The 109,781-nt window shown below is 41.7% G+C and overlaps 1 protein-coding gene across 5 annotated transcripts; it reads left to right on the top strand.

The window, feature by feature from the left end:
- Positions 1-36,076: 36,076 nt before the first annotated feature.
- On the top strand, positions 36,077-109,512 carry myt1la (myelin transcription factor 1-like, a). Of its 5 annotated transcripts, none has more exons than XM_074684921.1 (24): positions 36,077-36,100; positions 59,658-59,747; positions 59,924-59,978; positions 61,121-61,154; positions 66,965-67,027; positions 76,549-77,036; positions 78,447-79,062; positions 79,145-79,563; positions 81,028-81,162; positions 84,900-84,990; positions 88,171-88,281; positions 89,697-89,917; positions 93,131-93,417; positions 94,689-94,913; positions 99,612-99,763; positions 99,907-99,975; positions 100,223-100,285; positions 100,381-100,464; positions 101,976-102,197; positions 102,318-102,409; positions 102,491-102,594; positions 102,690-102,833; positions 104,287-104,349; positions 105,827-109,512. In XM_074684921.1, exons 2-24 carry the CDS (start codon positions 59,718-59,720, stop codon positions 105,965-105,967), a joined length of 3,909 nt encoding a protein of 1,302 aa, XP_074541022.1. In that variant the 5' UTR covers positions 36,077-36,100; positions 59,658-59,717; the 3' UTR covers positions 105,968-109,512. The 5 variants fall into 5 exon arrangements, with proteins under 5 accessions (XP_074541022.1, XP_074541024.1, XP_074541021.1 ...); XM_074684923.1 differs by lacking the exon at positions 36,077-36,100 and adding an exon at positions 36,143-36,476 and having other exon boundaries at positions 99,639-99,763; XM_074684920.1 differs by lacking the exon at positions 36,077-36,100 and adding an exon at positions 36,143-36,447.
- The last annotated feature ends 269 nt before the right edge of the window (positions 109,513-109,781 follow it).

Consider the following 109,781-nt stretch of genomic DNA (forward strand, 5'->3'; position numbering starts at 1 on the left):
CATGGTATCTCTCCCTGCAACCCGTTGACGTGTTTTCCTCTCTGTGATGAATCAGGAGATAGGCTTGGCTCAGCTTGGCTCGGTGTGGATAGAGGTGGCAGAGGAAGAGCTACTCACGGGGACGACAAGTCTGAACAAAGTGGAGACTGTTTCCATGACAGCTGTCTGCTACTGACTCTGAACGTACGTCTGCTCCACACGCCACCTGAAGTTTGATAAAAAAGGAGGTTTCTTCAGGGCCTGAACGCAGAAATCTTCATTCACAGGTCCCTGTGTTTTCCTCCTCCGATCACCATACAAAACCCTGACATGCTGCAGTGATAAATGACATTAGCATGAATCAGAACAATGAAAGGTTCCTCTAAAGACAGAAGCCACGTCTGACAAACTTTCCCCTAAAGTCTGATTTTTTTTTTTACCCTGGATCCTCTTGGAAATCTTTTCACATCCCTTTGAAAATAAGCACTAAAGGTTAACACCAAACACTACAGGTTCATCAATCTGATTTTTGTCCCCCTTATGATTGTCTGGTCCGAAGGCCTCAGAAGGAGAGATGGAAAATAATGAACATGTTTAATATTTGCAACAAGAAACCCTGTAGTGTGTGGAGTGCTCAGAGAGGAGACAAGCACGTACGACATGTAATTTTACATGTACTGGAACAAAAGCCAATGAGGACGCGAGTTGACTCAGATGACTGAGGGAAGAGGAAGTAAGAAAGGAAGGAAGCCCTGCTCTCCAAGCTATCTGTAACTTGTGCTGTCTCCATGACTTTTTCCTTAACCTCTTTCTTTCTATTTCAGGCCAAAAGCAACTATCTACTACTGCTTGTTCCTGTTTGTCTGCCATGTTTGTCTACACTGCAGTCACATTTTACTACACAAGATTTGGAATATTGAGCGTGAAGAAGCTGATACTCTGCTGAAGAATCAGTGTGTGGTGTGTTCTGTAGTGCACAACACACATAACCCCTGACAAGCTGCATGACTAACAGACAGCTGGAGTCACGAGACTGAGAAGTTCCCGCACTTCCTACTCCATTGATAAGTCTCTCTTCATTCATGTTGGGCTGTTATACTCAAACCTATTGACTCCTGGTCTGGTTCCACTCATTATGTCTGTTGATCATCATAGTCAAGCTCAATACAAACTGATTTTGGCATGGTCTGTTTTATTTTGAAAGCCACTGGGTGTTTTTACGTAGTTTCCGGTCATGACTTATGTGTCACAGCTAGGGATGGGTACCTTTCACATTTGAAACGATATGGAACTGATTCCCGGTACCTGTACTTTATGTTACCAATTTTCTGTGCTTTTTTTTGTGATTATGTGGTAAAAAAATATCAATTTGTTTAGTAATAAGATATAAAATGTTTACAATTAAACATAATTATTCTTTAATATATAACCTTGCAATGCTGTGTTCATGTCCAGCATGGAAAATCACCTACTCTTCCACTCCCTCAGAAGATGCATTTAGGTGCCTAAACATGGTACCTTTTGGCCCTGGTTCCACCAAACAGTCCGGTTCCGTTCAGCGCGGTTTGGTACAGTTAAGCCTGATCCCGTTTGCGTTTCCACAGCAAACTGTACCCTCTCATGGTAGGCGGCGTGTAAGTCAGATGCGGAAAGCCGCATCAGTTAAATATAAGTGTGAAGCCATAGCAGCGTGACACAGCTTACCCCGCTAACAAATCCAACAAAGAAGAAAAACGCGACACAGTAAACAAAGAGCAACGATGGAAAACATCCAGTGTTTCGTTCTCTGTGATTGGCATATGGCTCTTTGATACAAAGAACATTCATGCTTTGTTTCAGTGAAGACTGTGTGCTGCCGGGAGAAATACAGCCGCTATCGCATGGTTCGTGACGATTCTATCGACCAATCAACGGTCTGCAGTGTTGTGGCTCCACCTACCGAGAGTGGATCAGTTCAGTCTGGCACTCTTATGGAAGGGTCCCACAAAGTGGGACAGCTCGTCTCGGTTGTTTGGGGATCTGTCCTGGGATAAGTCAGTGTAAACGCCACAAAATGGGCGCCGTACCAACCAGAACCAGACTGCTTGGTGGAAACGCAGCTTTTGATTTTACGTGAATTGGTACTGGGTGCTTTTGACAGAATTTGGTCGGTACCTGGTCAAAAATAGGTTGTCTGCATATTACCTTTAATGCTGCGGCCACACCGAACGCAAAATGGCAACGCATCTGGTGTATTTTAGCCGTAAGATCAGAAGAGACCGATCTTGTGTGATCCGCCTTTTGTTAACATCAGGTGTGTGGTCTCTGATTGTGTGAAGGTTTGAAGAATCCTGTAATGTGTGCCAGCCTTAATGTGGCACAAACATGTTAATTTTTGCTGTCAGACAGGACATTAAGGGGACCTTGCTCCTTCAGACAGCCTCTAGTGGACAATCGGGGAACTGAAGGTTTTTTTTTTTGCGTGCCTCCATGGACTACAGTTTTAACACCAGAGGTTGCAGCATGTCGGAGAACTACCCTGTTGAAACTTCCTGCACACTGCATTTGAAGATGCATGTAGAGCTGGTTGGGGAACAAGGAGTGCAGAGCTTGATAAAGAGACGACACATCCCATCAGGCCTGAGAATCTCCAGGAGGGGCATCGCAACGTTGCTTCAGCTGTGAGGAAACATTTTTATGTACAGCTTCTGGCGAGAACTCTGGTTTAGCAGACATCAGCCTAAGTTACAGAGCTGTTACATAAAAAGCTTCAACCCATCGGGAGGCGATCTCTCACTCAGACTTGTTTGATGCACAAACACAAACAGCAGCTCCTTATTTCTCCTCTGCATGTATTAATCAGAAATAATCAGGAATGTTAGAGGTCAGAGAGAGGAGGGCGTGTGCCAACTCGGAGCTACATGAGAATCCATCAGATTAATCTAAAAAATCTCAGCCTCATATTTCTTCTTCTATCATTAACTGGTAGAAGGAACTCAACTTAAAGCGGGAACCTTTGTTTTCCTCTGCGTCTAATTTGGTGGAATAACCCTTTAAACCTTCAGCATTGAGTGTTTTGGTGGTAATATCACTTGTGTGTCCCTGGTGGACTGATGCTGCCAACACAGAAACTCACTTTTCCTGTTTTGTGGTGGATTGATGGAGCTGTTTGATGGTGAGGTCAGTGAACGCAGCACAGGCCACAGCCCCACACACACAGACATACACACACACACTGCTCACACACACCACTGTGATCGAGCCTGATCGATTCTCCTTGTCTACTAACCGATCAGTGTATCAGCTATTAGCAGCTTGGCAGGTTCCCGTCATCCGGGGCTTCATTATCTCGTCTCCCCACTGATTTGCATCGTGGACAGAAACGCGTGAATCAATTTGTGCCCTCGCTGGAAGTTTGGCTCTGGTGCTCTGCATCCCTGCAGCCATCTCTGAGTTTGCAAAGTTTCACTCCAGATGAGATTTTTCAGCGTTTGGAAATTACGACGCCTACTCTGATTAAGAAGAAAAATCAAACAGAGGAGAGGAAAGTAAAACTCATTATGGAAATACTCTGAACTTATTGACTATTCATAGGATCTGCCTCCAAACGAGGACCCACTCTCCAGGATTTTCTCCCGGTTTGGATGAAAGAAGCAGAAGTTTGGCTCCTAATGAGTCTAAACGGTTTAATAATTATGGTTTCAGATCAGAGACTCAGTGAAACAGAGATCCTTCACTCTGAACAAACTCCTCTGAAAGACAAATCACAGAAGCACCCAGAGACGGCATGTAACTAACCTCAACACACGCCATAGCAAGGTCACCAAATGTGGGTTTTACTGGCTGTGTGTGTGTGCAGAGTGTGTGTAACTGATCAAATTTACTCATGTTTCTGTGTTTCTGCAGCTTTTTGTGCACTTTTATTTCTGCTCAAAAAATTGTGGGACTTCTCTACATTTCTCTTGCATCAGTTCCCAAGTGAAGCTAAAACTTCAACCAGAAATTTCCACAAATGTCTAGTCCAAGGAACCAATTGTTGTCTGCGTTTAACTTGTGGATGATCAAACTTGCTACCATTGAGTGTTTTCCATCCTTGGTGATAAACCTCTTTGTTTTCACCTGTGTGTGACTCTCACCTGTCAGTATTTAGTTCCTGCGTTTATAAGGAGGTTATGTGTTTGGGAGAGTTTGTCTGTCTGTTTGTCTGTGAACAACATAACTCAAAAAGTAACAAACAGATCTTGATGAAATTATCAGGAAATATTCAAAATGGAATAAAGAAGAAGTGATTAAATTATGGAGGTGATCTGGATCACCGTCTGGATCCAGGATTTTTTTAAAGGATTCTTTATCATTGTGAGATAGGGCGGTGTATATAACTCCACTATAAATGGTCGGATTGCTTTGCAAAACAATAAAAGACAAGGTCACAATAATTTCTGACAGATGTTAAAGTATGATCCAGATCCCGCCAATACTCTGGATACTAAGATCCAGAATATGAAATATGTACTGGGTCATCATAATTTTCAACACTGTCAGGTAACAAATTATCGTACAAACCTGCAACTGTCACCAAATTGTAGCAGACAGTCTGCTGAAAGGAAGTATAACATTAAAGTAGGACACAAGTGTTGCTTGAAAATCACAATTTGCTTGTTGGAGGTCTGCACTCTCTGAGTGCTTTTATAGATATTTACTGAGTTAATGGTGCTCTCTCTATTTTTGTATCCCTCTTGTGGCTTATCTCTAATTTTTTCTTCTGTTTTGTTGAAAATCTATTTTTGAATTTTTGACTATCTACAGTTTAAAATGTTTGCAGCTACAGTCTTCTTCTAAGCTGATCAGGGTAAGTGAAATCTCTCTTAATATGTCTAACACCTCAGGAAAATCTGTGAAGATAATCTTTGGTATCATTCCAAGATCAAGACTATTCTAGGGGTGTATTTATACCTGTGGCTCGTTGTAGCGGTTGTCTCTTGGTTTGATTGTGCTTACATGGCAAAAGGCTCTTCAGTCCAAAGTTGTAAAGAAATGCCATATGGGATTGATATTTTCTTTTGCTTATTGGTCAGAAACATACCTGAAAGGCGGGGAGTTTCCTTATCTTCATTCATTCATGATGATACCCGCTTTCCACAGGGAAGAACAGCCATGGCGCATCAACAAAGTGTGTGGCTAGTTTGCGTTATAGCGTTTATCCGACTACCAGTGTGTATGGGGCACTGATTGTAAAGTTGCACACACTACAAATAACAACATCATTTCTCCACATGAAGCTCTAAAACATCACTTTTTATGCAGATTAAGAGAAATATTTGTGAAATCTGTCAAATTTTATATATAATTGTTAAATATTTTATCTAAATGTTAAATGTTATAACTTAATGTTGAATGTTATTTATAAATGATATACATGAATGTCCTGATTCTGGATATTTAGCTGCTTTATTAAACATTAAGTTTCATTGTAAATATTTAGCTAAGACTAAATATTTACCAAAGATTTACAAATCGTTTGCAAAGATTTCTTGATTTTTTTGAAGTCAAGGTTTCTAAATCTTGAGGTACAGTTTCTAAATTTTTTGCTAACATGCAAATTCACACCCCCGCCCGGTGGAAGTACCAAAATAAAAGTTAGAGGAAACAATCCAGTCAAGGAGATTTTGAGAAAGTCAAACACAGTCGGCTAAATCAGCCATTAGAAAATATATGTATCAAGCATTGTGATGGCACTGTTGAAGATCCTGTGGCCAACGTCAAAGAAGTAGAGCTTGACATTCTCAAGATCGCTTACTCAAACTTTTATTTTGGTACTACCCGGCGGGCAGGAGTGTGAATTTACATACTAGCTAAATAATTGAAAATTGTAGCTAAATATTAAGAAATCTTGACTTCATAGTCAGTAAAAAATTTTGGAGCTAAATGTGAAGAAATGTTGCTGTTATTTGTAGTGTGTGCAACTTTAGAATCGATGCCCCATAAGTGTGGGCTATATGGCCAATGAATGTAGTTTTTTCAAGAGTCCCGACTGTGTTGAGGCACCCCGCTTTAGACCCTGTGCATGTTAACATAGAGACGGACAGCATTTGCTCCTCACAGCTGATTCTTGTTCTGCACAAGAGAAAAACTGCATGCTGAATAGACTGTTAAAAGCAGAAATGAATACATGTGAGTCTGCAGAAATTGTTGCATGTAATGTCTGACTTTTTGTTGTTGCACATTTTCTGGAGTTTTGCCTGTGATTCTTTACTTTGCATTTATTTTTTTGCACATTCTTCTTCACAGAATAGTTAGAGCTGTTGCATGTTGGTGGTGAACACAACCCGTCAGCCTCAGGTAGGGGGTGTAGGGGAGACAGCAGACCTGGCTCCTCTTTAAGTCCAAACCTCTGCTCCAACAAGTCCAGATGTTTTTTGGGGACTAAAAAAAGGACAAAACAGCTCTGGCTTTGTGTTTCTGGTTCAGTCCAGTTTATGTGGAGGTTTATATTTCGGACCCGAGCATCTCTGAGCCCAGACTGAAGTGAGGCCAAGGTCGGCAGGGTGGAGGTGCTGCAGTGCCATCCATCAGCTGCCAGAGCTCTAATTATGCAGCAGAGTCCTAACCAAGCGTGAGATGTCATTACACAGATGGAGCTCCAGAGGAGAGAGGGAAAGACAGAGCATCTGTTTGTCTGTGTGTCTGTCGGCCGGCATCAGTGTTCCTGTGCCTGTGTGAGAGTGTGTGTATACTCTCATTATCTGAGGCCGTATAGCTGAAAGACAGGCTGTTCTCCATATATGAATGTAAACACAAGCGCCTGCAGCCATGGGACCATGTCTGATTTCCTGCCTTGCTGTGCCTCTGATGTCACCCAAAATATCCACCGTGACGGATGATTTTACCTCCATGTTGTGTCTGTACAGTCTGCACACTTTCTCCCTCTGTATGCGTGTTCAGTGCCCCGTTTCCACCAAGCAGTCCAGTTTGGTTCATCTTGGCATGGCACGCATTTTACGGCGTTTCCACTGACTAATCCCGTGACAGACCCCGCACTGTGATTGGTCGAAAGAATTGTCACTTACTGCGCGACAGCTGTATTTCTTCTTGTGGCACACAGTCTTCTCTGAAACAAAGCTCGATTGTTCTTTGTAACAAAGAGCCACATGCCAATCGCAAAGAAGGTGAAATGCTGGATGTCTCCCATTGTTGCTCTTTGTTTATTGTGTCCCATTTTTCTTCTTTGTTGGATTTATTAGCGGGGCACATCATGTCGCGCTGCTATGTTACTGATGCGGCTGTTGGCATCTAGCTTACATGCACGAGGGGGCACGGTTGACCGTGGAAACGCAAACAGGACCAGGCTTAACGGAGCCAACCCATACCAAACAGTACTGATCTAAACCGGTCTGCTTAGTGGAAACAGGGCTTTAAATGTATCCCTGCTTGTGTTTCCACAACTGTGCCCCCTTGTGGTTGCCGGAGAGTAAGCCAGATGCCGGTAGCTGCATCAGTTAAATAAAAGTGTGCAGCCATAGCAGCATGACACAGTGTTCCCCGCTAATAAATCCAGGTAAGAAGAACAACAAGACACAGTAAACAAAGAGCAATGATGGGAAACATCCAGCAATTTGTATTCTTTGTGATTGGCATGTGGCTCTTTTTTACAAAGCACAATCAAGCTTTGTTTCAGAGAAGGCTGTGTGCCAGACGGAGGAATACAGCTGCTGCTGCATGGTAAGTGACAATTTCGACCAATCAACTGTCTGCAGTGTTGTAGCTCCACCTTCCCAAAAACATGGGACAGCTCCTCTTCATTATTTGGGGATTGGAAACGTCATAAAATGCTTGCCAGGCTAAGATGAACTAAACTGAATGACATGGTGAAAACAAGGTATTAGGTTAAAAACGGGACGGTACTGGAGCCAGATACTGTCCCTGAAACTCATATAGATGATTGTCTGTTTAGCTTGTAGTCTAATAGAGCCTTTGTTAAAAATGAATGAGAAATTACCATAAATTCCAGAATACAAAACGAACAAATTTTTTAAACTAGCAGAGCTGCCCTTACAAAAGAAAAATATATGTACCAATATATTTTTTGAAATGTATTGTAATATATTATTGATATATTATGATATACATGGAATAATATATTGAGGGCACATATAAAATATATTATATATTCATGAAATATATTGCAATATATTGCAAAATATACAAATGATTGCCGCTTTCCATATATTTCAATATATTGGAAAATATAAATACTGAATGTCATATATGGGAATATATTGCCTAATATGTGACATGATATTTTCCAATATACCGCAATATATTTTTCTTTCATAAGGGTGGAACATTAACTGTTTGTTCCCCCTAACGTATGTTTGTACAGGAGTTGTTTCGTTAGCCATGCTACTTTAGCTTCTAAGCTTATAACTGTTAAAAATGCACCTGAGTGACAGTAGATAAGAGTATTTTATGCTTAAAACACCTGCTGTATTACTATCACAATAGCATTTTTGCAAGTGTTCAGTCGTAATTTCTCTGGAAAATAGTCCGTAGTTGAAAGGAAAAGTGGAAACTACAACATTATTGTTGTTCAGTGCTGTGCAGAGATGTGTTTGTTTATATTCACAGCATTAAAAGAAACATAAAAAGATCACACTGAGGGTCTTTAAAGTGCGCCATACCTCAAAATAAGTGCTTGTTAGTTAGCTTAGCATTGAGTAAACTTCTATCTCCTGACCCAGTTATGGTCACTTTAGACTTCTATGTGTCTGTTTCTGATGCTAAACTCCAGCACCCTGCTTGTTCTGTGAGCTCATACTGTGAAAGGTTTCAGCTACACTCATCTCATAGCACATATTTATGATTTATGTCCTAATTTACATATTTAATGTAAATATATAAACAGTTAATGAGAGTAAACAGTGTGTGTGGAAAAGCAGGGCTCCCTGATTTGAGCTCTCTGCGCGTCAGATTGTGCTGATGTGTCTGATTTCGCTGGTTTTGATCACAGTTGTGCAGATATGATCAGAAGCTGCAGCAGAAGCAAGAGGAGGAGGATAAAAGTGTGTGTGTGTATGTGTGTGTGTGTGTGTGTGTGTGTGTGTGTGTGTGTGTGTGTTTGTCAGAATTATCATAACACACAGGATCAGAAGGAAACACTCAGCTGACGGCAGCATCAAACAGTACAACCCCAAGCTCACCTTTTCACCAGCACTGACTCATAAACCTCTTCTAATTGCTGCTTTCTGTGTTTGAACCCCGCTCCGCCAGCGCCCTGCGTCCTCATTATGAGGAGAGGTGAATTGTGGGTAGGATCTGCGGGTGGTTCCGACAGCCCGCTGTGAGCGCTGATGTTTCAGAAGGCAGGAAACAGGAGAAATGAGACGAAAGGGAGGACGGACGTGATGGAAGAGGTGGAGAATGAAAGAGCAGAGTGGGAGAAAGCACCGGCAAGGGAGGAAGGGAGGGAGGGGAGAAGAAAAGAAGACGCAGGAGACAGAGAGGGAATCAGAGGACATTTGAGGAAACAGAAAAGACAGAGATAGACAGAAAGAGAAGAAGAGGGAGCGACTCCAGGAAGACAGGGAACTAAAAAGAGGAGAGAAACAGGAGGGAAGAGAGGGGTGGTCGAGGGAATGGGAGCTCCATGCCTGATGGAGACAGATGGAGAAGAAAGAGAAAAGTAGACTCAAGAAGAAGAAGAGGAACACCTGCAAGGAAGGACAGCGATGAAACAACTGAGGAAAGTGAAGAGTGAGAAGGATACAGGGTCACTGAGGGACATGGAGAGACGATGATGGAGTCAGAAATGATACTGAGAGACTGATGGTACGTTCATGTGATGGTTTTCCTCAGAGGAGACAAAAAGTTTAGGCTGCTTCATATTCAAAACAAAGCTTTACACACACCACACTCCTGAAACTCATATAGATGATCATCTGTTTAGCATGTAGTCTAATAGAGCCTTTATTAAAACTGATCCAGAAATTACCGTAAATTCAAGAATAGAAAGGCGACAGGTGTGTTAAGCACAGGCTGTTCTGTCTGGGAACTGTGTCGTCCTGTGTGATGATTTTCATTGTGCAGTTTCTGTGAAGTTGTGTAGCTTCATCTGGAACCATCTGTTTCAATTTGTACATACTGTTACAAGTCATAAAGTCACAAATATTAACAAGGTCAAAATCGTAAAATAAAGACATTAACATTCTTAAATTAAATTGTTGAAATTGTGAAAATAATTGTGCAATGTTACAAGATAATAGTCATAATGTTTTGAGGTTAGAGTCGAAATTTTAAAACAAAATCTGAGTCATGATTCTAAAAAAATAAAGTAGTCTTGCTGCACAATTAGACTGGTAATGCCACAAGATCAAAGTGTCCCGGACCCGGCAGGACTGGATTAAACTATGGCACGCTGAAGTCTCTATGACTACCCTATACCAAGTGACAAAGTTTAGAAGAAGAGAAAAGATACCCGTGTTTTTCGCTGTTAAATTTTTTTTTTGATTAATTATGTAGTGACGATTAACACAAGAGTCTAACTGTCAGACAGAAAAAGGACAGAAGAGCAGAAGAAAGCTAAAGGGAGAGTGATAGAGAACAAACTAAAGGCTAAAACATGCGCGAAAGGCTAAAACATGCGCTAAAGGCTATAGCATTAGCTAAAGGCTTACACAAGACCAAAGGCTAAAAAATGGGCTAATGGCTGTAGCACAAGCTAAAGGCTATTATACAAATTAAAGCCTATAGCACAAGCTAAAGGCTAAAACACGAGCTAAAGGCTAAAACAAGAGCTGAGCTGTTTGTGATCATGTTCATTTCAATCCACATTTAACAGTTATTCCGCAGTGGTCTGTTCAAGTTCGAGAGTCTATCAATAAAATAATGAGTGAGGTTATGTTAGCTCTGCTTGGCAGGATATAACCAGGATGTACTAACGTTACACATTACGGACATGTCTCAGAGCACTGGGCTGCCAGCTGGACTTGATATAGCCAACTACTAAACTACAGTACAAACTGATTAAGTTTACATGTTGTCACCCTTCAAACAACAGTGCTACTTAATTGTTGATAAATACCTTACTCGTTGCGCTGTACATCATATAGTATTCATTTCCAAAACCAACACTTGGCTTGTTAAGAGTCACGTGTTCATGACGGTGTTGCTGCAGTCCAATTATAACAGATAGTCCTCGCAGTATTAGCTACTAGATAAAAGTCGGAATGTTGCCAAACAAACAAACAAAAACTTTAATGTTATGAGGCTAGAGTGGGCATTTTACCAGAAATAGTAATTACATTACAAGATTAAAGTTGTAAGGTTTAAGTCTTAAAGTCATGATGTGGGAGATTAAAGTTTTGAAGTCATGAAATTAGGGCCGTAGTGATACCAAATTGATGTTGTGATGTTACAGAAATAAAAGCATACGGTTTAAGAGGCATCTTTATGAAATTCAGATGGCCCCCTCACATGAATGAAGTTGTCTTTCGCTGAAAATGACGTCACAATGTCAGGTGGTCAAAGTAGATCTGTTATATTGAATCATAAAGTTAAAAGAATAAAGTAATGATGCTATGGTTGAAGAAAACAAGAAACTAAATTTATGCTCATAATAATACGACTTTAATCTTAAAATACAACAACATTATTTAGCATGATGACTATATGATGAATTGGTGCATGTCATTCCTCCCCGTCTTTCTCTCTGTTTCTTAACCTTTCATACCAGAATAAAGACAAAATTGCAAAAACACCCACTCTATGTATAGATTACAGATTATAGAATATAGATTATAGTTAACAGAGAAGAAGTTCAGTGTTTCCTGCTCCCTGAAGCTCTGCAGCTCTGGATCTGTGTGCAGGAACAGGCTGAGAGCTGAGAGCTGGCTGCTAGCTGTTAAAATGCTGTTCAGGTTTGCAGCAGGCTGAGATCCAGAGAGGCAGACAGTCTGAATCCTAAACACACACACACACACACACACACACACACACACACACACACACACACACACACACACACACACACACACACACACACACACACACACACACACACACACACACACACACACACACACTGGCTGTACAGAATACATCATCATCCACACATTAAAGCCTTTAGAGGAGTCACAGGTGGAGTCTGAGCTGATAAATCCTCATGTTCACATCAGGAGCAGACGAAAAGCATAATGTGAGAACCTCTGCTGTATGTTTATCAGGTAAGGAAGAGGAGGCTGATGGGAAATGTTGTTTTAATTCAGTCCAAAATTCAGCACAAACAGTGACAATAGGCTGGCCGTGTGCTCCTGCTGAAGCCCTCTGAGGGCTGCCACGGGCCAACGAGCCGCCGCCACCGCATATTTCTCCATAAATTAGCCTTTTGGTTTTTGGCTCATTTCTTCACTCACTATCAGAAGTTTCACATCGTTAGCTTCAGGGGAACCTGAGCTTCCTCTGTGATTCACTTACAGACAGAATAATCATCATGTGGGCGGGTCGTAATTGACAAAGAAACAAAAAAACATCTGCAGTGCTCTTTGACTTCCTGCTTGGCAGTGCTGGACGTTTTAGTCCGTCAGCGTGAAAGTGTTCACTGATCCAGGTCCCTCTGTTACGTTTTAACACGTCAAAATGGTCCAAACACTGCACATCCCCAGATATCGCTCATCAAAGCAGGTTTTCATAGATTTTTCCAAGGCTGCGGTTCAGTGATTGTTTTGCTGCATTTAAAGCTCAGGTGTGAAACTCAACAGGAAAATATGCAAACTATTGACAAGAAGGAGTTTAAGAGACGGTTTGGTGTCAGGATCCTGCAACTAGAGCTCTGGGGTAAATGCAGTCATCCTGGGGAAGGATGGTGCTAAAGATGGAGAGACCGTAAACCTTTCAGGGCAACCTGTGAGGCAAAACCCAGGGATAAATATTCACAGGCTAAACGCTCGGAGCTCAGCAGGAACAACTGCAGGCAACAAGGATGAGGTTATTCAACTTTTAAAAACTTGTTTTGCAAATTATCCTCTGCATTAGGATCCAAACTCTGCTGCAGCCTTCACACTGGCATGCTCCTGGGTCTGACTCAAACAGGAAGGGACCACAAGTCCTGACCCTGAGCCTAACCTTGACCCTGAGCCTACACACAGTGATGCTGTACACTGAGTTGCCTGAGGAGAACCATAATTTATGCGACAGACATGAAATAAAAACCTTTCTTAAAGTTTAATGTTCAGCTAAATGCATGAGAGGAAATCCTAAAAATACATGTGTGCTTTGTTTCTCTTCATTTATCGCAGGTTATATAAATTCCTTCAGTGCCACAGACAGCTGTCTTTCTCTCTCTGTCTAGCTTTCTCTCTCTGATGTATTAAATGTTAATCAGCCTCCTGCAGACTCAGCGCCTCTCTCGTCTTCGTGTTCTTAATTCAGCTCCAAATCTTCTCCTCATTCTTTATGCAGAAATCAGCCCGCCAAAAAAAAACCCTTTTCAAAGCCAAACCCTGCAGAGACACACCACGCTGCCCGAATACAAGGTACAGAGAGAGAAAGAGGGATGAAGTTATATGTTAGAAAAAGATGAAAAGTTTGTCCTGAGGAAGATGATAGAGGGAAGGTCAAAGGTCATCCTCAGGGGACCTGTGATGATCTTAAATGGTGTTTGTAGACCATACGGTCATTTCTTCTGCTCTGTTGTAGATCTCTCTGCTTCTTCTCATCATGGAGACTCAGGAGAGGATAATAAGGCTCTTTAACCCATGGAGCTTCTTTTGACAAACAGGTTTCAGCAGGTGGAGATGTTCTCGAAGATGGATTTTAGACAGTTCTTCCGGGTTCTGACACCTCTTAAATTCTGTAACCCCCCCACCCAACATTGAAGCCAAAAAGTCTATGTCCATCTTGCAGCTACTTTCCAGCAGAAATCAACCTCAGTTGATCAGGAGAGTTACTCTTTTGGTCCTGAATTTTGGCTGTTATTTTTTCATTATTGTCTCAAGACTGTAGAGCAGATGCTACTCTTGATACTCAAGAATTTCTGATTCAAAAATGAAATTCTTGTATCTTTACTTCAAAGACAAATATCCAGAATCCCAACCTCAAAAATGAAATTCTGGGATCTTGACTCCAAGAGTTAACTCTGCAATGTGAACTTAAAAAGCTTGGACCAAATATCCTGGCTTCAAAGATGGAAATTCAAAATCCTTTGGCTGATAGATAAAATACTAGAATCCTGACCTCAAAGACTGAAGTTCAGAACCCTGACCTCAAAAATGAAATTCTAGGATCTCGACCTCAAAAACAGAGTTCTGGAATCCTAAACTCAAAGACAGAAGTCTAGAACCCTGACCTCAAAGACAGAAGTCTAGAACCCTGACCTCAAAGACAGAAGTCTAGAACCCTAACCTCAAAGACAGAAGTCTAGAACCCTGACTTCAAAGACAGAAGTCTAGAATCCTTACCTCAAAGACAAAATTCAAGAATCTTAACCTCAAAGATGGAATTCTAGAATCCTGACCTCAACGACAGGATTCCAAAATCCTTACCTCAAAGACAGAATTAAAAAATCTTGACCTCAATGTTGTTATTCCAGAATCTTTAATATCAAAAAAGAATTTTAGAATCCTGATCTCAAAGACATAATGCTAGAATACCGACCTCAAGAAAATAATCCTGGAATCCTGCCTCAACAGATATAGTTCTAGAATCCAAACATCAAAAATAGAGTTCTAGAATCCTGACCTCACAAGACAGAGTTACAGAATCCTGACCTAATAGACAGAATCCAAGAGTCCTAACTTAAAAAAGGGAATCCTAGATTCCTGACTTCAAAGACAGAATTCTAGAATCTTGACCTTCCAGAATCCTTTCCATGAAGAAAGACTGAACAAAGACTGAATTCTCAACCCCTGACTTCAAAGACAGAAATTTTAAGAGAGACAAAGACAGAATTCTTGAACCCTGGCTTTTCATAAGGATTTCTCAGATCCTGGCTTGGCAGCTTGACTTGACCGAAGAATCCTTACCACAAAGGACAAAAACTAGGAATCTTGAATTTCAAGATAAATGCCGGGATGCTCACTTTGAAGACTATGATCCAGAACCCTGTCCTCAAAGACTGAATCGCAGGACCCTGACCTGATCTCAAGACAAAAATCTAGGATCCTTACACCACAAACTGATTTTTGGAATCCTGACTTGAACTTTGGAGTTCCAGAGTCCTGACCATAAAGATGTAATAGTTCCAAACTAATTTTGAAAAGTTTTCTCAAATTCTGTCTTAAAAAAACAGAAATTTGATAATCCCTGTATGATCTACCGCACACCTTCAGGACTCAAAGGATCTGCTGCTAACATTGTGGTACTGGGTACCACAGTGGCTCTATGACCTCTGTAAACACCAATTCATTTGTGTGTGTGTGTGTGTGTGTGTGTGTGAGTGTGTGAGTGTGTGTGTGTGAAAGAGAGCACAGCACTCTGTAGCTCTGATCATGGTTCATTCTGATCATACTGGTTCATTCATTGGAGATCATTTTAAAACAGCTCCCCCTGCTGGTTAGTATCAGTAATAACAGTACACACCCGAGTTTGAGGACTAAAACTTTAGTAGCAGCGATCATCTCCATGAAGAGGAGTTTGCCTCATCGTTACCTCGTCCTCCTGTCGTGGGTGTTTGCGAGCGTCTCTGATTGGCGATTCATCAGCCGGTCGCTTCACTTCAATACCTTTCTCTCTCCTCCAGCGCTGAGGCCGAGCGCAAGATAGGAAGTGACCTACATAGCGTGGCGGCTCCCTTGCCTTGGCTGTCGTTTGCATTTCAAGGGGTGATGAATAATTTACGCCCGCACGACTCCCAAACCTCCCCGTCCTGAACATCGAACGTAGAGCCCACCGCAACATGACAGGCCTCAATAACGTCAGATAACTGGATTCAAATAAGGATCCCTATGTGTGTGTGTGTGTGTGTGTGTGTGTGTGTGTGTGTGTGTGTGTGTGTGTGTGTGTGTGTGAGTGTGTGTGTTTGTGTGTGTGTGTGTGTGTGTGTGTGTGTGTGTGTGTGTGTGTGTGTGTGTGTGTGTGTGTGTGTGTGTGTGTGTGTGTGTGTGTGTGTGAGAAAGAGATGAAGTGATGGGCTTTGAGGTGTTGGGAGGAGATCTTTGTACCCAAGGCACCAACTCTGAGAAACCACAGGTGAAACTTTTTGTCTCAGGCAAGAAAGGAAGAAGAGAGAATGAAAGAAGGGAGGGAAAGATGAAGATGAGAAAGAAGGAGTGGAGGTAATAAAAGAGGAGGATGGATGTGAAGAGAAGAGTAGATGACATGAAGAAGGAGATACCTGTGAAGAGTATGAAAGAGACAAAAAGGGGATAAGGATGGGGGGAAGCGTGATCAAGGAGGAGGATGAAGATGTAATGATGGCAGAAGATGAAGACAGCAAAGAGGAAAGAAAAAAGGAAAGATGGGAGAAACAAAGGAGTAAGTGAAGGAAGAAGGGGAGAAGAAGGAGACAAAATGAAAAACCAAAGAAAAGAAAAGAATGAGAGGAGAAGAGACAGAAGAGATAGGATGGAAGAAAGGAGAAAGGAGGAAAAGAGGAGACAAAGATGGAGGGGAATGAGAAGAGAGGGAAGTGGATGATAAAGGAGAATAAGATGGAGAGATGAAGTGGAGAAATTAAGACTGGACGTGGAAAAGAGGAGAGAAGAAACAGGGATGGGATGAAAAGAGAGAAGGAATGAGAAAAGGAGAGGCAACATGGAAAAGAAGAAGAATGAAAAGGAGGAGAGGACGAAAAGGGGAGGAGAGAAGTGAGCAAGAAACAAGCAGGAAAAAAGAGGAAAGGAGAAGAAAGGAGGAGGAGGAAAAGAGAAGAGAGAAGGATGGAGAGGAAAGAAAGAGGAAAAAGAAGTTAAATAAGTAATGGAAAGGTAGGAAGAGAAGGAGGAGTTAAATAAAGACAAGGGAGAAAAGAGGAGAGAGAAGAGAGAGTGGGAAGCAGAAGGAGGGATGAGACAGACAGAAAGAAGGAAACAAGAGGAGAGAGGAAGGAAAGAAATGAAGAGGAGGAAAGAGAGGAGGTTAACGAGTGAAATGGTAAAAGAGACAGAAAGGAGGAGGAATAAAAGAGGAAACGAGATGTGGAAGAAGAAAATCCGATGGGGGAAGAGAGAGGAGCAGGTTGTGTTTAAGCCACCCAGATGTTTCTTTTGCCCATGATGCACTGCTGCATAAAAAAATCAACAGTGTGTTTGCAGAGCATCATGATGTGTGTGTGTGGGTGTTTAAGTGTGTGTTAGTGTGGCAGGCTGTGATGTCCTTTCTGTAGGTCATTCAGCTGGCACACACACACACACACACACACAAACACACACACACACACACACACACACACACACACACACACACACACACACACACACACACACACACACACACACACACACACACACACACACACACACACACCTGCTGTCCCTGCTGTGTGCTGATCTGATCAGGTGTTTGCTGATGATAACTGAGCCTCGTGGAGCAGAGCGGCTCGCTGTGGCGAGGCGATGGACCGGATGTTAGCACGCACTCACGTGACCTCACATGACCCAAAATGACTTCTTCAGTCCAAACAAAAAAAACACTCACACACACACACACACACACACACACACACACACACACACACACACACACACACACACACACACACACACACACACACACACACACACACACATTAAAGAGAGAAATATCCAGGCGTGATCACAAAGGGTTACACATAATCATATCAGAGTTTATACATGAGCCAGCTGCAATCAGTGAACTCCTGGTCTCCTGTGTGTGTGTGTGTGTGTGTGTGTGTGTGTGTGTGTGTGTGTGTGTGTGTGTGTGTGTGTGTGTGTGTGTGTGTGTGTATGTATGTGTGTGTGTGTGTGTGTGTGTGTGTCCAGCCTAATGACCAGTGTGTGAGCAGTTTGCAGTCAGCCTGGGACTCTGACACTGAGAGCAGCAGAGCAATAAAGACTGAGGCTGGAATAACGGCTCTCCACAGACACATGCAGTATCTCTGTGGGTTCATGGAGAGAGGCATCATGGGTAACTGGAGGCTACAGAGGCTGACTGAGGTGCAGACCATCACCCAGATCACAATGATGGAAAAAGACAAAGTTAACTTCATCCAGAGCCGATGAAACTTTTTATTTAGTGAACACAGTGTGTGGATTTCTGAGTTTTTAAGACGTGTTTGACTTTTAGCAACACAAGAAACAGAAACAACACATAAAGTCTGTACATTAACTCTTAACAAGTGACTTCTCAGGAAATTCTCTTTAATTTACTGCTGATTTTTTACAGTATTCCTTGTAACTCTATACTGCACCATGAACATAGAATAACTCTGATGTAGTATTAACTGACCCTGCTGTACATAAATTACATTAATGACCTGTAGTTTTACATTTTTACCTTAAAAATGCAAATACATCCATTTACTGTTAACTTAAAATTTGAAAAACACTTTAAAGTATTGAAAACCTGACAGGTTGAGTCAGTGGCTCTTTTTTTTTTAAATACAGATGAGCTGTTTCTGTGTTTTCCAAGGCTCTAACGTTTCTCTGTTTTCATCCTTTTAAAGAGTAAACTTTGTTCTTTATTTGATGTTTGGACCACAGCTGAGGGATCAAACATCTTTACAGAGAAAGTTGTTCTGATATAAAGATAAACTTTGAACATTTCTTTTTTCTGGATACTGTTTGATCAAAAAGCAGAAATAGTTTCACCAGTCTGCAGTTTTCTGCTCAGATGCACAGCCACAAAATCGCAGCTGTAGCTGCTGTTAAGACGCTGAATTTTCTTTTCTGATAAAGAGGGGAAAGACTTTGCAAGATGAGGCAAGGAATTTGTAGAGGTGAACTTTAGCATCTTCAGAAGTTGCTAAAATCATTACAGATGAGATTGTGGACTCCTCAGAGGGGAAACAGAAGGATGAATTCTCTAAGACTTGGCTGAAGGTGATGATATCGCAGGGTATGGTGCATCAAACTGCTCTGATGACACTTAAACTCCTACAGCTCTGAGCAGTTTGCTCTTTTTTTGGGTCAGATGAGCTGTCAGCATCTGTACTTTGTGCTGCACAGAGCTGAGCTGTGAGCTCTCATCCTGACAGAGATAAACTCAATCTACCAGATGTGATGAGCTTGATAGAGAGAGGATACCTTCACCATTGAACTGTCGATTGGCTCCTGACTTTACTTTTTAACATTTATCCTTATCCAGAGCCAATTACTTCTTTCATCTGATGCTTCCTGTGCTGTCTCTGACAAACTCTGTCCAAATTTCAATATCGCTTTGAGTGTTAGTCGTCTCTGCTGTTATGACGACTGAGCTCGTAGCATGAACACCAATGTTTTGCTAACATCCCCCCAAAAAAGATTTACATATTAGTTGCCTTAATGTACAGTTTCTTTCCTTAAAGGGGCTGTGAGGAGTTTCTAAGTGATCTTGAAAAGGTCTCCGTTCTTCTCAAAGGACAGAAGGGCAGAAGAAAGCTAAACAGGAGAGTGATAGAGCACAAGCTAAAGGCTAAAATACGAGCTAAAGGCTAACACAGGGGCTTAACTGTTTGTGATAATGTTCATTCCAACCTACAGTCAGCAGTTATTCTGCAGTGGTCTGTTCGAACTTGAGAGTCTATCAATAAAATGAAGAGTGAGGTTACGTTAGCTCTGCTTGGTAGATGACTAGCAGGACATAGCTAACCAGGATTACGGACATGTCTTAGAGCACCGTGCTGCTAGCTACGCTAAATATAAATGGCTACTAAACTACATACAAACTGACAGTGTTTACTTGTTGTCACGTTAGCCTACAGATACGTCAGAGCACCCGGCTGCCGATGTTGCTAATGTATAGCTGACTGCTATGTCTGCTTGATGTCATGTTTCTAACCATATCGCTATGTAACTGTACTGATAAATAGCTTACTGTGGCACGTTGTATCCAGTGAAAAGTTGACTTGAACAAAGAGCATTTGTTTTGATCCAATCTCCATTTAATTCCAAAACAAACGCACACCTCGCTAAAAGTATTTTACGACAGTGTGTGAAGACTCCGGGCCGTAAGGCTGGGAGGAAGTGCAATTAAAACAGATCCTCCTCATAGCATCTTTAAGGGGATTCTGTTGAGCCACTTGTGGTCTTGTGTCACTTGAAGAGTGAGGTAACGTTAGCTCTGCTTGGTACATGACTGGCTGCCAGTAGGGCTAAATATACGGTATAAACCTACGTTTGTTTGTTGTCATTTTTCAAACAATAGCACTACGTAACTGTACTGATAAAAACCTTACCTTGGCGGGTTGTATCCAGTAAATAGTTGTCTTGAACAAAGAGCACTTGTTTCAATCTGATCTCCATTCATTCCCTAAACAAACACACGACTTGCTTCACAACAGTGTGTGTGAGACTCCTGGCCAGAAGGTGGCAAAAATGTACGCTGTATTCCATACATTTTGTAGTTTAACAGTGTTCATAGTCATTTACTGGCCCTATCTTTCTGTCATTTGAGGTGGGGAGTGAATATTCTGAATGCAAATATGCATCTTTACTGTTTTTATTCATCTATATTTCAAATAAAAGTTAGAACAGCATTTAAACATTCAGTATCACCACATCATAGACTGTGATTGAGTACCTGCAGTTGAAGTTTAGACTGAAGTTCTGATAGAAAAATGCTCCTGATGAGGATGATAGTTAGCTGATAAATCAAAGATATAAAAGGTGATGATTAGCTGAAGCAAAGTGTAAAGTAGATGAGAACCTGCTCCACCTCTATAGGGACAGAAAGAGCTGCTGTAACATTAATGCAGGCGTGTGACAGCTGCACGTTCACAGCAGTGTGCAGCAGCCTGAGGAAGCAGAGAGCGACAGAGGGACAAAGGAAGGAAGGAAGGTACTGAGGAAAGATGAAAGGATGAAGAGGAAAGAGGAAGAGAGAGGGATGGCCCCTTTTGTAGCTCTCTTTCTCCCTCATTCACTCCCTCTTTCTTTCTCTCGCTCTCATTCTTTCTTCTTTCCATCCATCCTGAGAGCGTCAGTGTGTGTGAAAGTGAGGGTGAGGAGCAGAATATAAAGCAGGGGAGCAGAGACGCTCGGGATACACAGTCTGTCCCAGCACACAGAGCAGGAGGCAGCAGGAGAACCAGGAGGAGGAGAGGATCCAACAGCTCTGCTACACAATCTGCACCACAAACCCCGACGCAAGTCCCCGAGTCAGTCTGAAAGTTTGAAAAATCTGGATTAAATGAGCTTAATTCACCAAAATGCAGAGCACAAATATGAAGCTTTAAATGTGAAATATTTGATGCAAAGGTTGACATTTGATGCAATTTACCTGATTTAGCTTGAAGCTAGTTAGCACCTCCAGCCTTTTTGCAAGTCACATGATGTTTGTGTTGCATAATGACTACATTGATCAAGGTAAGAATGTTTCATGCATAACTTAGTTGTATAAGTGCAGAAGCAGAAAACACAGAAACCATCCAAACATTTCTCAAAGACCTTCTCTGGACCTCATCTGCCCAGCTCATAACCAGGACTTTCATAGACCAGATCGATGCTCACCAGCATAAGAGCAGACTCGTCGGTTATGGTTTTCACATAAGATTTACAGACAATAAGGAAATAAAAGCTCATTCCTTAAATATGAGCCATGTTTATCTCCCTCTGACACGCAGCCTCGTCTGGCCATGGAGATAACGAAGAGAAGCGTGACGTTACTATGGCACCACATCACATTTTTATACTGGAACAAGATGTACTGTACGCAGAGCAGACCAAACCATGACAACCAACAACATCCAAATCTATTTATAAGAAAAGATTATCACCAGTGATTTACACAAAGAATGAACTCCAGAAGTGGAACTCACTGCCTATAGTTCAGTGAATGCACCTCACTGTGAGTTGGAGCTGTTACAATAACCAGGACAGACAGTAACCGTCTAGCAAAACATAAAAAGTGACAACATCACTTTAGTTCTGTCTATTGGTTTTATATACAGAGATAATGCACATTAATAAACATTTCCGTAAATATGCCAGTTTAGCCAAGTTGGCTAATTTCCAACTGTGGTCTCTGGGGCAGGTAAAACAATACCATATCCTCATAAAACACATTGCAATTACAATATATTATAAATATTCAATAAAATGCAAATACATTACAGTTTCAGATAAGATGGTCACATTTCCTCCACATGAGGCAAGCCCCCTCACAGTCAACTTTTAAAAAAAAGTCTTGAAACCCATTTTTATTCTTTGGCTTTATTCCAGCTTGAGTGTTTTATTGCTTATTTTATTTTTTTATTAATTGTTTCATTGTTTTACATTGTTTTAAGAACGATGTAACTATTATTTTACAACCTGCACCTTTGCTTTATTGATTTACTTGTTTTATTTACTTGTTTATTCCAGCACTACCTTTATGCACAGCACTCTGTTTCAGCTGTGGTTGTTTAAAAGTGCTTATAAATAAAGTTGAGTTGAGTTGAGTTGAATTTGACTATCTCTCAACCATAACTTCAAGTTTCTTTAAAAAAAAAAAAAAAAAAAAAAAGCTAAGTATAATTCTCCTTGAGCTCTGTCTTTGGTCAAAGAGCTTTTTGTGTTTTTGCTCCTTCATCTTGGTCTGAGCTACAAGACCATCTGAAACTGAACTATCAGCTGAACGCTGCTAATCTATGAGATCATTATACTGTTGATTTATTTCTGTCTATTGCTTCTGTCTTGTCATCTGTGTGAAGCTTTCTTATTCTGCTGTCTTGGCCAGGACTCCCATGTAAAAAAGATAGTGCATCTCAGTGGGATTATTCCTGATAAAATAAGGGTTAAATAAATAGAATAAAATCTGCGCTGGAACTACATAGCACATTCTATTGACAGACCTAATATTCCTGTCAGTAGATGTTAAAAAGATAACAAGATTTGTGACTGGGTCATGTAAGTGGCGCTTGTGGTTTTTCATGCAGGTTGTGGCTTGCTGTAAAACTAATGCTTGGAAAACACCAGGTCTGTGTCCACTGCATGTGGACTGAGTGCTCTCTCATCCATCAACTTCCACTGGCTGTGTGTTCAGTTTAGCACTTATCAGGATCTCCAGACAGCTGGAGTCACAGACCAAGGAGTTCTCTGGATTCCCACCCCGATGATGATCCTCTCCTGGTACATGTTGGGCTGTAAGGTATCTGACAAGAACACTGTCCTGTCTTTGAATTGAGTTGGTCCCCCTTTATGTTTCATGTGTTTCCTGTTTTATTTTGACACTCATTCTTTTCTCTTGTTGCATATTTCCTCCTCTCTCCTGTTTTCCTGCGTTGTTTATTGCCCTCATGTGTATTCCGTTAACCATAAATCATGAGAATATTTAATCCCTGCATTACCTCCTTTCACTTCATCTTTTCTTGTGTCAGAGTTTCAGTGTTCAGTATATCTTTTTTTTTTTTTTGTTTTAGGACTTTGAAATCAGGAGCAGGGTCAGTCTTATATTTTGGGCCTGTGGTTCTGTCTAAAAAGTTTAATGTATCTGCTGTGAAGGGATCTGGGTTGTCTGAGCTTATATGGAGCTAGAACACAACAGAGCAGAGCCAAAGGAAATAAAACCTTTTAGATCTGGTGACGAACCCGACATAGACTTAGTGGAAATTAACCGACAACTTATTTTTTGTTTAAAGGTCCCATATTATGCAAAAATCACTTTATTAAGACTATTAGTTAAATTTGTGGGTCTTTGGCTTTCCTCCCATACCACAGAATGTGACATTTAATGACAAAACCTGTACTTAGTAGTGCTTGTGAATGTAAAATCCTGACCTAAAATGAGCTGTTTGGATTTTGGGGATTTGCTGACATCAGCGACTCCTTTTTTTGACCAATCAGGAGCAAGTCTGATCTGATTCGTCCACCGGAGCACATACCCCCAGAACCCCCTCCTCAGCAGGGAGGAGAATGCCAAAGTTAAAGAGCCATCACTGCTCTGTTTTTGGCTGTAAACAGCCACATAGTTCCATGCACAAGCTTCCCATCTCGGAAGAAGACAAGACTAAGTGGCTAGAGTTCATTTATCAAGGAAATGTGCCAGGTACACTCAGTAAAACTGTGCATGTGTGTGCTAGTCACTACACGGCCAACTGCTTTTCCAACTTTGGACAATGCAAAAGAGGCTCGTGAATAGACTGGTCCTGAATCCAGGTGCATTTACCAACCATCTGCCAACAAACCTCGGACCCTGGAAATGTGAGTATTTCAAATGCTGTGTGCTGTGGAGCAGATGTGAGAGCTTTTCCCCAGTGTCCCCCCTGTCTCTGTGTTAGCTTCAGGATGCTAACTGTAGTTACGGTTAGCCTGTTGTTTTAGCCTGTAATGTTACGGTAAACGAGCTTCGCTGTTTTCCAAACATTGTGCACCCAGAGCTCGTGGCGTGACGTGGAAGAGCGGGGCGGTATCAGCAGCGGCTCATTTACATATGAAGGTCATGCCCACTAAATCAGACAGTTCTGAACAGAGGAGCTATGAGAGCCTGGAAACAATGCTGCTGTGCTTGATTTATTGGCTTTTTGGACCAAAACATGTTACTACCATTTCATGAAGACATCAATGATCCATATTTAACTGCAGAAAAGGAGCATGACACGGGACCTTTAAGTTATTTTTTGGGCTTTTTTAATTGGACAGGAGAGAGGACAGCGGATAAAGCAGGACACAGGGCAAGAGTGGGAAGTGACATGCGAGAAAGAAACTTTTAACAGTGAATCTGAGACTCAGCACAAACAGATGAACGGGCCCTCATCGGGGAATGTATGATTTGAGAAGTGACAGCTTTTTTTCTGCAGACTTATGTGAAGGGATGAACTTTAATTAATTTTTGATTTGAGCTCCCCATCACCCTGAGCTTGATCGTAAACAATACCATAGATAAAAATAAAGTCTATACAGGAAGTTATTTAGCACTAACTGCTGGCTGGGATTGATCCAGAGACATGGATCATCATCAGATGAGCAGCACTCCTGTCTCTGAACATGTACTTAAAGCAGAAACAGAGTCTAATGCTGGTGAGCAGCGCTAGACGTAAGGATCCACACAGATATAATGAGCCTGTGAGATAAGGAGCAGAGCAGAGCCGCCTGGAAAGAGCAGAACATGTGGATCTATAGTGGGGTAACTTCAGGTGAGCAGTACAGTATGTGCTGCTGCAAGGCTCTATGGGTGTATTGGGAGGTGAATGTGGGTATATGAGATATAATGCTGTAATCAGCTCTCTGCAGGAGGAGAACCAGCAGAGCTTATTAGCTTCTGCAGAGAGAGGGAGAGTCAGGCCGACAGTTGCTCTCTCTGTTTGAAACGCAAGACTGCTAATCCTGTGCAGCCAGAAGCTTTGGGCTTTGGAAACACACACACACACACGCACAGGGTACTGTGTTCCTGTCCTTGTGAGGCCCCTAAATTGACAAACTCCACTGGTTCGTTCCTGACCTTTAAATAAAACCTCATTGTGGCGTCAGTCCTACCTTCAAACAGACCTTTAGAGCAGGAGGGGACCGCACTGAACATCTGTTTAAAGGGAGTATATGTGATTTTTGTGTGATGATATGATACTGAATGAGACTGTCAGAAGCTTAATCAGCTGATCCACTCTTTCCTCTAGACGTAGGCAATACTGGGAATTTTGGTATCAACCCGATACCAAGTAGATACAAGACCAGTATCGCTGATACCGATAGCTTTTCTTTTGATTTTGTTGTTCAATCCAAGGACAGAATCTGGGCAAAGTTTAAAGGGGACTACAAAATACTTTAGTGTCATAATAAACATTTTCAGTTCTGTTTCAGTTTTTTTTTTCAGTTCTGTTAATTCTACAGTTCTATTTATGTCCAGAAACAATAGAACAATAACATTTTTTTTTTTGTCAAAACATCATGAGAATTATTTTCTTAAGAATATAAAGTGCAAAAAAAGGATCACTTAGAGGTAAAATTAAACAGGTACAAAGGACAGAGTTGAAGACCACAATACAAAAAATAGATAAAAAGTTATCCCAATACTGCACTCATTATAAAAAATAAAATAAATAAAATCTAAAAAAACTATCACTCCAAAAAAATGTTAAAAAAACATTTTGCTTTCGCTTGTTTCCCTGGTGCCACTGAGCCACGTGATGGTGGAACATCAAAACCCAGGAGGGGAAGCGACACAGACATGGTCAGGTCAGCACTTCTATAAAACCACAGCAGTCACTGCATGCAGGAGAAAAAATAAACTAGAGTTTTGATCTTTTTAAACTGGTATCATTCAATATCAATACTAATAATAATTAGTCTCGATATTATCGATATTTGGATCGATCCTCCCACCTCTACTTTCCTCCTCTTTTTGGAGCTTCAGAGCCAATTTGGATCATTGATAAACCTCTGGCCTGTGACTTAGCTGTTTTCTGTCGACTACATCCACAATCTAACCAAATATATCCAAACTTATATAGATACATGATCCTTAATCTGTCAGATTTTACTGAGAAGATTTATTTACTTATCAGGTAATCTGGCTTCCTCACTGACTTTTTTCCCCTCAAAGCAAGCTCATACTTAAATAGTCTATCATACATTTTAGAGTGACTGCATTCAGACACTCCTCTAATTTTCAAGCAGAATTAACCTCTTCTTGTTCGTTCTTAAGATAATACACAAGGGGAAACATCGGATTTAGAAAAACGACGCCTATGCAGAGGTGCTAAAAGTTGCTGTTCATTGAGAACAATGATGATTCACTAATGTGACATGATACAGACACGTCTCTGAACACTGGGCTGAGAGTAACACTACGTAACGATGACACAAACCGACAAAGTTTGCTTGTTGACATTTTTCAAATAACAACGCTACGTAAATATTGACCTCACCTCGTTCCGTTGTATCTGGGAAAAAGTTGTATTGAGCAAAGAAAAAAATGAGTTAAAAAGATTTATTCTCTTTTTATTTACATAACAAACACATACCTGGTAAAGAGTCACATCATCACAATAGTTTCAAGCAGGACTCCAGACGTGCTTGGCTTGTGTTGTTCGTTGCTTTGGACAAAAGCTTCTGCTAACTGAAATTGTAGAATTGCAGAATTGAACGCATATGTTGTTCTTTTTGCTCGTTTTTTAGTTTCAGCGTGTGGTTCAGTATATTTTAGTACATCCCTCTGAAAATAAATCATTAGTTGAGTTGAAGATGAGGGGTTTTATGTTTTTTGTGAGTTGGTTGAGGTCTGATCCCCTCTGCTCTCCAGTTGCTCTGATAGCTGCTGAGTTAACATGACCTCCTAAACTTCACTCAGATGATTTCATTACAGTTTATAAAGGTTCAAGCAGGATGTTCTCCCAAATCAGGCTTCAATCCCCAATCTGAGATGCTGCTCTAACCACTTCCTGCTAGAGGTTATTAAAGTCAAAATACATTTCAACCAAACTAACCTCAGACTGCAGAACACCAGTAAACTATACCTCAAGAGCAGCTTTCCCTGAGACGTCTCTGACCTGAAAACCATCGACTCGATGATCCACTGGAAAGTTTACCCTTTAACAAACAAACAGGCTTTTAAAGAATCATATCAGCTCATCACAGCTTGGGTCATAAGTGAAAACGTGTTTTATTACACAAGCTGTCAGGATATAACATCCATCCAGGTCTGCACTCAGCTTCTGATCCACCTCTAACTCTTTAAACCAACCATAGAAACAAAGTTCATCTTCAGATTCCATCACTGTCCTCCAAAAATCCCTCAACTTTAAAGATTCAGTCAGTTTCTTCTGGTGCTCATCAAGCCTGTCGGTAAACACGTAATGTCCTTTGCTGGTTCTATGTTTGTGTCGAGGAAGGTGACGTACCTGGTCTTACCTCCAGCAGTCGATGCACACTCTGTTTCCCACATCAACCAGTCAATGCTCATCTTTCCGCAGGGAGCGCCAATGTGCACCTCACGAGGTGGTGATCACACCCAGCATCCATCAAGCATTTATGGTGACTTCTCACTGTTTCTAGGCGCACACATTTACAGATCTACCTTCCCGTGACGCGTTTTAGATCACCTGAAAACACTTGGGTGTAGTTTGGGTTTCATTGTTTACTTTTTGGGTGTCTTGCTCCAGATTCCAGCTGTTACCTTTGCAGTTGTAATGTTTGACACACATGACACAGGGGCTGTGAGGGGTTTGACAGTGATCTTGAAAAAAAGCTGTCTTCTAGATATGTGCTTCACCGTAAACCACACTTTAAAATAAGATTATCAGCACCAATATTGCTGGTTACAGGTTATTTCAAATTGCTACCCCTTAGCTTCCCGATCTGGTCGACCAGGCCTGGATTGATTTATGAGATGTGTTTTGCTCAGCTAAGCAATGATTTCTGTGATTACTTTTCTATTGACGGTGGACACAGGAGTCCAGCTGTCAGACAGAAAAAGGACAGAAGAGCAGAAGAAAGCTAAACGGGAGAGTGAAAGAGCACACAGAGTAAAGGCTAGTTAGCTTTTAGCTCGGGGCTGTATCACTCTATAACACAGAGGCTAAACTGTTTGTGGTGATGCTCATTCCAACCCACATGCAGCAGATACTCTCAAGTGGTCTGTTCCAACTTGAGAGTCTATCAACAAAATGAAGAGTGAGGTTATGTTAGCTCTGCCTGGTAGATAACTGGCAGGACATAGCTAACCAGAGTTTACTAGCGTTACACATTTCAAATATCAACGGCTACTTAACTGCTTACAAACTGTCAGTGTTTACTTGTTGTCACATTAGCCTACAGATACAGATACAGAAACACTACAGATACGTTGGAGCACCAGGCTGCCGATAGCACTACATATAGCCGGCTACTACAATGCCGCTTGATGTCACATTTCAAACCGTATCGCTACATAACTGTACTGATAAATACCTTACTTTGGCGCATTGTATCCAGTAAAAAGTTGTCTTGAACAAAGAACATTTGTTTCGATCCGATCTCCATTTAATTCCAAAAAAACCACACACCTCGCTAAAAGTAGTTTACGACAGAGTTTGAAGACTCCGGGCCACAAAGTGGCGAGGGAGTGATCCTGCCCATAGCATCTTTAAACTCTAATTATGCTCAAACTTGAAGCTGAAGTGAGTAAAGATGAAAATCTGAAAGGGTTAAAAGAATCAATAAGGCTCTCCTACATGAAATGAGCGATAATGAAAACAGTCCTCTCCTCTCCTGTTCCAGTCCTCCTCCTGCTGCAGCTCCTGCTCTGCGTCTGGAAAGCTGCAGGAGGGCAAAGTGCAGCGCTCGCCGCCCATGCATGCAGCCGGGGGAGCGTTCGGCGGCGGCCATCTTCACGTTCTTATCTCCCTCCCATATGCCCCCCCGCAGGCCAGGCTCAGCCCTGCTGTAATTGACTTTCTCCCACTGAGCCCGGCAGAGGCTTCAGGCTGCAGAGCTGCACCGAAAAACCTATTACACACTGCCGCACACCTACACACTGCAGACCTATAGATGGGGAGAGAGAAGGAGTGAATCCATCCACGGAAGTCGACAGCTTGTGTCTGTTGATTCAGATCCAAACAGGTAGGAGCAGCAGAAATCTGATTAACCACCTCAGATCAGTCTGAGGATGACAGAGCTGTGTGTTTGTGTGTGTCTTTGCGCAAAGGTGTAAATGCGTTTATACAAATCCAACCTCCAAAGGCCTAAAACTTGCTGTAGTTTGTGTAATCAGTGCAAGTGAACATCAACATTGTCTGCTCTTATTGTCAGAGAGGAGAGAATCGGCGCCCTGCAGCCGGCTGAGGAGGAAGACGAGGTCACCGTCTGCTGAGACGCTCCGTGACCTCTCATACAAGAGCCGCCGTTCAATAAAGAGCCAGCACTCACAGACACTGGGTGATAAAGATTGATTTGTGTAGATTCAGTTTAATGCACAGGTCTATAGAATATTTGTGCATTCCCCGCAGGGCTCAATTTTTTAGGATTGAAATTATGTTTCTGCTTCACTTTGAATCAATATTGAACAATCTCTAAGAACATACACACACTTATTCTGTACTGACCAGATCCTAATGTGAATTTTCTCCTCAAACTGACCTGTACATCTGGTGATTGACCTTCCCTAAGCCTGGCTCACACTACAAGATTCTTGGGCTGACTTGACCCTGATTCAGCCTTCCTGACAATCAGCGGCAAAAACTGGTCTTGGACCAAGGTTGGCCTCGAAGTTCGGACAGATTATCTTCGACTGTGAGCAGGTGACGGATCAATCTTAAGGCCCATGAACAACTCAGACTTGTCGGAGCTGTCTGAAAATGTTTAAACCTATCTGATATTTATCAGGATGATCAGGCTCTCATTTTCACTGAGGATGACAACAGCCAATTAAACCACTGATGTGACCTGAGCAGACCAACTCTCCAACCACTTCTTCATCCACATGGGTTTGGTCCTCTTTTCCTTTTGTCACTGCGAATAACAACCACAGCCAGCACCACAGCACTAGCCTCCATTTTTTTCTGTTTTGCTTACATTTGCTTCCACATGGGATGATGTCAATAATGTGTTGTGCCGCTCTCTCTGGTCCAATTATCTTCATGAAATCTTTTAGTGTGTGCTGGTCACTTTCAAATCCTGCAGTGTCAGCCGGGTTCTGTTCAGACCAGGATCTGAGCCAGGATTTTAGAAAATTTTGGCTGGGCCTTAAATTACACGTTTGTAGACCATTAATTTAACTAGAAAAGCACCCAGAGAGCACAGACCTCCACCAAGCAGATTGTGATTGTCACGCAACACTTTAGTCCTACTTTAATGTTATACTTCCTTTCAGCAGACTGCCTGCTACAGTTTAGTGTTAGTTGCAGGTTTGTTCGATAATTTGTTACCTGACAGTGTTGAAAATTATGATGACCCAGTACATATTTTATATTCTGGATCTTAGTATCTAGAATATAGCCAGGATCTGGATCGTACTTTTACATCTGTCAGAAATTATGGTGACCTTGTCTTGTATTGTTTTGCAAAGCAATCCGACCATTTATCTTGGAGTTATATGGTATATGGTAAGAACAGCCCCTTTTCACAATGATAAAGTATCCTTTAAAAAGTTCTGGATCCGGACAGTGATCCGGATTACCTCCAAAATGTAATCAATTATTCTTTATCCCATTTTGAACATTTCCTGAAAATTTCTTCAAGATTGGTTTGCTACTTTTTGAGTTACGTTGTTCACAAAAAAAAACAAACTCTCCCAAAAGCATAACCTCCTTGGCGGAAAAAATTCATAAAAATGAGTGACAACATACCGATGTCACTATGTGTGGTTTTAGAGCCGATTTGGTGTTTTTTTCACCTTTAATTTACAGTTAAGACTATAGGTTTTAATAGCAAGGACATTAATCACAAAATACATACAAAAAATTAAAACTTACAGTCTTTCCCAAAATAAGTGTTCTGGTCCAGCCGAGATGAAGATAATTGTTTCATAACTTCTTTTATTCCAGCAGGCTAAGAAATATGGCTAATTTTGTAAAGACAGAGCATCTAATGCTAAAAAAACAAACATGAAACAACAAAATTTTACCATGCTCTTTTTAAACTGAATTGAAAATATAAAAATTACAATGAAAAATCCGGGTGGGCCTGGGACCTTTAGGCCCACCCATAACACCGCCCCTGGTTAAGACACTTTCCAGCTCAACATACTGACTGACAAGAACCTTAACATTTCCTTTGCATGGATGAAAAACCGAAACAAGAACAATACTTAAATATTTTATGAAATGACATGTTCCTGCAAAGATTTACGTCAAATTTGTGTTTCATTTCATATCTTAAACACCTACGTCAAACACCTGTTATTGAAATAATGAGCTTCAATCTCCGCTCAAACCGACAGAATGTGGAATAAATCAGCGTGTTTCCAGAGTTAAACCTTGCACCAGAGACTGAACTCAGAAGAAGAGGTGTACAGTGATGCAGAGAGAGACCTATGTGTTTCTTCTCTCACTCTATGTTTTATTGAAGCCAGAGTCTAACTAGGTCACCCTATTCAATCCAAGCCTGCTCCACTGCTCTCTCTCTGTCTCCGTGTCCTCAGTTCACTCCGGTCCGCTGTCAGAGCAAAGAGACGGAGGGCTGAGGAGATGGAGGAGAGGTGGAGGAAGAGAAGAGATGAATGGAGGGATGAAAACAGTTGGAGGATGTGACGATGGAAAGTGACAGGGAAGGAGGGATGGAGGAAGGATGATTGGAGGAGAGATCAGTGGAAGAGGAAGGGACAGAGAGGGTGATCTGAAAAACGGAGGGAAATAAGGAGGACGACTGAGGAGGAGATGATGGTAAGAATGAGGAGGTAAATATGAAAAAAATGGAAGGCGTGAAGAAGAAAACGCAACATGTCAGCGAGCAAACATGAGCCAAAAGAAATTTCTGCACATCTGATGGCTGACACACTGCTTCCAGGAAATAGCCTGAGCCGTACATCATGAATCTGACAACTCAAGATCTCCCACCTTTGCCTGCTGAATCCATATTTGCACTGAATTTTTGATTGAAATGCCATAAATGTGAAACAAAACAACAAAAAAAGGTGTATCACAGACAATGTTTTCTAATTTTTCTGCACCAGCAGTGGTATGGACCAGATCCTCCTCTCTCAACAGGGAAGACTGGAAACTCAAAAAACAAAACAAAACAAACACCTTTATATGGCTAAACTTCAGTTACAATCTAAGCTACGTCATGCTGAGTGAATCCTCTATCTGAAGACTCACTAACTTCCTGTCACATCACCTGCCAATCTCCTTGGGATGTTTTTGACAAGTTTTAATTCATCCTTGTTTCCTCTGCTGGTCATTAGACTGAGAGAAGTGAAATCTTAGCAAGAGTTTGTTTTATTTTTAGCAAAGATGTCTTATTAGACTAACATGAGCCACATTCAGCTGACAAGCCCAGAACAGTGTCTGATATCATGATACTAAAATACAGAAATGATGCCTGGTTTACATAAAAGTTACTAAAAAGAAGAAAAAAATCATAAAGAAACATGTACTCATTTAGTTTCTTGTATGGTGAGAATCCCACTTTAAGAAACGAAACAACTAGATAATAAAACTTTTTACTTAATATGTGACAAGCACAAGATTTTTATGGTGTTATTTTATAGTCTTTACCCTCTTGTGCTCTTGTAATTCTTTCTTTTTATATCCTTATCAAAGAAGCTGTGAGGAGTTTAAAAGTGATCTTGAAAAATTTTCCCTTCTAGATATATGCCTGATCGTAATCCACACTTCAAAACGAGATTATCAGCACCAATATTGCTGGTTACTGGTTATTTTAAATTGCTACTTCTTTGCTTTTCAATTGGGTTGAGCAGGACCGGATTGATTTACGGCACGTAAAGGTCTCTATGACAACACCATGCAGAATGACGAAGTTTAGAAGTGGGAAGAGATAAAACACAGGGATCTGTGTTTTTCTCTGCTAAATACAATTTCTGTGATTAATTTTGTAGTGATGGTGGACACAGGAGCCTAAGAAAAAGGACAGGAGGGTGATACAGCTAAAATCTGCTGTTCCTCGAGTGTCTCCTTGAGGCTGGAAGTACCAGAAGTCACTTACACAACAAGCCTAAAAAAGCTGTTTCCAAAGAAGAAATTAACCTATTTACAGCCTGGTTCAAAAAAAGTCTTCTGTCTGCTATGTTTGCTATCGGCACACACTGTACGGACAGTGAACATTTTTCTAACTCGGCGGTTCAGAGGCTATTAAGATCGCAAGCTCGCCCAATCAGAGGCACAGCTCAGGTCATGCGACTGACGGGTGCCCTATAGCTGCCCTTGCCACTTCCTGTATGGCTGTGATTCCCAATTTGCTTCATTTTCCATTTCAGATACAGACTGGTGACGTCGGGAGACTACATCCATGTTTTATACAGTTTACGATCTACACAAAACCATGAAACCAGAGTTTTCCAAAATCTTCACTTTGGCCATAGTTTTCGAAAAACATCATTTTAAGTGACGTAAAACTGCTGTTTCATGTGGATGACAGGCATAACCTTAAAAATATACGCAGTTTCCTACCTTCCATACCTGGCTACATGTGGACATGACCTCAGAAAGATGTTTTACTCCAAGTCACTGTGCCACCAATATGATCTTTGAATCTGCCGTTTAAAGTGAAAGTGGATGTAAATGGATTTTACATGTTGGACTTTTTTGGTTTGGACATAATGCAGCTCTTCTACACACGTCCTGTAGATCAGGGGTTCCCAAACTGTACTATGCTGGGGGACCCCTCTTGGAAACCAACAAACTATGCTTCAAAATATTAAGAAATTGTTTTTCTAACTTTTATTTATTTTTTACTCATTATTTCATTTGTTTAGAACAGTAAATTATTGACAAACAAAGGCCAGACTCACAAGTAGGTTGTTGCAAAAGGGAGAAGGCATTTCGGTGCTCTGTCAGCCAAGGTTATAAACTCCTTTCTTACATGTAGTCAGTAGTTAGACAGGGGTAGAGCCTCGAGGTTGAGTTCAGTTTTTTATGCCGCATTTACACGTTTCATCCAAAAACTCTAAAACGCAGTTAAGCCAGGGTACAACGCAGAGCGGAGCGTGACATTAGCGTTTCCACTGAAAATGCTGGCTTACTGTCAGAAAAATCCCACTCTGGAGGCCGTTTTCAAAAGTTTGTGTTTTAGGTCAGCTGTAACACAACAAAACTTTGCGTTTTACCCTAAAGCCATGTTTCCACCAAGCAGACCGGTTCGGTTCGTCTCGGTACGGCGCGCTTTTAGCAGCGTTTCCACTGACTCATCCCGGGACAGATGCCTAAAAACCGAGACGAGCCGTCCCACTTTTTTGGGACCCTTTCTTATGGGTGCCAGACTGAACCGATCCGCTCTCGGAAGGTGAGCAACACACACTGCAGACCGTTGATTGGTCAAAAGAATCATCACTTACCCTGACAATGGCTGCATTTCTCCTGGCAGCACACAGACTCCTCTGAAACAAATCTTGATTTCACTTTGTATCAAAGAGCTACATGCCAATCACAGAGAGGACGAAATGCTGCATGTCTTCCATCCGTGCTCTTTGTTTACTGTGTCGCGTTTTCTTCTTTGTTGGATTTAATAGCGGGGTAAACTGCTACGGCGGCACGCTATTGTTTAACAGCTGCGGCTTCCGGCATCCGGCTTACACGCCGTCCACCACAAGAGGGCACAGTTTGCTGTGGAAACGCAAACGGGATCATGCTTAACTGTACCAAACCGTCCCAAACCGTACTGAACTGACCCGAACTGCTTGGTGGAAACGTAGCTTAAAACTGTTGTCATGTTAACAGCCCCTTAGATTGCTCAAAAATAGGCGCAAACTGCCAGGTTGACACAGATCATGACATCATCAAGCTGAAGTTGCGGCCTTTACATTAGGCGCGGTTCGGTACAATTGGACACTTGAGAATCCAACGGTTACATCACATTACGTGTTACATGTTCAGGACAAATTGTTATTGAAAAGAAAAATAAGATTGTATTTTTTTCCCTTGCTTCCAATTTTCTAAGGACCCCTAGTGTCTCCTGGCTGCCCCCACTTTGAAAACCACTGCTGTAGAGGTTAAAATGAGTCAACAAGCCTTTAAACCTGTCATAGCAGCAGACGACTCTTAAGTTCTGCTCGTTACTAAAACTGTGAGTAGATGATTCAGTAACATGGAGAGGAGGATATTACAACTACTACTAATAAAGTTCAAGTATCAATTACAGTCAGACGACTTAGTTACACCGAGCTGAACAAAGAACATTACATTGATGTGAGTGTGAGTGTGAGTGTGAGTGTGTGTGTGTGGATCCTGCAGTCAGTCTGGGTGGTTTTTTGGAAACACACACACACACACACACACACACACACACACACACACACACACACACACACACACACACACGCAGTCACAGTGTGCATGCCTTGAATTTAACAGAAAGAGAGCCTCTATGCGCGCGCTCTCCCTCCCGCGCTGGCTCTCCATCGCGCGCGCCTCCGTCTCTTTGCGTGCGCGCGCCCAGTAAATAAAGAAAGAGAGGAAAAGGGAAGAGGAGGGAGCAAAGAGAGGGAGAGGGAGGTAAAACCGTCTTCTTCTTCTTCTGCTGCTGCTGCAGTGTCTGATTCTCCCTCCACCATCTTCATCATCACCACCATCATCATCATCCTCTCCCTCCTGTCGGTCTGTCTGGGTCCCCCCTCCCTCCTCCTACCTCTTTCCTCCTCCTCCTCCTCCTCCATCCCGCTCTCCGCCAGTGAAGGCACGGCCAGATTATCACGGCGACAAAAGAGAGAGAGAGCGGCAGAGAGACTACGAGACAGACCAGGAGAGAGTGAGAGGGAGAGAGGGGGAGAGAGAGAGAGAGTGAAGGAGGCTGCAGACTTTCCGCGCACAGAGGAAGAGGAGACGAGGAAGAAGAGACAGAGGTAGAGGAGTCTCCATCTTCGCCATTCCAGTATGTTTCTCTTTCTTCTTTCATATTTCTGCTCTGCCGCGTCTGACGCTCTGTCGCGTCTGCCGCGCTCTTTAACGCGCTCTTTAACGCGACTCGGTCACCTTTGGCGTCCTCCTGTAGAGCTCCTGAGCGGTGTCAGTCATGCTTCTGTTGTTCCAGCTCTCACTTTTGTTGACAGCCTTCTGCTGCTGCTGCTCGGAGCTCTGACAGGGTGTCTTTCTGCGCCTTTTCCAGGGACACTTTGCCGTGATGCTCCTGTGCTGTGTGCCTGTCATGCCTCTGCTCCTCAAAGCATGAAATCTATTTATAATCTCACATTCATTTCCTGTCATTTCTGCAGCGTTGTGTCTTTGTCTGAGTGAGTATCTGACCTGTGGTGTGCCATCCTCATAAGTGTCCTGTCCTGACCTTACGGCACCTCTTTGGTTACCTTTATTCTCACCTTTCATTATCATATATATCCTCCCTGTTATTACAGAGAGGCTCCCAGAGCTCCATCACATCCCACAATATCCCTGTAATATCCCCTTAATGTTCCTGCAGGGTGCCATGAAGCCTGTATTGTTCTGTATGCCTGCTATAGCATGCAGCCTAATGGGATATGATAATCCAGGCTGGGACTATTGTGTGTAATATTTTGTATTCCTGCAGGGTGTCACAGAGCGTCACTCTTCCTATAATATTGCCGTTATGCCTCCGCTGTGAGGTGAAGTGTGTCTGAGCTGCCAATTAGTGAGCTGCAGTGACCTTATGGCACCTTTTATTAACTTTATCCACAGTCTTTGAGCAACGAGACCTGTCGGAAATACACACACACCCCTGTCTGTGTCCTCATTGGACTTTAGATGTACATAATTTAAGCAATTGCATGAATTTTCTTGATTAATTTGGGCCTAGAGGTCAGATGCATGAGAAATATTGTCCTAACTCTGCTTTTCTTCGAGTAAATACGACTTTAATACACAACTTTATCACCTCAGAGTGTAAACCTTTGCAGCAGCTGTTTAAGTCAGGATCAAATTAAATCTTAAAATGCCTAAAATGTGCAACTAAAATTGTTCAAGTGCGTCTTAAATGTTGCATTTTGCAAAAACATTAAGCTGGGTTATAGCATCAAACTTTGACTACATTTTAACATAATGCACAAAAACTAGATTTAACTCAGATTACAGAAGCTTCACTGGCATGGTTGTAACAGAAAACTTTGCAGAATTAAGGGATTGTTACTTAACTAAAATATCCTTAAAAAGTAAGTCCAAAGTTCCTCCTTTTAAAACTTTTTGCAGTGGGAAACTTCGGAGCTTTTATATTTTTATTTTAAAATTATTATGAGCAAGAAATTAAGATCTTAGACTGCAAAGAGCGAAATAAACGCATCATCTGCAAAAACTTTATTTCCAGAAACAAGTCAGCTGGAGTGTTTTCTGGATCCCTCATGTGTTTTTGACTTACAGTTTGAAAAATTAAGCTTAGCGGTTTTACTTTCAGTCTGAATCCAGAGGGAGTGTCTGCAAAGGAAGATGTAAACTTATTCCGTGTGCAATGAAAGAGTTTTTATTTCCGCTCTCTGCACAGGCACTGATTTTACTGATTTCACTTTGTGAACATCTGCTTTCTTTTGTCCTTTATTTCCGTAAAAATCTCCCTCTTGGTTGTGTTATTGTAAGTGTGTGTGAGTGTTGGATGATTCCTCCAGGTGATGTCTAAAGCTGAACACAAATGAGGTCTGAGTAAAGTACAGCTGCAGGAGGGGTCACTCTGCATTGCAAAGCTCTATTTGAACATGACAAAAACTCAGACATTTACTTTATATTTGCACCAAACTTTACTGAACACATAGTGAAAGTTTGAGGGGCACAACTTTGAATTTTTGCAGGTATCCAATCTGCTGATATTTTTAAACTCATACCATTGAACACCTTTTTTTTAAATTAAATTTTACGGCTTTTTCACCTTTATTTAAAAGGACTAGGACAGCAAACAGACCAGGAAACTGGAGGAGAGACCGTGGTAATGTTGTGCAGGAAAGAGGCCTTGGGTTGGACTCAAAACCGGTCCACTCGCTATTTGGGTGCACAACTTATCGAGTTGGTCGGACCTGTGGCTGAATACACATTGTTTTAAAATTCACTGCAAAGACTGCCAAAGTTCTCCTGAAAGTGATGCACAGTTTGTTTAAACATACAATTAGACAAGCTTTTGGTTTCTACCATGAGAGCAAAATATTTCTGTTTTCAAAAACTGACCTTCACAGTGAAACTTTATATCTGTGGCTTATGGTCAATCAGCCAATTGATGATGCTCATTATGACGAGAGAACAATCGGGGCCAATTCCAATTCTTTGTCCTTGTCTTAGTCCTTAGCCTTTGGTTTTGCGGGTGCACGTGTCGTGAAGGGGTGTCCCAATTCACCATAAAATCAAGGGGAAGGGCTACAAAGCCTTTGAAACAAAGACAAACCGAGACCTCACTTGAAACCAAAGGGTTTGACAAATGTCCCATATAATATCTATATATATAATCAGATATTCAAAACTTTGCTACTTCACGAAAATATTAGCCATGTTCAGAACTGTTGGTTTTATGTTGAAATCGCTCATTATAACATTACTTTAGCTAATAATAGTTATGCCGATGTCAGAACGGGTTGACAGGTTTGACTTCACTGCAGTAGGCTGTGTTTCACGAGTAATTGGACAGACAAGCTGCAATCAGGAGCTGCATTAGCTACATAACTGTGAAAAGCGAACGTTACGGTATTTAGAAACCACATGATATAGCTTCTAAATACCTTAACGTCCGCTTTTTTAATGGCTTAACTGTCTCGTTACTCATGGGATGCGGTTCATCCTGATGGTGTCTGTTTGCTGTGGGATTTTCACCCTAATCTGACATCAGTTTATCATCAGTTTGTAAAAATGTCTTTTGTTTGGAAGTGAATAAACAGTTGCTCTGCCTACAACAGCCAGCAAGCATCCAGGGGTGAAGACGTAGCAGGGATCCAGTGGTGTCTTGTTTCTAAGAGATGTTTTCTTTAACCCTTTCCCTTGGCCTTTAAAAAGTAGATATCATGCTCAGTGTACTGAGGCAAGGGGTGCATCATTTCTCTGTATCTGAGTTTTGTTGAACAACTATAGTTGTGGCTCTGAGGTATTTGTTGGCGCTGATGCTTGTGCTGACGGCTCTTTGGATGCATTTTTGATTTTGATGATGACAAAAACTGCTCCCCCTGGTGGCTGGCTAGGTCAAAAACTCTGTCTCCCCAGTCATTCTAGATGGGTTGTGGTCAAACGTTAAAAAATAGATGCACTTCGAAGAAATGTTTCTCACATCCATATTTTGTGGTGATACAAGATATCACTGGGCTGCGCTATTAGCAAGGGGCATCATCCAGTTTAGAATAAAGAAGCCTATGCAGAAGTGCTGAAAATTGCTGTTCATTGAGAATCCGCTTGAGGCTGGATGCAGAAAGACCGGGAAACAACATCCACACCAAGCAAAAAAAAAAACAAAACTTTTTTTGGCTCCTATTTACAACCTGTTTCAAAAAAGCAGCAGAGACTGTGAGGGATTCAGCATCTGAATGGAGCTGAGTGACAAAAATAATTATTACTTTTTTTCTTTCAAAGGTGTAATCACTTCTTGACTCTACCTCCCGACATATTTTACAATTCCTGGAAAAAATACACAAGAACGGCGGCTGTCAATCATCGTTAAACGTGGCGTAAAACCTTGTTTTTAACCTCTTGTGACTAATGAAAAAGAAACTTCTGAAAAAAGAGGACTTGGATACAAGGCAGCTGAATAATATCTTCAAATCACCAGAACAATTGAATGTAAGAAATATTTCTACGAGATGTGTTAAATTTTTAAATTTTGACCACAGCCCATCTGGAAAGACTGGAGAGCCAGATTTCTTGACCTATACTGCAGCCAGCCACCAGGGGGAGCACTTTTTGTGGCAATCTCACTTTAATCTGAGCAAGATTGCGTCCATTTTTTTTTACAGTTGCTCTGAAACATGTTTTGTTTTCCGTTTCCATTAACAGTAAAAAAATGGACGTCATCTTGCTCAGCTCGAAGTGAGGTCGCCACAAAAAGCGCTCCCCCTGGTGGCTGGCTGCAGTATGAGTCAAAAAATCTGGCTCTCCAGTCATTCCAGATGGGCTGTGGTCAAACTTTAAAAAATTAATACACCTCATAGAAATGTTTCTCACGTCTGATTGTTGTGGTGATTTGAAGATATCATTTGGCTGTCTTGTTTTCAAGTCCCCTTTTTTCTGAAAAGTTTTGTTTTCATTAGTTATGTGAGGTTAAAAATGAGGTTTTATATCACGTTTGACGATGATTGACATCTGCTGTTCTTGTGTATTTTTTTTGTGGATTGTAAAATATGTTGAGAGCTAGAGTCAGGAAGTGATAAGACTCTCAAAAGAGAAAAAAAATGTTATTTTTGTCACCCTGCTCCACACAGATTCTCCAAGAATCCCTCACAGTCTCTACTGCGCAGACTCTGGCTGCACAACTGCTGCAATGGCTGCACCTGTGACAGGGGTATTTTGGCTTCAAAACCATACAATGGTAAATGGCAGAGCCACACTGTCCACTCTATATACAGACTATGTTCCAATCCTGCTGACACTGACAGTATGAATTGTCACATATCCCCGTTTGATTGCGCTAACCAATTCTGTGACATAAGCAACTATAAGCAATAATTTCTGACCAGGTGATTCATCTACCTCCACAGAGCAACTTCTGTCTTTGTGTTTCACGTTCCATTTTTCAAATTATCTTCTTACTTTTGAATTATCAACTGACTGATCACGAAATCAAACGCTAGGTGGAAGATGTCGCTGTGTACAAGGGCAGTGTTAGCTTGACCCTAATCTCATAGGTGTAAATGTATTGCTCAGTGCTGCAGGTTGTAACAGCCTAAAGAGAGGAGGAGAGGAGTTGCTTCTTGTGTTTAGGTGGGTAAATGAGAGCTGGAGATGTGTTGTTGCAGTTTTGAAGTGTTTCGGAGATTGCAATATTTATTTTTTCCCATGCGTGGCTGTTAAAAAGAATAACAGAAAGAGTTGGTATCCACGCTGTCTGATGATTCAGTGTTAGTCAGTGATCGTGTTAGTTTGGTCAGTCAAAGGGTTTTCTGCTCCTTTATGCATTCTGGGGTCACATTTGATCTCCTAAAGCTAGAGCTCGTCCCCCCTGCCGTGATGAAAAACAGGTAGAGACGAGACAAAACAATCACCTGGCTCCATCAGACCTGCCTCTTGTCCCTCTGAGGCTCCTGTAGACGTCTGTTTTTCATTGTTAACACTGAGTCCAGGTGAAGCTGGCTAAAAAAGTAATGAAAGCAAAAATAAACCCACTTTATTCCCCGTCTCTCAGCGGAGCCGAGCTTGAGTCGAGCTGGAGATCATTCATAACTGCAGAGAGAAATAAAGCCTCCTCCTCTCTCAGCCAGACACCACCTGTGTGTGACGGAGGAGCAGATTAAACACACGCTCCGCTCACACATGACCACCTACACCAGAGAGAGCTGCTGGTCACAGATAAATCCTCCGTCACACCTGGAGGTCTGCTCACATCACAGCTCAGCCACACACCTGGACCAGACCTGACCGCCGCAGAGACTTATCAGCAGCTGAGCTTCACGTTCCAGACGCTGTGAATCCCTCTACCCTGTACTCATGTCATTTCTACTCTCAGATATTTCAGATTTTAACGCAAAATGACCAAAACTGTCATTTCAGAGCTGAGTCTTGCTCTATGCGGGGTGAGATCTACCGGAGATGGTGTCCTCTTGGTTTGGTGGGTTTCACAGACTGAAGCCAAAGCCCACACTTGTTGCAGGAACATCAGAGCTTTGCAGGATTTATCTGCTATTTCTGAGCAACACTGAGACTTAAAACATGATTTTGCAACCCTTCTTTTATTGCATGAGTTCAACAACAAACAAACTGCTCCCTGGCAGTGTTTCTGTCAGTTTCTTGGTCTGACTGTTCACATACTTTGTTTTAAGAAGGTTAATATGATGGCTATTGAAGTAAGCGTGGTTTACAGTTTCATGTTAAACTAACGTGCAGTGGAGGCCGATGGATCGATGAGCAGATGATGATGATAATGGTGAAGGAGAAGAGGATCTTCCTCCATCACAGCCATTCTTCACATTTGTTTTCTTCAAGTGCGAGTGATCCCGGCTCCTGCTGCTGCCCATCCTGATGGAGCAGATCTTGCTATTCACGGAGCCGCTAAAACAACAAATTTAGGATGATCTGGTCCGTGGAGTTTTTTTGTTTTGCGTCCGTGGGTGAAACGTTGTTGTGTAGGCTAGGGGTGAGTATTGGAAAGAATCCCACGATATGATACACATCGCGATACTTGAGTCACAATAAAAGACTGTAGAAAACATGGACGTAGCCTCCGCAATGCAACCCGTCTGTTCCTGAAACCGTGACATGGAGCCAATCTGCGGACGCAGACACATTTGAAATGACGCTGATATGACGCCGGTCACATAACCTGAGCTATGCCTCTGATTGGAAAATCAAACGATCCTCATAACGTCGATACCGCAGAGATGGAAAAAAAAAATCACTCTTCGTACAGCACAGTGCATAGTGAAATCAGGGTTTTAGGCCAAATACTTTTTTGAACCAGGCTGTAAATGCTGCTTTTCAATGCTGTAAAAGTCTGTTTTTATGGCTGGATGTCTATGTGACTTCTGGTCTTTCTGCAGCCAACATACAGCAACTTTTAGCGCTTCTGCATAGGCTTCATTTTTACCAACCAGATGTTGCCCCTTGGTCACGATACAATAACATCACAATATTGTAGTATATTATGATATTCTACACAGTTAACTATTGTCCACTCACCTGAAGTATGAATTTTTATTTAAAAAAATACTGATATCAAGAGTTGAAATATGGATATTTTATCACAGGTCAGAGTACAATATATTGCTGCATTGGTATTTTTACACACCTCTAGATTAAACAGGGCCTAAGACATAAGAGGTCTGTGACTTCCCACCTAGCTGTCCTGACCTCACCTGCAGACTAAAGTTAGAGAAAAAACAGTCCATAACTGACAGCAGTCTTTTAACTCAGGGTGGGACAGTATTTTTCAAAAAAATGAATATTTTTTACCTTATTAAAATAAAACAAAGTTACTTAAAATATTATCTCTCAATATTATCTCTAAGTTTTCCTTTTTTTCACATGTCCGGTTGTAATAATATCTTCCTTGCCTGCCAGACTGAACACGAGAGAAAGAATGGTGACTGCGAAAGACGAAAAAAATGTTAAGCAATAGTCCTTGGTAGGGTTGCCCAGCAGGAGATGAACCTCCCTCTTCATTCGCTCAGTTAAAGGACCACTGCCACTGAACGACCTCCGGACTGTTGCGAGGGCATGTACGATCAATGTCAGCCCAGAGAGCACTGAACATCAGCACAGCTCTCACCTCCCACGTGTGGCCTGTGACACATACGTCTGAGTTCTCCAACTCCACGGCTTCAAACTTAATTTTTTGTTTACGGCCACTCTGCTCTCCCAAACTCCTCATGGTGACAGCAGGTAGTACGTGCTGAATCCTCATTTAAAGAGGGCGTTTTGCACCTGTTATCGATTGTGGACGCAGTCTTAGTAGATCACCTGCAACACACCCACTAACAACACATGCATTTTTTAGTTGGTACAGTTTGAGATCTTAGTAGATCAGGCCCAATGGGTATTCCCCTGGGAGAAAATCCAACTCCACTAAAGAATGCACAATCCCAGAACGGATCAAGTGCTGACAAGCACCATAGAACAAAGACAGGCCTGTGCCACAAAGGCAACAGACCGTTGAGTTTGTTCTCTCGTCATGCCTTACTACAAAAAAACGAAGAGTCAGAATCTATACGAATGAGAGATTTTGAGAATTTATTTTGTATTATAACACCTTTTCTATTCATTTGACATTAATGAAAGAGTTTATATGTCAATTTTGTTTCTGTTGTCCTAGAAAGCTTGAAAACATCAAGATTCATTTTTTTAATTAAGTTTTTCTTCATCTGGAGTGGACCAACAGAGTCAGAGGTTTGTTTTGTTTGTGTCTCCTTTAAAGTCTTGAAAGATTTTGCATGGTCAGATTTTTAGTTTAGTTTGAAGTAGATGTACCCGTTTTATTAATCTTAAATAGTTGTATAATGTTCTTCGGTACATCTGTTATTTTAAACCACTGACAAAAAACAAAAAACAAAATCAAAAATAACCTTCAGGTGTCTTCACAACTCACTTATAAGTAATGAAACAATTAAGCTTGACAAAATAGTTATTCGATTTATACCATGATAATTATTGATTTTGACTGATACGAAAAAAATGATGGGGATAAGATTTTTTCTCATATCACCCAGCCCTATCAGGAAGGAGGTGATCCAAGAGTAAAAGGTTGGGCAACTTTCATCAAAAATCACATCACATGAAAACATCAAATCTGTTGAGTTAAGAAAAGGCATAAAATATTCAATTAAAAAAAAAAAAAAGAAAGAAGAAAAAAAACAAAAAACAAAAAAAACAAAACAATTATTTTCCAGATCTAGGTAGGAGCTTAGGAGCTTCCCAAATTTTGTTTTATGTTTAACCTAAACTGAGATTCTTCTCAGGTTTCCTGACTGGAGTGTTACCAACGTAGCTTGTAGTTGTGTAGTTTGTTTACGGAGAGATGGATGTTTGTTAAAATGATGGCCGACAGTTCAGGGATTGATGATGTGCTTCAGATCCATCTGATTATCGCTCAGTGATTGATCGGGTGTTAGCCGATACTGAAACTCTAACAACAACTCGTCAGGCAGGACTTTAACCTGACTCTAAAATTAGACGGGAAAGACCGTTCAGGACATAAATCCGCCTGATGTCTGAGTCCCTGTGAGTTCATGTCTGTCTGTCTGTCTGTCTGTCTGTCTGTCTGTCTGTCTGTCTGCTTTTTATTAAATCTGAGCTGCTGCCAAGACAACCATCAATCTGATTAACTTCTTCCAATCAATGGACACACACACACACATACACACACACATAGCAGAAGGCATCATCCACTTTCTATTCTGGAGCTCCGCATGACTCATAGTGTAAAAACCACACACACACACACACATGCACACACACGTACACACATATTTTTAATGATTCATGGTGGGTAGATCCTGTCCTCCGTGAAGTGTGTGTGTGTGTGTAAAATGATTCATGTGAGCGGCAGACCTGCAGCTGCCATCTGATTAATCTCATGTCATTCTTATTAATGCAAAACTTTTTAACTCTGCCCCGTCTGCGGTGACCTCTGACCTCTTCCCTCCCTGTGGTCAGTTATCGTAGCGTCTCTTCTCTAACCTGATGGGTTTTCTACCTCAGCTGTGACCGAGAGGCGTCTGCATGAAAGGAAGTTAAATATGTACGTTTTTGCTCCAAAAGAGACAAATTACCATGGGAGTCAGCTTAGTGCTTCTTGTTCACACACACACACACACACACACACACACACACACACACACACACACACACACACACACACACACACACACACGCACTGATGGAGGAACCACAGCAGGAGTCTTGTCTGATCCTCACAGATCATTATAGCTCATCTCAGTTACCACATCCACTCCCTGACCTGTCAATCACAGAGCCCCGCCCCCTCACTGTGACCTCGTTGAGTTCAGTGCCTCTTGCGCTAGTGTTTGATTCCTCTCTCTGTTCCAGCACACAGCGCTGCGGGAACCTCATTGTTAAACTTAAATGTCAGTCAAGACCCTTGTCATATCTGTTAACATCGAGGAGGCGGGGCTTTGATTTCTGCTACGATCCTGCGGATAAATGTTTGTTTGATCAATTTATCCGAGCAGATTTTTTTTGTACCTTTGTTAAGAGAGCACGCAGATAACGAAGGTCTCCAAGTTTTTTAATTTAACATGTTTATTTCTCAGTATATAAACTTGCAATGCTGTTTTCATGTCCAGCGTGGAAAATCAATTACTCTTAGGAAGCAGTCACTCTGGCAAACCATACAATGCCTAAGTGCGCTTCAGCCCCAAAGCAGATTTTGAATGGCCACAACCATTCCTTGCTTAAGGACGATTTGGAGAGGTGGCTTTCAGCGCGGTTTACTTCATGCACCAGCTCAAGCACGAGGACAGCGTGTGTAATCCATCACGTATGATCTCTGATCAATCATTTTAAACAAAGCCAAAACGACTTACAATAAGTCAAAAATTCCCTTAAGTTGTGGCAGAGTTGTATGTGTCTCATTGTTCTGACTCTGATAAGATCCTGCTTCATGCAAACAGTCGCTTCACGATGACATAGGCAGGCCATTGGCATGTGAGATACCCATTAAAGTCTGGTTCATATTGGGGTAGTGTGCCCCGCTGGCCGTACTCTCCAGCTGGGGCACAGCGCTGCAGGGGGACAATCGTGCTTGAGTACGGCCAGGTTTGGATGGCCAGTGTGACCTTACATTGCTTCACAGTCACAAGGATGCATTTAGGTACCAAAACATGGTACTGTTTGAGTTTATCTGAATCAGTACTCAGTACTATAGACAGAATTCTGTGCCTTTGGTACCTTTCAAAGTACCTAATTCAGTACCCACCCTTGGTTGTGAGTAGAGGTAAGATCGGCCCTAAAAAATCCAGCCCGACCCAACCCAGGCCTGGGCGTATTAAAGCCCGACCCTGCCCGAGCCCTATCAATTAACTTGATTTGCAGGCCCGAGCCCGAAACAAACCTGAAATTTTGTATCGCAAGTTTTCTTAATGTTAAAATAATCTACATATTTTTATGATCATTATAAATGCATTTACACAATGAAATAACGCGGAAAGTTTGTTAAAGATATTTCTGTGTGTGATATCGTGCTCACATGGACGCGCCTCTTTGACAAGGAGAGGAACAGCAGCAGGAGCAGGTCTCTGGGCTTCATTGTAGATCACAAGGAAAGGCATCTGAGATACACGGGGTTAAGCCTCCAGAGCGCAGCAGGTTCACTAAAGTCTTCGTTACCAAAGGCGGAAACAAACAGACTTTAAAAATCCTCTGCTAGAGACTGCGCGCATGGATGAATCCATTCATACATGTTTTGGGACCAGCCGCTGTTTGCAGAAGTGAGACCTGCTGAGGTAGGTGGTCCAGGGCGGTCATCTCGGTGTACAGTGCGTATTGTGCGGGAGTTCAGTCTCGGGTCTCGCCCTCTTGAACATCTGGCATTGAGCGCTGCGTAAAGCGAGTGTCCCGAGCCATGTATTTGGTTATTACAGAATTCAGTCAGCAATAGCTCGTGAAACAGGTGCCACTGCCTCTAGTTGAAAAAGCGGAGCCCTAAAGCTTCCTAGTATGCTTTTGGCTGTGAGTGTGCAATACAATACATAATATATAAATATATATTTATTTAAAAAAAATAGCGAGTGAGAAGCCCGGCCGGACCCGACACAAAGTTAATAATTGACATTTTGGGCCCGACCTGGCCCGAATTTCGGGCTTGCTTGGGCTCGGGCTTAAGATCTTACCTCTAGTTGTGAGTCAGTAATTTTTTATGTTTAAGTCTCTGTGAGGACTCTTTGAGGACTTTCTGTTAGACGTTGATTACAGTGACACCGGTGGTGAGAAACTTTATTGTTTTTTAGGGATAAAGACTCTGCTTCTCATAAGCACCTTCACCCACTGTCATGAAAACATGACTCTTTCTAAGGCGTGTTTTTCATTAAATTCCAGTATGGGGAATCTGACCCGACAACTTATACTGAGAATTAGCATTCAAAAATAATACATTGAGGTGCTGATAATCTGAAAACACATTTAAAAACAGCAGAGGTGGACCAAAGTGCTGATCAACGCATAAAAGACCCAATTTAAAGCAATCTTAAGGACTAAGGAGACAGAGCAAACAAAGCGCCAACATATAAAAGACTTGAAGGATTAGTCTGAGGAGGTAAACTGATGAAGGTGGAGGCTGATCCACAGCTGAGGGGCTTGGTGGCAAAAGCATGGTCACTGTTAACACTGTAACAATCCAAAGACCAAAGCTAGATGATTTGAGAGGCCTGGAGGTTTTTTAGAAGCTCAGGGAGTCAGTTACCATTCCTGGAACTTAAAGCCAGTGGAAAGAAGCTGAGATGGGACTGACGTATTCCCTGTTCCTGGATTATATTGGTCTAGTTCCTATTCATCTTACTTTGGGTTTTCTTGCAGTGAACAGGGCCTAAAGTTTGCGGAAATGACAGCAGCTGAATGCAGATTTGTAGAGAGTTATTGCACCAGCGAATGACCGTTTCTGCAGCATGATGGCTTGCACGGTGGTCTCATATGAGGGAGGCCAGAATGTGATGGGTTGGGGGTTTGGGGTCTGTGTGGGGTTTACATGTTCCTTCAGTGCCCACTTACAGTGCAAAGACATATGAGTTTTGCTCAATGGAATGAAGGTTGCATATCTTTGAGACTGACTGGCAGTGTGTCCAGGGAGTGCTCTGCCTCTTGCTTATTGACACCTGGGACACATAAGAGCTCTGTTTGGTCCGTCCTCAGTCCAGACTCTGATCCCTTGCTGTCTTTTGAAATATCAAAATATTTAAACGGATAAACAAATTATTGCAATGGATGCATTCAGCCTGGTTTTGCTCTCCACACTGTTTCATGCAAAAACTTATTGTTCCTGATTGGTGCACCTAAAAGGTAACCTAGATCCAAAAGTCCTCTCTGGTAAAGACTCATTCATCTGTAGAGGCCAACACAAACATTAGTCACCAATTAATATTTGGACACCTCCATCCAGGTGGCGTCTTCAGGTGACGTTTCAGGCGCAGTCAGGTGACGTCTGACAACAAGAACAGCTGTTTCTGCTCATCACGAGAAGCAGAATTTACTGCAACACAGCCTCAGCCTGCAGACGTTTCATCCTGGGACTGTGCGCGGATCCTCTCAGCTCGAGCTCTGAGGTGAATACGCTCTGACAGAAGATCGTCTGAGGGCCGAAGACGACTTTATCTCTTCTGAAGTGCTGACACGACACCAGCACACCCGGTCATCCAGGGGAGCCGGCCCCCTGTGCGTTTGTGTCCGGGCATGGAAATCTGTTGCGTGGCCTCTTCACATTTACACTTTTACAGGGTTTAGAGGGTGAACATGAAGTGTAGCAGGGATGATTGCAGCTGGTAACCCTGCAGGGGATCAGATGAGTTCATGTGTGGAGAGGAACATGAAAATGGAAAAAGAGGAAGGAGTTGCTCTCTGGTTTTGTTCTTATTAAGGTGCAGACTTCATGATAAAACCAACAAGTTAAAAACAAAATCCTGGTTTTTAATTTCAGGACTAAAGAGGCGATAAATACAGAAACAAATACAGGAAAGGACTCCGTGGAATAAAAACAAGAGATAGAAAGAGTGCAGGAATGTGATTTAGTATGCTAATGCAGAACTCCCACATGCGTTCATTATTATTTAGCATGCAGCGTTCAGATGTTGGATTCAGCTGTGATCATATCTGCAGATCATAGTCAGCTGCTGCCGCTCGGGCGCTCTCTGTGATTGGTCAGAGGTTAATTGACGCGGCTAATCACCCGATCAGTCCAGTCTCCATGGAAACCAGGAGTGGGGCTGATGTACAGGAGGGAGTCACACTGAGTGGAGCGGCTGCAGAGCCCTGTTTTTTATATCTTTGTGTGTGTGCGTGTGTGTGTTTATGCCACCAACTGTACGGGAGCCTCTGCAGAGTACATCAGTGAGTCAGAGAGAAACTCATTAAGCTTTCATTCTTTCAGTTTAATTAGCGAGCTGAAACACTAACATTCATATGTTGTAGAGATCCCTGAATCTGTCTGTAAACTGATCAAAACACTCCGCTCTAAAAATAGCACCAGGGCTCCTCTAGATCCTCATGAAATCCAAAAAAAGAAAAAAAAAACGTAAAAAAACTTTGAAACTTTTTTGCGAGATCTCCACCAGACTTGCTGATGACGTCATTGCATGAATATCTTCTAAAAAACCTCAAACACCAAGGTCTACCAAGGCTCTGTCCCCTGACAGACCTCTAGAGGGCTGGCCAATCAGATGAAAGGTGGTTTATGGAGTGGAGAGCCTTAAAGAGACAGCAGCTAAAATTGAAAGGCTGAAACAGGAGTTTACTAAATCACCAGTGAGAAAATGAGGATTTATTTTGGAAGAGATGGTTCTGTGCCAACACTTATAATAAAAGTAATCCAAAGAATCAAAAGTCGACTGTTTATAAAGTTTGTGCATCCATTAATATTTGAAGAGGTGTGCATTGTGCAGTCATGCATTATGTACGGCGTGGTTTAATCTACATTTATTCATCATAACTTTATGTAAAGTCTGCAGACTGAACAGTCAGACTCATGTTTCAGAGGCAGAAGAAGAACACGTTACTCTGTTTGTAGAGGATTTAAAGCTGCATAAAGACCAACTACTTAATGTACTTAATGCACGCTGTTTAGTACATAATGTTCTGTCTGAGCTGGCTTCTGTCCATGTTGGCAGCACATCATGCTGTCAGGATGACCTCAGCTTGGTTTGCAGGCACATGTTAGACTCTGCCCTGATCTAAGCCTCACAGACAGCAGAGGTGAACAGATCCAGGCAGAGGTGGATGACCTTTTTGGAGACATGTACATCATCAGCTGACTAAGACTGTTTGAGGTTTAGGCCCTCATTCTGATCTGGGAAAACTTGCAGTCACGATAAAAAGGAACGGACATCCTTCCCAACCCAATGGCTAACCAAACTGTTGAACATTTTAAAACAAGCAGAGATTCCAAGACCATTTTCTCCTGATTAAAGCAGAGATCATGTCTCGTGAGTTCTTCACAGGTCTCATGCATTTGTTTATTTCTGGGTACCAGCCAAACAGCTGTTTGCATGTTTCTCTTTTCTTTGGGGAAAGCTTTAGGCCCCGTTCACACGTTTCATCTGAAAATGCTAAAACACAGTGAAAAAAATCTACAATTATACAGAAATGCTGAGGGACTGAAAATGCTGTAGTAAGCATGCCAGGCCTGCAGTTGGCGCTATAACCGTCTTGTCCAGAAGCCACTTTTGGTTGATTGCCACCAAAGCAGAGTTGAGCCAATTATCTGGTGTATTGGTGAATGCCAAGTGCAGAAGTGGAGCACATGCACACTGATGCACATTTTGGCGAAAGACAGTCAGCAGATTCAGCAGATTTTGCAACACAAGCACAACTTGGTTGTCTGTAACAGTCGTTACAACGGTGCTGTTGTACTGTTGTATGCACTTGCACGAAGCGGAGTGTGGTGTCAGCATCTCCACTGATTTCAGAAAAAATCCACTCTGGAGGCCGTTTTGAAAACTTGTCATTTAAGGTTGGTTAAAACACAGTTTCTGTGTGAACGCAAGGCCGAAACGCAAGGATACTGTTATGGTTCACCCTAAAACTGTTGTTGTGTAAACCCCCCATGATTAGACCCCCGTGCCTAGGGTAAAGGGGACCAGAAGTAATGCTGTTGACCTCCCCCACAAGTGGATTTGTCTGCAGACTTTTCACAAAGCCAACACAAGCTTGGGTCTTCGAAGTTCAGTATCATCTTTTTGCTGATGATGAGGTTCTGGTGGCGACCCTTGCATGATGTTACAGCAGTGCACAAATAGAGTAGAGCTTCTTTGGTAACGTGAAGCCAAGCTTTATCACTTCGATCTCTACACTATCATCTTGGAAATTCTCCTGCTGACTGACGAACAAGATTGACGTGTGGTATGTCACGTGACATCGACATAAGGTCCAATCGCCCTGGCATGATGTAAAGAGTTGAGAGGGGAATGGTTCAAGATAAAGGCTCATGATGTCGATAGATCGAACCATTTCTAATGGATTTCCTCCAGGAACTGGTTATCAATACCCTTCCTTAATAGCTGGTGAGACTTGTGAATTTGAACCCAAGCAGCAAAGCAAGCAGCCAATCAGCATCCAGGTCCCAGGAGAGTCTTCAAATGTTGGAGCTTCTTGTCCAGAATAACACAAAGTCTCTGAGCTTAAAGCAGTGCTGCAGCTCTCTTGATCTCTGTCTCTCTGTCTGTCTGTCTGTGTCTCTGTCTCTCTGCTCTCTCGTGATGTTTGGTTTGTGCACTGCAGCGTCACATCACACACCAGGTGTTTCTGTTTGTTGGGTTTGATAAAAGTGCTCTGCTGTAATAAAACACTGAGCTGCTGTCGGGGCTCTGCTGCAAACACACACACACACACACACACACACACACACACACACACACACACACACACACACCTGTCTTCTGTTTCTGTGTGTGTGTGTGTGTGTGTGCGCGCTCTGTTTGGACTCAAACATTTGGCTCTGCCTGCTCATGTTTGTATGAGTGTTTCAGCCTCTTCAGGCCTGAAAGTAGAACATGTTTCAGAGTTCAGACGTGCAGCAGCGACTCATTTTATCACCTCGGTGTGATGCACGACTCTGTGGGACGACTTTTGAAACACCTAACGCTCCAGAAGCAGTAAATCCACGAGATCCTGTCAGTTCTGCTATGTTTTTGAAAACTTTTCCACATTATTTCACTGAGTTTTGAAGTTTTTAATGGATAATTAGACGTCCCTGCCACTGCAAATAACCAGCAGCAGCTTAACGAGCTGCTCCAGCCATTAACAGGAAGCAAGATCCCAAAATCTCTGCACCATGAAGTCATTTGCATTTTAATTCATCCAGGAAATCTCCGCTGCTCTGTCCAAAAGCACACGCCCCGCAGAGTTAGCATCAAGTTTCCAAGATGCAAAGGAGCACTGGAATATATTTCTGTCTCATATATCCAGGTTTTTATACAGTAATGTCTGCACAGTGACCAAAGTACCACAAACCTTTGCGCCAACAATTATCAGACTTGCTTACAGTCTGAGCAGCTGATCAGAAAAAGATTTTTATTCATGCAAGTTCATATTCAAATCCTTTCAGACCTGCCTGGGCCACAAAAAAAATGTTACGGCTTCATATTTAGTTTAGTGTGCTCAGCAAGCAGCTAAGACTGGGTGGCTTCGTGGATTTCAAGATAAGCTACAAAAACTGTACATAATATGGTGTACAATGTTATTTTCTAAGCGCCACAATTAGCTGTGAACAATGTCTTGACCAGAATCTGGTTTATATTTCTATCTATAGGTCTGTGTTGCTCTGCAGTTCTCCTCCTAAACACATGGGAGCAGTGTGGTCGGTATGATGTTATGATTCTGCACCTTCTTCTCTTAACAGTGACTCTAAGTGTATTCATGGCAAAGTACGCTGATGTTTATCAAAAAGGAAGGTTAGAGAGGAGACAAGCAGAGTAAAAAAATCGGACAATGTCGGAGATTTAGAAAATAATGTAAATACAGGAAACATGATCCTGCCAAGCGCAACATTGTCAACAAGTTTTCAGAGCCCTCCAGCACCTCTTTTGCAAACAAGCAACAGATTTAGTAACTTTTTCTGGAGTTTGGAGACTCTGGTGTCACAGCACATATCGATCTTATGGCTATATTATGCTTTCTGCACAAACGTGATGCACAGAAATATGATGTGCAAAATCAGTGCGAGAGAACGCATGTAGCTCTTTTAATCTTAAACACTTTATCTTCTCTTCCAAGTTTGGCTGCAATTTCCCACCAGGAATTGTTAATCACACAGTTATCATGGTGATCTTTGTGTGATGAGTCATTTAAAAGCCAGTAATTTTCATGCTTCGGACACTATGAGCTGTGCTTCATCTGCACATCTCCATGTGAAAGTTCGAAATTTGTGGGGGTGCGGGACACAGAGGTTATCTGCATGAAAAGGATCATGCAAGGGGGCGAAACTGCTTAAATGATGTCATTCGTCCACAAGCCCCGCAGACCTCATGGAAGGGTCAAGCATAAACCAAGCTTTACTCTTGTCAACAAGCAGCACTAAGGCGGACAAGTCCAAACTCACCAAGTGTCTTTTTTGGGTCGCTCTTGCTAGACCCTTGTTCTGACAAAAGAGAAGGGTTGATATTTAGGCATTAAATAATAAGAAATGGCAGAAGAGGGTTTGTTTGTCATAGTATTAGTTAATTATTGTAGTAAATGACACAAATTTTTATAAAATACCTATTTAGAAAAATAACTTTTTTTGGGGGTGTACAGAATCTGTTACAGTACCAGTCGGCTGTGCAACAGCAGCTCTTGATTACAACAAAGACATTTCTTTTTCTGACTGCATGGCCTTTATCTGTTAAATGTAATTTTCAGACCCATAGCCTTATTGTCAACACCATTTCAACCACCCGCCTCAGCCCAAGCTAAAGTTATATTAAACTACAGGTAACCTAGCGACCGCACGCTGATATTTAGCTACTGACTGAGTGGAGGAACTCGTTTGTGGAGAAGCTCTCAGAGACAGACTCTCTTTGTTCCTGCAGAATAACATGGATTCCTCACTAGATTTTATATACATGTTTAATACTCAAACGATGCCAATGAGAAAAGCTGCTAGGTGCTGTGCTGGTGTTAGCATACAGGGGGCGTTGCAGCCTGCAGATATCTGTACAACAGAGGAAATATCACACAGAGTACACAGTGTACATTTCTATACCTCCATGGCAAAGTGGGTGAACCCTCTGTGCTGTTCGGCTCAGTCTACATGCCTTTATGTGTGTGTGTGTGTGTGTGTGTGTGTGTGTGTGTGTGTGTGTGTGTGTGTGTGTGTCTGTGTGTGTGTGTGTGTGTGTGTTTGTGTGTGTGTGTGTGTCTGAGTATAGAGCTCTGCATCATATTGTACCAGACAGGCAGAGTGTCGGGCTGAATACTAAACAGCAGGAAGCTCCTCTTCACACAGCGCCAAGCCAGCCATATAGGACACTGTGAGACACACACACACACACACACACACACACACACACACACACACACACACACACACACACACACACAGACACACACAGACACACACGCACACACAAACACATACAAAGTGAATGCAGTCTATTTTTTTACCTCTGTGTACAACATGTACAATTTTGACCATGTTTTTGCCTTATTGACGCTATTACAGGAAATATATATATCAAAAATTATGTATTTAGAAAAACCTGAAACCAAGTTTAAGTCATTTCCCAAATAAGAATGTTTTTATTCATATTCTTAAACTTTCTGAAAACTGTTCCAGCAATTTATAGGCTTTAAGAAAAATCTTAAATGTTTGGAACCAAAAAATTACCCAATCATTACACAAAAGATCCTTAACTGAGAAATTGAGTCTCCAACGGACCAGAAATGTCTCCACATCCCAACAGCCTCATTTTTCCTGACTGTCCTCGTGATGAGAATCTGAAAACCAACAATAGTCCTCGCAAAGATAGAAACACAAGAATGCACGCAGACACGCACACATACATACACACTTGCAGAGGCAGAACAAGGACACAGCCTATGGAAACACTCACGAAGACACACATGTTCAAACACTGCAGCACACACACTGCAGCACACACGTACACACACACACACACACACACACACACACACACACACACACACACACACACACACACACACACACACACACACAGGCCCATTAATGCAGCCCACTCAGTCGTATAGTTTCCAGGGAGGCGGAGGTTTTTTTTTTTCGTCGGCTGAGCTCTTCAGGGCGGAGCGAGCTAGCAAGCGAGGGAGGACTGTATTTGATGTAGGGTGCGTTGGAGCACGCTCAGTGGAGTGGCGGCCTCAGATGCACCCGGCCTCGGTATGCGGTGGCACCATAATGGGAGTAGGCTGAGAGTTCAGGCGAGGCTGTCCAGAATTTACATTTATATTAACGCCGCAAACCCCCCACCTCCCACCACTACCACCACCACCACCACCCCTCAGGAGCAGCTCTGCAGCTGAGGAGAGACAGAGAAAGAGGAGAAACGGAGGGCTGCTGTTCGCATCCTCATCATCACACTGTTGTTCCTCTCTGTTCCTCTTTCTGTTTACATTGACAGACCCCCCACAGCTCTTTGTTATAATGTCTGCAGCACAAAGTGAAAATTCCAATACTCTATATTTTAAAAACAAACTAAAAGCCATGCAAAGCTCTTTTGTTTTCAGGTTTTCTCAACTAAAAAACATAGATAATAAATTTTGTCACCTAGTCACCAAGGTTACCTGCAGACACCAGAGTTTCACTTCCTGTTAATTGAGCTCTACAAATAAACTTGCCTTGCCTTGCCTATTTTTTATTTATTTATTTATTTTTTTACAGATGCTCCATTTAACCAGTGTGTCCTATTAAACTGTTGCTTTAGAAATACTAGTCTGGAGCCAGTGTTGCCAACTGAGCCACTCTGTCATTTTACTTTGCAACATTTCAGACCCCTTTACAGACTATTTCCAAAAAGTTCATTTCTGGGGTTTGGAGACTCTGACGTGAAAGGGCGTATGTATCCTACTGTTCTTAACGAGCAGCGGGTGCTGCTGTGGCCCAACCAATCCAAACTACTCACAGGTAGACAAGCCCTACTCACTTGCGGCAGTCCCTCCCAAGACAGAAGAGACTTGACAGAAGAAAGTTTATTTATAGTTATAAACATATCTACGGTAATTACATCCTTTCTTTCTCTTCTATGATGTTATAGCTCTCTCCTAAAGCCTCCATGACAATTACATGTAAATGGTCGTATGCAAATCGGTTGGACAACATTATTTAGCGACTTCTAGAACAGCCAATAGCTGCTCTCCTTACTGAGGAGTTGCCAACACAGTCTGGAGCTGTTGGCTCCGCATTTCCAGGGATGGAGAAACCGATTTACAAGGTTTTACACGTCCTATCTAAAAGTGTGCAGATTAAATACATTTTATGACTAAATACGCTATCCTTTTTCAACCCTACAGTAGAGGTCTTCAGAAGAGAGTCTGAAGCCCCTAGGGGTCTGTGAAAGTACTGCAAGGGGTCTGTGACATCTTTGGTTAATTAAACAATTTTTTGTGTTTTCAAATGTTTGTTCTCAAATATTTTGTTTGCATCCATGTGAATGTCTTTGAACACAAATCACACTTTAACACTTTTTTTTTGTCTTACTTTGTTTTTACTACAATTTATTTATTTTCTTGTTCATTTGATTAAATTTTACGTATTTTTATTTCTACTCCTTTTCTCTTTTATATTACCTCCACCAAGCAAGTTATGTTTTTGGGAGAGTTTGTCTGTTTGTTTGTTTGTCTGTGAACAACATAACTCAAAAAGTGGATCTTGATTAAAATTTTCTGGAAATGTTCAAAATGGTGTAAGGAAGAAGTGATTACATTTTGGAGTTGATCTGGATCACCGTCTGGATCCAGGATTTTTTTTAAAGGATTGTTCATCAATGTGAAATAGGGCCGTTTTCACCATATGCCTATATAACTCCATGACAAATAGTCGGATTGGTTTGCAAAAGAATATAAGACAAAGTCGCCATAATTTCTGACAGATGTTGCATTCTGAATTTATTTTTACATACTTTTAACTTTTTTTGTAAAAATGACTCAGGGAGATATGCATAGAATTTCAAATGTACCTGAACTGCCCTGTGTAAATTGCATTAAACATATATTCTAGTCTATTCTGCCTTTAATTGGAGAGTTGAAGACAGTGCAGAGAGCAGAGAACAGGGTGAGAGTGGGGAGTGACATGAGGGAAAGGCGCTATAGGCTGGATTTAACCGAGAACGCCCACTCAAGGGCTTGCCACATGGGGCTCGTAACTGAGGCTTCCAGGCCTTCACAAATCAGGATTTAAACATACAATATTTCTGTTGTTATAACTGCTGCTCTATCATATGTGCATATGAGTATAAACTCACCATGCAACATAACTGGGGCACAGCAAGGATCCATTTTTTTCAGTTTCATCTGATGATAGATTCTTCCTTAACTGTTCTTATTATCCTTTTTGCAGACAACAGATCACCTCTGAGTGTTTTGTAGTTAAATGTAAGATTTTCTAGTTGAAAGTTTGTTTGTGGAGGATTAGTGATGCAGTTTCATGAATGTGACTTGTACAGTGTACTTGTGGTTAGAGCTTCGCTCTGAGAGCCTCATCATTACAGGTGTTTCTTCCTCCTGACTCTGTCCCTAAAACCTCTTGCATGTGAAAGTCTGTCACCAGGGCTTAGCGTGAGAAAGCTGGAGCTCTTCTCTTTCGCTCTCTCTGTGAGTTCAACAAGGTGCAGGACTGAACTAGATGGACTCTCCTCTCTGTTTCTGCACTTCGTGTATTCTCAGAAACAGAGGGACTGCAGGGATTGATTCAGCGTTGATAAGTTTGTGGTGGTCTAGTCATTTGCTCCTGAAGTAGACCACACAACCCTGAGCCTATACTGTCGTTTCATCCTCCTGGTTGTGATCAAAACATCCGATCTGTCACGTTCACCCAGAACTGACCCAGACTCTGAAACTCTGCTGATCTGAAATGCTAAATGTTTAATAATCTTCACACAAAGAGCATTTCTGAGCTTTCTGAGCCATGTCGTTCCATCCACCACGGTGATTCAAACTGCTTTACATAATGCATTAAAACATTACTGCAGAAATATAACATTAAAGATTTAAATGCTAATTAAAAAGTGCAAAAACAAAAGTTAAAATAATTAAAACATGAAATAAATATAAGCGCAGTGCTGAGGTGAAAATAATGAGTGTTTTTGATGAAGGCTGCAGAGAACATAAAAGTTTCAGAGCTGTAGATCTTTTTAAAGTTTGCTCCAGGTTTGTGTTTACTCATTCTTTTTCTACCGAAAGGATAAAAATTCATGAAATTAAAGCTCTGTGTCATTGCTCTGTGACAATGACTCATCTCTGGAGCAAACATGATTCACACAGCAGTGAGATAAATGCCGTAAAGGACTTAAAATTGCACGGCTCGGTCTTGTCAAGGGTCGTCTGTCCGAGGTTAGGGAAATGTTTTCATCCCAGAAACCTCTGATCGACTCCACGAAGTGAATGTCATGAATTTGCAGATTCCAAATGAGTCCTTTGAGTGTTTTAATATCCTCAGAAATCAAACTGAGGGCGTCAGAGGAAGTTAGAGCTGCAGGGCTTCAGGTCACGCTAACAGAAATAAAGGAAAACATCATGAGAGGGCTTTGATTTATGCAGCAGGAAGCAGACTTTCCAAACACTCAGGTATTTATGTGCTTTGTTTCCACAGATCATGACTCTTGAAGACGGCCTTTGAAACTCTGCCAGCTTTAAAAGACTCTTGAGCTCCATGACCAGCGCTGCACCGACCTCTGACCAGGTAGGAACACAGTCACAGCTGACGTCTTATGTAAGTCTGATCAGAATACCCTGTGCTGTTTACTGAAAGGTGATGTGAGAGTTTAGGATGTGACCTTTGTTTCCTGTTTCTGCTCACACGTTGTTGAGTTTTCTTTCTGCTGCTTTCAGTTTAAGAGTATCTGTTTTTCTCTGCAGATGGAGGTAAATGCCCTTAAAAAGCGCCATCGCACAAGATCCAAAGGAGTCAGAGGTACGAGTCTGCCTGTGTCTGTCTTTCAAAGCCTGGTTTTACAATTCTAAATCAATGCATAATAAAACATTTCAAAGAAGCTAAATGTCAACACCCTCTTAATTAAAGTCAAAGACGGAGTATCATGCTTCTTTCAGTCTTTATTCTGTCCCTCTGGTGCCCTTGAAGTAAATTTATATGATTTATAGCTCAGAAAAAATCCTGTTCTCCTCTCACTGGTGTTTTAGAAAAGTCTTATTCCAGCTTTTGTCTAAAATACTTCATTTAAACTGCTGTCTCTTTAAGACTACCCCCTCCACAAACCCCCTTCTCTCTGATTGGCCAGCCCTGTGGAAGGAACTTTGGGCAGATCTTGATGTTTGAGGTCCCTTTAAAATGTAATGAAGCACTTAGGATGAGATCTGTATGTGATGACCTCATCATTTCAGCAAGTCTCACGAAGATCTCATCCAGGTCTCGTCCAGCCAGTTGTCGATGTATCAAAGATGCTTTCGTTTATTTTGATGTACCTCATCAAATCACTCATAAAAGTTTTACTAGTTGTTTAAATTTCAGCCCAGTTTCAAAAGAAGCTGTATGAAATGTAAATAAGAACTGAATTTGATGATTTTCTTATCACCTGAATCCTGCAGCTAACAGAAAAAAAGAGCAAAGACATTATACTAAATGTTGAAACTGAAAGAAAGGTTTTTGGTTCAGGAGAAATATCAGCTTAACAAACTAACCTGGTTGATGGTGGGGTATCTTGAGGAGACTCCAGCGAGGCTGAGTCTGTCAGAGGGAGAGTTGGGACGCATGAAACATGCCGCTAATATCAGATTAATTTAAAAGGATTAACTGATCACATAAATCTGATTTTATTAACATTTCACACAGCTTTTAGGAGCTGTGGTTGTTTCAGTAGTTTATTTCTATCAGCATTAACATTTTAAAGCTCATAAAAGTTATTTCAAATGAAATATACTTGGAGATTAAAGCAGCTGGAGTAATGCAGACTGAAGCTTCAGCGCGAGAAATAGAGATATCTGTTTGTGCTAGGACATCCTTTTCTGTGCAACTGACAGTAATGTGAAGAGCTGATGTGTGAATGGTTGTTTGGTTGATGTATTAACATGAATCTCTGTGTTTGTTTCTGTCTGAAGCTGCTGTGGAGGCAGTAACACAGGAGTTATTCAGGTAGGTCCACCTCTGTTTACATCTGTTTGTCCTACACTAGTGTTAAAGCATGCTCCTTGAATTAATTCAGATAAAAAACAGTTTGAATCAGGTTTTAAAGCGGTAAAATGTGATAAGGTACACTTCATTGTATCACGTCAGAGTCTCAGGAGAACATGAATCCATTTACATCATGAAGGCAGAATGTCTCTATAGCTTTGTTTCCGCCAAGCAGTCTGGTTTAGATCAGTACGGTTTCGTACAGGAAGGCTTGGTTAAGCCTGGTCCTGTTTGCATTTCAACAGCATGTTAACTGGATGCTGATAGCTGCATCAGCTACATAATAGCGTGACGGCATAGCAGCCCAACACAGTGTACCAGCTAATAAATCCAACAAAGAAGAAGAACCCGACTCAGTAAACAAAAAGCAACTGTGTAAGACATCCAGCAATTCAACCTCTGGGTAATTTGGCATGTGGCTATTTCTGACAAAGTGCAATCAAGTTTTGTTTCAGAGAAGGCTGTGTGCCGCGAGGAGAAATGCAGCCGCTGTGGCATGACAAGCGACGATTCTTTTGAGCAATCAATGTTCTGTGGTGTTGTAGCTCCACCTTCTGGGATTGGATCGGTTTAGACTGGCCCCCCAAAAAGTGGGACGGCTCAACTCAGTTGTACTGGGATTAGTCTGCAGAAACCCCATAAAATGCATGTCGTGCTGAGACTAACTGAACTGAACCGCTTGGTGAGAACTACAACAAATCAAAATATGTTGCTTTGCATGCTGGTAAAAGTCTTGAACAAAGAAAAGCAGTGTCAGAAAGAAGATTTATGAAGTCAAGATTTACAAGTTCCTACTGGGAACTTTCAACTCGAATGGTTGGAATTTCCTACTGGGAAGTCAATGGGTCCACACCCCCTCCTAAGTTTACAATCAAAGATGGCTGCCCCAGGTGTAAACAGTAAAAATCTCTTTATTTTAGCATTTTTGACTCATGTTTGTGGCACTAAATCAGCCATATAAACAGTATTGTTTGATGTTAATATATAGAAATCTTGCTCTAGTGTTATTTACATTCTGGTGGTATGTGCAAACCACAACGCAGGGCATGCTAACAATGGCTAACAACAGCTAATGGCCTGGTAGATGTATTAGCAACTAGAGCGCTTTTAAATCAGGGATCACGTCATTCCCATTACCCTCTTCCCAGTTCAGATGTAAATGGAACTCACCATATATAACAGTGGGTGATGGTGCTCATGGGAAATAGAGTCTTTGTCCTAAAAAACACCACCAATTCTAGCCACAGTGGTCACTGCAATCCACTTTAAAGCTGCATGAGGAGTCAAACAGTGCTGACACGATGCACGTGTTGTTTGATGCAGTCACTCAGGAATCCGAGTCAAACTTCTCAAGAACATGAAACGGCGTCCTTGGCATGACGTTAAATGATGATGTTCCTCACGGGGCTGCAGCTCAGCAGGGTTTTAATAACAGGTAGAGGACACGTTCACACTCCGAATGCTGCACAGCGGCCTCAGAGCCTGCTGCAGGTCTTCCTTTAAAGCTTAGTAAAGAATGATCCTGCTCATGATCCGGACGCAGAAGAGCGTCTTTATGGAGGTGACTTTACTTCACCTGTGAGCAGTTTACAGTGAGGTTAAACAGCTGGAGCACAGACCTCATGTTTGGGACCATGAAACTCTCTGCCAGAGCAGATTCATCTTGGGAGATTGTGTGTTTATGAGGCTCAGTTATAGATCTGTTCATGTGTGACCCAGCTGCTTCACGACTACATCAGATTCAACCAATAATTCATCATTTCACAGAACGACTGCTGCAGGAGCTCCAGCAGCTGCTGACAGCTAATGCTGAATATGACTTCTACCTGTGTGTGTGTGTGTGTATGAGAGAGAGAGAGAGAGAGAGAGAGTGTGAGTGCACAGGGAGAACTTTCTGCTTCACTTAATCCCATTTAGTAAAACTGACAAATATTGGTGTGCGCAGCAGATTAGGGTTGATCCCAGTCTGATCTGGGTCACTGCGTTACTGTAAACAACGTGTCTCGTCTGCGCAGAGCGCGGCCCGAGCAGAGGAGCAGAAACTTGCCGTGATTCACCCTGAATCTAAATCTGACGGGTGCTGCTGAGGGCCGAGCAGACGGGGCCGGACGTGGACAGAGAGACTCTGAAGACGCAGAGATGAGTCAGGCGCTGAAATATTCCTCTTTAATTGAACGTCCCTGACTAATGGGACTAATCTGCAGGGATAAACATACACAAATGAATTTGTCATTGTGGCGGCAGATTTCAGGAGAAAGACGTGTGGCTGTGATATTAAAAGTCTTCCATGACTTAATGCTGATTACAGAATAAATGCCTCACATCTGTCGGCTCAGAGGGAATCAGAGACACACGTTCTGCTGCATCACGCCCCTTAATATCCAACTCTCTGCTCCACGATCGGCTCATGAAACACGTTTGATATTCATGTTCCTCTGAGGATGAAGCTCTGACTGACCCTTCCTCTGGCGCCAAGATTTTGGTTAAGATGTCATTCAAATACAAGAAATGCCACATTATGAGTTCGGCAGAGCTGCTGATGAATGCTGGATTCTGATTGGCTAATAACAGCCCCCTACAGTCTGTATCTCTGAATACACTGAGACATGTTCTCACAAAGTGCATTTGAAACACATTAGCTCATGTTAAATACTGTGTTTGTTAAAAGAAGTTAAATAGGAAAAAATAAACTGTTTTGTGACAGGCTTAGCAAAAAGCCAATAAACTTAAGTTTACCTTCATCAAGGCCAATTAATCACCTGAGCCCGTACTGCATACTGCTGGTCATGTGAATAAAAGAGAAAGGGAGAAGTGTCAGTCTAATTTGAATACTTTTTCAGTTGTCTTAACAACTTATATGCGTGTCTTAAAATTATGTCTTTATATCTGGATGAATGTTTTCTGATGATTTTCAAAACAGAAGAGAGCATAGCTGATAGCTTAAATGCTAATCACTACAATGAAAAATTGCTTATGCTAAATGCGTTAGTACAAACTATAAAACAAACCGTAGTAGCCACTAAAGGTATGGTCTGGATTTTCTTAAAAAAATGGAATGTCAACTTTTACAGGAATAATCCTGCTCAATCGTCTCCTATGAGCGTCTATCCATGCGTGTCAGTATCTGTGTCTGCTTCGACCCTCTCCTCTGTATGTCAATGTTTTGGTTGTTTTGGCCATTTTGGGGCATTTTTGGGCAAGAAGTAAGCATGGTTACCTCAGCCAATCACAGAGCACCCGGTGCGCAAGTGACTTTGCCTATCAATGAATTTATTATATATATCAGCCGATATATCGGATATTGGCCGATATATTGGATATCAGCTTTTTTTTGCCCCCAGTATCAGTATCGGCATTGGCCCCAAAAATCCCATATTGGTCAGATTTAGTGCTCAAGTGTTCCCTGAACGGATGAGTCTTCAGACATCTCTTAAAGTAGAAAGGGACTCTGTGGATTGTATAGAGTTAGGTAATTCATTTCACCATTTGGGAACAACAGAGGAGAAGAGTCTGGCTAGAGATTTGGAGCCGCGCTGGGCTGGGAGCACCAGGCATCTTTCACAAGCAGAGCGTAGTGGGCGAGAAGGAGTGTAGACCTGGATGAGGGGCCCCAGGTAGGGAGGAGCTGTTCTTGTTAGTGTTTTGTCAATGTCAGGCTGTAGATGTGCTGCTGCCACTGATACAAAGAGGAGGAGCCCAGTTTGAATGTTGTGTCAAGCCTCTGGTTGAAAAGCTCCCTTAGTTCAGCCTAGTGTTCTCATATGTCGGACTTTGAGCCTGTTGTGTTGTCAGTTTATCAGGTCGTCTCCTACTTCTTTTTTTGGTACAGTTATATTTACAGACTCTCTCTGCTCATTTTAAGAGGAGTTTACAATAACAAAGAGATGAAGTGTAGTTACATCCGTACAACTTTAACCTTGGTGTCTTCCTCCGTTGTATCAGGATAAGATCATAATCTTTGATTTTGTTTGTGAGATTCTGATACTGTGACAGCACTGAGTAACAAACTGAAATTAAAAACTGCTTCAATACACAAACATGAAAATCTAAGCAGACTTTCAGAGCGTGTACTTTAAAGGATGGATCCCAGAGCTCAGATAATCGGTCAGTGGGACAGCACTCAATACTTCACATAACTGTGAATGTGTCTCAAAGTCTGTGTCTGTGGGATTTGGAGTACTTGGGTACCATCAGCCAAACTTATCAAATACTTCAAAATCAGAGTTACAGAGTCTTCTCCGTGTCGGAGGGGATTCTGGATCAGTGCAAAACAAGCTGAACATGTCCATTTTCCCCTTTTTTCTTTCGTTGTCTGGATGTTTGGAAACAGCTCTTTATCCGAGACAGGGTCAGAGACTTCCTGAAAGGGATGTTGGGTTGCTCTGGAAACGAGTCAAAGTCTGAGTGGAAGAAGGAAAAGTTAGTCTGAGGAAAGACGACTCTATCTGCTTACAATGAGTCAGGGTTAAGCAGAGGTTGGGCCAAGATATGCTTCGCAAACGTTATGACAAGGATCCGCTATGTTGTGGTTATGCTATGCTGAGGTTACGCCAAGGTTATGCTGAGGCATTTTGGGTATTTATCATGATTGGAGTGCGTTTGACATTGTAATGGGAATGGGAGAACACACACTCACACACACTCACACACAGCTGTGTTTGGATCAATAAGTCCACACTATCAGTCTTTGCTTGCACAGATTGATGAGCGGCTTCACCTTAAACCAACTGCCTCCTTTTTCTTTCCCTCTTTCTCTTTTCCCCTCTTTTCCACCTTTTCCTCCTCTTCCTTCTTTCCCCCTTTTTAATCTCAAGTCTCCCTCCATCACATCTTGCTCAAGCTTCTCTTCATTCTTTTGTTTCTCCTCCTTTATTTTTACTGCTCTCCTCTTCCTCCTCTTCCTCCTCTTTCTGTCTTTTCTTTCTGCTCCTTTTTAACCCCTTTTCTTCCTCGTAATCTCCTCCTCCTCTGCCTCGTCTCCCTCCTCCTCCTCATTTTTGTCTCCCTCCACATTTATCCTTCCTCCTCCTCCTCCTCCTCCTCCTCCTCCGCTCGTGATGTGAAGTCTTCATCATCGTCTTCATCCTCGTCTTCATCGTGCCGCTCTGGTTTTAGCCTGCAGTTAGCGCGGTGTACAGATCAGGTGATGTTGGGTGGAGGGTGGGCGGAGCTCTGCAGTGCGGGGTCAGAGGTCGTGGGTGTGTAGTCCCTGAAGCCTGGCGGCGTGCGTTGGCTGGCGGTCTGCGTGTCTTTAGGGCAGAGAAGCCTGTGAGCTGCAGAGGAGTGACTCAGAGCTCCTGAGAAATCTGCTGCCGACTGCAACCACGAAGGAGAGAAAAACATGAGAGAGGAGCAGACAGAAACACTTAGACCTGCTGCTGAGGGAGGAGCACGCTCAGTGAATGAGTCGGCGTGCTAGAAAATTAATGCCACATGAAAATAATACCCAAAAATCATTATCTTGGTTACTGATTTTTACATTTTAACTTCCTACTGATGATGATCCAAACCCTGAGCTGCAGAGGGAACGAGGAGTCAAAGCTCATTTCGTACATTTTGGCTCTCACACTAACGGGATACTAAGATCACTGACTGTTAAACATGGAAGACACGCCTCCTCTTCCTTAAAAAAGTGAAGCCAAAATACAAAAACATTCTCAAAGCAAAGAGTTTTTATACCAGAGAAAAATCATTCTTCCAAGAAACAAAAAGACAGATTCAGATGAAACGTATGTGTTTGTTTTGACCGTGTCTGTGTGTTTCCTTCTCAGCTGTCCCACTCCAGGCTGTGATGGCAGCGGTCACGTCAGCGGGAAGTACGCCAGACACCGCAGGTACCGACTGCTCCAAATATTTCATCTTCTGAGAATAAAAGATTTAGAGCATTTTCTTGGTGCTGTAGGAGAAATATTGTCTGTAGATGGAAGAGGAGAAGATTTCATGATGACATCTTTTATCTGAGAATGCTGCTGAATGTGTTTTTATGTACAATGAGGAATTAAGATGAGTCATTCATGAAAGAAGAAAGTTAACAGTTTTTTTAAAATGATCTTAAATCCTGTTTTAAGTCACAGGTAATCAGCAAACTCAGAGTTTGAGTTGCACCAGTAAGACGATTTTCAGGGTTGAAGTCTGAGCGTTCAGTTTCTGTGCAGCTCTTTAGAGTAGAGTAAGTAGAGTGAGAAAATCTGCTAACTATAAAAACTTTGCTCATTTTGCTCAGATTATTTCTACAAAATGAGAAAGACTAGTGGTTAAAAAGGAGAGGCTTTTCATGGAGTGAAGCTGTGGGAATACCTTAGTGTTTAAGGCCTCGCCCCTCCAGCAATGATGAACTGGTAATGAACCAATAAGGAGATCCTCATGTGGTGATTTAATCATTTTCAGGAATTTTTACAACATATAAATATTCTTCTTTTTTATGAATTAATATGTTGTAACTTAGCTCTTATTCACTTAATATTATGTTATATTAGATTGTATGGTTCAGCCTGTGGTACATGTTCTCCTCTGTCCCCAAATCCTTCCAACACCCTTGTAAGAGTTCCAGAACTCTGATATTCCAGAGATCTCCCAACACTCCAGAATTCATGATACAATTCAGAAAAAGAAACTAAACTTTATTAAGAACATTTACTATTTAAAATTTCTAGAATTTTGATCAAATTCCAGAATTTTGATCAAATTCCAGAATAATCATCAAATTCCAGAATAATCATCAAATTCCAGAATAATCATCAAATTCCAGAATCACAGTAACATGTAAGAATTCTGACATTTACAAAATCTCTCAATAATCTAGAATTCTTATTACAGATCAGAAAAAATGAGAAACTTAACATTATGAATCCAGATCAATGGAAAAACTATTTTTTTTTAACTTTTTATTTGCTTTATGTAACTTTATCAAAAAAATGCACAACAAAACATATACATACAAACAAATATATGGAGGGTCTACTCAATGGTTATATATCTATATATCTCTATACATGTCAACATATATACATATGTACATACTTTTCAACTTTTTTAAATTTATTATGAAGGATCACTATCTGCCTTTTTACTCTTGTAATTTTTTTCATTTCTTCTAGCATCAATAATGGATCTGTGCTTAAGTCCGCAAGTAATACGTTAGTTTTTTTTTATGGAATACAGTTCTTCTACTATTGCCAACCACTGTGTTGGGCTTGGATGATCCTTTTTTTTTAACCAGTTCCTGGTGACAGCCTTCTTACATGCAAGAATCATGGTTCTAAAAAGGTAAATATCCTCTTTATGAATCAAATCCTCAGGGATCATGACTAGATATACAATCTAGGGGTCCCTGCGATCTTATACTGAAAAACTTTTTGAATTCTTCTTGAATTCCAGTAACATTCCAGGAATCTCTTAACAGTCTAGAATTCTTGTTTCATTCCATAATTTTAAAAAAGGTTACCAAATATTTTTATGAATATAAAATACTGAAAATTGAAAATACTCAGAGCATTGTGCAGATTCTGTTGTGAGAGGGCAGTATGGCTGTGCAGGTCACAAATCAAGTTATCTCTTAACGATCCAGCTCAAGTCTTGCTCTTAAACCACCTGGACCAGGGCCGGTTTGCAGATTTTAGCCCTGTGCTCAGTGAATTCTGCTCTCAGTCACCAGAAAAAACAATCACTGAGCGCGAAGCTGCAAAGTGCTCGGGTCACACCGACCGATGGCTGTCCTGCAGCCTAAGGGGCCGAAGTGCTGGATGGCTTCTGCGTCAGGTCTCTGGCACCTTTAGAAACAGTGAATTAGTAACAAACACAGGGGGCCGCTGCAAAAAGTGACGCTTCTGTGACTCACTTCAGCTCGAGAGTAAAAACCCTCTGCAGGCAGACTCAGATCAGAAACTACAACGGGAGCTATTAGCCTGAAAAGTGTATTCAAAATATGTATGAGTCTTGTGTTTTTTCTGCAGAAAGCAAAAATTAAAATCATTTTTAGTCTGAGTATGTATCATTGCTCCATGTATGTAGAAATAGACCATAGAGTTTCATGCACAGACCATGTTATCTAAATGTGTGGGGGAAGAATTTTAAGCTCTTTTTATTTTCACAGCATATTTATTTCAAACAAAACATCCATTATGAAATCAAAGCACTCGGTATGTTTTCAGGTCATTTTCAAGCATCTGTGCTGTCTTTTACTCAGCGTAGAGGCTCCTGTGTGTGTGTGTGTGTGTGTGTGTGTGTGTGTGTGTGTGTGTGTGTGTGTGTGTGTGTGTGTGTGTGTGTGTGTGTGTGTGTGTGTGTGTGTGTGTGTGTGTGTGTGTGGGTGGGTGGCTGGCATAAAGAGGTTGCATGGCTCAGGACAGTGGTGGTTTGGCGCCTGAGGTAACTGAGAGATAATGAGAAGGGCAGGATGGCGAATCGCTGGCAGAGCAGACTGATGGTGCTGTGAAGGGCACAAAGAAGCTCAGGAAATTCCAGCATTTTACACACACACACACGCACACTCACACACATACACAGGCACAGAGCTAAACAAAAAATAACAACAGAAATCCAAAAATACTACGTCTCAAAATACTGAGACGATCATCTTTACAGGATAAGACTTTAAAAGCAGCATGAGACCTTTCAGAGATGTGAGATGTTTTAGATAAATCATCAGTGTCTTGAGACTTTTCCTCTTTTTCCAAGGTGTGAGTATTTCAAATGAAGTTAACTTCCCTGAACTTTCCCCTGACCATCACGTCAGCTCTGACCTTTGAGCAAACGAAAGATGCTCACACTCTTTATGAGCCGTGTGTTGTGTTTTTATTTAACCTCCTCTGATGGAATATAAACTGCTCCTCAACACAGTCGTCGTTAATAAGGAGTCAAGAGACAGGAGTGTGTTAAATAAATGGAGTAAAGTTGTTTTCTAATTAGCAATCAGGCTAATGAGCATGCATCAGAGAGTGTTTTCACCTCTTTAATAACTCAATGAAATGATTTATGGGGATAAGAACGCCCCATGACGGCTGAAAACATTCAGCTTAACACAAAGATATCAGAGAAGTCATTACTCAACGCAGTGATGGAGTCATTACTCCACCCAGCCATCAGGGGGCGGCATTAGGTAGTGATCCAATCGTAAAATTCTTTATTTTTACATGCTAACGGTAAGATAGATGTGACACAACAATGTTTTCTATATGTATGAACTCTGCTGCAAGACTTTCAAAATGTATGTGTTTAAAAATATGTTCTTCATAATACGATAATTCTTAATTTGTCCAACAATGAAGAGATTCACAGAATAAGAGCAGTAAAGTGTACGATGGAAACATGATAATAGGAAAATATAGAATAAAACAAAACACATGTAATCTGAAAATGATACATACAGAACTATGATTTACATGAAAAATATGTTACTAATAAGTGGGTTAAGAGGTACAGCACACATTAAGGGTTGAGATCAAGTGAAGCTATTATTGCACCAAGAAATACAAACAGTTACTGTTCATGAACACAAAGGGTTAAACAAAGTAATGAGTGATTATTGCTTACATCCTCATAGTCAGTCAGGTTATTGCAAATGTCGTTATGTTTGATAGACTCCTGCCGTTTTATATAAGATAAGAATGAGATTTGAAGATGAAAGTTGTAAATATCTGAAGTTGAAATATCAAATGGTATATCATAAATATTGCAGAGCCCAGCCCCAAGTTGACGCCAGAAGAACTGCAATGATTTTCCACTGCAGGTTGCTGTTTGATAAGTACAAAACAAAATCTCTGAACTCCAAATCATCAAAAACATCTTTTAATGCCTTTGTCCAACCCATCGGATATTTTTCAATCTTGAACATAACAGTCAAGGAATGGAATAAAGAGAGGTCATCATTTTTTAACCAATACAGTTGTTTGTGTTATCTTGAAAATCCACTAACTGTTTGAGCTATGAAAGTAGTTTGCTGGACTGAATCCAAACAGTGCTTTCAAGCCTGTATGAGCTGACAGTCTGAGTCCCATCATTAGAGTCAGACTCCCAGTCTACCTGAGAGTAGAGAGAGGTGTAAAGAGCTTCAGAGGTGTGTTTTTTATCCTTTGAACCTTTCTCCAAACCTCCTGATTTAAGACCTCCACATCCTCACATCCTTCCCTTGTCTGTTCCCTCCTGCTGGAATCCACAACTTCCTGAAGCAGACGTAGTTCCTGCTTTCACTGTACTCAGTGAGCTGGGGGAGGTGGAGTGTGTGTGTGTGTGTGTGTGTGTGTGTGTGTGTGTGTGTGTGTGTGTGTGTGTGTGTGCGTGTGTGTTTTGGTTCAGAGTCCCTGCTCCCCTCTCTGCTTCTTTCTTCCTCTCCTACCTTTCTTTGTCTCTTTCTCCCTGGCTTGTTCCTTCTCTCTCCCTCTCTCTCTGGAGGATGTCACCATGGCGACAGCACTGTGTGGCTGCTGCTGCAGTACGAGGACCAGGAGGGATGCAGCCTGTCTCCCATGGCAACCACTAGTATAGGATGTGAACATTGTGTCGCCCACATTACTCCCCCCTCCTGTACCTCCCCACCCATGTCTCCTTTAAGTCCCCTTCCTGAGCTCACAGAGCGAGGTGTGAGCGTCACTTTGAGGAGGTTTCTGAATCACTCTGAATCACAGACACCAAACCTGATACTAATAAAACCACAGTTAGTAACTTTAACCATCAGCAGAGTCTGTCTTTATACAAACTAATGTTTCGGTCTCACTTCAGAGGCTACTTTTAACAAAAGGAGTCCAGAGACAGGGCCTAGATCAGCAAAAAGACCAAAGTAAGTTCAGGTTTACACAACAGAAACGGAACAGTGACTGACCTCAGGTTAAGCTGAATACAAGCACACCTCAGGGCCAAAGAAACTGGACAACTGGACAACTGGCCTCTGACTTTCTAGAACTACCATGTCATTCCAGAATTCTCATAACAAATCGCAGTTAAGTAACTTTCTAAACTTGCAACACGCAATGTTCAAGAATTCCTATAACATTCGAGATTCTTTATAACATTCCAGAATTTTAAAATACTTGTAACAATCCAGAAGTCATGTTACATTCTGGAATTCATGTTACAATTTTGAACTCTAAAAACATTCTGGAATTTTGATAACTTTCAAAAAGTTTTGTAATATTCTAAAATTCTTGTAACATAATGGAATTTTCATAACATTCTAGAATCCTTGTAACATTCCAGAATTCTTGTTCAATTTTAAGATTCTTGTAACCATCCAGAAGTCATGTAACATTCTGGAATACATGGAACAATCAAAATTTTGTAAAATTCAAGAGTTCTTGTGTCATTCCAGAACTTTTACAATGTTCTAAGATCCCCAAAACATTCCATTTCTTTATTTTTTAAATTTTCATTCTAGAGTTCTATTTTGTAAGCATTCTAGAATTACCGTAACCTTCTTGAACCCTTGTTTCATTTCAGAATCCTCATCACATTCTTGAATTTTAGTAGCATTCCAGAATTCTTGTAACAATCCAGAAGTCTCATAGCATTCTGGAATTTGTGCAGTCAAGGATTTTCCTGACTTTCAAGAATTCTTGAAACCTTCCTGAACCCTCATCACAATCTAGAATTCTCAAAATGTTTCAAAATTTCACAACAATCCAGCATTCCAGTAACGATCCAGACTTCTCTTAATGTTTAATAATTCTCGTTATTTCCAGAATCCTCATTAAATCCAGAATACTCTTAACATTGCAGATTTTCAGCCAACAACTATCAAACATAAGCTGAGCATAGCCATTCACCTGAATATCCACGTTCATCACCAATAAAACAGACAAAACAATGCCAACGCTGTAACACCCTATGGATTCATCTAGATTTAGTCCTGTTCTCTGTGTGGAAGTCTGTAAAGATGATTGATGCTGTGCTTTACGTTGGATTCACTCACCTGGTTTCCATGGAAAGAACAACAACGGTCTTCTCATTTAGGTGGAAAACTGACTTCAGGGTCCTCACAGAGACATCATGAACTACAGGTGATCACTTTGAGACCCTTGTTGTCTCCAGGTTTCCTCAGAGAGAGGAAGTGGAGTTCTGAACTCTATGTGTCCTGGGAGACACAAAAACTGTCTGTACAAACTTTAGAGTCATTACTGGGACTAAAATGGATCTCAGGTGTTTGATTTGAGCTAAGTGTTGACTACAGGTGTCCTTAGAGAGGTTTCAGTCCACATCACAGACACAACAAAAGGAACACAAGCATCTGAGTCCAGATAATTGAACTGCAGTCCCATCCTCACAGAGACTGGTCTCACATGGAGATAACATAGAGCGCTCTTTATTCTCCAGTCCAGAGTCTGCACACAGAGAGGAAACAAAGAGCTCTGGACTCCAGGAGAAGAGCTCATGGATCAGCTGCGTTGATGGACTTCATGATAAACACAACAACATGTAACATGTGTTTAAATCTCAAAGCAACCATCCTCTGAGTGATCACGTGGTCCATATCACCAGCTGAGTTTTATTTTGTCTTTAATCAGAGTGCATCCTCCCAGACTGCAGCAGATCAGTTCAGAGCTGAAATATGAAGTGAGCCCCTCCTCTCTCTCTCCATGCACATAATTACCATGCATAGTCTCTCGCCCTTGTCTGCAGCATTCCCTGGTTTCTGATCTGCTTTAATTACCACCAGAATTTTAATTGGCGGGAGACAGCAAGGTGGCCGAGGTCACACACACACACACACATACACACACACATACACACACACACACACACACACACACACACACACACACACACACACACACACACAGACACACACACACACACACACACACACACACACACACACACACACACACACACACACACACACACACACACACAGCCTTCATCCTGACAGCCTGTAAAGTAGAGACTGAGGGCTCATTTGAGGAGAGGGACTGTGTTATCTGATGGGAATGTGTATCACGGTGATGTACGGTGAACTAAACCGATTTAATCTCTCTTCTCTGTCTCAGACTGAATCAGAGGTTTATCCGCTATTTTGACTATTGTTGTGCAGATTTTCAAACCCCTACATATTAATACGTTATAATAATCCCTGACACCTTCAAAAATAGCCCCAGACCTCACCAGGGGAGGATTTCTTAACTTGCCCTTCACCATCAAGGACTTCCCAGAGATCTGCCCCCAGACAGGCCTTCAAATGGCTGGCCAATCAGAGCGAGGGGGGTTTGTGGAGCAGGGAGCCTTAAAGAGACAGCAGCTTAAAATTAAGTGTTTTAGGCAAAGGCTGAAGTAAGTGTTTTCTAAAGCTGTATATCATGTAAAGACATGTTGAGGCACCAGAGGAACATAACACAGACAAAAAAAGCACAATACCCCCTTTAAATGTGGTCTCAAATGGGGATGTAGAAAATAATCTCAATGGTAGACAGCACTTTGCCTTTGATATTGAATATTCCACACCCTCAGTGATGGAGCTGCAATATAATGGCTGTGTAGAGCTTTAAAAATAAGAAAAAAAATACTTTAACATTAATTCTTAAAGAAATAGGGAGCCTGAGAAGAGTTTATTAGAGGGAAATAAGGCTTTAACACAAAACCAGGGAGAGAAAAATAGAGATTTTTATGAGCTGTGAATCATGTGAAGGTAATACAAGGGCATCAGGTGGACAAAATGAAGACTAAAAGAAGTACTCCTAAAGCCCTATGCATACCAGATGCATATTTTTTTTTCGAACCTTCTGTTTTTCAATGCAAGCTTTCACACCAATAATGTTTTTTTGCTGAGTGAAATTGTGGCTTTTTTTTGGATGGAGGTCGATTCTTCCAAAGTTTCACTTGCAATGAAAACACATCCAACCAATTAAAACGCACATTGTTCAACATTGATTGTGTTTGTTTCCCAGCACTCAGGTTTATACGACTAAAGACTTAAAAACTACCAAGACAATGATTACAAAGAGATAGTTTGGAGGAGAATAGCTGCAGAGATTGAATATCACACCTCCAAGTTTTTCAAAATTTCATGCCTTATTCATGTCGGCATTGTTGTGCAAAAGCCTTTAAAGCAAAAGAGAATCCTGACAGATTGAGCCCAGTATGAGACAAGCACTTAAGTTTTTACCACAGTGTCAACAAGCAAAGGGCTGAGACGGACTACTTTTTACAAACAGGTGTAATATGACACTAGATTAGGTTGTTGCTGTTGTTATAAGGTTTTGACCAATCATAATCAAGTATTTCCACAGATAGGTGTCATTTGCTTTACATTGAAAAATAGTAGAAATTTGTTTGGTTGAAAAAAGTATCATGGTTTTAGTTTATAGTATTTTACCAGTTAAGTTGTGGTCGTCCTGTGGTTGAAGGATTTCTCTGAATGTTTAGTGAAGAGATAAAGAGAAATATTCTGAGGTGTTAGTTGGAGTTGTTGCAGATTTTGTCAAACAGTCTTTGTCTCTTGTGACGTTCCACTGCCCTCAGAAGTTTTCACTCAAAGCAGTTCATGATTCAGACAGAAAACTGTCCCTTTGCCACTTTAAGACAGAGAAATCAGAATGATAATGTGAAATGTTGGAGATGGTTTGATGTCAGCAGGTTTGTCTGACAAACACTTCCCGCTTAGAATCCGTAAAACAGCGTCACCTCCTCCAACTCGCCCTCCAAACACAAAATAAGCTCTTTCATATGGAAATGCACTAATTGATTTCCTAAAATCCACATTAAAGCCCTGTATAATTGTGCTTGCTGTTTTGGAGCAATTAAAGCTGAATTTTCCCAACAGTTAATGACTATAATGGGATTTGCGTAATTGAGGCCCCGGTTGAATAAGCTTTGGTTTTTTTGGAGGCTGATCCTTCGTCTTCTTCTTTTTCTTCTTCGTCTTCTCTGTGAGGGCGAGTGGAAATCCAGCGCTGTGTGTGAGCGCACCAAGGGAGGACCAGCAGTTTGACCTTTGCCTTTTACACACACAGTTACTCCCTCTGATGGATCCTCTGATACCGACAGAAGAGAACAACTCAAGACTTTTGCTTTTTTGTTTTAGTTTTTTTTTATGCTTTTAGTGCCACTTTGCATTTATGTAGTAGGCGTTACTGCAATTATACGTAACCATGCACCATCTGTTTTACTGAAGGATACCTCTAGGGGGAGCACTAGAAAAAACAAAGTTTGATTATTTTGTGAACATTTCTGTCACATTAAGCTTTCTTCCACAGCATCAGATGTGTTGCAGCTCCATTGGCTCAGTTTTAGGTTGTGTGACCAGAGCATTAGTAGCTGTTAGCGTCTGTTAGCATCTGTTGGCAGTGGAGCGATGAGGTTGGAGATGCCGAGGATCAACCAGGAGGAGAAACATGTCTTCTGATCGTGTGTGCTCTTTGTCTCACCTCAGCGTCTACGGCTGCCCGCTGGCCAAGAAGAGGAAGGCTCTGGAAAAACAGCCACTGGAGCCAGCTGCCAAGAGGAGGCCCTTCCTCACCTCCTGCCCCGGGGACGAGGAAGAAGAGGAAGAGGAGGGGGATGCGGGTGCTTACACCAGCTACCAAAACCAAGCCATGGAGGTCAGGCGGGAGGGGAAGGAGCAGGGGGAGGTAGTGGAGGAGGATGAAGAGGAGGAGGAAGGGGAAAGAGCGGAGGAGGATGAAGATGGAGACGGGGAGGATGAGTTCTCTGAGGACAACGAGGAGCAGGGAGAGGAAGAGGAGGAGGATGAGGAGATAGAGGTAGGGAGAGCAGACAGGGTGATGGAAGGAGAGGAGGAGGAGGAGGGGATGGAAGAGGAGGAGGAAGATGTAGAGGATGGTGATGATGAGGAGGAGCAGGAGGACGAGGGGGAGGAGGAGGAGGAGGAAGAAGAGGAAGAGCAGAATCGCCAGCACGGTGAGTTTAAAGTTCTTTTTTTTTTTGTTACTAAATGATGCCTTTGTATTATCGTGTGTGTGTGCTTAAAATCAACAAACACATCCTGTTTGTCCTTCAAAATAAAAGCACGCCCAAAGAAATATTAACATATCTTTTTAAACATTTATAAATTCATGTTAAAACTTCGCATACATTTGTTGTTTCCTCCCAAAACTTCTTTAAAACAAATTTAAACTTGAGACTCTGATTGAATTCCTTCGGACAGATTTTAAGAATCCTAAATTTCAAACTGACCGGATAGCGTTTTGAAAAAGCAATGGACATGGTTATGATAAAGTACATAATACACACTTGAGCTCGAATAGGGGACTTCCAGATGTGTCAGAGTTTTTAGAACAAATATTTTTACTCCTGCCCATGAAATGCAGAAATTCAAACACGTCCGCTTACACTGGACTTCCACCAGGTCCATGTCTGGTCTGTCTCTTTGTTGCAGAAACTGAAGCATACATGATGATGTTCGTCCACCTAAGCAAAACCATCTGAAAGTGCATGGACGTCTTTAAACATGAGCGAACCAGTTGATGGGAATGAATTAGACAAATTCACCAAGATATGAACCTGATAAGAAAATGTTTTTCATTTTACAGGGAGTTTATGTTGGTTGAGAAATAGGGCGTGCATGATTGGCTGGGTCACACAAAGATCACTTTCGTGAAGAATCAGAAAGTGTTGATGTTTTGAGTAAAGCACCTGATGGAAGATACCAGAGTATAAAAAGTATAAAAACATTAAGCTTTATCAAATATATGAAACCATCAGAATCCATATCGGAGAGGGACCCATGTTCTGATCCTTAATCTAGTCTAATAAGGGTCCAGCTGGAGTGGGTCTTGGTTTGGATGAGGATGATGAGCAGGATCTCTGGTAGATCAACAACTTTTCCCTCAATCCTTCGCCCCAAACACCCCGTGTCCTTAATCTCCTCTGACAGCACCTCACAAATAATCTGGAAAGGAGGTCTGCTGACTCATCATCCCCCCTCTTCCACCCTCAATCCCCCTTCTCTCGCTTCAATCCCATCCCTGTCCCAGAATCCCATGCGGCCCGCTCAGCTCCTTCACTCAGCTGGGCTCTTGGTGGTGTGTTTTTGAGAGTAAACGGGGGGAAGCAGCTAATGTATTCAGAGATATAAGAGAGGAGTGTGAGAGCTTGGTTTCCTTTTCATCTTCTATAAACGAACAGATGGTTTATTATCTTCAGAATGATTCATTCCTCGTCTTTCTGACTGGTCGTCTCTTGATTCTGTTGTTAATGGAGCGAACGCTAAGGGGAGTGAGCGGCCTGTTAGGGTGACGTTGTTTCTGTCTGGATACCTGAACGCCATGAATCCTGATGGCCGTGTTTTGCTTTGTGTGTTTCCTGCAGTAGAGAATCACTACAAACCTGTCGGACAATCAAAGCTCCTTCCCATCCAGAAGGACGACAACAACAACAGCTGCACCATCAGCGCCGGCAACGGCACTGGAGAGGAGTATGAGAATTACGACGAGCTGGTTGCCAAGTCGCTCCTCAACCTGGGAAAGATCGCCGAGGACGCCGCCTACCAAGCCATGACTGAGTCTGAGATGAACAGCAACTCCTCCAACAGCGCTGGAGAAGATGAAGACGATGACGATGACGATGGCAGCGATCAGGGCGACAGGAAGGGTGAGCTGAGCGTGGACCTGGATAGTGACGTGGTCAGGGAGACGGTGGATTCCCTGAAGCTCTTGGCGCAGGGTCACGGTGCCATGCTACCGGAGGACGGGTACTCAGAGGGAGCGATGGTGGATGATGGCAGCCATGCTAATGGGCAGGTGAGGCTTCAGGCGGATGAAAGCGAGGAGGAGGTGTGCCTCAGCAGTCTGGAGTGTTTGAGGAACCAGTGCTTCGATCTGGCTCAGAAACTGAGCGAGACGCCTGAGCGGCCTGTCCTGCACGCCGTCCACCACCAACAGCTCCAGAATCCCACGGACCAGCAGCTGATGCATCACCTGAACAGGTACGTTATCCACATAGAGTCTTTTTATCACAACATGTTTGATGTGTACACCCAGTCTTCCTCCTCCTCCTCCTCCTCTTAGGTATAACAGTTGCCAGCAGGGGGCACACGAGGAGCCCAGGCCTCTGGAGCGCAGCTACTCGGACATGGTGAACCTGATGAAGCTGGAGGAGCAGCTGAGCCCGGCGTCCAGAGGATACCCGACCAGCTGCAGTCAGGAGGGAGACGAGGACACTACGTCGGTGGCATCCGATCGCTCGGATGAGACGTTCGACATGGCGAAAGGGAACCTGTCGCTGCTGGAGAAGGCTATCGCCCTGGAGTCGGAGCGGGCCAAGGTCATGAGAGACCGGATGGCTTCGGAGCACACATTTCCCCGCCGGGATCATCACCACCATCACCGTGGACACGGCGAGCACAGCCCGAGGCTGAGCAGCTCAGCTGAGGAGAGGAAGTCCAGGATGCACCACGACGGGATGAAGAGGGCGTACTACCCTAAAGGTAGGCCTTCAAAACCCACACTGAACTCCTGAGTCCACATCCATCTGTGGTCAGGAAAGAGACTGAACCTGTGTTGTCTTCTCAGCTTTTAGAAAATTGTGATCATCTGCGTTGTCTGTAAACAAAACACATAGTTTTTATTTTCTGAGCTCTGAACCACAACAAAACACTCAAAGTGTGAGTTCTCCCTCCAATGTTTCCTCTTCGAGGTGTTTCCACGGATATATTTCACATCTGGGGATAAGAGAAGACGCTTTTTCATGCCAGGACTATTTATACCTCAATGAGTGGACCTCCAATGGCAGATTTAGTTCAGTCAGTGAGTCAGCGTGTGTATCTTCACACCGTCAAACTACGACAGTGTTCACATCATCAGAGCTGAATGTTTCAGACTCATTAAACCATCTTTAGTTTGGTTTTTAGATTCAGAAACAGCTTTAAACTTTTAGCTTTCACAGAAGTCACATTACCACGATAGGAGCGATGGGGTTCTTGTTATTCTCTACAAATGTTGAATTTTTGAACTCTTTCTCCAAACCTGTCATCAGATGGTGTTTTTGTGCCAACTCCTCTCCTCCTCTTTGCCTCACATTTGACCTGAATCAGCTTTAGCTCTAAAAACTTGACCTTGGGTCAGGAGGGAGGAAGTTTATCCTGTCTGCCTGACTTATCCTAACCCTCAACGCTTCACAGCCTGAGGCAGAAAACACAGAACTGAAACTTTAACGCTCATCCGGCTCAAACGTTGGAGGCTTTATTGTTGAGTTTCTGACCTCCAGGTTGCTAAAACTTGTTTAAAACCTGTAGAGATGCTTGGCATTGAGATAATATGCGCTCTTCTTCTGCATTCAGGACCAACAGTTTGTGTTTTCTGCAGATGCATGCGTTTTCTCTGACAGCAGCTTATGTTGTTAAAATAGGCCGGTGTGGGAACATCAGACGGCCGACTTGTCAGGCATGAGTAATGGCAATCTGCACGGCGTGTTAGGAGAGCAAATCCATCTGTGGGACGCTCTCTGCGGCCTACTTCTACCCGTCCACTCAGAAACCACCTCAACGCCTCTGAGAGGGAGTCATCAGCTGCGCAGCAGACTCACACCGCTACAGGACGGTTTCAGGGTCGATAGGAGAGATCACTTTATGATGGAGAGTCTGAGTTCAGCTCAGGACGGGTCAGTGCATTCACTAGACCAAGATCCTGATCCTGGTTAGAAGGAGAAGTCAACTCTGGTGTTCCAAACTCTGATTGGTCACTTGTTTCTCTGTCCATGGATACAACACCAGACCTCTGTGACTTGCTAAATAAACCAGAGACACAGCTGGCAGAAATCTCGAACAAAAGGACCGGCCAAACTCATGGGCCAAAGCCGATGACATTTGGTCTCCGCCAACTGTGTCCACGTTCTGCTTTCCTGTCCACACTGCTCCAGCTCCTGCTCATCCTCTCTCTCTGTCCCTTCACAGACTCATCCAGGGGGGAGAAGAAGGAGAGTAAGTGTCCGACGCCGGGTTGTGATGGTACAGGTCATGTGACCGGTCTGTACCCGCATCACCGCAGCCTGTCCGGGTGTCCTCACAAGGATCGTGTCCCACCTGAGAGTAGGTCCCTCTGCCTGATGCCACATTGCACAACACCATGACCCGTCTGACAAGTCATCCCAAACAGCAGGGTGTAGGACGCCATCTGAAAACCTCCAGAGGTTAACAGAGGTTTTCACACATCAGACAGATTCAGTGTCGTGAGATGTTACTGCATCGTGATCATTTTAAAACAGCAGAGGGCGCTGTTCATGTCACTTGGTAGGGCAAGTGCAGCGGATGCTCGTCACTTCCGCTTCATCCCACTTCCTGTCTCTCTAACTAAACACATAATCTTTAAAAAGCAACAGAGGGCACTGTTTTATCTTGCGTCTTCTCTTTTTCTTTTTTTGCTTCTTCAGTCGTCAACATTTTTGTCTCGTGTGCTGTCTCTTGCGTAATGTCTTGTGTAGTGTCTTGCATTATCCTGAACATCTTCACCCACATCGTTTCCTGCATTATCTCTAATGTCTTCTCTTGTATAACGTCTTGCGTCGTCTCAAATGTCATGTCTTACGTAGTGTCTTGCGTCGTGTCTTGAGTTGTGTGTCATTGGTAGCTGGTGAGAAATTTGCTGGTCTCCTTGATGACTCGCCAAAAAGGATCCACAGTTATGTTAGCATATATCTGTTTTGTTTTGATTTTTTTAGCCATATATAATCACAGTTTAATCAGGCTCTAGTGAATGTAGTCTTTCTCTCTGTGCTCCTCACACACATGTGGAAAGTCATGTCTTTGTACCTGTTCTTAAGGCAACAGAGTTCCTCTCACAGACGGTGTTTGACAGCTTTTCAGTAAGGCTAGGACATCCTGAATCGCTAATTTCACTATCAGCACACACTGTACGGGGGGTGAATTTTTTTCTCACTCGTCAGTTTAGAGGATATCAAGCAAGCAAGCTCGGCTAATCAGAGTTTAGCTTACGTGACTGGCGAGCGCCCAATAGCTGTATGCAAAGACCCCCAGTCACTGCCAATATGGCCGCGATAGCCAATCTGCTTCAAAAATCAGTTTTAGAAATAGATGGGTGATGCCAGAAAAACTAGGTCCATTAATTGTACAGTCTATAATCTTGACTAAACTAAATCCTGCATGTTTTAATTTTTAGTTTTGTTCCCCATCAAGGAAATCTCTTTCACCCTCAGACCTCTGAGTTTCAGCTGAAATTAAATAAAAACCCATATTTTCCTTGGAAACCCTTTCTCACATTCATTTAGTTTGTTAACCTGCAACTTATCATGTGAGAAGAAACTGCATGGAAGTGGAATTTATCTGGACTTAAAATGACTTGTCAGACGGACAATGTATCAGTGACACTCGGACGTTATTAAGCATGTTAGCCATCCTCATACTGCATCGCCCTGCATGACTCTACATCTGTTTTTGTCAATGCATATGAGGTTTGAGCTGCAGATAGAGGATTTATTGCATAACATTGAAGGTGGCTCGTCCTGCAAGATGTCTGAATTCCATCATGTGTAAATATCCTTTATGTGTTTGTATCTAAAGAGCTCTTTAAGTCATTCTGCAGTCTGCTCGGAACAAGCTGTTAAAGTTCCCATCTCTCTGTCTTTTCTGGGAGACGTTGAGGGTTTCTTTTGTTTGTTTGCTTGAGTGTTTGTGTCTCCTCTCTATTCTAACTTCATCACCTGCCCCGCTCAGTGTCTGGTTTTAGTGTCTGTGCTGCTGATGCAACATGAACAGCATGAGAATTAGTTTGATCTGCTCGCTGTGCCGCAGAAACTTATGAAACCAGCTGCATGAGAATACCTCCCATCCTGTACGAAGGAGTTTCAGTAACTTCCTGTTTCATGGTGAGAAGTGCAGGGATAGACCTCCAACAACAGGTAGCAGTATGAACATCAACACTTCTAAGGAGTCAAATGTTAGCAGCAGGAGGCGCTAGAGTTACATTTAAATATGGTTACATGTACAGGCATTCAGCCTACTCTTAAAGATTTCAGCGATCTTCCGATAATTTGTCATCTTGAGTTGATCAGGTGAAAAATTTTGGCGAAAAAACTCTGCCCTGCAAATCATGTGATCAGATTTTCAAAATAAGACAGCCAACTTCCTGTTAGCTTTAGGATGTAGTTGCAAAAGGCTTTTTTTGTAGGTCATGGTACGCTTAATATGCCTTGTTCTTGCACATAAGATAAACTGAGTGGCTGGGCTTTTTGCTTGAAAATTGGAGACTGATGGGGGGCGCTGTTGAGTCATTGTTTTGCAAAGCTAGGGCAAAAACTTAATAAGTTAACTATTAAATAAATAAATAAATGCTCCAAATCATTATTTTAGCCTGGAGAAGAAAAATGGATTTGATATGAACAAATTCCAATAATGATTAAATTATTGTATTTGATGTATGTAAAAATAAATCTTGACAAAATAAAAACTTCAATTTAAGTCTAAAACTAAGTTTATAGTTAAGTAAGACACTTTTTTTTCCTAAAGGAAACAAAGTTTCACAGTTATGAGACACTTTTTGTCTTCATTATTCAAGTGTTTCTACCAAAGATGAAGCAAAAATGTATAGAAAATAAAAACATAACTGATGACTAAGATGTGACTTTAATGCAGGGGTGGCCAACCTGTGGCTCGCAAGCCACAGTCTTTGCCTTTCGGTGTGTGGCTCTTCGATCCATTCATAAAAAATATATATAGTTATGCGTAGTGGTGTGCCGATCAATCTAAACTTTATATATATGGATGCCAACATTGGGATCAGTTGGGATTGATACTTAAGTTTCAGTTTCTCTTCTCCATTACGAATTTAAATACACTTAAAAACACAATAAACCTCACTTTGAAAATTGGAAATCTATTGATTTTCATTTTATGTCATTTTTTTATGTGTGAGAGGAAGTGTTTTTGTAAGACCCTGTGTGTGATGTGGCTCTCTGTAGTACCACGGTCATTTTTGTGGCTCTTGGTCTCTGACTGGTTGGCCACCCCTGCTTTAGCACATGCGTGACATGATGAATTCCTACTCTGAAATCTGCAGTCTTGCCATAAAACATCATTATCTGACACTGTCTGTAAAACTAACTTAAAGTTAACAGTTTACTTGTAAATATTCTGATATAAACATTCTGAATGACTCTGTTTATTGAGATGAATAATAAATGCACAAACTTTACACAAACACATTTTGCAGGATATTGAGTTCCTCTCACGCAGAGTCATTAACCTTGGTACATTCATCACCTCACACATTGTTCCTGCTCCATCTGCAGACTCATCAGCAGATCTTAACAGTGCATGACAAACTTTTGCTTCCAGTATGTTCTCGTCTCATGAAATTTCATGATTCAAATGAGCGTGCTGATCAAAATGCAAATGAGACTCATGTTTCCCCAGCAGGGAGGGATTACACGGAACAGACATGACCAGAAACACAGAGTACTCTGAGGTGGCAAGACACTGAACTTTCAGACATCAGTGATTTTAGTTCAACTTGTGAGGAACTTTCTACAGGAGGAAGTTTTTCTTACATTCAGTTTAACAAAAATGAAGCTCAGAAGAGGTTTAGATGCAGTAGTCCTCTCTGTCTTGACACACACAGCCTGAATGCTTCTTGCACTCTTCATTACCATGTTCAGAAGGTTGTTGTCTCATGTTGTTGTGACTGATGCAGCCGTTCACACCTGTGCACGCTGTGATGTGTGCATGCCTAACCGCCGTAGCTGAAAGCTCAGTAACTCTCCTGTCTGCTCCTAACCCTCGCTGTCTTTCTCACCTTCTCCTGTCTGTCAAAGTCCTTGCCATGTATGAAAATGTTTTAAAGTGCCCCACTCCTGGCTGCTCTGGACGGGGTCATGTCAATAGCAACAGGAACTCGCACCGCAGGTGAGTGGGCGTCCTTCAGACGGGGCCGCGAACACCTGAATCACACAGCCGACATGTGATTGTGGCATATTTTGCCGATGCTGTAGTTTGTTTTCAGGTTGTAAGAGTCATGCATTCAAAGGCAACGGGGAGGACTCCAAATGGGAGAGAAAATGCATTTTGTAGAAGTCTAGAAGGAACAAGATTGGTTAAGATTCATATGTCACACGGCTCAGTGTCTGAACTTTCACTTGTTGAGATGGGATCCTAAATGGTACATTCACAGTCAAGTACAAACCTTTTGCAAGGCTCAATTTTACTTTGCATTGTGATTCAGGGTTAATGAACAGTGCTAATAAAATGATCACCTGTGTGTTGCCTGAAAGTAGCTGCTGATTATTGACATTTAAACTCACTGGGGAAAGCCAAATAGTGCAACCTCTTTAAGAAAACAAAAAGATCAGTCACTTGGAGCAACACCATGAGAAAATGTGAAAATGAATAGATAAATAAAACAGTGAAAGACCCTTGATGAGTGGCTTGATGAAAATGCTCAGTTCTGAAAAAAAGGGCATGATCTTCACATGACCTTCACAAGATCTTTTTTAGACTTGCTGAGATTATGAGGTTGTCTCATAAAGATCTTTTATCTGCCTATAGCTCCGCCCCTGGACATGCCTCCAGAGGACTGTCCAATCAGAAGGAAGGGGGTTTCTAAGGAGTCTCGAAGAGATAGTAGCAAAAATGAAACATTTCAGACAGAGGCTGAAATAAAAGACTGAGATCTTTTGAGCTGGGTGAAAGTCGTGGTCAGTTAGTGAAAGTGATAAATGTCAATTAGTGTTGCCAGTGTTTCTTATACAAATAAAAATAAAAAATCTGTTTTATTTTTTGTTTGTTTTTTCTTTTTTAAGTGACTATGAACATGATTTTTCCACTCTACACTGTAAAGATGAAATTAGAATGATTTTAAACCATCTTGTCCTAAAAAAGAGAGTAAACATTGATGTCTATGGCATCCTGACTGACTCAGTACAACAAACCTCATATTATTAAGTTTAGAAGTGAAGTGTTTTGAATATATATTGAGATAATAGTGTAAGACAAATTAGAGCCCGACCGATATGTGATTTTTGGGGCTGATGCCGATACCGATACTGGGAGCAAAAAAAAGCTGATATCCGATTTATCGGCTGGTATATATGATGAATTCATTGATATACACAGGATATATCCTGTATATGAACACAAATCATTATAATACCCATATGATTTAAGACAGAGACAGAACAATATCTAATTAAAACAAGGAACTTTAATTATAAAAATGTCAACATAAGAACTGTAGTGTTAACCAATGATAAATAAGAAATAGTGCCTTCTGCCTCTGGCGTAGGGCACCTTCTAGCTCTTGCTAGAAGGTGCTGATTAAAAACTGATTAATCAGTTGGGCTTTAAAACAAATAACTTGTTTTATCAGTACACTTGCACAACTTCTAGAGAGGTAAATTATTTGATACTTGACATGTTTTTGTGATTACACCATTTTACAGTTTAACGGGACTGGCTCTTTATTTGGTTAAAAATGGCAGAAAGGTCATATAACATACTATGTCACCAACAGAAAGCAAACTACGCACTTAAACAAAAATCAAATATTTTGTTTAAACAATTTTAAAACATATTTTTGATACCAGCTCTTATGAAGTAAGTAAACTCAGTTTGTTGGTGATAGGTAGCAGGGACAGGCCAAGAAGCTCTAGATCTGTGAGGATGCCCCCAACCAGAAGTCATGACGAGATGTAAACTAGAAGAAGACACAAGCATATGAACACAATCAAGCAAGGATCATTTTGGTCTCCAAAGAGCTGCTGACATAAGATTTCAAACCTTGAGCTTTAAATCAGAGTCTTCATCTCTGCTGCTGATCATCGTCCTCAGGTTTGGAGCCACAAGGAGAGAAAAGGCCTTTAATTAAGATTTTAGTGAGTCTGTGTAACACCAGCAGCTCAGCTGATAAACAGACAGAGCTGAGCATCACACACACACACACACACACACACACACACACACACACACACACACACACACACACACACACACACACACACACACACACACACACACACACACACACAGAGGGATGTTTTTGAATTATGTAATGTGATTAGGATTTGCACTCATTTTCTCACACATACATACAGCCTTAGTTCACAGACATACACACTGTTTGGTACCCACATACACACAAATACACACACATTCAGAGCAATAGACTTACAAATGAGCTCACAGACAGAAGCACACGTGCGCTGGCAGACAACACACACACACACACACACACACACACACACACACACACACACACACACACATACAGACGTGGCTGCAGGGTGTGTTATGTAGCACAGCTCCACTGGGAGGGGAAACAAAGCACCAGCTAGCTAGCTTTAGCCGCTGTTAGCTTCCAGCTCGCTCGGCTTTCATGTGTGGCAGTCGCCATGGAAACGCCTTCGTGGCTGCAGCCACAGCAGCCGCCGTGCTGATCTGCCACACACTCCACACACTCCGCACACTCCGCACACGCTCTTATCGAGCCTTAAGAATGAGTCTGAGTGTTTGCAGGGACAGAATCTGGTCCATCTGTGAGCTGATGAAGCTCTGATCCTACAGACGGACGCAGAGTCAGGAAGTTTTACAAACCGTGTCTCAGGTGATAAGCTCCACCGCACAACAAACTTATGCCAAAAATACCTGCCCAGGGTTTAAACCGTCTCCATCTGTTTGACCAACATGACCTTCCTGAGTCGACCTCTTTAGATCCAGGGAAACCATCTATGTGTTTAAGCATCTGATCCAGGATCTGTAGATCAGTATTAAAGTCTCAGTCACCTCGAAACTCATCACTGCCTCAGTGACAGACCATCAATCAGAAAACCAGTAACAGGCTTCATAAAGTAGGCCATTTTGAATCCATAATTCATTCTGCACTTCTGTTACCAACAGCTGAACCTCTCTGTATTCAAAGCCAGATGCTCTGTGTGTGTGTGCGCGTGTGTGTGTGTGTGTGTGTGTGTGTGTGTGTGTGTGTGTGTGTGTGTGTGTGTGTGTGTGTGTGTGTGTGTGTGTGTGTGTACTTGAGAGAGATGAGTACAGTATGTAACCAGGTCGTGTGCCATCTCCCCTTTCTTCCTCCTCCAGTTTGTCCGGCTGTCCCATTGCTGCAAAGGAGAAGATGGCGAAGGTCCACGAGAAGAGCCATACGCCCGAGGTCGGGAGTAAGACCAATCAGACATCAGACCGTGTCCTCAGGTAACACCCACTTCTATCAAACTCCAGACAACTTTATTCACTCTTAGTTCAACTTTCTGTCATAAAGACACACCTCTCCTGTTCACACCAAACCCGAATATCAACAGTTGAAGATAATTCAATCAAGGAGTTTCGAATGTTGCAATGAAATACCAAAATCTGCTCTGATCATAGATCTTGAGTGAGGAGGGGATCCCAAAAGGTGTAATGAAAGAAAAATCTGTTTAATCTTTGTATATTTCGTACCCCCATATAAATAAATCATGTCTGTTTCATTCCAACTGTCTCCATTTTAGCTTTCAAATGTGTCTCTTCAATGAACAAATGCCAAATAGTTTAATAACAACATACACTGAGGTATTTTTTGTGGACATTTCCGTGAACCTAACACACAGTTTTGACCATATTTCAGTTCTATTTGGAGCCTTTTAAGCCATAAAGTGAAGTCAGTTGTTTTTTGTTTAATTCAGGGATGCCAAATAGTCAACCTGTAACCAACAGGAAAACCTTAAAACAGCTGTTCTCCCTGGTTGTTAATTTTTTGTACAGTATGTTGTAGGCTGGGATGGTATGCTATTCTCAGGATTTGACGGTTTTTTGAGTGCCAGTTCAGTATAAGTTGCGATTCTTCAATTTTTACAATTTTTGCTATTTTTAGTTTGCGTTTTTAACACCACACCATGTGAAAAAGTTAAATGATGATGATAATGTCTACAGGCTATATCATAAAATGCACATCACGTGAGTCTCAGGGAAACATTTCACCCTGTGCTGGAGAAAAGTGGTAACTTTTTCCAATCCAGTTTTTAAACAAAGACTGAAATGAAGGATTTGAATTTGAGAAAAAATGATTTGACAGTTCTACAGTTTCATTTAGCAGATGCTTTTGTCCGTGTTGACGACAACACAAACAAGAATTCACACAGAAGGAAACCCTAGTTAGTGCCACAACAGTGCTATAAGGTGTCTGTAGGTGCAGCCATTAAGCGCGGGATTTTTTCTTACAGCAGATGGGTGATGTCATTTCTTTGGCAGAGATGCAGGGTGGCTCAGGATAGTTGCAACGTTTTTTTTTTTTTTTTTCATATTAATTTCTAGTAACTATGGCAGCAAACACAACCATGGTACGAAATTAGAACTCAGGCACATAAGACAAGAAAGAAAAAAAAACTTTACAGGTACCTCTTTAGACTGAAGATGCGAAATGGCGCACAGGAGTAAACAGAGTGTATACTAGATTTTTCTTTGCTGGTTTGTTATATCACCCAATTCTGAACTGTTTCGATGACTTGCAAATGAAATAAAATCAAAACCTTAATGTGACTTTCAGAAAGGGATGCTGAATGGTGCAGTGTAACCTTTGGGAAGAAGTCCTCACATTAAATCTGGGTTTTGTGTCCGTGGTTTCTTTTCAGACCCATGTGTTTCGTCAAGCAGCTGGAGATCCCTCAGTACGGCTACAAAAACAACGTTCCAACCAGCACGCCGCGGTCCAACCTGGCCAAGGAGCTGGAGAAATATTCCAAGACCAGCTACGACTACACTGGCTACGATGGCCAGCACGGCGGCTATGGGAAGAGAGCCCCATCGACTAAATCTCATCATGGACGAGACACCTCGCCGAAGGGATTTGATGGTATGAAAACAAATGAGATGATCTGTTTCTATATCTGAATCTTTTGTTTCACCACAGTTTCTAGTTTTTCATCGCACGCAGGGAAAGAAATATTAGAAGAAAAAATCTTCATTACAAGACAATACATCAGGATTTAGAGGCAAATAATCAGGGAGGATACTAATTTTGTCCCCCATTTCAAACTTCTGTAAACCTCTAAATAAATTTGAGGTTTTGTTTCTATATTTTTGAAACATGTAAAATGATGATGTGCAGAAACATGGAGCTATTTGTCTTTCTTTAGGATAAAAACGTGCAGAATAAACCTCCGATAAGGGGATTTTTCTTCATTTATTGATTCTAGGCAGAACATTTTGTGCTTGATGATAAAAGCTTGACAACACACTCGCACAGAAATGCATACACACGCACACATGCTCAGTACTCCATGTATTCTCTTTGTTAGAGGACTGAAAGCGCCGGTGTTTTCCGCCTCTCCACATGGCTGGAGTGAGAGCTGAGCAGCGTTATGGAAATGCCAAGCTAAGAGCCTGCCTCCTCTGAGCAGAGGACGGAGGGATGGAGGGATGGAGGAGGTGCAGATGGAGGGATTGTGAAACGGGAGAGAGATAATGGAGGCGAGCCCTGCTTCTTTGGCTGGGAGCCATTAGTGAGACGCAGGCGAGAGGGAGGTTTTTTAGACGAGGTGTCTGCACTCCCCTTCATCACGACTCCCTCCCTCCATCAGCTCCGCTCCAGCCTGCCGAGCGCCAATTCCACCACCACACCAGCAAACAGTCATTACCACTTTCTCCCTCTTTCTTTGTCCCTACAGCTCCCTCACTCTCTTTCTACTGTCCTATTTATCCCCCGACTCTCTTTGTCCTCCTGTCTGATGGTATTTTATCATTTTACTGTCAAACAATCCCACAAAAAGACCAAATTCAGCAGAGTCTTAGTTTGTTTCCCACTTCTTCCTTCTGTATGACATTCACCACGGATATCTGACAGCCAGTTCTCTTACGTCACACAGAGGGTGGGAGCTCAATCCTGGAACAACCACACAAAAGTCAGACTGCTTTGTTCCAGATTCTATTCAGGAAACAGTTTTTGGTTTAGCTGCTCTGGACTGCATCGAAACCTAAGCATTTATTGCCTTTCCTAAATCCTTTCTGCATTTTTATATAAAACGCCGAAAGTGATATATGGTTGAAGCAGCTATATGCTACAAGAAAACATTAGCATGGGGCACCAACCTGGTGTTTGTGCCTTTTATGATACATACTGTCACAAAATATAACAGATGATCTCACCATTTTTCAAGTTTCTGGCTGATATTTTCATAAACAATAAGTTTAACACCATTTTACTGATGAAGAATCAGATAAGTGCAGTAAGACTATCTTAGCACTTAGCCCTAGCACTTAGCAGCTACCTGGCCTAAAATTGTGTTCCTTATCTACTTTGAAAGTTGAATTAGAAACTGCAAAATGCTAACAGATAATATTAGCACTGACTGATATTCCTTAAAGTAAAACTCTGTGCTTTTCCCTGCATAGCCTACAGGTCAAAACTGTTAATGCTAATCTCAACCAACAAGTTGCAAAATCCAAACAAATTAAATTAGCATTCAGAGAGAACCGGACTGACAAGTATGAAACTTTTCTTTTCTATCAAGCAGGACTTTACAGTTAAGTTATGTTTAAGTGGCTAACGCTATGTAGTAGTATTTGCATTTAGCTACAACTTAGTTAAAGTTTCCTTAAACTAAAACGGTGTGTTTAAACTGTCATATAAAACAAGACTCTCAGGGCTAATCTTGGCTAACGACTCGCTTAATACAACCGGATAACATTCAGAGACAACCAGCTAACTTTTAAGTAACCAGAAAAATGTAAGACTTTCCCTCTGTATCATTTAATACTTTGACAGCTGTAAGTGGTTAATACTAGCACATAACATTAACATTTAGCGGCAAAATGTCTAAGTGTTTCATGATCGAAAAGTTGGTGCCTACTGCTTTAAAAGTTGCTACATATCACCAGAAAACCTGAGCATTAGCATAAGTATTAGCATGGCATTAGCAATAGATCTATGCCTTTTTTACCGTATAATGTGAAGCAGGACAATGTTAGCACTTAGCGGCTACCTGGCTAATATTACAGAGACCTGGCTCTAGTTGGAAACTATTGAGGGTTTAATTCACTTGTTTGGGATGGATAAAAGTGATCAGATAATATTAGAGTACAGTTACTACCTTGCTAACATTTAGCAAACAAGAAGACTCGGAATAACTAAATAAGTTTGGGTAAAGTTTCAATTGTTACGTTAGCTAAAAAGTAGCTTATTAGGAGCAGCCAAGAGGAAATTAGCATTAAGTTGTAGCTGTAAACTTTAAGTTTAGGCTTTTTCTGTTGCTTTGGTTGAGACTACTGTTTGTTGACCTAAAGAGTGATGTAGGGCTTCAAGATAACCTTAACAGTTGGCAACTACGAGGCTAACATTTCAGTAAACTAGCAATTTAGGTCTTTTCTATTGAACGATGTAAGATTACCAAGGTTAGAGAAGCTGAGAGGTGGCTATTGGCTGAAAAAGACTTCATTAGCAACTTCTAATATTTTAGTTTAACTAGCGGTTTATGCCTTTACAACCTAATATTTAAAGACTGCTGTTGGCTATATTTTCTAAATAGTAGCTAAATGCTAGCAAGCGGATCTGGTCAGATGCTGATCTGATGGTGGTCTGATACTGGTAACCCTCGCGTGTTAGTTCTTGTAGCAGGGAGGGAACATGACTTGGGGTCTACTTTAGCCTAAATAGTGTCTGAATCCACGTTCAGTGCTTTAATGAGTTCCTTGGGAAGGATGATGTTTTTGTGATTAAGTCAATTTAAACTTTTTGTGCGGTAATGAAGAACATATTAGTCAAGCCTAATGAAGAAGTTTCTAACAGATTTTGAACAACAATGGATCTCTAAGACAATGAGAGAGAGGAGAGGCATCAGGCTTTGCAGACTGTTCATCAGATCAGTTCATCAACAGTTTGGTTCAAGATGAAAGTTTCTTTTAGTCTTTGTGTCTCCATCAGTCTGTCTCTTTCTTTCTGAATATTTTAAAAGCAGCAAACTTCTGTTTGTAATTTTTGATCTCTGTAACAATCCATCTGCTGCGCCGTCTGGCCCATTGCCAGCATCAATCTAATAAATCAAACACGCGTGTGTGTGCCTCCCTGCAGTGAAGCGCTACTGTAAGACATCAAGCCCGGCCAGCAGTACGACCAGCAGCTACGCTCCCAGCAGCAGCAGCAGCCTGAGCTGTGGAGGAGGAGGAGGAGGAGGGGGAGGAGGAGGAGGAGGAGGGGGAGGAAGCAGCGCCAGCAGCACCTGCAGCAAGAGCAGCTTCGACTACACCCACGACATGGAGGCGGCACACATGGCTGCCACCGCCATCCTCAACCTGTCGACGAGGTGCAGGGAGCTCCCGCACGCTCTGGGAGGGAAACCCCAGGACCTGCTGACACAGGTAGTCTGAGGTGGAGTGCTCCATTGCACCATACCTGCCTTCATACACCACGCACCTGCATCTTTACAACACACACCTGCATCTATACACCACACTGAGAGACACACTGTGAGAAGGGATACACTGAAAAACAGGATCAGGAATTTATTTGAATGTGTCATGGATTGACTATTTGAGTAAAGCATCTTTAAAGAGGGGGTATTTCACCATCCTATGTTTTAACATAGAGCCAATGCTGGTTGTTTAGGTAAGGTTTTCAAACCTCTACTTATTCATATGTTGCAGAAATCCCAGAAAACTTCTGCAAACTGATCGAAACGCTCTGCTGTGGCCAATCAGAGTGAAGGGGGCTTGTTTGAATGGGCAAACTTAAAGAGACAGCAGCTAAAACAAAGTGTTTCAGACAGAGACTGAAAAAAAAGTTTTCTAAACAACCAGGGAGAGAGAAATAGGGACTTTTTTTGAGCTGTAAGCCATGTTAAGATACTACAGGGATACCAGAGGGACAGAATAAGGACTAACAAAAGCACAATACCCCCTCTTTAAAGAACATCAAACTGTTAGTTTCATCAGGTTATTTAGACTTAGAGTCTTGTGTGAGTTGAAATGGGTCTCTTCTTGTAAAATGATCATAAGATGTACTTATCAAAGTAAATACTAAGATCTGGGAACATTGTTAAATTGTTAAAAACATCTAGAGGTCAAAAATGATAAGAAAAATGTTTGTTGACAAAAAAAAAAACAAATATTGAATTTGAGAAAGAAATATCTCTAAACAGATGTTTGCCTTTCTCTGTTATGTACTTTAAATTATTTCTTTCTTCGCTGTTTTCACTCAAAGTCTCTTTGTCCTTCGAAAAGCTGTTACACTTACAATCAAGATGTGTCTCAAATTCTGTTGTTAAACTGCTTTTTCCATGTTTTCAGATTTCAGTGGTCAACTTGGTGGGTACAGTATCAAACAAAAACTTTGGCTATGCAAACACAGATTCAAATCAGACTCTACAGACTGCTGCAGGAGTGTGCAAGGTGATGTTAGCGTCTAGACCCAGAAGTTGATAGTTAATAGGCAAAACCAAAGTAGTCTGACATCATGAAGGTATCATCAGATGGCTTCAGCTGTCTAAACTTGAACAGAAACTTTATGTTGTGAGGTAGGAGTTTGAGTTTCACAGTGGTAACTTTTGTCGATCTGATTTTGTGTCCCATCCCTTACCCTCAGATGTAAAACACCCCTTGTTATAAATGTTTCGCCATCTGTGTTCCCTCAGAGTCCGGTTGGCGACCTGGATGACAGCGGTGCAGTGGACATTGCCAGTCAGCCTGGTGGTCCGGAGGGTAGCGGGACGGTGTTGACCCCACTTCAGCCAATGTCTCCCCAGCGTCAGGCTCTGCTCAGCAGTCGCTGCTACCAACTGAGTGACACGGACTGCTGGGATTTGCCCGTTGACTACACCAAGATCAAACGACTGGGAGACGAGCCGGACCACAAAGAGGTAACTGGAAGGTCTACAACACTGGCTACTTAAATCAGACCAGCTCAGGAGAGTTTACACAGAATCAAACGATTAGTGTCAGGCTTAAAAAAATACTTTTTGCCTCTGTTTACATGATATGAAGGAGATTTGATGGTTTACAACTGCGAACAAGCTCCATAATTCATCAAAAGGCCACTGAGGATGCATCTTTGCAGCTCCAACATTAGACACATTACGACCTGAAATAATCCTCTAAAATCATCCTGTCGGTGATTAAAAAGAAGGATTTGTTATGTTTTTAGTCATGATTCTGTCCCTCTTGTGCCAGAGTAGTAGCTTTACATGACCTTCATTTCAGCTGCTGTCTCTTTAAGATCCCCCTCTACACAAACCCCCTTCACTCTGATTGGTCAGTTCTCTGGAGGCCTTTTTGGGGTGGGGCTATGGGCAGACCTTGGTGTTTAAGGCCCCACTCTTCCAATGTGCCAAGAACCCTTTAGGAGATCCTTATGCATTTGGTTAATGTGTCATGATTTTTGGATAATTTGAGGTTTAACAGTCCAGAGTTCAGTGACCTCATAGGCAGGTGTGGCGCAAAGAAATCAGGGACTTAAAATGGCAAACATTTAATCATGTTTCATAAATTAAATCAAATATTGCTCCACTTTTCCAGCTCTCATTACCAGTTTTAACAAGCTCATTTAATATTTGATGCATGTTCCCCCTAATTATCCCAAGTGAGGATAATTGGAGTATGAAATGAAGAGATTTAAGGAAGCCTGGGTTTGTATTTCAGGGTTTTTGCATAGATTAGGAGGTGATTACAGGTTGTAAGCTGTTTAAAGGGATGATGTCCGCTGATGCAGAGCAGAAATGCTTCGTAGTGAAGTCGTGGACTTGTTTTGCGAGGGCGTGCTACCGGTTGCTAGTGCGCATAAATTTTGCATCACTTTACATACATCAGAGGGAGATTTGAGAGTTTAGTGTGACCCGGTGTGTGAGTGTGTGTGTGAGTGTTTACCTTCAATAACTGAGGGCATCATAAAACGTACAGACCATCAACGCTTGCCAAAGTTGTGAATCAGAGCTGGGTTTTTGTTGGTATTCCTCAGCCTGAAGCTATGACAGAGAAATAAGAGAAAGAAAAAATGAGGAGAGGCAGAAACTCAAGCTAAACATGGACCATAGATCTGCTCTCCGGAAACTTAATCTGTTTTTATAAAAGGTTCAAAGATTCTCTCTTTTACAGATTTATATTCATTTATTTATTATAGATGAATCCTCATCTGTAGTTACAGAAGTAAAAACAAGACTATAGTTTCATTTGCTTAAGAGAGCAAGATTTTTTTCTAGAGAAACAAGAGAATAAGTTGAGAAATGAAATAGAAGAATGCAAAATATTATCTTTTAGGGCTCTCAGAAAAAAACACAGTTGAATATGTATAAACTAAATAAACACCTTAAATAAGACTTTCATAAAGTTAGTAAAAACTTTGAGAAATCTAATCTGTAATCTGTGTTGAGAGCAGATTTCAAAGGTAGGTCTCCAGTTTAGTCATATAATCACTCACGGCTCAAATACGTCAAATGCGTCTCTGGTCTGGCTCTGCCTATGTGGTTTGTTGTTGTAGACAAGATAAATAAATACTAGTTCCAACACGCTTTGCTTTATCTCAAAAGTCACTGAAAGTTCTACTAACACGTAATCTCAGAGTAAGAGTACGTCAGTTAAGGATAGCTGTGTCATTCTCTCTGTTTTAATTCAATGCACACTTTGTTGGTTTCAAGATTTCACACACTTATCAATCAGCAGTGTTTGCATCATCACATAGCACACCACAGCAATTTTACTCCAGAAGATTAAATGTGACGCACTGCATTGAGGGATTGTCAGAGGAAAGTATCGCGCATGCTGCTTAAGTTACTTATAGTTCATTGTGGAGAACAAAGGGTGGCAGATAGTGAAGCCATCACACCGTTAGAGTCTAACTTAACTTTAAGAAGCAGTTTTGAGACAAGCATGAGGCTGATATATTTGAATTTTAACACCATCAATAGAGCCAAAGAGGACAGGAAATAGATCAAATTTATCAAGAGTTACAACAAACGACAGAGTAAAAACACACTTTCAGGCTATCAAAACTATCAAAAACAAAAGCCAGGTCAGAAACAAAGGTCACGTTAATCAGCTCCAGGGACAGATTTAATCTGTTCCTTTGTCTTTATTCGGAGTAAAAAATTAAGAGACAGTTACACAGCTGGTTTATCCATTCAGAATACTTTTGATCCACCTGCACTCCTGGTTTGTCATCGCCAAGCAGAGCCTTTGGTGATATACTGTATACTCTCCCAGTGTCTCCACCTCATCCTCCTTACAACAATGTACACCATCTTTGTAGATCACGTTAAAAATAAAGACTAAAACAGAGAAATATGGGAAATCACGGGTAAATCCTGAGTGACATACATTTATTTTGTCTGTTTTTTTCTTCGTCTTTTCTCTCCCTATTTTCTTTGAATTAAATGAAATGAGAGAACCAAATATACTCAGTATCAGATGTTAAGGCTGTTTATTGTTTAATTGTAAGATGTGCATCAAACTTCCAGCTGCCGTCAGGTTAACTTTCCATTATGACAAACGGCTTTAATCTTACATCAGATGCGACGGGAAAATTAATATAGATATAAATGTATATGCTGGTTCAGACAGTTACATCAAATAGTGATTACTGTGATTGTTTACTGCATCAAAATGTGCCTGACACTCTGGAAACCTGCCTCTGAGGCTTTGATGACATGTGTGCACATGTGCGCCTGTCACCAAATTACAGCTGCGTGGGGTGCGCTCTGCCTTGCGCCGAGGATAGACCAGGTTGGAGCTGGCGAGCTTTCAGTGCACTTTTTTGGCACGAAATTGTCACTGCGCCAACATGAATCTGCTGACACCTCCCCCTGGTGCGCCGTCAAGTCCCCCTGGCGTGCGGTAACACCCACCTCTGCGCAGACGGTCTACCAAATTGTCAAATTGGCAGCGCATGGGGGTGCGCCGCACGAAATTAGCACTGCGCAGGCTGCGCCAGGCTTGCGCCCCCTGCGCTGCGCCACGAAATTAGAGCCCTATGTATTTATTTGATGAGAACATATTACAATGACTTACTAAACATAAGCAGACTAAGAAGATGCATAAAAACTGATTTTAAATGATTTTGTTAATTAGTTAATGACATACAATGGATGGAATCATGTAAGATAATGAAACAACATGTCCAGGGATAAAGTTTCATTAAAAAAACCCTTAACACTCAAATAAACACACTTTATTCACAACGAATGTAAAATTTGTAGGGCCCTTACATGGTGCTCGTCACATATCTTTTGCAATGACAACAAAGATGCTATGAGCCATGAGGATGTTTAATTTAGAGGCTGACAAAATATTTCTAATCAATTAGGAACAATGTATTTAAGAAACTGTGGAGGTGCACTAAATACTGAATAATATTGTAGGAAAAAAACAAACAAAAAATTATGAAATTGCTTCTTTTCTCCATCAGTCAGCAAGTGGTTATGAAATATGAAGTTCGGATGTAAAGATTAAACTGTTTTTTTTTTAAACGCTTAGTTAGTTTAGTCAAACATAAAATCCGTTTGGAAGAAAGAAAATTGAATTCTTCTTCACCCTTAATTTATTGTTGAGCGTGTGTTTGTGTTGAAAACTTTCCACTGTCTGCTGTACGTGACCCTACAACACACTCAGCTGTGTCTGCAGCGGGCTTAGTGCGCCCTCATGTGGTCAGCAGCAGCACTGCAAGCAGTGAACACTCCTGCATCAAAATGCTGAATTACAGCTCTAACACTGAGGTAAAACAGGATAGATCATCTGCACGCTCCAAACCCTCACAGATCTGGAACCACACAGAGCGACTCAGGCAGCAAATTACTACATCTTCCTGTCCTGGATTTAAGGCGCTGGAGTGAAAGGTTTTAATCAGGACAGTAATTGCGTTTGTTAATGAAGCACGACGTGGAGGAGGAGGAGGAGGAGGAGGAGAAGGAGGAGGAGGCCACGAGCTCGCCGCCTGATGATGGGATTTTTTGCAGACAGACCTGTGAACGATTTGTGCTCCCCGCTGAAGAGGAGTGATGTGAGGACTGCAGAGAGGACTGCAGCACACACACACTCACACACACATACGCACAGCTCCTGTTTGCTGAGTCTGACTATAGCAGGAGCAACACGAACCTTTGAACCAGTGCTGATTAATTTTACCAACCAATTATCATGAGTCAGAGAATCTAATAATCCAGAATCTGCAGCCGGAGCCATCAGGGAGGACTCTCTGCTGCACCTGTTAGTTCAACTAAAGCTGCATGGACGACAAAAACTAATGAGTCTCTTCTCAAACATATGATGTGAAATTTGCCATATTCCTCACAAACATTCTGCAGAAGCACAGATTCATTCTTCCATCAAACAGGAAGTGTTTTCATTAAAACTGGGGGTGAAGGTGCAGTGAGGAGTTTGCAACTTATGTCAGTTTTAGCTATGTTACTTCCAGTGTTTCATGTTACCAAATGGTGTTAGTTTATTCTCTAACAGGTTGAACAAAAAAAATCTGAACTCCTCAAAGATTCAATGTAAAAATGAAGATGTGAGTGTGCAGGTTTTGAAAAGTGTAAACATGTGAACCTGGAGCCCATTGTGATGTGTTGTAGTCTGCTTATTTCTCATCCTTACACCAGAGCGACGAGCTGGACCCGTTCCAGGAGCTGCTGGACGAGCAGCGTTACCCGGCCGAGGTCACCATGCCCAGCCCCAAACACCACAAGTACCCACCGTGCAAGGAGAGCAAGAAGGAGCTCATCACGTAAGATATGCTCCAGATTTTTAACACCTTAAAGAATGTTTACATACTTTGTTTGTTCCTTATCAAATCTAGAATGAGAAAATGTAGAATAATCATTCTACAGTCCTGCTTCATCACAGTTTGTGTCTGCTCTCTTCCTGCAGGTTGTCGAGCTGCCAGCTGGCTGACAAAAACATCCGTGGTATGATGACCAACAACTCCCAGGAGCTCAGGTGAGTCTGAAAATCACAATACTTTAAACTACAGGCAACACTGCAGCTAGTATTAGTGGCATACCCCAAGGCTCAGTACTGGGCCCACACTGCAAAATCTGAAATCTGAGCAAGATTTTGTGTCCTGTTATTGTTTTATTTGACTTAACATGAGCCACATTCACCTGAAAAGTCCAGAAAAATGTCTATCATGCAATTTTTTTTTACGAAAATGACTCTGTCTCCCCTTTCTGTATTTGTCCCTCAGGTGTCCGACCCCGGGTTGTGATGGATCAGGACATATAACAGGAAACTACGCCTCCCACAGGAGGTAAAATGACCTTTTACTTTTTTTTTTTGCTCCATCCACAGACTAAAAGCTAAACCTGAAGCTCTTTATTCAAAAATACGTCTTTTGTCCTGCAGTCTGTCCGGGTGCCCGCGAGCCAAAAAGAGCGGCATCAAAATCCTCCACAGCAAAGAAGACAAGGACGACCAGGAGCCCATCAAGTAAGATCTCGTTTGATACCAGCTAGAGAGCTTTGAGGTGGATAAGGAGAATTGAAACATCACTTTTCTCAGTCTAGAGAGGGAAAAACACTATTTAATACTCATTGTTTCACCAACAGACTCTCTGAAGATTAGAAAATTCATAGAATATGTCATCTAAAATTAAGCAGCCTGTTTCATCTGCAGAGTGCTGCTGCATCTCCAAAATCTTTTAAATAAGCTGCCAACCCCAGTCTCGAAATATAAAACTGATGTGGAAGCGTCTGAAACTATAGTTCCTGGATTGTCCACTAGGGGCTGGCTCCAAAAGCACCAGAAAACACATACACACCTATTCAAAAAAGCAGATCTTTGCAGCAGGAATAAATATTCTAACAGTCTTTTAAAAGCAGAAAGGAACAGGGAAAACTTAACAAATGTAGAAAAGTAACAGAAATAGAGGGCTAAGAAAAGTCTGGAAGATGAATTCCCTGAGTCCATCATCACCTGATGGAGTCATCCCTTTGCTGACTCACTCAGGCCGTCTGACCTTTCTAACTATAGGAAAAGTACTCTGCAGATGTGTGCCTCTCAGACCTCCACTTCACCTCTTGTCCCAGCGGTCTGAGAGCAGCAAAGGTTAGTGATAGCGAGTGTCTGACATTTACGGTAGTGTTGAGCCAATACAACCTTAAGCCCAGCTGGTTCAGGCTGCAGCCAGCTGTTCTCCACCTCTGCTCCAAGCATGAACTTTATTAACAGAGAAATTATAATTTCACATCACCTGAGCTGAGCTGGGAGGAGACCGAGGACGCTCTGCTCCTTTCAGTCTGCTCAAATGTCAACGGGAAGGTCATTCAGGAACGTAGGAGGAGAGAGATGGAGAGTTTAGGAAGAGTTCATCCTGCTGATGTGGCCTTCAGGGTGGAAGGAAGGAAGTGGGAGAATCCTAAAGCTCTAAACTGAAGTCTCCTCTTTCCTCTGAGGAATTAAAAGTACTAATTGATCTGCCAGACCAAGCAACATACCAGCTTTAACATTGTTTGGAGGAGAGGACAGAGGAAGGAGGAGTCTTTGCAGAAGGACTCTTCTCTGAAACTTCACATCACCTGAGTTCAAAAATAGAGTTAAATATCATCCAAGTATTATCTGGGTCACCTGGACTTTTTATGTTATTTTATTTTCTTAAAAGAGTCAAAAATCATTCCTGGAAGCCCATGGTTTTGAATTTTCTCTGCAGCCCAAATATTTGAAGAGTTACGGTAATTTGAAAAGCACTTGTTAAATAGGAACGCCAACACTGTGATGGGTTTAAAGCTTTTAAACAAATTTCTTTGTTTTCTTTCAGCATCACTTTATTTTGTCCGACACATTTGCATGAAGCCAGGATGAAACTTTAAAGTTTTGGTAACAGAAACAGTGATAGAAAGCATCTCTGTTGCGCAGCATAAACTTAAAATCGCTAGTTTCAACTGCTAGTGACCCTTGATGTTTTTCACACCATCTTCTCAATCACTCTTTTCATTTCCCAGGTGTCCTGTACCTGGATGTGATGGTCAGGGTCATGTGACGGGAAAGTACGCCTCCCACCGCAGTGCGTCAGGCTGCCCCCTGGCGGCAAAAAGGCAGAAGGACAGCTACGTGAACGGCTCGCAGTTCGTCTGGAAGTCAGGAAAGACGGACGGGATGAGCTGCCCGACCCCAGGGTGTGACGGCTCAGGACACGTCAGCGGGAGCTTCCTGACTCATCGGAGGTGGGCGTGGCTCTGTGTCACTCCCTTTTAACCCTATCAGTGTCTTATTTCTCAATATCTTTGTTTAATCACTCACCTTTAGCAGACTTTGTTTAAATCAACCTGTATGTTTCTCTGCAGTCTCTCCGGCTGTCCTCGAGCCACCTCGGCCATGAAGAAGGCCAGGATGAGCAGCGTAGACATGCTGACAATCAAACAAAGAGCAAGCAAAGGTCAGAATCATACCCTCAACCCTTTAAATACAGAATTGAATATTCCTACAGAGCCAGATGTGGGCTTGTTTTTGGTTTCAGGCATTGAAAACGATGAGGAAATCAAACAGCTGGACGAAGAAATCAAAGATCTGAATGAGTCCAACAATCAAGTGGAATCAGACATGATCAAACTGAGGACACAAGTAAGGTCTCTCCATCTTGAGTGAGATGCTTGATGGTCTTGTGACCTGAGAGTTTCTCCCATAAAAAGATGATAATATGCATCTCCCTGTGTTAGATAACGACAATGGAGACAAACCTGAAGTCCATCGAGGAGGAGAACAAAGTGATCGAGCAGCAGAACGACTCGCTGCTGCACGAGCTGGCCAACCTCAGCCAGTCGCTCATCAACAGCTTAGCCAACATCCAGCTTCCACACATGGTAAGAGAGGAGTCCGCTGAACGTCAGTGGAGCTGAATGTAGGCGTACTGTTTGAGTCTTAGAGTAAGAACACTTTATATATTAAAAGATAACACTCCAGAGAATCATATTTGCCTGAAGTATTATTCCTGCTCTTGTTTTCAATGTTCTTGACGTTACTTTGCTCTAAAAATAAAAATGTAAAACAGAGCCAGGATCCCACATCCATTTAAAGCCTTGAAGAACTTTTACCTTCCTAGGAATATTCGTGGATAAGTATCTGATAAGTGTTGGACTTGTTTATTTTTAACAGTTTGACTGTGGGACAAGTGTTGAATATGTTCCTGTTTAATTTATATCACAGCACTGTCTTTATGGGTTGGTATAAAGTTGATATACTCTCCCTCCAGCTAACATCTGCTCACAGTTTTAATCCAGGCTTTTTTGTAGCGACACTCAGGTTTTTTCCTCATCTGCTTCTTTCTGTTCGCCACCTTCTTTGTCGTTCCTTTCTTTCCCAGCAGTCCATGCTGTGCTTCTTCTGTGCTTTAAACACCTCACCTAGTTTTGAACCAGGAAACAGCCCTGTTCTTCCTCTGGTTTCAGTTGGAGTGAGGTGCTCATGGCTGTTTGGTATCATGTTGTCTCAGTGTGGAGAGAAGACCGGTGCTAATTGGATAACCTCTCTATAGGCTCCATGAACACCAGTAGATTTATGACTAGACACTCCGCTTCCAGTCCCTCCAGTTTGTGCGTCATGTTTCACATCACACTGGGGAATAATGTCCTTACTGAAACAAGCTTCCAGTTCTGGACCTGGCTCAGAAATTCATATGAAGTTTAGCTTCCAGAAAGATTTATCAAAATTTTAGCTTTCTGCTGTTCAATCTCATTTCATATGATGGGATTATGTTTTAGTGAAGTCACAGCATTTCTTTGAAGTACAGATGAATCAAATGAAGACGTTTCTTCTCTTAAACTGAGTCACATTAAGTCATCAGCAGAGTTGATGACCTGTTTCCTGGGAGTTCTCCATCTTTGATTGTCAGTGGACATCATTTGCTCAGTTGTTACTTACCACTGAGGGCTGTAGACTAACTCTAACGAGCCTCGTGAAGTAAGTCAACAACTCTGCTAATAATCTCATGGGACTCACTGGCAGACTGACATGTCTGAAGAAGTCTTTTTGGAGGCGAAACGTCTTCAAGAACAATGTCAAGTCCAGTTCCCGACATTGGATCAAGCTCAGACTTACCGTGACCTGGATGACTGAAGATCTTCACAGAAAAAAAAACAAACAGTATGAGCAAACTCAAAAGTCGTTTTTGTTACCAGTTTAAATTCTCTTGTTTTTGCTGGTTTTCTGAATCAGGAGCCAGAGTGGAAGTGGTCCTGGTTTTTTCTCAGTGTAGCTCTTGAAGCCTGAGGCGCTGCAACCAGGCTAATAGACTTCTCTGTACACCCTCTCCTGTAGAGACCGCTGCCACAGAAAGAGGCCCCAGTAAAGCATAACTGCTGTTTACAGATGCCTCCCAGAGTAAGAGCTCCATTTATCCTTTATCCAATTATCCTTCTCTTCTGCACTGTCATCCTCCCCTTCCTCTATTCCTCTATCCCCCAGCCCGCTGTGGCGTCTGCTCATCACAGCTACCCATGAGTCTTGCAGATCACAAGGACTTCACTCAGATGTTATAAAATCTTCGACAAAACTGAACTGATGTGGATTTTCGAAACAGCTTGCATATCAGAGAAGCTAAAACCTCCTGTAGAGATATTTGTCCGTGAGATACAGGAGTAAAAGCATGTTCTGGGTCAGAAAATAATTTGGATGTCCATAAACACCATTAGCATTAAGGTTTAGCATCACTGTGCATATGGTGCCACACGGGGCATTCAACATGCCACTGTAACACAGTTTGCCTTGAAGTTCACCCTCAATAAAATTGTAATTTAAGCTCCAGAAGCCCCTAAATACAGAAATCTCAAAGCAAGGCTGAAACCAGATCTCCATTCGTCAAGGCAACGCAAAAACTTTCAGATAGCTGATATTTCAGTTAGCCACACGTTCACCAGGAAGTCAGTAGCAATTGATCAATCAGCAAAGAAAAAAGTCATGCCAAATGCAAAAGGGAGGATTAACTGGGAGTGAACTCAAAGACTTTCATTTTCAGATTAGAATTACTCAACTTTTGGTCACTATTTGTAGGAATAATGGTAAGAAAGACGACACTAGCTGAATAGTGGTGGGCCAAGTAATAAGCCCTGGGGTACACCATTTGTCAAATGGAACTTTTATGAAAAGAAACTCTAACCTTTATAGAAAAAATGACAAACCTGAACCTACCGAGTAATTTTTGAAGCCAAATATCTGAGAAATATTTCGACTGAAACACGTTAGCCAAACCAGACAGACGATCAGCTTTCTCTTTCCCCTCCCATTAGTTTAACGTTCAGCTTCTGTTTCCATATGCTTCACATTAACCCTTCATCCATCCACCAGCTAACCATCCCTCTCCTGATTTTTTGCATGTTTTGTAGTTGCATTGCGTAGACTCCTCACAGGCTGAAGTGTAGATGTCTGAAGTAGCTCTGAATGTGACACAGAAGGTGTTTCCTAGTCGGCTTGGTGTTTCTTTCTTCCCCTGCTGCCCGCTTGTTCTCCAAATCTTTCCTGCAACATGTTACTGAAGGTCTGATAATAGCTGTAAGAAAGGATGGACAACACATCTGCATCTCTTTCTGAGTCTGTCCAGTAAAATCTCAGCTTTCATTGCTGGGATGTTGATGTCTTACTGCTCAGGTTGGCACAAAGCCGTCAGTGGTAGTGTCTTAACCAGACATATCTTCCATCTGTTAATAAGGGGGCCAGTAGGGTGAGCTCCACATGCTTTGTTTTCACTTTATGGGAGCTTCTGTGTCGTCCATCTTTTCCTACAGTCTCTCTCTGTGATGGACACGCAGCACCTTTAATCTCTCTGATTGAGTGTGTCTGTGTGGATTTCTCTTCCTTCCAGGAGCCAATGAACGAACAGAACTTTGACACATATGTGAGTACATTGACAGACATGTACACTCACCAGGACCAGTACCAGAGCCCGGAAAACAAGGCACTGCTGGAGAACATCAAACAGGCGGTTCAGGGGATCCAGGTGTAGCCCCAACCGAGCCCCAAACCACACATGCAAAGCAAAAACAACAAGAGTCTGCGCGAGGGGAACGGGTTGTTCTTTGCTGCTGTGATCTACCATCCGTCTTTAGTTTCGTCTGCTCTCCACTTCATGGGTACTTTTTTATTTGGATGTTGTTGCCTTGCTTTGAGAAAAGTTTTAAAGAAACATACATGTTTTGTACATTTTCATATGATCTGACATGATGTGACGTACTGTTTATAGCTGCTAATGTATGCACATTCTCGTGTATATGTATGTATTTATTTATTTATTTATTTATTGTAAGCTTGAATCATTTTTTTATATTAATGTGATTTACATACATTAAAATGGGCATCACGGGTTAAAGGGGAGCAGAGAGGCGACGTGAAGAGCAATCATTTTGGAAAGGCTTTTTTCACAAGCTAGAGGTCATTTAACAGATGTATGTTCATTCATTTTTGTAACGTTTGAAAGAAAGCGGGCCATGCGGCCTCTTCTTAGTGTAAATCTTTAAATTACGAGAAGAACCAATGCTATAAGATCTCAAACATCACTACACGGAAACTTACCGGTGCAAATCCCATCATCCCCTTAAGAGTTTTTGTTTGAAACAGTCCCGTTTTGTCATTTGACTTTGTTGATACAAAAATGACGCAGAAAGACCAATGGCTACGGAAAACGTAGGAGACAATCTGCCATTTTGACGTTCTTTTTGCGGTTAATTTTGACTAGCGAATAGGAAAACATGTCAGCAATATTGGTATGATAATATAAAATTGTTTGTTTAGATATGGGATGCAATCTATATAAAATGTTTGGGTATATGCAATTTCTTATGAATCAAACTAGCAAAGAGCTGATAGACCTTTTTACTAACTCTAGATGTATTGCGTTTTGTACAAACCTTTTACTACAATCATGTGTTCGGAGTCTGACGTGGGTGAAAGGACTTTGGTTCTGTCATGTTCGTCTTTGCACAGGGACACCTTTGTTTCCATGTTTTGATGTTTTTAATGTGACTAAAGGGCACTCGGCAGGCAGGCGGACTGGAGTGGAAGGAGGGAGGGAGTTGTAGATATGAGTTTTCTTTCTTTAAGCTGATGGCTCCTCTGGACTTACAGGGTCAAACGTCCCCATCCGTCATTGTAAATTGCACTCGTCCTGTGGAAAATCGTCCCTCCGATCACGCATCAAACTGTCTGAGCCACGATTGGACATGATGACCAAGCAGCACTTTTATTTCTAATTGTTTGATTGTTTTTGAAAAGATGAATGAATACCTGAGCCAGCAGTCCTGGAGCAACGTCTGTGCACTGAATCTTACCGACGGAGTGTCTGATCTGAATCGGCCTTACGATGACGTCCAGTCTGAAATCGCAGCACTGGTGGAGTATGTTTTCTGAACACCGTTGATCTTGCATGCACTTTATTGGAATATGTCAAAAGTATTATCATGTGGTACATGAAGCAAAAACTGTACAGCGAGTTTGTGGAAACTGTGACTTTGACAAGACTTTGTGCTGGTGATTCCTGTTTGAAAGCAACCTGGAGCAAATGTCACCGAGTTGATTTGACACTTAAAGGAAAACTCCCCCCCCCTGAACACTGAACATCAAACCCAGTGCAGAGAAAGAACAAAGGATAACACTGACAGGATCATGTTTAAAACTGTAGCTGTTTGTCTGAGAAAATCTAAAGCTTTAGACTTGAAACATGTCACAGCTGAACATTTTAAAATCTCAGATGCATCACTTTGATCAAATCCTTTGTGATGTCTGTTTTGTTTGAGCTTTTTGAACCAAATTGTACTTTGAGCCTCATTATTTTTGTCCAAATTTACCCACCTGCCTTAACTCAACCTGCACAAAAACTAAGACATTTTTAACTATGTGTAAACTAGGAATTCTTTTCTAGGCCCCACCCCAACACAGGTCAGTGTCCCCCCACTCTGAGAGGTCTGGAGACGCCCCTGGTTATGACTAGCTAAACTCTGGCTGATCAAGAAATGAGAAACCTATGGATGTCGTACCCAAGCTGTTAACATGTTTAATCCTGCGCTTTTAGATCAAACCTCAACCTGAAGATCTGCGGTTTTTATTTTGACACTTAGGCCTAGTTTTTTAGAACCAAAAAGAGATTCTGCTGTGCTGTTTATTTAAATTTTTACCCTTTTGTGAAGACTACAAGATCCAACCTCCCTGACTTTGGATAAACCTAACTTTGTTTGAGTTAGGATGAGGTACAGAGGCGGGCCTTTGGCCTCCTTGCTACCAGCAACAGGGCCAAATCAGCCATGAAGTTATATGGGCAAAACTGGTCAGTTTAATAAATTAAAAGATAAAAAGTGATTTAAAAAAATCCACATTATTTACATTTGCAAAACTTTCATTGACTCATACACATGAGTGTTTACATATGGTAGGATGAAGTTTTTTAATAAAAATTGTCTCGCACATGTGCCAAATAGTCCACAGGGGGCGCCAGAGTCAAAACAAACACAATGTCCTCCCAGAGGCTGTAAAAAATAAATTTATTTCTGTTTATAGCATTTCCCAGAAAGCACTAGTTCATGTGAGGTATAAATGATAATGGCTACTTAATCACATCATGCCAAATATCTATGTGTTATGCTAGAAGCCAAATTGGATGTTGAAACCAGCCAACTATCATATGTACCTACGCTTTGGCAAAAATTAATCACCATCAGTCATCTTTGAATTTTCTCAGAATTAATTTAAACACAGAAAGATCTTAAACATAGCCAAAAACAGTCCTGATTGTTATCTTGTTCTCTGGATTTTGAATTTTATTTGAACACTTGAACTCATGTTTAATCAAAAGGATAATCGAAAAATGTGATTGACTACTTCTAAATTATAATTTGTACCTGTACTTTGTGATATTTTTCAATATATGTGACACTTTTCAGTTTCAGCTTCCCACCAAACTGCCACGAGGGGGAGTTTTCCTTTAAAGACGTTTCTTCTTTGGGCTCTCACTGCATTCCCTGACTTTCCATCACTGTCCACAGCTTTGTGTCTGCAGCTTCCTAACAGCTAAATACTGTATTAGATAGACTGACGGCTTGTATTTTTTGATTTAGTCAGTGATTCTTACTGATAAAGGAAATGGGAGTAAAAGCACAATTCTGCCACTTAAAGAAAGTCAATAGACTAGATATTGTAATATCAGATGTAAAAGCTAAACTGTAACTATTTACATAGAGAATCTCAACACTAACATGTGACATGCTAGAATGCAAAAGAAACCCATATGAATATTTGTGAAATCATCCGTTTATTAAAATGTTAGCGTTCCTTTCAGCGGTGCAGTGATAAGGGGTTTTTATACAACGTTCATTTTTCCCCTTTTACCCTTTCTTCTCTGTCACTTGCAGCAGTTTTCTTACCACATGGCATGGGTTTTTGTTGGTATTTTTGCTGTATGTTCCAGGTCACGAGTTGCTACGTGATATTTTGATTTAACTTGTGAGGTTTGTACAATTTTTATCATGCTGGTGTTGGCATTTCTTGCTCTGAATAAATCTTGTGTTGCAACACTGCTTACCTGCTGTTCTTGAGCTGGACTTAAATGATGACAAGAAAAATTATAATTGTGACTTTTTCACATCTTTATCGGTCATATCAGCATAAGGGCATGACTTCAAAGCCAAGTTTCTTTGCTTGTACGTCTATGTTGATATGGGTTACATTGAAATTGTCCAGTAGTAAAAACAAAACAACTTAAAAAATATCAATTATATTAATTATTATATAATAATTGATTTTGTGTATCAGCAGTAGATAATTATATGAAC

Source organism: Halichoeres trimaculatus, unplaced genomic scaffold (assembly GCF_033239565.1).
Source record: "Halichoeres trimaculatus isolate MK-OKI-2021-1 unplaced genomic scaffold, fHalTri1.1 fHalTri1_scaffold_13, whole genome shotgun sequence".
Classification (NCBI taxonomy): Eukaryota; Metazoa; Chordata; class Actinopteri; order Labriformes; family Labridae; genus Halichoeres; species Halichoeres trimaculatus.

What these genes read in the sequence shown, in the direction of transcription:
- myt1la (XM_074684921.1), top strand. Translation starts at nt 59,718, where the DNA reads ATGACCAGCGCTGCACCGACCTCTGACCAG. An exon ending in CTCGCCGAAGGGATTTGATG is followed by an intron (nt 89,918 to 93,130) that starts GTATGAAAACAA and finishes GCCTCCCTGCAG; the next exon opens with TGAAGCGCTACTGTAAGACA. An exon ending in ACGAGCCGGACCACAAAGAG is followed by an intron (nt 94,914 to 99,611) that starts GTAACTGGAAGG and finishes GATGTGTTGTAG; the next exon opens with TCTGCTTATTTCTCATCCTT.